The 144,179-nt window shown below is 46.0% G+C and overlaps 1 protein-coding gene across 2 annotated transcripts; it reads right to left on the bottom strand.

Moving 5' to 3' along the window:
* Positions 1–1,234: 1,234 nt before the first annotated feature.
* LOC144781577 (adenylosuccinate synthetase isozyme 2-like) lies at positions 1,235–58,688 on the bottom strand. 2 transcript variants are annotated; one of them, XM_078660490.1, is made up of 13 exons: positions 58,471–58,688; positions 57,640–57,742; positions 56,194–56,262; positions 55,805–55,855; positions 55,570–55,636; positions 53,167–53,274; positions 52,642–52,723; positions 48,266–48,392; positions 47,955–48,109; positions 47,626–47,750; positions 26,129–26,226; positions 22,620–22,769; positions 1,235–1,906 (listed from the first exon to the last, which is right to left on the bottom strand). In XM_078660490.1, the coding sequence occupies exons 1-13, from the start codon at positions 58,624–58,626 to the stop codon at positions 1,854–1,856; spliced, it is 1,344 nt and encodes a 447-aa protein (XP_078516616.1). In that variant the 5' UTR covers positions 58,627–58,688; the 3' UTR covers positions 1,235–1,853. The 2 variants fall into 2 exon arrangements, with proteins under 2 accessions (XP_078516616.1, XP_078516617.1); XM_078660491.1 differs by lacking the exon at positions 58,471–58,688 and adding an exon at positions 58,052–58,162.
* Between the last annotated feature and the right edge of the window lie 85,491 nt (positions 58,689–144,179).

Consider the following 144,179-nt stretch of genomic DNA (forward strand, 5'->3'; position numbering starts at 1 on the left):
ATATGGGACAAGACACTGGCGGCATTGGGATAAAATCACTTGTGCCATGCAGTTATGGGACACTGTGCAACTGGGTGTGCTAGCCGAGTAACAGGGCTTTCTTAAATGGGACCCAATAGGCCTGCAACTAGCACACACGGAGGCCTATCGGTAACTCTACATCAGTCATGCACTACGTGGGGGAAGGGACAGGATCTCCCAGAGTCCTCTCCACTAGAGGACAGACTGATTGATGAATATATGTATAAAAAGGCAATTTTTCCAACTCATCGTAAACTCCTAAACAACTCCCGTGAACTCTTGACGCGTCTGCAAGAAAGCTGGGGTGAGGATGTGGGGTAGTTGGAGGATGATGAGTGGCAGGAGGCAACAGCATCCCCTAAACAAAGTGGCCATGGGGTCCCATTTTAGACTTTACAACATAGATCTTACATAGGTCTTACTACGCCTGTACAATGCTGGTTAAGATATGCAGGACTGAGTCAGCGTTGTACCCCAGGAAGTGCGATTGTGAGGGCACATTCTTTCACATGCTGTGGGACTGCCCGGAACTCCAGGACAACCGAGGGGGTGGTGAAGTCCTGTATCATGACAGTTTGTAGAGGGGCCATGACGATATCGGCAAAGAGGTGCTTATTAAATATATGGGAGGCAACAGACCTTAACAGCAAGGATTGTCTCTGGGTGACACTGGGCATTATGGATGGCCAAACGTGACATAGCTAAGATGTGGAGGGCTATGTCCACCCCAATTTTTAGGGAACGAAAGGACATGGACTGGTGTATCCAAGCTGAGAGGATGATCTAGGAGGGCTGACGTCGCCCAAATAAAGGAGCAAAGTGGAATATAGATGGATGCTAGGGGCACCTGTTAATCGAGTCGACCTGGTGGAGTGGTCTTAAAGAACTTTGCATGAAGGGGCTGAAAAATGTTGGAGGTTGGGATACCGTGAATGTCTAAGACGTCAGTGGTACTCGTCCACTGTTATGTATCTCAATACACTATACCATGATAGGTGCTGTCATCGTAAAAAACAATGTCTTGCGCATCGTATAAAAAATGTTAAACTCTGGCAGCAAACCATAAGCTTGAATTTTCTGACTTTGTCCAACTATGGTAGTGTAATAGCAAAACCCTGCATTGAAAGGAAAACATGACATATTGCAGATCCTGGGTCTTGGAGGAGAGAATGTGTTTGAGGTCAGTCACCCAAGAAGAACCTTTTCCAAAATGTTACAATAATTACATCTCTTTATTGAAGTTTTTCTCAATCAAACAAGGTGTTCAAAAAAATAAATGCAATCAAGTGCTCCCAGTTACATCGGACATCAGACCTCAGCCCTGCACTCGTAGGGTGAGCATGCACACAAAGGAAACGCACAACTCCAGGTCCAAAACTCTATACTTCTGTCTGCAGTCCTCAAGAGTCCTGGAGGGAAAAATACTCTGAAAACGTGGCTTGGCAATGACACCAAGGATGGAAAGCAGGCCGTTGAGTAGACAAACAACAAGACGAAAGTGATAAAGACACCAAGTGACTCCCCCTCCCCCCACACTTTCCCTGGAATGTCTCTTGATAATGAGGGACCTTCAGTAAGAGGTATATAGGCTAAAGTATTGGGAGAAAGCATGCCATCAATCTGCATGCACCTGAGCGCACTCTGCTTATTTACAATATAAAACAGGGTTGGGTTCATTAAAAAGTTCATTTGGAGGAATAGAGAATCAGTGGACTCCCCTCCCTACTGATCCTGTGTACGTCTCCAGCTGCAGTCCTTAGGAGTCAGAAAGCGCTCTTTAGAAGAGAGAAGCCGGTCCATTCCAGAGAGCAAGATAAGGCAGAGTGTGGCCCTCAGAAGAGCTTAATTATCGACTCGCGAGATTTACCAACTCCGATCCATTTAACTGTAGGAAAAAGAAATAATAGGAGTCATCAGTGGGGACAACCATATACTGTTCCTCATTAAACAAACAGATCTTGTGTTCTGTAACCAATACCACATACGTGTATTGCCTGCAGTTCTGGAGGCTACATCTCAAGTAGAGCCCCAGGTCTGGAGACAATATCACACGTAGAGCCCCAGTTGTGGAGGCTAGATCTAGATTATACAGCCTAATTCTCGAGGTCCATTCATTCATTCATAAAAGCTTTATTTGATCTTAAATAGAAACAAAGATCATAAAAGCACACACACTATTAACACAAATACAATTCATCAAAAACTCCAGTAAATACATTAAAATTACAGATAAATCCCAATTTTTAAATTAGTTAAAAAGCTTTATTTTCATTACACAGGGTCAGAGGAAGTTTGCCATTACATAGCTAATAAAAGGATCTGCAAGTTTTTGAGATAGGTATGGGCCACTCTACATTGCCTAAAATTGTGCAGTTTCAAAACTGGTAATAAATATTTCGCTCGTTCCTCTTTGTACAGATCACAGAATAAAATAATATGCAAGTCGGACTGATCGGACATTTCGTCACATGGGCAAGCAGAAAGGTCGCTAAGCTAATATTTTCCTGCTGGATACTCTACCAACAGTGGGAACAGATTCAAACGGAATCTTACTAGTATGAATCTGTGTTTTAGATTTTAAATCTCCTCTACGTAATGATAGTCAGACTCTAGAAGGGGTGCAAGACTCGTATGTCTTGACTGATGGCTTATCGTTGTGCATCTCTGTACGCTCGTGGGCCATGTTAGCCAAAATGTTTCTTTTAAAAATTTCAGAAATTCGGAGACAATTGCTTGGATTTGGTCCTCCATGCCCAGTCTAATCTGAGTCGATCTTACATAGCCCAATCGTCTTAATTTGTGCACATTATCCAGCTCAAGGCCATCCTTTATGATGTGTTGTGTTGGGGGGGGGAGCGTGTTCTTCTTCCAGAAAGAGTGCCATAGCACTAAAGGTGCTAGTCTTATCTGATCGCTGATGAACGGATAATCCAAATCCACATGGCAGTTAAATTTGGGACATGAAAGCAATAAGGAAATTAACCGTTTCAGAAATGTATTCTCAATACCCCACACCCCCGCTCCATATGTGGTCAGGGATACTGTCTTTGCCTTGAAGATACTTTTTATAGCTCTTAAAGGCTTAGAGCCCAATCTTTAATAAAATTAATAATACCTGCCAGGCTTTTCCCCCCCCTATTTTTAATAATAGGTGCCCAAGTATAGTGTTTATCAAATACGACACCCAAGTAGGGGAAGGAATCGACTATCTCCAGTTTGCAAGCCCCTAAGTAGAAGGATGGGGTTTTACCTCGCCCTGCTTGCCTGGCTATTAAGATAAATGATTTTGATTAATTTACCCTTAGATCAAGGGAGCTCATAAATGAGGTACGAGCTGTTAGCATGTGTTGCAACGCTCTCCCCGTTCTGGCCACTAAGACCGTATCCTCTGCATACGGAAGGAGAGGCAGTGATAGTGATCCGAACTTTGGAATGTCCTGGGCAAAACCTGCGAGTGCCGCTCCTACCCCATTCGTAAATAAGGAGAAAAGGAAAGTGGTGAGAACGCACCCTTGCCCAACTCCTCGAAGAATCTTAAAGGAACGGGTATAAGCCAGTTCTTACCATAACGCACTGAGGCGGTAGTCTGAGATTAGAGTTGTCTAATGAACAGGAGTACTGGAGGATCCACCCCATGGCCTCCATTATCTCCCACAGCCTTCTATGATTTACACAGTCAAATGAGGCTGAGAGATCCATGAAGGCCATGTAGATTGATTCACCTCTAGCCCTGGTATATTTTTCAACTATAAAGCTTAAGCTCAGGCGCTGGTCAATGGTACCTCTGCCCCGTTGGAATCCATATTGAGCTGGGATCAGTATATTTTTGTTGTTTGCCCATTCTTCCAGCCGGTGTAGTAATAGCCGCCCCATTAACTTTGAGGTGCTGTCCAGGAGAGACATTGGCCTATAGTTTCCTGGCTCGCTTTTGGCTCCCCTTTTAAAAATAGGAACGATAACACTTGTGCCCCATGCTGCCAAAGGGCCATCTTTGACAATGCATTAAATACATTCTGTAATGTGGTACCCATGAGACATGATCTTCAAGAAACAGGTCTATGGTGACCCAGTATGGGCCTGGGGCCTTCGCCCTGCTGCACCAATCCAGCCCTTAATTAATTCCTCAAGAAAGTCAGTGTGGGGGAGAGGGACTGGGGGATGCTCCACCATCTGCGCTACCTCGGACCCAAAGATTTTCTCAAAATGAGCCACCCAAGCATCCTCACCGACATGAGATTCTAGGGTTGGATCAGTGGCATCCTTAAAATAAGGTTGGTTACCACCCTCCAGAAGTCCCTGCTATTGTTAGTTATGGAAGCTCTATCCAGTTCTTCCCAGGCATCTTCTCTCAGGGCTTTCCCCTCTGCTTCCTAGAATCTTTATATATCTTTCGTAAGAATGTTATTCTCTCTTGGTTTCTGGGTACTTCTTCCAAGGATTCATGAAGGGTTTTTAGGGCTTGGGAGCATGCACAATCAAACCAATGCCCCTACGGAATAAGGCCTTATTTACAGCCTCCAATAATTTTGAGAAATCCTGGATGATGCGTTCAGCAATTTTGTATGCAGTCCAGATTTTCTGTCATTATTCTCTGGGTTCTGTTTACCTTATCTACGGTAGACCATTTTAGTTGGTAACCGTTCTTTCTTACTAGGGCCGGTGTCTCCATTATCTTAGTTGGCATCTCACAAACGGAGCACAATGCTACAGAAAAGAAAAGGATGGTGTGATCACTAAAACAGGTAAAAACTGATTCCACCCGAGTCAGTTTCCCATCTAGGATATCAGAAGTCACAATGTAATCAATAGGTGACTCATATTCATTGCGTAAGAAGGTTGTTACAAATTCCCCATCATGTTTGATTTGTCGGTTTCTTATCTCCAGGTTTCTAATGGTCATAATTAGAGCCTATCATCTAGTTCTGGTATCCTAACCTGGAGTAAAGTGTCCAGTTCTGAAGGCCACACCTCCAAAATGAACACCTCACAGACAAGCCAGAGAAGAGCTACCAGGTCATTGCAAGAACTATACAATATATCTCAAAACGAAGAGATGCAAGGATTAAAATCTTTATAGCTTACTAAAGAGACAGGCGAGTAGAAACAACTGTAAGAGTAATGGGAGGGGGACAGGGATGAGGCATATTCTTCGAAAACGTGTGGGTCTAGAAGGGCCACGATGCGAGATACAACCCAAGATGCAGACTCAACAGTAGCAAAGACTCTTCAGAGAAAATTGGACAAATGTGTGGAACAGTCTAGGGGTGCAGTATTGTATAAAATATCTACTTTCCGTGGGAAGGGATACATCATAAATGTACTTGTCCTGTAAAAACAAAATCCACTTGTTACTTTGGTGCCATGCTGTGAGGCGACAAATTATGGCAGTGTTGTCATTACTTCAGAGCTCGAATAATAGCCTTTCTGATTATGAAGGACTTTTATTATAGCTGTGTTTGTATTCTTGTAGTGCCTCCTTTAAGCAAATCCATGTACCAGAGCTGAAAATGACGAGAAGTGGTCGTTCCAAGGTTGGAATAACCTTTTGAATCTGCACACAATGTGAACCTTAACAGTCTTCACCAACTGCACTGTAAGCTCTTCAGACATGGGGAGGGATTGGAAACTTGCTCCAGACAAGGGCAGAAATAAAACTTTTCCCAGGATGGGAAAAACAGGGGTTGTAGGGAGTGAACTTGCACACGCTCATCAAACTTTCGCATGAGCAGATATACACATGCATATTTGCTCAGGCTAAAATGCAGTTAAAAATTTTCTAAGAGTTAAGTTTCATCACCCACTTCTTTAAATTCTTGTGAATTCATTAAAGTTGCACATGTGCACCAATGCAAAGCCATATCATGTCTTCGTTGTGCGCAAAAAGAGTAAATTTATCATAACAGACCTTGGCTACTATTATTTCACTCTGAAACGTGTATGCTGCCAATTGAAGTCACTTTCGTTTTACTCAGATTATGCCCCGTAGTTGTGGAAGACACTTGAGTGTCCCCAGTAACCTGAATAGTTTTGAAAAATGAGCAACACATTCTCCAATAACATGTCCACATTAGTGATGCTATGGCACCCCAGTTCTCTTTTGAAACAGCTGAATGGCACACACGATAGTCCATCTCATTATGCACAGTCTTCAACCAGTGGGTCTCTTCTTAATCAGGGTCTTCTCATTAGTGGAAAAAAAAGAAACCCATATATACGCCCCACCTGTGGAGATTTCCTGTTATTTACGTTTCTCAAAATGGGTTTCCCTCATCTTTCTGAGGATCGTTTGTAAATGTAAAAAAATATATATAAATAACCCCCCCCTCCCCAAAACCAGCAATAGTAAACACATTTCTAGGTCTCAGCTGGCATGGGCTGCGCACATACGCAGTCTCGCTGGTGAGATTTAATGATTTAGAGGGCTCTCAGTATCGGGCTTTAAGACCAGGCCCTCTTTCCCATTGGCCGGCGTCACCGTTTATGCTAAACGGTGGCCAGCCATTGGGAAAGAGCTTTTCCTTACGTAGACTTTTCTCTCTTTCAGACGGCTCACTTGGACGGGCTCGTCTTATATCCGCTCGTCGCAAAAGCTCTTATCTTTAAGGGGCCAAATTCCAGTGATACAGTTATCCAACAACATTGAGCTTGCAGATAAAGCACGGTCTAATCAAATCAACACCAGTTCAACCCTGAAGGCAGTCTGGATACCAAGTGCCCCATACCTGAACCTGTTGCTTGCCTAGCCTCGACATCAGGGTTGGAGACAAATGCTGACCTAGAGGACTACCTCTGCTAGATAATAAAGTAATTCAGAGGGAGAGCGCAATGGACTGGTATCACATACATTTCCAAAGCTTCTTCCCTATAGTTCTATTGCACACTGTGATTGCAACGTTAACGGGTCTTTCATCACAGCAATGGTCTACAGGCCCTCAGGATATCACCTAACCTTCCTCAATGAAATCAACACTCCACCTCCATTGCAAAGATAACAAAATGCTGAAGATAGAAAACTTCAATTAGTACGTCCCATCTCCTTCAAACAGGTCATGAATGGTCTGATGCACACAAGTGGCTACACGCTGGGCCTGATGTTTAAACACAATCTTGAAACCTCAAACCCAACAGTACACCCAGAGACATGGTCAGACTTTTCTTTCAATTCCATTATCCAACCAAACTTAACCTATAAACCCAACAGCTGCATCAGTAAATACATGTCTGTCAGTCTCATCAGGCATGTCACTAAACGAATGCAGGGGAGATAGAAAAAACTTGTAATACCATCAAAGCGAATCAATAAGACTGAATTGACTATGAAACCGTGTCTGATACACTGTACCACAATATCTTATCTGGTCTAGACACCCTATAATCAACCAAAGCCAAAAACACGAATTGGGCATTAAATCAAGTGGTTCTGTCACGAACTAGCCATACTGAAACACACAAACAACAATCTAGAAAGCCACTGATGCAAGTCAAATCAACTAAAACGCAACATGCTGCAAGGGACACAGGAGAGGGTGCCATGGAGCCACCAAGAGAGCCAAAAAACATTACTTTGCCAAATACATTAAAGTAGACATCCAATCAAACAAAATACATCTTTATTTATTCAGAGTTTTATATAGCGCGAACAAGATCTTTACAGATATCAGAGCGCTTCACAGAAACAGGGGGTGGCGATAGCATGAGGGCGACGCAACATAATATTGGGTGCAATATAAACTTCAGTAGCATGATCGGATAGCAGTCATGTTCACTATTGAACAGCAACTGTTTAATTTTGAAGTCCTGAAAAATAAAACTAAGCACATCACAACAAAACTGAGTACTTAATTCAGTTCACCACTTCAATTGTACTGTTAAAAAATGAGTTTTCCCTTATTTCCCCCCCCCCCCCCCAATATGGAAACCCCCGAGATTCTAATCCTGGAACTCAAGATTACAGTGTCTAATTCTCCTAAGGACATTGGCTTAGCCCCATGTGCTTCAAAAGACACTTTCACACGAGTGGCTAATACAACAACCGTGATAAAGGTCTCCATTTTTTTAACGTGTTCAAGCCTTTTGAAATGAGCAATCATTACCGCTATCCTAAATAAATCAACACAACACCCAAAAACCTAGTGTATCGCCATAACTCCAGTATTTGGCTTAATAAGGCTTTCAGCTTTCCCAAACAAAGGTTGCTGAGAGCTAATTATGATCTGCCTTGGGTGGTCTTTCACTAAAGGATACCTAACCTGTGCACACCATTTAGATTCCAGTCTCAGAGGGTGTAGGGGCCGGGCCCTTGGCCCTGAGAAAATGGGCAGCGAGACTTGGGTCCAATTCCTTACATAGTGTTCCATAGAAACTAAGTTGGTCAAAGAACCCCACCCCTTATCTTTTGTGATTCTGCAGTTTCATATAAATTAGGGTATACCATATGAGAAATTTTCCTGCAAACGTTTCTTCTCAAGTTAAAAGGTTCCTTCAATGCCTGGATGGGGAAAGGATCTCCAGTGCAATGCACACTTGACACAGCCGTTTAGGAAATGTAAAGCAAGGATCTGACAAATATCTGGTCTCATGTGTAAAGAGATGGCTACATCCAAGCAATCCAAACACCACTGCAAAATAACCTGCTTAATACCTCAGACAGCAATGCAAACATCTTTGCTGTGTTTGAGATTTGCAGAGCAGATACCGGAAAATCATTTTGCAAATTTACAAGGCACTGCTATGTAGACTGACTAGACAGCAGATACACAGCTGAGCAACAGAGCTGGTTTACTTAGATATTAAAATCAATAGGCCATCCTTCTCTTTTCCACTATCTTAAACTGGCATTTCCCACTGCAAGCGATGGGGACAAACTTGGTACTCTATTCAAAACAGTGACCGATTCAAAAAGAGAGAATCTTTAATTATTCAATTCTCATGGAGGAAACCATTGTAAGGAATATGCTACTTACCAGTATGCATCTGTTCTTGGCATAGAGGGCTGCAGAGTGGTACATTTATGAATAGATCGCCATCTGGTGTTGGGCTCGGATAATTGCACTTTGTTTTTCTTCTGGAGAAGTCTTTGTCGTCATAGATGACTCCTCCTCTCGGTGTTAGTGCGCATGGGCATCGGCTCCATCCTTAGATTGTTTTGCCATAGTAGGGTTAGATGGAGTAGTGTAGTATAGTACATAAAGATATGCCCATGTAAGTGTATCTAAATAAGATAATGTTGGGACAGACACAGGTTTCCGGGGAGGCTGGGAGGGCATGTACCACTCTGCAGCCCTCTATGCCAAGAACAGATGCATACTGGTAAGTAGCATATTCCGTTCGAGGCATATGGGCTGCAGATGGTACATTTATGAATAGATTGTAAAGCAGTTACCTCCCTAGCGGTGGTCACCAGTGTCTGTCGCAACTGTTTGAAATAAAGTTTTTAATACAGCTTGGCCCACTCTGGCTTGTTGTGCAGCCTGTACATCAACACAGTAGTGTTTTGTGAATGTATGTGGTGTAGACCAAGTTGCTGCTCTACATATGTCATCTAGGGGAATGTTCCCTAAGAATGCCATAGATGCTCCTAGTTTTCGTGTAGAATGAGCTCTAGGAGGAACAGTTAATGTTCTCTTTGCTTTAATGTAACATTTGTATACATCTTACAATCCATCTAGCGATGCCTGCTTTAGAGATAGGATTGCCTTATGTGTTGGGGAAAAAGCTACAAATAGTTGTTTAGTTTTCCTGAAGTTTTGTGTTCTTTCTATGTAGTACAAAATGGCTCTTTTGACATCTAGTGTATGTAGAGCCCTTTCTGCCACCGTCTGTGGCTTTGGAAAGAAGACTGGTAATTCCACAGGCTGATTGATGTGGAATGCTGAAATTACTTTAGGCAAGAACTTTGGGTTTGTTCTAAGAACCACTTTATTCTGGTGTAACTGTAGGAATGGTTCTTGTATTGTCAATGCCTGTAATTCACTTACTCTCCTGAGTGAGGTAATGGCTATAAGGAAAGCCACCTTCCATGTAAGGAATTGTATTTCGCACCTATACATAGGTTCGAAGGGTGGCCCCATTAGTCTGGTGAGTACTACGTTGAGGTTCCAGACTGGGGAAGGTGGTAATCTTGGTGGAATGACTCTTAAGGCCTTCCATGAATGCCTTTATCGCTGGTACTCTGAACAGTGATATGTGTTGCCTGTTTTGTAGGTACGCTGCTATAGCTGCTAGATGTACTCTGATAGATGTGTACGCTAGATTACATTGCTGTAAGTGTAATAAGTAGCAAATAATCTCCTTTGTTGATACGTCCAGAGGGTTGATATTGTTATTAGTACAGTGTATAGCAAACCTCTTCCACTTAGCTGCATAACATGCTCTGGTGGTTGGACGTCTCGCTTGTTTAATTATCTCCATGCAATTTGGGGGTAGATCTAAGTACCCAAATTCTAGGATTTCAGGAGCCAGATCGCTAAGTTCAATTGAGTTGGATCTGGGTGCATTATTTCTCCATGGTTCTGTGTAAGATGCATGGGTAGAATTCGTAACTTTTGATGTGGCACTTGTGAGAGTTGCAGGAGCGTGGTGAACCACGGCTGTCTTGCCCACGTGGGTGCTACTAGTATCATGGTCATTGAATGTTGTTGCAGCTTCCTGACCACTAATGGAATTAGTGGGAGAGGGGGAAAAGCGTATTCAAATTTGTTGGACCAATTTATCCATAACGCATTGCCCTGCGACAGGTGATGTGGATACCTGGACGCGAAGCTTTGGCATTTTGCGTTCTGATGAGTGGCAAAGAGGTCTATCTCTGGTTGTCCCCATCTTTGGAAGAATGGCTGCAGTATTAGGTGGTGCAGTTCCCATTCGTGTATTTGTTCCGACTGTCTGCTTAAGATGTCTGCTATCTGGTTTTGGACTCCTGGTAGGTGTTCGGCTAACAGATAGATGTTTTGAGGAATGGCCCATCTCCAAATTTCCTGTGCTAGTCTGGATAGTTGGAGAGAGTGCGTCCCCCCCTGTTTTTGAATATAATACATTGCTGTCATGTTGTCTGTTCTGATCAGGACTGCTTTGTTGGTAACATGTATCTGGAAGGCTTTCAATGCTAGAAACACTGCAAGTAGTTCTAGATGATTGATGTGCAGTGTTCTTTCCTGCACACTCCACCTTCCTTGTACTGTGTATTTGTCCATATGTGCTCCCCATCCGGTGAGCGATGCGTCTGCTGTTATTGTCACCTGTGGAATTGGTTCTAGGAACGACCGCCCCTTGGTAATGTTTGTTATGTTCCACCACTTCAGAGAGCGGTGTGTGCGGTCGTCTACCAACACCAGATCTGTAATCTGCCCTTGAGCCTGATTCCACTGTGTCGCTAAGCATTCGTGTAGCGGACGCATTTGTAGTTTGGCATATGGTATTAGCAGTATGCAGGATGACATCATGCCTAATAGCTGCATGAACACTCTTGCTGTTAGTGAGTGTTGTGGCTGAAATCTTTGAACGATTGTAAGCATTGTTTGGATCCTGACTGGGTTGGGGTACACTTTGGCTTTTTCTGTGTCTATAGTAGCCCCCAGATATTGTTGAACCTTGTTTGGTTGTAGGTGTGACTTTGTGTAGTTCACCGTGAACCCTAGCTGGTGTAGTAGCTGAATTGTCTTTTGTGTGTTTTGAAGACATTCCTCTTGTGACCTGGCCTTTATTAGCCAGTCGTCCAAGTATGGGAAGACATGAATTTGTTGTCTTCTTAGGTGAGCTGCTACCACTGCCAGGCATTTTGTGAACACTCTTGGTGCCGTTGTGACACCAAACGGAAGGACTTTGAACTGATAATGTTGTCCTTCTACCACAAACCTGAGGTATTTCCTGTGGGCTTTGTGAATAGGGATATGAAAGTAAGCGTCTTTTAGATCCAGTGTAGAAAGAAAGTCCCCTTTCTTCAGTAAAGGAAGTACTTGTTGGAGCGTGACCATGTGGAAATGTTCCGAATTTATGTATGCGTTGAGAGGTCTTAGGTCCAGTATTGGCCTTAGAGACCCGTCCTTTTTGGGAATTAGGAAGTATAGGGAGTATACTCCTGTTCCTTGTTGGTGCTGTGGAACCTTCTCTATGGCATGCTTTTCTAGCAGTGATAGTACTTCTTGTTTTAACAGTGCCAGGTGATCTTGTTTCATTGGACGCTGTTTGGGGGGGATGTTTGGTGGGGTAGCTGTGAGTTCTAGGCAATAACCATGTTGGATAATTTGTCTTACCCACCTGTCTGATGTGATGTTCTCCCAGACAGGTAGGAACTGTGATAGGCGTCCCCCGACCGGTGTTATATGGTCTGGGGGGAGCTGTATGAAGTCACTGTTTTGGGGTTGGAGAGTTGCGGTTGTTGTTGTTTCCGCGACCTCTACCCTTGTTGTTGTTACCCCTGTATCCACCTCTAGAATTACCTCTGGGTGATGTAGGTGTAAAAGAGGTTTGCTGCTGGCTTGTACCTGTATTTTTGGATCCTCCTCTATAGGTGGATCTACGAAAGGAACCTCTTTGTGTCGGCTGTTGCAATGCTCCCATTGATTTAGCCGTTTCGGTATCCTTCTTCATCTTTTCTAGGGCCTCATCTGTCCCTGTGCCGAAAAGTGTTTTCCCATCAAAAGGTTGGTTCAGTAACGATGTTTGTACCTCTTGTTTGAACCCTGATACTCTGAGCCATGCATGTCTCCTTAACATGATGCTTGTGTTTGTAGACCTTGCTGCAGTTTCTGCCGCGTCTAGGGCGCACTTTATTGAAGTGTTAGTAATTAACTTCCCTTCTTGTATGAGTTGATCTGCCCTCTTCTGATGTTCTTTAGGGAGATGTGTGATGAGTTTTTCTAACTCATCATTATGCGCTCTGTCATACCTTGCAAGTAGTGCATGCGTATTAGCTATGCACCAACTGTTTGCCGCTTGAGATGCTACTCTCTTGCCAGAGGCATCTATTAGTTTAGACTCTTTGTCAGGAGGTGGAGCTTCTCCTGTAGATAAAGAGTTTGCTCTCTTACGAGCGTTTGTGACCACTAGTGAGTCTAGAGGAATTTGCCCTTTAATGTATATTGGGTCTTTTGGAGCTGCCCTATATTTTTTATCGATTCTTGGGTTCAATACCCTAGCCCTCACTGGGTCTTTGAATATCTCTGCTGTATGACTGAGAAGGCCCTTAAGCATTGGTAGTGTTCCTGATGTTCTTTGTGAAGTAGGTAGTGTTTCTAACAAGAAGTCCTGTATTTGAGGTTCTGCATGTAGTTCTACCTTATGATATGTTGCTGCTCTATTAATGAGTTGTGCAAACCCAGTATTGTCATCAGGAGGTGAAGGTTTTGAGGGATACAATTCAGGGTCGGTATCATTATCTGACCCTACATTATACTCTTCCCATGGGTCTGCCTCCTCTGGGATTGTGTCTTCATCATCCCCAGGATGTTCCCCCTCCCCTGTGTCACTCTCTACATCTGTTGTAGGTGTAGATGGTCGTGTGGGAGGAATATTTGGCCTATTGTGAGGAAGAGGAGAAGATGGTGTGTGTCTAGGTTTGGGAGAAGAGGGAGGAGTTGTATTCGTCCCCATTGTTCTCTTCTTCGGATGAGTCTTGTCGTCCGAATGTTCATTCTTCCTCTTTTTAGGTAGTTCTGTGACTACCTTGCCAGTCTTTGGGTCAATAAACAGAGTCTTTTGTTTAGGATCAGTCCCGTGTTCCTGTGTCGGTACCGCAGTTTTCGGGTCCGAAAGGTGTTTTTTCTTTTGAATGTCCATTTGTATTTTCGGTGCCGAGATTTTATTCGGATCCGATTTCTTCGGTATCGAAGATGTCCCCGGTGTCGAGGGTGTTTGACGCCGAAGCGTGCTTCGGTGTCGACATGGACTGCTTCGACTTCGAGCTTTCATTGACTTGGAGCTTCGGTGTCGATGTGGTCCGTTTATCGGAACCGGAACCACTATGATGGGAGACCGAGTGTTTCGGTTTCTGTTTCGTTGCCGGGCTCGAAGGCGGGGCGTTGGAAACTTTTTTCGGTTGTCTGACCGGGCTCGAAGGCGGGGTCGATACCGTGGGGGGTCTGTTTTTTGGTAAAGGGACGTCGTCACTCACGGTTTGTTGGACGTCGATTTCCTCGACGTCAGACTCGTCCGCTTCAGACCCCGCCTCGTCGGCCTCTTCTTCCTCCTCTTCTGGGTGCTGGTCCTCGAACAGCTCCGGGATTGCTTGTGACTGCATTCTCGATACCTCGTGTCTTCGGGCTCGACGGTTTCTAATCGTCGACTTTGAAGAGAACGCTGCACAGGCCTCACAGTCCCTGGATTCGTGTTCAGGGGACAAGCAGAGGTTGCACACCTCGTGTAGGTCCTTGTGTGGGAACTTAGCACCACACGTTGGACATTTTTTGAATGGAGTCCTTTCCATGGACCCCGGGCTGGACTACGTCGAGTTTCTCGTAGTCGTCGTCCTTCGAACCGCGTCGGTATGGAGTAAAGTCGCGTTCGATAACGATACCGTCGATTTGGAAAGGAATACGCGCCGGTTATAACCTTCTTTGTTGAAGTCGGTCCGGAGCGCTTCGATCCTCATCCGAACCCGATGGCGGAAAAAAACAATCTAAGGATGGAGCCGATGCCCATGCGCACTAACACCGAGAGGAGGAGTCATCTATGACGACAAAGACTTCTCCAGAAGAAAAACAAAGTGCAATCATCCGAGCCCAACACCAGATGGCGATCTATTCATAAATGTACCATCTGCGGCACATATGCCTCGAACTGTACTATTCCAAGAAACTAATCTCAATGGCTGGATATAATAAGCTTGACAGGCTTATTATCCAAACTAGTTAAGTTTACAGATCGAATCTAAACAAGGTGGTTCTTACAATAGGCCAAGCAGCTGGCATGGATCTAACGACTGTAATAATGTATCAAAGTGATACACAAATAAAGCATTCTATAAAGGGAAGCATTGGAGATCTGAACACGTGGTAGTGCCTGCAGCTGCTAAACATGGCATGATAATCTGACCAACATGCAAGACTTCCTTTCTAGAGCTTGGCGGCAATACATCATTTAGTAACTTGTGCAATCTTCATTAGAAGGGTTCCTGAAAAAGTCTCCCAGTCCTGAAAAAGTGTCACTTACGAGGAACAGATAACTGAAAGAAGATGAAATTTGCTAAATTTAGACAGTCAGAGAACCAATACTAATTGGGCCATTTAGGAGCATTCACCGTCACGTTACACCTCCTGTATCTCAATGCATGTATATCACCTTAAAAACGAGAAGCAGAGGGGGCAAGACATTGAATAGTTGAAGGTTCCTGCTGATTAGAAACAAATTATCTGTGAAACCTAGCCCTGTACCCTTCCAGGAAGCAAACAGATGGCATTTCATAGCTCATTCCGTAGCTCGTCAGGCGGCCCCATTTCAGAAAGCGAAGAGGGAACACCTCAGCTAGTCTTCACATGGGGATGTAGAAGTCAGTTCAGAAAGTCTATTTAAATGTTGTTCTCCCATGCCAAAAGACGAATATTTGAGGGGGTTTAAGTCCAGAGCTTAAGACTCGGCTCCCATAAATGGGGGCTAGAATCCTCACACATTGGATGAGCTAGTACTAGGCCCTAGTTTCTGTAAATTAAGAAAGATCTTCAGTGCCAAGAATTTGGACTTACTGGCTGATTCCGGAGTCCACAAGGTGTGTATTTAGGGGGTGATAGGAGTAAATCCTTCACTGTACACAGTGGTGGAAGTTGAGGGGGTCAGACGCAAGTAAGGAGCCCAGGCTGCAATATTCTCGTCCTTCACCCATCAAAGAAGGTTGATCTTCATTTAAGGCTGTGATACTTGAAGTACGGACCTCCTGACCTTCATATGCGGCCCCCTGGGCATCAGCAGCAATGGACTGCTCTTTACTCGACTCAGCACTAACATGACATTTAGAAAAAATATATACAGCAAGCACTTATTTAAAGGTTAATTGCAGTTAGGGAAAGGAAGGAACTAGGCCCTTAACTTTAGGAACACCTTGATTTTTTTTTAAGACAGCAAACGTGTAAACATACCAAGTTTATTTCATAGACGTGTAGAAGCATTTCAACTTAGTAAATCAAATTATAGCAGTGCAGTTAAAAAGTATTTTTCTTTAAGTGATGGTTTTCAAACATGAATTTAGAAATGTTCATGCTTACTCCCTCCCATCCTGACAACAATGCCATTAGTGATTACATCCAAGCACAGGAGGTGGTTTTGAACAGCATGAATCCTGAAGTCATGTATTTGAGTTCCTCTTATATGTGATAATGAAGAAAAAGGAGGGAATATGAAATAAAACATTTGCCCAGGGTCACACAATTTGGTCAAGTGGAGAAGCCAGGATTCATCCCAGGTTTTCTGGTTTAACATTGCGCAATTGATTTCAGCCACTAAATATACATGCATTGCTTCCCCTACACTGACTTTACACCCCCGCTGGCATCAGTGCGGCACTCGGTCACACCAAAGACTGAACTTTGCGGCCCCCGGGAAAATGTTTGTGAGTACCCATGATCTAAGGTAAGAGAACCAGTACCGATAGTTTCCAAACACAGTCTCCAGTGATGTGGCATATGGTGTTGTGGACTCCTTTAATCCATAACGAAAGGGAAACTTGTACGCTAAATGCCACGCCTTCTCAAACCACCAACCTGAGACTTGCTATCTTGAACACATGTAAATTAAGGTGTCATTAAGAACCACACATTTCAGGAGCAAATGAAGAAAATTGTTTTCAGGTACTGGGGCACTGCGGGATTATGTTCAATGTCACATCAACTACTACTGCCTCAATCTACAGTCGATACCAAAAACTAAACAAAAAACTTTATTACCAAAGAAATATCTGGATCCAATCAGCAAATGGTGGCATAATGCACACCATGTGAATCAAGAACATGTTTGTACTTCAAAACTGAAGCCTTGTGTTGGAACCAGGGAACATTTTTCCACATTAGCAATCACCCAAGACATACATGTCCATCGTCAGTAGCCATAGAGACTCGCAGCAGCCTTGAAGAGACATGGCCCTGATTTACCTATTTCCTAGGAAAGGGGAGATGTTGGTTCCCACGTACCGAAAAAATAAAGGCAACAACTGCTGTCACCTTGATTTAAGACTCCGGAAGCAGAAGTACAGGTGGTTTGTTACACTGAAAACTTTTCATTTCATCGCAAACCTATGAAATTCCTAGAAATGCTGGCATCATTCAAGTTGTCGGCAAGACGCAATTCCCTAACTGTCGTGTCAAAAGACTCTCAACCAGGATCACTATTCTAAAAAAACTCAGGAGAGAGAGATAAGGGATTCAGGTATACGTTGGTGCACAGACTGTCCTCATTCTTATGTTACTGACTAAGGGAAAATAAAAACTTTGGACAGATTGTCCTAAAGGAATGGGTTTAACCACCAATAGATAAAAGCAACCTCTCATCCTGCAGCATGAATTCTATTTTTGTATCCAGCCTGCTGTGGAAACTTGCTGGAGCATTATGAGAAGATCCTGTTCTAGCCAAGGTCCTTGTTGGCAGAGAGGTGTAAAGTGTGCATTAAAAACCCATAAGGATGGCATGACAGCCCAGGTAAATCATATACCTGGCTTTGGCACAGTGGTCAGCAAGAAGTCCAAATAATTCTAGTCAGTTTCTTTGGGGGGGGGTGTGCTATTCTAATGGCAAAGAGGGCAAGATCAACAGAGTAAGGCCATGTACAGCTGGACTGTCCATTAATTTTCTGACCAGCAAGACCATGGTGAAGTCCTGCCAAGATGTCTCCCTTAATACCCCTACTGGTCACATAGCTTGAAGAACAAAGTTCTTCTGACTAAAGAATGGGAGATGAGTATTGTCCCTCCTTTAGTATGGCCCAAGAGAAGTCTGAGTTGCATCATCATGCTGTAAACTTCCTGAGAGGAAGTGAATGTCTAAGGGTGCAAATGGCATATGTTTTTAGGTGTGTAGCTGTCAGATGCAAACAGGTCAGCTACACTATGTGTATGACTAATGCAGTCAAGTACTTGCTTATGCAGTAATGAAGACCCCCCCCAACCCCTTTTGCATATTTTGTTAGATCAGCATGTGGGCAGAAAAATGCAGCTTGGTCTACATTCCAAACGGTCAGATAAAGCTTTGTGTGTTACAAGTACCACTCACTTCAAGTTCAGAGAGCAATTCTAGGATTTTCCGTGCTTTTAGGTCTGACACCACAGATTATGCCATGCTTTCCAAGTGTCTCAAGCCCACTCAGGCATTTTAGAACATGTCCTGGTGAACACGAGACAGCAGAATCAGGTTGCCCCTGCTGAAACATACCCCCAAAGAAAATAACCTATGCAGATTTCTCCTTTAACGAAAGGTTGAGCCCAAGTGCAAAAGGGAAGCAGTCACTAAGTCCAATGAGAAGAGACACCTACTTTATCTTATACATTCTAGCAGGAAGACTTACAGAAGCTTGGTCCCAAAGAGAAATCCTCGACATACAGGCCTTGAACGCCATGACTAAGTAAACAGGACACTAAATAGTAGTACACCCAGAACACCAATTAGTATTTGTGCGAATCTGCTTTTAAGTCATTTGAGCTGAAAGATCCAGATTTTAGCCATTGGCTAAGAAAAGGCATTCGCGTAGTCCTCTTAAATGCAGAGCAAGAACTTCAATCCTAAATGACGGCAGAGATCGTGTTAAGAGCAGGACTACCTTGAACTCCGAATACACAAAGTAAAAATAACATTTGCCTAAACTGCTCTCATAACAGGAAGAAAATCCTATTAGGCTGAGTCGCTAAAATCTTTTCCATTCTCAAAAATTCTGAACTACCTTTTGCAAATGGAAATACCAAGTATAAATAGGTTGGTTTACACAACTCCGAAACATAGTGGGTTGAAATCCGAACGACCTAATCAATATTCATGAGTTACGTTGCAAATTGTCTCACTACAACTGGACGCTATCACAGTGATGGTGGCCTGCTGGAGACAGAAAACCAAAGAGTAGAAGAGGTATGCAGCTCCTGTGGGGGACGGAGGAGATGGCTGGGTGGGTCAACAACCCTACCCTAAGGTGAAAATGGGGTGTCTCCCAATTTAGAAAGTGGGGCTCTTACACACCAGTTAGGGTGTCATGCTTCATCATAGGGCTTGCTCCTCGCCAGGCCGGCGCTGCAATGCCTGATGGGCACCATTTTGAGGGGCTCTTTGTTGGAGAAAAGATGGGATCTGGCAGTAGCCAGGACGGTGGCATAGTTGCTTTCTGTGGTTCGGCTTGGCGTCAGTCAGTTTAAGTGAGGTCGGTCAGCCTTGGGAAGAGTGAGACTAATAACATGTGATTTCAGAAAGTTGATTTTGAAGCCAGAGGCTTGTTCGAAGGCTTCTATCTCCTGCATCAGAGGAGGTAAAAAGGTGGGAGGTTTTATCTGCACAGTCATCAGCGTAGAGTGCTAAATTATGCTTCCTGCACCCCTTCTGTAGTCCCCCAATACCAGTTTCCCTGCGTATTCGTTCGAGAAAGATGGCAAAAAGTAGAAGGGACAGGGGGCCCTAGTGCTACCAAAAGAATGCGACATCAGTCCATTGACCTGAACCACTGCCTTAGGCCGCAGTTAACTGCACCATATCCCGCTGCAGAATTGCGCACCAAAGCACATATAGCCAAAAAACAGGCCTAACTAGCCTTGTCAGGGGGTGGGCTGGGAGTTCCCCAATTAAGATGCTATCAACCAGCTCAGCTCCCTTACATGGTAGAATGGTCTAGGTCATACACGGAGAAGCACTTGTGCTTCATAGATCATGCTGTGGCTGGCATAAAGACCTGGAAAATACCATGGCTGCCATAAAGCTAACGCACTCCAGGGGTCTAGGTCACTCCAGTGACCTGTGCCACCACAGGAGTCTGGGACATGGTACATCGCCAGTGTAAGCTCTCTAACCGCAGAGCGCCCGACAACCGTTATAGGGAACCCAGATTTCCCGCCAGCAGTACAGGGACCTTCCTTCGCGCCCTGGCAAGCTGCCAACTGCAAAAGACTGGGTTACCTCGGAGGTGACAGGGATTATGGAGTTTGCGCAACTCCAATCTAATTATGGCACTCCGTCCAGTACCCATTGGAAGTACATTGCCCTTCAACACTGCCTCCTGCAATGTCCCATTCACCTACATGCGAGCAGACCCCGAACTATCTTTAAAAGTCGCTCCTCTGATAAACGCATACTCTGACATATACAAGTTCATTAATGTCCTACTAGTGCTCTCGACGTCACAAGGACGCTGGGAGCACGAATGTGAACGCACCGTCACTGCCAAAGAGTGGGGCGATATCTGGCACAGGACCCGCACTTCTGCATGCAGTGTGTATGGTAAGGGAATTATGCTCAAGATTGCCCTTCACTGGTACTTTACACCAGTGAGAGTGGCTAAGTGGAAACAAGGCAGGATGCAACTTGATGGAAACACTGTGGACAAACTGGCACACTTCCACATCTTCTTTGGCACTGCCCCAAGGTAAAATAATTTAGGGCGGAAGTCTAGGCTGACATTGAGATTTATGACACAATATCCCAAGATTCCCCAGTTACATCCTTCTAGGACTTCCAAATCCTCTTATACACCCTTTAAAGTAATAGAGGGGGCAGACTATTACACTAGCACTTGGTGCAGTCACACCTGGACTGGCATCCCATGTGTTATGGAATTTCCTGGGGATGGAGAAATTAACAGCAGCCATATCCAATACGCAACCACACTTTGATAAAACGTGGGGGTCTTTCGTAAGAATCCTGTTCGATGAAATCAGGGAGCTAACTTGCTAAGCCTACTGAAGAGTTCTTGGCCTTACCCACTTGGGCTATGATACTCAACGAGGTGCTAGGGACGGCTTCCCCCATTTCTTCGCTGTCTTTAGTACTAGTTGCTCTACATTCTTATCTGTCGTGAGCTGTGTGTTATCGTGGTTTTCTTATTGTCCCCCACCAGCCTTTAGATGTAGGTGGGGGGATTAATGTTGTTTTGAAGATGGACTAAAATCAATAAAACAGAGTTAAACCTAAAATTACCTGGCACCAAGGTCAGCGTAAACAGCTGCCTGTGATGCACACAGTTTGGTACTACGTGTAATATGGGAACGAGGAGATAAATTGAAGGTTGCAAACACATCCCTAACCCAGGAGTGGCTTAGTTTTACCAGTTAGTCACTGGACAGCCCCACTTTAGGGACAACAGGTGGAAGGGGGAAAGAGGGAGGGTTTTCTGACATATGGAATGGGATTAGAGTTATATTGGAATGCTGAAGCCAATGGTAGATCTCTCTTCAAAGAGATGGGAGCATGGTGAGGCCACTCAGTTTTCGGCCCACAGAGGGTTTGGCTTGTGTTTAAGTGTGTTGAAGATACTAGGAACTGCAATGGGGCAGAACTCTGAACGTTTTCCTCTCTGATTTCATGCCAAAGAACCGGTTTGTTGTTAACAGCACACTCCCTGTGGAAAGGTAGGAGAGCACGGGTTCTGCAGCAGGGTACAGGAACTCTAGTTTTGCAAAATGGCGAAGAGGCTCTGGATCAGTGAAATAGTATACGACGGCAGGGCTAATATAACAGTGGTAGTTCTTGGAGGTGGTGTAGACATGAGGTTTCGTTAAAGCAGTCTGGAAAGGGGCATGAAAGATAAGCTCAGCAGCCCTTATTCATAGTCAGTAACCAACATGCACCAGAAAAACAGCCTTCTGCATTTTCAGATGCTTAACAAGCCACAAAACATATGCTGCTGCATTTCCACTATGCGCTGAGCAGAAAAATAAAAATACAATATGTCCTTTCCTTATTTCTAAGGGTATCTGTAATTTATTTGTAGGCCATACACAAACTGTTGAGGGTACAAGTCAGTGCCTTTTTATTTAAATTCAAGACTCAAAACTGAACTATTCAGAGAAAGAGACACAGCATGTCGCAAATGTATAGTCTTTATCCGCTATGGGAGAAAACGGAATAGCTAACAAACTAACATCCAGCTGCCCGAGCATTTTCAAAACGAAATGTCAAAATGTGGATTAAAGTTTATGAAGAAAATATGCTCTCTAGAAAAAGAAATTCAGTCGGAGGAAAAACGAGAGAATAGGAAAGAAAAGATCCATGAATATGCATGCTTAAAATTAGTAAAGACTTTAATTGATGGAGAAAGTTTAAAAAAAAAAAAAAATCAGTCATATAAACATTCTCTACATGCTCTATTGCAGGATGTACTTGCCTCCTTCTCACTCCAGATTAATTTATCTCCACTCAGCAGATACCAACACTCACAACCCAGCTTACTGCTTGTTGTATGTGAAGGTAGCGAGGTTTCTGTGATCACCTACAAATCACCTAAAGGTCACAAAGTCGTTTTCTCAGTGCTTTCCTGTGAGAGACATGAATAAAACCAAACCGGTTCTCCTTTGCCTCATCTTCGGATACTGAGGATTCGAGAATCCAAAAGTGAGCAGACCCAGTCATTAGAAGGGGCATTACAGGACCAGAGAAAGGATGGAAAATAGGTACTGGGGACAACAAGGTGTATTTTGCTTATGTTTTGAACATACCTGGCACTTGTAGATACTCTTCAATGAACCGGATGTATTTCTGTGCATTCGCTGGCAGGTCTGAGAAGCTCCGGGCGTCCACTGTGCTGCACTTCCACCCTGGGAGAGTCGTGTAATCCACATCTACCTTATTCAGCACCTCTTGATTTGCTGTGGAGAGAAATCTTTTGAATTAAATGATCTGCTCTATGATTTGTAAGGACCCGTGCCCTCATAGAATACCCAGTCTCTCACCCAACGTACTCCCAACTGGGCCAGAGGATCAAGAAGACTGCAGCTGCACAGACTCGATAACTCTCTGTTGCAGAGCCAGTGAGACCCAATGGGGCTGCAGCTGCACAGACTAGAAAGATCACAACCACAGAAACTGTAACCACAGAGAGTTAGGACGCCCGCTGCTGTACAGCCCCAGAGATCGCAGCCATCCTGCTGTAGCAATCGAATTAAGTCAACAGTTGCAGTTTCTAGCTTTCTTGGGTCCATCCAGCTGAACAGATCCAGCCCTATCAAAGGGCTAGTGTTTCCACTAGCATTAAAAGTGGAAGGCTACAAAAAGAGTGGTGTTTAAAAAGCGTACATAAAACCTCTTTACAAGATACGTGGCCTGGGTAATGTAATCCTGCATATAGTGAATCTGAAAACATCAGGCGTGCTGAATTCACATACCGAAAGTGCTTTTTAAAAGACAATCTTGTTTGGGTCTCCAGCAAGGTGGGCCATTCCCTGGGGTAAGCAAGCAGGAAGCATTCCCCTCCCAATGCTCGACATCTAGACCTGGCTTTACCAAAATATGTTGGAGAGAACATGGGAGAAAAACCAATATCAAAATGAGATATATTATGTAAAGAATCCAGGGGTCCCCTTAAGAGTGGACAAGGGCTTGCTATTTAATTAATTTAATGTAATTTAATTGTGGGTTTATATAGCGCTAGGATCGACTCCCGGAGGAGTATCTCCGCGCTTCGACCGCTGGGGAACCCGTCCTGGCTCACCCTGAGAGATGGTCCCTAATGGGTATCTCTAAGGTGCGACCAAGCATCCCCGGCGGTCTGGGGGGGCCGTTGTGAAGATGAGGCAAGCTAATGCCCAGAGTTGCCGAGTGTGGTCCCTGACTAGAGTAGGCACCGAAGCGAGAATTATCGAGCCCGCTGACCCTGGTCCACGACCCTGCCGCGTTGGGGAATCGAACCCTGGTCCCGGGCCGTCCTCTGCGTACGGGTCTGCCGCCTCTAACCAGTGAGCCACACTTCTTCACTATGGCAATCCCAAGGTGCTCGGCTAGAGGGTAGTGTGGTCGAGCAGCCTTAGGCTTAACAGAGGAGTGCAAGACATCTGAAAATACACACAATGGTCAATAAATGAGACACACCACTCAAGGAGGAGATCCACCCCAATTTACAAAAATAGCAAGCATCTTTATACATGGTTAGGCATCAGTAGAAAATCGTTTAGGTAAGTACGTTTTTAAATATGAATTTCCTTTCATTCAAAAAGTTGACAGTGCCATTTCTGGAGGCTGCAATGTTTTTCTATGGGAGGAAAAGTCAATGCAGCATTCAGGTACAGTGCAGTGAGTTAAGGGACCCTTCTCCAGGAGTTAGGGTGAGTGGTGGGCAAGGTCCAAGGCAGCACCAGCAGAACACCACTAGCAGCACTAGGGCAGCCGGGTGCATAGGAGCACAAAAACGTCGGGTGTCCAATATTATTCTATGCAAAATGGTCACAGTAAAAAGAGGCTGCAGGTTTTGACTAGGGGACCAGTCGGGCTGAACCAACAAGGGGGATGGGGGGGTGGGGGTGAGGGGGCAGAAGCTGCAGGCAGCGTCTGAGAGTCTATGACAGGTGTCATTACACTGGACTCTGTTTCTGAGGGGCTGTGGACCACGCTGACACAGTTGGCCTACTTCAACTCTGGCTTGGTGCAACAGAAGCAGTGGGTGTCTTCACTGCAGTCAAGGAGTTCTTTTAGGGGTCTTTAAATGCCTGCAGGGTTTAGGGAAGCAGGTCCACTTCTTCTGGGTGGGTCTCGGTTCCGGAGTGAAGTGCTGGCAGGAATCCTGGGCTTTGGGGACTCCACAGCTGCAAGGCAGTCGACTTTTGGTGCAACTGGCGAAGGCAGCAGGCAGGCCGGCAGGGTTGGGGGCAAGTCAGTTGCTGGATCTTCTGTTCTTGCAGGATGCAACTCTCGTCCTTCTTCGTCTTTTAGGTCGGCAAGATCTGTTTTTCTGGTGCCAGGGGCTTCCCTAAATGCACAGAATTCCTAGGTATGTCATCACAAAGATGGCTACTTCTGAAAAGTCGTGTCCACCTCAGTTTAGCCCGCCTTAGAGGTGGTACTTGCCTGGGGGTGGCAATCCTACATGACTAGCTAATTTTCCCGCCTGTCCAGGTGCCAAAAGGACTATGGATAAAGGGGGGGTCGGCTTCCTCTCCTGTGCGGGGAGCCAGATTTGTATTTCAAAGGAAGCAGCTCTTTGAAGAATGTAAGTCTAACAAGGGTAATCAGCAGGTCATCCTGTGGGAGGGGGTTTGACACCCTCTTTCAGGACAGGCTTTTGATCTGGGTCTCCTGAGTGCAAAAGGCTCACCCTAGGAGGTCAGAACAGCGCCTCAGGCTAGCAGAAACCAGTCAGCGAACACACCAGAGGCTGGTAGGTTTTCAAGGGGGACCCTCTGTGTGCCGGCATTGGTAAATCCAACACTGGAAACATCCCCATCGTCGGTGAAGCCATCATGTAGCTGGGCAACTCGTTTTCACCAGTGTCCAGCACATGTTTTAAAACTGCTTCCTTGGTCACTTGTACTGACAGTGATAGGATTGACTAGCACAGAGGCATATCTGCTCATGCGAGTATGTTCTCACAAGTAATATTAAGCACCCTGCCGTAGGGTTACTAGGTCTGCTGTAGGGTGATTTACAACTATTACATGCAGTATTAGGGGACATGGCACACGGGTATGTGTGACATGTGTTTTCACTTTGGTGTGCACCAAGACACAGCCTGCAATGGCAGACTTGCATGTGCTTGGTGAGGGGTCCCTTAGGGTGGCACAACTCGTGCTGCAGCCCTTAGGGCCCCTCTTTAGTACCTCAGGTACCAGGGGTCCCATTTTCTAGGGACTTACAGAGGGTGCTTAAGGTTTTGCGAATTGGAGGAAACAATTGTACAGTTTTGGGAAAGAGCTCTGGCATTGGTGACCTGGTTAGCAAGAACCCAATGCGCTTCCAATAAAAATCACATCAGTTACCAGGCAAAAAGCAGGGGGTTACCATGTCAAAAAGGGGTACTTTCCTACAGTCTTCAAAACAGTAACATTTCTCTAGGTCATGTTTTTTCCTTTAAGACGCAGAGAACAGAAAGATTTCTCTGTAGAGCCCAGTTTCAATATCAATTTATTTTGTTTGGTTAGGGCTCAGATCCATATAAACCTCTGCCTAGGGGTATCACCTATGCTAATGTCCTGCAATTACAACTGTACACCCTCTTTCCACAACCTCATATACTGACCTGGAAAGTATGGAATCTTTTTCCCATTCAGGCAGTACTCCACGCCTACTTTAATATCTTCCAACCCATCCAGGATATCCAGCTTGGTCAGAGCAATCCTGCAGAAAACACAATAGAGTTAAGCAGTGACTTTCTAATACTGTAAGCACCACTATCCTACATTAGAACCAAGGAGAAGGAAACGCTCAAGGCAACAGGTAGAGACACCAAGGGGCGACAAAGGAGCCCTGCCATGATTACACAACTCTGACTGGAGGCAGAAACAAGAACTTTAGAAAGGATTATTTTTCAGACAAAGGAGTGATGGAAACGAGTTACGTAAACCAAGATCTGAACAGAATAAAGTGTTTACTGAGATGTAGGGAAATCTCATTGAATTAACCAAGGGTAAACCAAAGAGTATCAGCTTCAGTGCAAATTTGTCAAAGAGAAAGTCCAAGGAATAACCCATTGTTCAGACCGCCCCAGGATATTGCGGCATAGTTTTGCAAATTTTGCAGCACAAAAGGTGAAATTTTGCGGCACAAAAAGTGAAATAAATTTTGCGGCATTATTCCGGTACCTTATTTTACTTGTAATCATTACTTTTCTGTCTTAAAATCAATGGAAATTGTTTAAGCAGAGTATTCCACTTTCAAATAGGCATGTTTAAAGTGTCTGAGAGTATTTGTTTGCTATGCTAAGTCCCCAAGTCCTGTAATGGCTGGCAGCAAAATTTTTCGCATGTTGCTGGCAGGCAATCAGAGAACCTGCGGGAATCTGACTTCCACGGGAGCGATATGGCCCAAGGGAAATAAAAATCCCTGAGCCAATCATAACTCTCTACTTTTAAATTGGTGGTCCCGCAATAGTCTAAGACACTCTTGCATGCCTAAATGCACCCCTGCTGGGTTCCGAAACAAGAAGAGAGGGGATGCGTTGGTGCTCAATGCTGCTCCCCACTTCCCGTCTACTCTCGCCCCAGAACAGGGTGCAGGCACCCCTACCCTGACCAGTGGCATCAATCCTTCCACTCTCCCGCCACCGACCCTGCTTACAGGCCTACAACATTTAATTCGATTCTCTCCCGGCTGCTCATGCACTTAAAACTGTGCAGTAAACAGTTAGTTACACACAGGCTTATACTGACTGCCCCCCCGCCCCCATCTTCCACCTACCACCACCACCCCACCTCCAGGGAACAAGTCTTTAAAAAAAAAAAGTGGGGGGACTAACCAAGTTAGGTAGTTTGCAAGTGACCTCACACACGTTTATCAGGTATATCAGGAGTACATTTAAGCGCATTATGAGATTTAACAAATTAGATTTTGCTTTGGGCTTGCTCCAAAAAAAGTGGTGCAATTCCAACGCAAAATCTGGGCCTCAACTGATATATTTTTCTTACAAAGCCTTGTCACAATTAAATTGGCAACAAGGAGTAGCATGGCAGTAAATCTCTTTGTTAATTGGTTGCAAAGTCTGCATTTGAAAAATATTTTATGGGGTTAAGGCTTCTGGTACTGAGGTGCCTAGTAAATTTCAGGGAATAATAATAATGGTGAAATAATTCTGAAGGTTAAAGCATTGCTGGAGAGATCTGTGTTTTATGCAGTCCCAGATTTGCAAACTAGTATAGAAGGTTAATGGGCCAACCATCTAATAATGCCGTACAAAAGGGGGTGGTGATGGACGGAGCATCTGAACCAATCAAACACTCACACCCAGTCAAAAGATCTGGGTTTGATCCATCACCGTTCTTTAGCCCACTCTGCCACACCAGTTCAGACACGTCTATATGCAAATCAGTCTGACCCTGTGCCTCATGGGAACAGTCCAGCCTGAACTGCCAAGCCATGCCTTCCCTGGACCGGAAACAAGCTTCAGAGGACCGGTTTCTGGCATTACAGCCGTCTTCAGCCCGGCTTGCTTGAATCCAGTGGCAAAGTGAGCAAGGGACTCACGTCTGAGCATACCCTGCCAATTTTCACCCCGAGTGGGCTGGGTATGCTCAGACGTGAGTCCCAGGCTCTCCACACCACTGGAGTCAAGCTATCCAGGCTGATGAAGGCTGATAGCCAGAAACCGGTCCTTGGATGCTTGATTCCGGTCTGGGAAAGACATGGCTTGGTAGTTCGGACTGGACTGTTCCCATGAGGCACAGGGTCAGAGCTGATTTGCATATAGCCAGTGTCTAACCCAGGGTGGTGTGGAGTGCAAAAAAACGATGGATTTAGGCCCAGATCCTTGTACTGGGGTGAATGTATGACATGGTTATACATTCTGTCCATCAACTGTGTTTTTTGCAATTTTCACCCCAAGTGGGCTGGGTATGCTCAGACGTGAGTCCCAGGCTCTCCACACCACTGGAGTCAAGCTATCCAGGTTGATGAAGGCTGATAGCCAGAAACCGGTCCTTGGATGCTTGATTCCGGTCTGGGAAAGACATGGCTTGGTAGTTCGGACTGGACTGTTCCCATGAGGCATAGGGTCAGAGCTGATTTGCATATAGCCAGTGTCTAACCCAGGGTGGTGTGGAGTGCAAATAAACGATGGATTTAGGCCCAGATCCTTGTACTGGGGTGAATATATGACATTGTTCTACATTCTGTCCATCAACTGTGTTTTTTGCTACCTTCTAATAACACCAGGTTACTTTTTTGGAGCATGGATCTTTCAGAACTCCCTTGAACTAATAAAGCAACACTTTACTAGGGCAGTAGTCCCGAATTGTTGCAACCAGTAAAGCTACTGCACCTTTGGGTGCCGAGGGCTCTCTGTAAGCCAACTACTAAATGCGGTCACACCTCTCTGATGCACAAGCTCTTCAATGTGCCCACCATCTACTGTCACTATGCCTTTTATGTTCTTTAGGGCTTTCAATGGGCCAATGACCTAGAGCAACTACACTTTCCTGGTCTCTAGGGTTAGCTATGTATCAAGCTAATGACTGGATTATTTTGGGAACACAATTCTCTGTAAATGCTAATCGCTCAATGTTGCAACACTGGCACACAAAACTCTTATGGCAAACCATCTACTGCAGCTACACGTTACTGGTGCACAGGCCTCATGTGGCAAGCACAGTGTGAAGTGCTGCTTCTGCTACTGGAGGCTGATATTGCAGCCCCCGTGCAAAACTGCCCCCAGTAAGAAATCCCACCCCACCTTTCCAGCCTCCCGGAGAAACGCCAGATGTCTGCTGGGGCCTGTCCGGCCCTGGGAAAGCATATCCAAATAAATCAAGCATTGGCATAGCCAATAGGTCTCGCCTTTGGGACCTTTTAAGTGTTTAGCCATACAACACATGATGTTGTTGCACCAAGGATTTTGTGCTGGATAAATAAACACTTATAAAGTCCCAAAGGCGAGACCTATTGGCTATGCCAATGCTTGTTATACTAATGGAACGTTTGTTAAACAGGACCGAAGTAGCCAATCTCTGAGCACTTCACATGCAGCAACATATCACAAGAGATACAAAAATTAATGTAGCACCACCAGAGAGGTCACAAAACTATAAACATGTCAAGTTACCAGAGACGCTCAAAACGAGTAGACCGTTTTCGGGTGTTATCTACGTCATTGATGACTTCTGCAGCGGTGCCAAACTTTGCTCTGGACAGTGCCAGCACTTCGCTACAGAACTGGCATATAGAAAATAGGATATTGCCAGCTCATGTCTTCTGTAACAAAACATTCAGACTAATTGCATCTGCGCCCTCCCACTATCATTCACATTGGCAAAGGGTAATCATCATCCACGATACAAAACAACACATTAGTTTAGTACGCGGACATCAGAAAATATATAAACTAAGATGGCTGCACTCTAAGTGGGCTCTGCCGGCCAAGCTTTAAAAAACGCCATAATCCTGCACTTCGCCACTGTATCCTGCATCCCCGTGGCGAGAGGCACCGTCCGGAGCGGTTTCTGTGCTCCTGCACGACTGAGAAAACACCGTTGGAGGCGGCGCCGGGCCTGTGACTCCGCTCCCGTGTGGCCGTAACAACTCTCCCTGGGGCCGCGCGGGCTCCTGGCGCCGCCCGCTGCAGACTGGGACCAGAGATCCTCCCATCAAGTCTCCCGGTGACTGGCACCGCCACGGGGGGTGTTTGCTGGCATGGTTGGGGGTCCGCGGGCCTCACCACCGGGTCCGGGACACTGTGGCCTTTCCGCCGATACTCTGCTCCGCCCTCCACTGGCCGTCTTCACTGGCGGCCGCCAACGCCCTGACTTGGGTGACGGGTCGGCAGCCCCCCCATGCCTCCTTGCCGACCCTGCCCCCTGAGTGCTGTGCGCCCCCCGCTTGCCTTATGCTGTGGCCCGACCGCGCCGGGATCCTCTGTGCAGCAGTCTCTGCCCCTCGGCCTTTCTGAAGAGGCCCACCTCGACCCCGCCATCCGGTTCCTAGGTGCTGTGGGCCCGATCCACCACGCCTGAATGCACAATCGCCTGGCTGCCTCGACTGTCGGAGCGGCAGGGGCTCATACCCTGCTGGGCCTTGCCGCTGTGGACTCCTAGCGCCGGCCGTGAGTTGGGCCTGCGCCTGCCTCCTGGTGTCTCCCGCCGGCCGCTGGTGCCTCCGCTGGGCCCCTCCCGCACCTGGCGCCCTCTCTATCCTGCTGCTGGCGTGGGGTGTCTTGGAGGTTCTCCGGACATCGCCTGGAGGTGAAGGACCCGCCTGTACCCGGTCTTCTTTTTGGTGAGGTTCTCCCCTGCTCGCCACAGATGTCGTGGGACTGGGGGAGCCCATACCCGGCTGCTCCATTGTTGCCTGAAGGCCTAGAGAGACTGCCCGTTGACAGTGGGCGGCCGTCTTGGGGGCTGCAGTTTGGTTCCGGCACCGCCCCTGTTCTTCCTTCGCCTGGGGGGGCCCATGTGTTGGTCACACCCCGTACCAAGATCCATACTTGTTCCTGGTGCTGCTTGATACCGGCCATTACCCAGCTGGTGTTCCTCATCCGCTTGACAACCCTCCGGGTGTGGACATTGTCTGCCCAGCATCAATACCATTGTGAAGCCACTGTTTTCTTCCCCCTCACCCTCGGGTCGCCTCTGCCGCACGACTACACTCCTTCACGTTGCTGTGCTGGTGGTCCTCCTCGCAGGTGGCGCATACTTGGCCCTGCCAACCCCCGCGTGCCTGTCCTCGTCAGCTAAAAGCCTTCCTCGCCATGGGAAAGTCCGACCCAAAGCAGCCTAAGATTGCCTTTGAACTCCACAGGTCCTCCCGTCAGGAAGGTTCCAGTGCTGAGGGGGGACGCTGTCACCTTGGAGGCGCCCCCCTCCCAAGACGACGACCTGAAGGCGATCACGCTGGACGTGCAGTCGACGGTCACTGGCATCTCCACCCAGTTGGACCAGTTGTCGGCCAGCCTGGACTCAGTGAAGGCCCGTGTGGATACTCATGCTATTCGCCTGTTGCAAGTGGAGTCCCAGGTCTCCGATGCAGAAGATGCCGCCATGCAGGACCGTCAAAAACTGCTGGAAATGGACAAGATCTTGGCGGTCATCTGGGAGAAAAATGAGGATTTGGAGGCCCGTTCCCGCAGGAGCAACCTCCGCATAACAGGCCTTCCGGAATCGACCAACATCTCCCGTATGGAGGACTTTGTAGAGACCCTGGTCAAAGAACTCTTTGGCGACATCCTCTCCTCTGTGTTCATTGTGGAGCGTGCACACCACTCCCTTGGTCCTCGTACTGTTCCCGGCCTACCCCCACGCCCTATCATCGCTAAACTGCTCAATTTCCAGGACCGCAACGCCATACTCAGAGCTGCACGGGACAGGGGCACCATCATCCACCAGGACAGTACCCTCTCCTTTTCCCCGGACTACACCACGACTGTTCAGGCGGCCCGGCGGGAATTCCTACCTGCCAAACGCATTCTACAGAAACACAAAGTCCCATACTCCCTGGCTTATCCGGCAAAGCTCAGAGTCCACCAGGACGCAAAGACTCTTGTCTGCCCAGATCCTCTGGAGGCACTGGCGTTCGCCAATAAGCTCGTAAAATCATCCCAGCCACCAACATCTAAATCCCTATCGGAGGCTGCGGACCGCCTTAGCGACAATGACTGAAGTGCCATTTATTGATTGCTGTTGCTTTCCATTTTTACGTGATGCCAGATTCTACCCAAGCTTGGCCACCCTGCTTTACTGCGGGGGTGTATGCCTAGCCCTGCCATGCCCTCACGGAATGATTCCCAACTGCACTACTGTTTTTCCCCTTCCAAGTTGTGGGTCCCTGTGGTGTGGGTTGGTGTCTCAGCCTGATTGGGGGGGTTGGAGTGGGAGTGGGATTGGGGGTCTTTCTGTTTTTCGTTCAGTCATTCCAGTTTGGGGGGGGGGGGGGGTTAATTGGGGTGATTGGTGGAGCATTGTTATCCCGCTGTGGTTCAGGGGGGGTGGGTGGGTCTGGTGGGATTGCGGGGGTTCTTTTGTTTTCCTGTTTGTTTTAGGGATGTTGTTTTCTTAAGGTACTGTATGGTTTTTCTGCATTGCTTACACATGTCCATTCCTAGACACTGCATTGTGCTTCCGGCTGCTTATTTCGCCGGGCTGATGGCCATTAAATCTCCACTTCCATGCTGCTTGTTCTGGGGGGTTTCTGCTCCTCTACGGGGGAGATGGCTTCAATCCGCCATAGTATGTTTTTCCAGTACTGCTTTCACAAGTCTTGACTGCGACACTGCATTGTGTTCCATGCCTCGTTCTGTTTCCGGTCACTGGTCATTTACTGTTTGTGATGTTGCTCCATGGGTCCCTCCTTCCCCTTACCTGCTGCGCCTCCTGTGGTTGGGTTTGTGGGGCACTATCACTGCTCACCAGCGCGCTCTGCTCTCAGTGCCACATCCGCCAGTTAGATACCCGTGTGCTCTCCCCGCGCTACCCTGTTTGTGGAAATCCCCGGTGGGCTGCTTCTATTTGCTTGCGGAGCCTCCTGCCTGCGCTGCATTCCGCTGCCCTTTGACTCACTCTTTTCATGTTCGCTGTGCCTGCCTGTGGTGCTTACCGTCTGTGCTGCGCAGCGTCACACTCTGGACCACCCTTTTATGGCTGACATCGTCTGCTGGACCTGGAATGTCCCTGGTCTGAATGACCACCGTAAGGCCCGACTGATTCACTTACACCTACAGCGACACAAGGTAGATATAGGTCTCTTACAGGAGAAGCATCTGCTGCCCGGATCCGTCTCCAGACACACACTCGACCCGATCTTCTCTTCCAGCAAGGACATCGCCTTCAGCCACGCCACGGGACTCCAATGGACGGACCACAGCTGCGTCCACTTCAGCTACAGAAGGACCACGCTCCACCATCTCCAGCAACAGGCTCCCCGCAGAAGCTGGAACAAGATCACTGCAGACCAGCTCACTACTTCCCTGAGCAAGAACCCTCCCACCAGCACAACAAACCCCAGCCAAGCGGCCACCAACCTCACGAAATGGATCAGCGACTGCGCAGACGACCTCGCCCCTCTGAAGACCCAGCCGAGCAGACCCGGCAGCAAGAAAGCCCCATGGTTTAACGACGAACTCAAGAGCTCCAAGAAGAACTGCAGAGCACTCGAGAAAACCTGGCGCAGAGACCCAACACCGGACAACATGACTGCCCTCAAGCTCGCCACCCGAAAACACCACCAACTGATCCGCGCCACCAAGAAAACCGCATTCAAGGAACGACTGGACAACAACGCACACAACTGCAAGGAACTCTTCAACATCGTGAAAGAGCTCTCCAACCCCAACGCCGGAAACAACGACATCACCCCTTCGCAAGACCTCTGCAACTCCCTCGCCTCCTACTTCCACAACAAGATCGCGGACATACACAACAGCTTCAGCACTCAACCAACGCACGCCACGACCGAACCACCGCCCCCCACCGCCACCCTCCGCGCCTGGAACCCGATCAGCACCGAAGACACCATCCGCACGATGAACTCCATCCACTCCGGATCTCCAACAGACCCCTGCCCTCACCACGTCTTCAACAAGGCCGACGCTGTCATCGCACCCCACCTGCGGGACATCATCAACACCTCCTTCGACAGCGCCACCTTCCCGGAGAGCTGGAAGCACGCCGAACTCAGCGCTCTACTCAAGAAACCATCAGCAGACCCTACCGACCTCAAGAACTACTGCCCCATCTCGCTGCTCCTGTTTCCAGCCAAAGTCATCGAGAAGACCGTCAACAAGCAACTGGCCGCCTTCCTCGAGACGAACGGCTCCCTCGACCTCTCGCAGTCTGGCTTCCGGGCCAACCACAGCACCGAGACCGCCCTGATCGCAGCTACAGATGACATCCGAGCCCTGCTCGACAACGGAGAAACAGCGGCCCTCATCCTCCTGGACCTCTCCGCGGCCTTCGACACGGTCTGCCACCGCACCCTAGTACAGCGCCTCAGCAACGTCGGAATCCAGGAGAAGGCACTGGAGTGGATCACCTCCTTCCTCGCCGGAAGGACACAGAGAGTCCGCCTCCCCCCGTTCAGATCGGAAGCCACCGAAGTCATCTGCGGCGTCCCTCAAGGCTCCTCGCTCAGCCCAACTCTCTTTAACGTCTACATGAGCCCCCTCGCAGCCATCGCACGCCAGCACAACCTGAACATCATCTCCTACGCAGACGACACCCAGCTGATCCTCTCCCTCACCAACGACCCCGCCACCGCCAGAGCCAACCTGCACGAAGGGATGACAGACGTAGCCAAATGGATGTTGAACAGCCGCCTGAAACTGAACTCGGACAAGACGGAAGTCCTCATCCTGGGATCCTCACCCTCCGCCTGGGACGACTCCTGGTGGCCCCCCGCCCTGGGCAGCGCACCCAAACCAACTGACCACGGACGCAACCTGGGCTTCATCCTGGACTCCTCCCTCTCCATGACCAGACAAGTCAACGCCGTCTCCTCATCGTGCTTCAACATCCTGCGAATGCTACGCAAGATCTTCCGATGGATCCCCACCGAAACCAGGAAGACTGTCACCCAGGCCCTCGTCACCAGCCGGCTGGACTACGGCAACTCCCTCTACGCCGGCACCACCGCCAAACTCCAGAAGAGACTCCAGCGGATCCAGAACACCTCAGCACGACTCATCCTGGACATCCCCCGCCGCAGCCACATCTCCGGACACCTGAGAGACCTGCACTGGCTCCCGGTCAACAAGAGAATCACCTTCCGGCTCCTCACCCACGCACACAAAGCCCTACACAACCAAGGACCAGGATACCTCAACAGCCGCCTCAACTTCTACGCTCCCACGCGCCAGCTTCGATCGACCAGCCACGCCCTCGCCGCCGTCCCCCGCATCCGAAGAGCCACCACAGGACCTACCTGGCCGCCAAGACTTGGAACTCCCTCCCGACCCACCTCCGCCTGACCCAGGACCACCTCGCCTTCAGGAAGCAGCTCAAGACCTGGCTGTTCGAGCAGTAGCGGACCCCCCCCCCCCAGGGTGGGTAGTGCGCTATGCAAATGTTCTGATTGATTGATTGATTGATCGACCTCTGCTCTTTGGTAAAGAGATACCTGGTCACATATTGGGGATGTTACCAGGTATCTCTTTACCAAAGAGCAGAGATGGATTTATAAACTATCGACAGACACCTGGGGACTGAATGATGAAATTCCGTGGACGACGCTCTGAGACTATTACTTACTGTGAATGTAAGGTCCTGAGCCCTTGGTTAGGCATTAAACACCAACTTTGACTCAACGAGGTCGATGACTGACGAGAGTCCTCTTGATAAGTTCCCAATTCACTGACAAGACAGTATACTAATACCAGTGTTGGGTGGTACACTACACCATAGCAGTCCTATAGCTTATCTGGGGGACCCTGCTGTGATGTGGGAGAGCTTTTGTAGAAGGCCATAGCCCTCTGAACTAGAATCGGTTTGGGGTGTTATCTATACCTTTCCGAATGACTCTTACCAATTCAGTATATACATGATCTTACCATCACCACAGCAGAATACACTACGTAGGTCTGTATTTCGAACGATACAACACTACAGCATCGCGTTTTGGAACTCTGGGGATGTAATCTCGTCTTAATAAGTGTGGTTACACGCGATGATTAGTTTTTTCTTTAGCAGCTCTACAAGTGATGGATTTGCACTTTTTGGAGCATACACGGTATAAGAGTGTACATTAACCTACATGTCATGCGGTAGGTGTGAATGATATCCTATCGTTATTACACCTTATCAGGATGGTACCCTAGCACTAATTTGTGCCACATTACCAGACTTTATCAAACTACATTACCGCTCGATATCTATTCCGTTTCCTTCGTTGTGATTACACGCGATGATTGGTTGTTTACAATACTTCTGAGAGTGAGAGACTTGTCCCTCCCCTGTACTTTGAGAAATAGAGGACATTATATGTTATATATCATTTCACTCGCAGTGGTTGGCATTAGTTTAAGATTCTGAATAGCAAAGACTACTGTGAAGTCTCGGATGACGTCACTTTGTAGTTCCACTACAGGCTGAGTCGAAGTTTCGCCGTCTATCGCGAGAACTCGCGAGTGCAGGGAACTGGGTTGAACTGAGCAATGGACGTCTCCGGTTACCACATCTTTACTCTGAGTAAGTTTAGTGCTCGAGTTAACCGATTTTCGGTTTGTTTGAACTACTAATATGGTGTTTTTTTGCATGGGTACTGCCCCGATTGGATAGGGGCTTGGCCCTCACATTTAGAAAATAGTTCTGCTTTCCTCTCCGCGTTGCCTCCCCCAGACTTAGGATCAGTCTGAGGCAACGACGGAGAGGTAGGGAGCTTCTTGTTTGCCATCTCTGATAGGCACGAGTGAATAGCTGGAGTAATTATACTTGAGTGACTGCCTCTGAGTGAAGGGTGGGTGAGCTCTTTGCTAGTGAGCTGTTAAGAGATATGGGAAGTTCAGCAAAGGGAGAGGTGGCAGAGATTTGTTTGAACTAAGAAGATCAATCTTCTGGTTTTTGGATCTAGCACCCTCTTTTTTCCTTGCCTTTTTAGCGCGTGGCCTCCTCTACCCTGAGCTTGGTCCAGGTGAGGTGAGGTCCCATCCCGTTACTATGGGTGAGTTGAATACATTTTAAATTCTTTTTCATGTTAATATGTTCAACGCTTTGACGTCACTATTTGCTTTTGTAGGTGAACATCACACCAAGTGACATGGAGGAATAGTCACGTATATCCTTTATGGTTTTTCATTTATTGTTTTTGGTTTATTGATTTATATGTACTATACATTTGCAGTTGCAACAACTATTTAAAACAGAGGCCCTGAAGAAAGCCTTAGGAGTTTTTTCCCCGTTTGGCAGAAACATGTCGGCCCCTCAGCAGCTATTTGTTTGAACTGCTATGATTGCGCTGTTCTTGGTTTTAATCTGAAAGAGACTGATAGCCATTAAAGTTTACCTTGCTGTCTTTCCCTATTCATTTTTACTCTCACATTTCTTTTTGCACTGCACTAGTTCCCACTTAATGATCAAACATATGGTCTACGAGTAACTCGGGTGCTACAACCCTGTCTCTTATGGAGAGTATGGATCCTGTCTCAATGATCTAGAGACTTACCATCCCTACCTTTGGATGACCAAATGATAGTATTGATCATTAACAAGACTTTGATGGGAATCCATCTCTGGACATTGGGATACACCTACGGTTGCTAGTGGCTATGTGCATTGATACATGAACATCTTGCTAATGTTTGTAAGGATTTTTCCTCTGCACCTAAGCACCGGGCATTGGTTTTATCACTTGGTAGGATTAATAATTTTTGTTCCTATTAGACTCCCAGGTTTTCTCAGACTGCCCAGGTACTCACCGATCCTGAGGGCAGGTATGTGATCCCCCACGGTTTACTATTGGCCCAGTCCGTTACGATTGCCGCGGTCTACGGTCCCAACTCGGACGAACAAGAATTTTTTAACCTCATCTCCGCTTGTGGCCCCGCAGCGGTCGTCTGGGGAGGTGATTTTAATGTCACTATCGGCGGCCTTGGACCGGTCGGGCTCCTGTACGTCCAATCCACGTGCCGCGGCGGCTCTCACGTATATTTTAACTGATAACTCTTTATGGGGCCACTTCCGTCCCGACGCCCTTGAGGGCACCTGCGTTACCAGGAAGAGGGGCTGTTGGTCGCGCATTGATTTCTTGCTGACCTAACCGGACGCCCTGTCTTGGCTCACCGACGCAGTGCACATGGCTCGCACCTTTGCCGACCATGCGCCGGTTCAGATCCTTCTCCGCAATGGGCTTTTACCTGGCGTCTTCCCCACCAAACCCCTCCGGAACACTGCCTTTTGTGCGGACATCCACACCGCTATAACCAACTATTTTGATTTAAACACGGGATCCGTGGACTCCGCTTCGACATTATGGGAAGGGTTTAAGGCAGTCATTCAGGGCAAATGTATTTCTAAACAGGCCGGTGTCCTCCTCTCTATCCGCACTACTCTGGCTAAGCTCGAGGCGGAAATTAAAGATCTAGATACCACCCAGGCGGCACACCCCAGTCCTGAGACGCTGGCGTTAAGTCAAAAACACAATGAATTCTTAGAAGAGGCTGGCCGCGAACTGTCCTTTATGGACAGGTAGGGTCGGGCGCGACGTTTTGGTGAGGGGGACCGCCCGGGGGGCACTCTTGCCAATCTTCTTCGCCCACCGCGAGCTGCTTCCTATGTAACGGCCCTCAGTGATGGTGGCCCGGGTAGGACTACTTACCCGGAGGAAATTAAGTCCCACTTTCTGGACTTTCATTCTCAGTTATATTCTGCCGGTACCCCTCTGCCACGGGAGGATTTTGATCAATATTTGGAGTCTATTGCGCTGGTCTGGTTTAAAGACTACCACCGTAAATTTCTTGATGAACCTCTCTCTAGGGAGGAAATACTCGCAGCCATCAGTAGCATAAACGGGGACAAGGCCCCCGGCCTGGATGGCTTACCAGCCTTGTTTTACAAAATGTACGCCGATCTCTTAGAACCACACTTGGCGGCTATGTATAATGAATCCTTCGATACTGGCCTCTTCCTGCTATAGTTTTGTGAGGCGATGATAACTATGCTTCTTAAACCAGACAAACCTGCCGACCGTCGCGACTCCTACCGCCCCCTTTCCCTGATCAACATTGATAACATTTTTGCCAAATTGATCGCCTCCCGTCTTCTTTTACTCATGCCCCTCATTGCTCTTCCCGACCAATCCGGTTTTATTCCCGGTAGGGCAACTTGGCATAACCTCCGCACAATCTTCTCAGTTTTGCATCAAATGAATCCTAAACTTCAGGCTGTGGCTGCCCTGTTGGATGCTACAAAGGCGTTCGATTCGCTGAAGTGGCACTTTTTATTTTACCTCTTACCTAGCATGGGCTTCAGCAAAATTTTTATGCGCAAGGTTAAACTCCTTTACACCAATCCCTCGGTACGTCCCCGTATTAATGGCCGGGTCTCCAACCCTATTAGTATTGCTTGTGGCACAAGTCAGGGGTGCCCTCTATCGCCCATGCTCTTTGCCATTGCAATGGAGCCCCTGGCCGCCAGCACCATACTCACAGAGGAATAGGCTTTTCATCCCGTTCCCTACTCGTCTCCATGTACGCGGACGATGTTACCCTATACGTCCGCCATCCTCAGGAGAACCTCAGCCCCTTGGTCCGGGAAATCATACATTTTGGCAGGCTTTCAGGCATTCAAGTGAACTGGAGGAAGTCTGCTTTATTCCCCTGAACGGATGCCACTGGGTCATTCACACCGGACTTTCTGTTTGTGTGGACCTGTGGCCCCAAGCGATATCTGGGCATTTGGCGGAGTAGGGACCTGGACGAACTGTGGAGATCTAACTTCAGTTGTGCGGTCGACTGGCTGGAATCTAGGATTCCATCGTGGAGCAGACTTCCGCTATCCCTGGTGGGCCAAATCGCAATCGCCAAGATGGTTGTCCTGCCTAAATTTCTCTACTCGTTTTTAAACATCCCTATTCCTCTTACTTCTCATTTCTTTCGCAAATTACGCTCCCCAATCATTTCGCTCGTCTGGGCGGGTAAACAGCCAAGAGTCGCGTATGACATCCTTACTCTCCCCATGAGTGCCGGTGGTATGGGCGCGCCTTGTGTGTCCAGGCCAGTTTTCTGCATTTTTGGATCCACCCTACCCCTTATCAGTCTCACATTGCCGTTAAGACGGATGTAGCTTCTCCCTGGCCTCTTTCCATGGCTTTGTTCGCGCCCGCGGTCGACACTGTCGAGACTTTGCGCTGGGCCTGGTCCGGCCTACGCGGCTTTCTCTGCCAATTCCGTGCCAATAGTGAACCACCCAGATTTTCCCCCACTTCAGCCTTCTGGCATGTCTAGGCATGCGTCACGGTTGGGTTGGAGGACGGTGGCAGATCTCTACCCAGAGAACACTTTCTATTTTCTTCCCAACTCTTCAGGACCGCTGGACACGCTTTTATTTTACCATCTGTGTGCTATTTGCCGGAAACTACACCCCACATTCCCTCAGCCCCCACCCACCATGCCGGCTCTGGATTTCATATATACGTCCCCGTCGCCGCACAAATTAGGTACCAAATTATACGCGCTTACAATAGTGTCCGCCCCTATTTCCTCGGACCGGGGGCGGATCTTGGTATTGACATTTCGCAGGCCGACTGGCTATACTGCTGTAACCAGACGGAAAAGCTGTCACAGAACTACCGTCTCCGTCTGATACATTTTAAGTATTTGCACAGGCTGTACCACACCTCAGTTCAGCTCCACAGGCTCGGGCTCATTCCAAGGGACACTTGTGTGCGCTGCTCCTGCTGCGGACTTCGCACATTTAGAGTGGCTATGCCCCAAGGTCTCTGAGTTCTGGCGGGTGGTGTGTTCCACTATTTCTGACATTACTAGCGCCACAGTGCATCCCGACCCTCCCCTGTGCCTCCTTGTCTACATAAAATTCTGTCCTGATGCTTCCCAGACACCTGATTTTGATGCAGCTGGTCCTGGCTAGGTGGAGGGTGGCCATGTGTTGGGGTCGTCGGCCTGCTCCAAGGGCTGAGAGCAGGCTGGAGGACGCCTCTCTGTGTCAGACTCTATCGGAGTCTGGGACTTATTGCCCGCCAAGTCCCGACCTGTTGATATTTGGGGCCCTCTGGTTACTTATCTCCATTTCCGTTCCCACTCCAGTGGTGCTGCCTCTACCGCGCTCCCCCTGTGCCTGCGGCGGCCGCCGGTGTTGGTCAGTGACTGCCTCCTCCCTTTCTATAGGCGCCCCCACCTTTTGGTACTCACCACTGATGTTATGATCATATGGGTGTTCCCCTTAGAGGGGAGGGACCTCTGTGTAGTGGAGCTGTGATCTCAACCTTCACGTTTTTCTACTCTCTGTAAGATGTAGTCTACTTGTTACCAAATGCTTGACTTGATCTGTACTTTGTCGATTTGAGCTGCAGTTTTGCACAGTGTAATGTGTCTAACCTGATTTCCTTAATAAAAGGTTTTTGAAAAATGTAAAAATAATAAAAATAAAAAAAAAGATCCCCCGTGAACCAGTGTTTATGTTATAAAACGGCATATTTCCTATCTCAGCACTCCCAAATCAAGAGGCAGGTTCCGGAATGTAGACTTACCTCCAGTCGCTAGAGTTTGGACCTTAAACATTTTCTTGTCTCCACTTTCCAATTCCAAACTAGTCCCATTCAAAAGTACCCAAAGACATGTAATCAGAAGGCTAGTTTTAAACTGATAGGCTACGGTCAGGTCTTTGTGACTGTACTGCCCAGTGAGTCCGGCTATTGGTTAGAAGTGGTGACAAGCCCAGAAACCATACGACCAACATGTTATGGGGTCAGCTGTTCATAGCTCTATTGAGAACAGGGGGCGGCGATCCTCCGTTATCTTGACAGCCTCAGCCAACATTACCGCATGACCCGGGCAGAGCCCACTGCTGCACTACCATCAAGCCCCGTGCCCGGAAGAACGCAGCACTACACTGAAGGGAGTCGGAGAATGAAAGGATGCTAGTACAAGATGGGACATCAATACTGCGTTCTGTGTGAGAAGGATACGCGGTGAAGAGCGCAGGGTGCGGGGAGGCGCGCGGGGGCATGGGGGTGGTTAGTGTGTGCACTTTGATGGTGTGTGAGCTGTGCATGTTTTGTAGAGAATCGTCACATGTATGACAACATTGTGTGGGAGGTTAGTGAGCTGCGTTTGAGAAGCTTCTGTAAGAGAAACCAGAGTGAAAGTGACATGTATGCGTGACCAGGGAGTATTGGTGAGTGAGCTTTGTAAGATACTGAGTGAGAGTGCTGTGGAAATACGCAATTTGTGCACTTATGTGATAATATATGCATGTTAATAACAGGTGCGCGCTCTGATATCCTGCCTTGTTGCGATCCGTGAGAACCAGTTTGCAAAGGCACCCGTAGTAAAGCTCAGAGAAGGCCTGCACTGTAGAACATCAATAGAGGGCGAGATTACAGAACCCCGGATTGACAAGCTAATGCACAGCAGTTCCCGTGCTCTCTGAAGCTGTTCAACCCCAAGCGTGAGCTACGCAAGCACGCTCTGCATCACAATCACTATTGCGTAAATCACAGTTACGAAACGTTTGAGTTATGGTAGAAAGTGATAATCGCCCTGCATATTTGGAATGCGGTGCTCCCATTCCTGTGTTGTGGCACCAAATCTCCGATATAATTAATTACCCATCCTGCACTGCAGCTAAGTAATTTTTTGTTACAAGAGATTATGAAATTGCGCAGAATTCACAGCTGTCTCTGCATAGCGTCACCTTCGGAGCAGGAGAGCGTGTTCTCTTTGTTTGACATCGGATGACAAGCCTGACATTTCTGCAGCTCAAAGAGTTTATAAACAGATGGATAATCCGACCTATCACAAACTCGCATTTTGGGTGAAAGTCCGGGCCTTGCGGTAGATTCCGATCATTTGTTATTCACGATAGGCTATAAATTAAGGCCTTCCTGCCCATGCATCTGTTCACTAGAAAAGATGGAAGGTGACAACTCCATTTCATGCTTTATAAGAGAATGAGTGAGAGTGCTGTGGAGAGAGAGAGAGAGAGAGAGAGTGCTGTGGAGAGAGAGAGAGAGAGTGCTGTGGAGAGAGAGCGAGAGAGTGCTGTGGAGAGAGAGAGAGAGAGAGAGAGAGAGAGAGTGCTGTGGAGAGAGAGAGAGAGAGAGAGAGAGAGAGAGAGAGAGTGCTGTGGGGAGAGAGAGAGAGAGTGCTGTGGAGAGAGAGAGAGTGCTGTGGAGAGAGAGAGAGAGAGAGAGAGAGCGAGAGAGTGCGAGAGAGAGAGAGTGCGAGAGTGAGAGACAGTAGGTGAGCACACAAGTGGAGCGCACGCCTGGGAAAGCAGTCTGCTCATTTTGAAGTACTGCACTCACGCTTGCAGCGCGCCGCTGCGCGCTCCGCAAGGTGGATGCCACCAAGAGTGCAGTGCTTGAAAATGAGCAGAGCAACAGCTAAAGGCCCTCCTAGGCAGAGCATGCTTGCTGCGTAGGCGAGACCTAAAAATAAAAAAATAGATGACGGAAACTCCTGTTGTCGCTAATGGGAAGGGCTGCCCTCTACAAAATGAAATGCATTCACATCCTATAAAACTCATTTGAGGTTCTGGATTTCTTCTTCAAAACAGTGGACACAGTGACCAGGACCCCTTTAAGAGGATGGGGGAACCCCAAGAATAGCTCTGCCTATGCCGACTACGAAATGCCTAGTGTGTGGAATTGCTCTCCCCAGTCTGCACCTCTACTACTAGGCAACACAGCCCCACGTGGTCAATGACTGGGCTTTCTCATCACAACAGGAGCCATCGCTATTGGCAGACCAGCGAGCGATGGACCCTGAGGGCTACATCTGTTGCCTATATAAGAGCAGGAAGAAGTTACATCCGTCTCTTCAGACTGCGATCAAAATCCGGAAAAAAGGCAAAAAATGCTCTAGGGTGGAACAGTAAAGCCATGCTGGAAACCCAGACACTTGCCAGGGTACGAGTGATAGGTCATAAGAAATGGAACCTACTTGGTATATCGACGGTGGGTGATGGCTGGTGTGATGGTAAATTTATACCCTTTTCCAAACTGCAGGATTACGAGATAGCAGGTAACCCATACCTCCGATACCTGCAACTGTCACATTTCATATGAAGTTACAGGGAGTTGGTGAGGGTGCTCTCGTAAGCAGGGGCAGCTGCTCCGCTGAGACGCGGTTGCACAGTAAGGTTGCTGACTACAGTGCAAACACATAGATCACCTGGAAGTCACTGGAGACTTTGCACAAGCTTCCCGCACAACAGAAACCTCCACAGCTGTACTAAAGGATGATACCCAAAAAATCACAGCCTTTTGGAGGATGGGTAAGGGGTTGCTTCCCTGCAGTGGCTGGGGAGAGGACGAAGAGGAGGAGGTAGGTAGGGAGCAGGTTAGCTCATTTTCAACGTTTGCCTCATCTTGTATATTGCTTGTAGAGGGGGGTTTGCCCTGTGTTGTTGAGTTGCAAACGGTCAACAGCTTCAAAAAGAAAAGCCCCTGCGGAAGTCTCGTAAATTGAAAACAGATGTCAGTCTCTGAGTTGTATTAGAAGAACATCAGATCAGGCTGTGGCTTTACTGTCCTTAAATTTCTCCAGTGCAGAGAAGGCATTGGAGAGACTGTATGTATGGTGAAAATCCTGAATTTCTTAACTAGTAGGGCATAGGGAGACGGATGTCCTCATAGCTCTTGCCACCGATTTAGCAGAATAGAGGCCAGACTTTATCACCGACTTTGTGGCAGCATTACAATCTCCAATCAGCTCTGTGATATTCGGAGATGGTGGTGTTGTGTGGTGTGCCAGTGGCGTAGTCTGCAGCACCAGCAAAGTGTCTAGCTCAGAGGAAGAATGCATGATGACCAAAGGATATGGCGTCATATTTGGAGCAGGAGTTACATTTTTCCAAGTCTCAGGGGGCAATGGTGCGGAAGGCATCTGGTGGTAGGACATATGCAAACCCCCTAAAACTAGGGTACAGGATTATTGGGGCCATCCACAGCTCCAGAAGGGACCATGGCTCTGTTGAAGATGCTGAACATAGTGTTCAGAAAGGCGAATAGATTTGTCCCAGGTGTTGGAAACTCTAAACTCTAGGAAACTCTGGGGCCTTGTTCTTCCGTCGGTTCATGGACCGACGCTGGGTGAAGTCAAAGGTCGTGGTAACTTGCTTGGTGACATGTGGCGGCTGCTTTCTAGGAGATTTTGATGCAGGAGGTGACTCTGGTGTCTTCAACATCAGTCGAGATTTTAGCATCCACGCCGGTCTTCTCTCACTCTGGCCAGAGTTTTATATAGCGCGAACTAGACCCGAACCGAAACAGCAGCATGGGGGAGGTTTTAATTGCATAGTGCATGGGTCATGAGTGAAACAACTCAATACAGAATGTCAAAAGTTGGCTTGAATAATCAGTAGCAAAAAGGTACTGCCAATAAGAATGAAATGTAATTTGCCTGCATGCTAATTGCATCTGGTTTGTTTCTATTATTTTGCGTGAGCAAAAGAAGAAAAAAACAATAAAAATAAAGTATATATTTTTAAAGTCATCAATTCCATGAGATATGTGCATTTAAAGTTAGATTTTTCTTGCAGACCGACTTGGGGTACCAATGTTGTTTCAAAACGGTAGGAATATAGTTTAAGAGGGACACCAGCAAATTCATTTTCATGACAAAAAACCTCTAACTTTTGGACTAATTTATTTTTTCAAACTGTTTGGGCGAGTTGGGGGGACAACTTCCCTTTCTGTGATTGGTTTACATGATTTGAAAGATTCATGGCATGAAGACAGCCACCTGGGTTCAAATTAGCTGCCAATCTCTACGAAAATCCAAGTCAGTTGGCATTTTTTAAACTGCTTACGGAACAAATGAGATACGAAAGGGTTTCCAGAGATTGGCATGGATTTCCAAACTCCAACCAACAGCTTAAAAGTCCCACAGACTCACTCATCACTCTGAACCTATTACCTTACCTACCACCCATGCACTGCACAGCAGTTTAGAGTCTCAAATTAGACGAAAAAAGTAGCCAGATTATACTATTTTAGAGAGTATAATTTTCATTCTTTTATTTACCAGTACATAAATCACATTTATTTTTAAAAGATAACGCTACAAATAGCCTGAATCTTAATGTACACTATCAGAGGTGAACAGTCATGGGACACCTGCTATCAGGGTACTACATATACTGCCGATGATCACAGAGTAAAGAAGGTTCTGTCTAAACTAACCAAAGAGCGTGGCAGATCAGATTAGAGATTCAAAATTTCCACTGTGCTATTTAAGTTAGATAAAACTAAAGATTTTTTTTATACTCCGCTTATCACTGATAATCGGCTGCCACTGGGGCTTCAATCCACATCTATCTCAAACACAGATTCACACTTGCATTTTTTGATATCAGGGGCCAAGCTCAACTTCTCCAGTTATAAGCAGTTCGGTCTCGAAGTACTTTAAAATACTTAAGGATTGTACAATATCAGGCATCAGTAAATTTCGTGCAAACGAGACAAGGGTATACAAGATTACGTATGTTCAGACACTCTTAGCTGCGGGGGAAAAAGTAAGATTTGTTTTTACTTTGAACCATATTCATATGTTAATCCACAGAGCAGCGCCTTCTTATTTGAAGGACAAGCTGCAATTCTACTAGTATGTTTATGGCTGACACTACAGGGAAAGCTCCAGCTAGTTGTGCAGATGAACCCTGAAACTGCTGGCGAAAATCTTAAGACAAAAATGGCAACCTTTTCTCCCTTCGAGACACATGGCCTTCTCTGCAAAAGCACCTTCCTGCTAACTTCTTTCACCAGTTAGTAAGATCAGTATTTGTTCTTACCTCTATAGGGTGATCAGTGGTTCATGAATACAAATAAAATTAAATGGGAAGAAGTATTCTGTACAGAGGCTACCAGGTGGTTACTCCATAAGCACCAGGAGGTTCTGCACAAAAATCCACATTTTTAGGTGGAGCCTAGAGCCATTGCGCTGCTCTGCAAGACTTATTGTAGAGGAGTAAGGAATAGAAACCCTGCCCATATTTGCCATTGGCGTGTGTCATTGTCCATCCTAAATGCTGGCTCCTGATTCATCAATAGGCTTGTTAGTCCCTCCTTAGTACCACTTCTTCTTCATTTGTCACCTACCATGGCGACTGGCCCCTTTACTTCGGTTGTTACATGTTAGACTGTGAACAATGCCCTTTAAATAAGTTCTCCTACTGCAGGCAGTGCATCCTTTGGTGCCTTCTTTACCCTGACCATCCACCCCGTTGTCCGTGCCTTCTCCTCCGTCCGCCCTCCCGATGTCCGTGCCTGCTCACCCCCCGCCTGCCCATTGTCCGTGCCTTCTCCCCGCCCTCCCTCCCGCTGTCCATGATGCCTACCATTTGCAATGCAATAGGTCTCATGTAAATGTGAGAGCTATTGCATTACAAATGCTGGTTTGTCCCTGCCACACAGAGAAGAAATGCTTACGCGCTGAATCCGTTGATCATGTGGGCATATCGAACGAGGACCAGGTCCAGCCAACCACAACGCCGCTTCCTCCCTGTAGTCACCCCAAACTCCCGGCCGTGCGATTGCAACAGATCACCAATGGCCTGCGGAAGGAAGAAAAATAAAACTTGACTACCAAAGGACTTTAGAGCATCGAAAGATCTTCTTGAGTATGTATGGGATACTTCTCCCAAAATGCTACTGGGCAATAGCAAAATCTTAAGAGAACGGACAACATCCATGCGGCCTTGTGTGCTGCACAAGCTCCCAGCCCTTCCTCTAACGAGACATGGACAACAGGCACTCACGTTAGTCTGCTCTGTTGGGAAGGCTCCCACTCCAACCCGGGTAGTGTAGGCCTTGACAACCCCATACACCTTCCCAATGTATCGAGGTGGGATCCCGAGGCCTGTACAGACTCCGCCCACCGTACAGTTGGAGGAGGTGACAAAGGGATAGGTGCCTGCAAGGAAACAGAAAGGGATTAAGCAAAAAAAAAATAAAAGTAAAAACAGTTTTTAAAGTAAAAAACAAATACATCTTCTCTGTGGTGAGCAGGGTATCTCAACAAACAAGACAATTACATTATAAGTAGAAAGTCGAGTAGTGGGTCTCTTACCAAAATCTATATCTAACAGAGCTGCGTTGGCCCCTTCTACTAAGATCTTTTTCGGGGGTCCATGCAAGGCTTGGTACATGAAGTAAACACCGTCCTTCACAAGGGGTTTTATCCTCTCAGCGTACTCCTGGAAATCAAATGCAATATTACTGAGCAAGCGAAATACGAGACGTGCAGGATTAACGAGTGCAACATAGGAGGTATTTTTCCACAAAAGGACACGGGCCCGCGACATATAAATTTGCACAATCCATTTACCCCTATTATATCAATATGGATATACTTCAGGAATATTAGATTAGGATCAAGCACAGCTATTTTAATAATTATTTTGTGATTCAATCTTTCAAGGTATCCGAATGTTCTTCATGATCTGTTCATCGTGTAAGGTGGGTCTTGGATACTTTGGTATCAGTATAGTTGCCACTACTCAAATTTTTTCTATCTACTCGTAAGCTTCATTACACCAGATCGCTGGTCATTTACCCAGATTCAGTCAAACATTTTTAAAGTATATGGTTAAACTTTTATATTATCGGATATGCTTGTAATGCCATCTTAAAAGCAGCCTACAGTCACCCCACTCGCCATAGATTTCTGAGAAAGCGTCTGTTTAATATAGAAACGTTTTAATGGTGTTTATGAATAGATTTACTTGTTTGTATGCTTATGAAAAAGTTCACACCACGACATCAATAAGTACATCCATTTAACAAAAACATACATAGAACAGTTGGCTCACACCCACAATAACTCAACTTAACACAGTGAGCTATATGTCTAACAAATTAAGAATTCATCTCTTTAAGTATGTTTTGAACCGCAGTTCATGAAGTCCCAAAAAAGAGGGTGGTGTCCATTCAATAGGCGCCAAAGTCCATTCATTCAAAGATTTTGCTAACTTATATAACCTATACATATCCTATAATGAATTAATTTGCCTCCAAAAGACTAAAATCTATGGCAAGTGGGGCTCTCTATTTGTAGGCATTCTTGATTTTGATCCCTCCCCGCTGGGCCTGAACGGGACAAACCCAATTGATGTAGGCCAAAGGAGAGTAAAGCACATAGCAACAGAACTTTTAAATGGCTGAGTGAGTCAGTCGGCCATACTCTAGTGACACAGGTTAAAAAAGATCTGCTTACTCCTACTGATCACTACACGGTATGCTGCCACCAGCGTGCTTGCGCCGTTTTAACTCCTGGTAAAGGCGGTAGCCTTCCAACACTATTAGGGTAGCTAGCGCTTCAGGCGCTCCTCCTTGTCCAACAAGAGTAAAATCTGTGATACCGGTCTATGTCATATTTTGTACGAGACAGGGGACCCTAGTTATTTAGGATCATTAGGAAAAATGGAGATATACTAAATAGTATATAGCCTCTGTCCATCCGGACAGGAATTTATTAATCAAATTTCATATAATGGTTCATTGTTTCACATTAATACAAAAAGTGGGCACGACCTGTGACCCACAGAAAGCAAGACAAAACAAGTGACAAGAATTCATGTGGAAAACGCACAAGGCGGTCTGCACTATTACTCAGTAATACAGACTCAAATTCACTTGACAGTAGTATCAGACTATATACAAAGTCATGCCTAGCTCTCTAACGAAAATTATTTTGTTTATGTTTGTTTGTTTCCTTTTTCTCCCCATATCTATGTGAATCGCTAAAGAGGTTCTGTAACATGTGCAAATTAATTTTAAGACAAACATGACTTAAATAGCTTTGTCCTGAAGATGATGCATGTATCTTTGAAATTGCATCGAAACGTCGTCGACTTTAAAGCACCATATGTTGTTATGAATCCACAATAATGTCGCCAACAATGGGTTGCTAGAAATGAATTTGAGTCTGTATTACTGAGTAATAGTGCAGACCGCCTTGTGCGTTTTCCACATGAATTCTTGTCACTTGTTTTGTCTTGCTTTCTGTGGGTCACAGGTCGTGCCCACTTTTTGTATTAATGTGAAACAATGAACCATTATATGAAATTTGATTAATAAATTCCTGTCCGGCTGGACAGAGGCTATATACTATTTAGTATATCTCCATTTTTCCTAATGATCCTAAATAACTAGGGTCCCCTGTCTCGTACAATATATTACCGCCCAAGGACCCTAGTGTTATTCCTTCGGGTTTCCCTTGTCTCAATTAACAAAACCGGTCTATGTCATGGCACACATGCATGATCCATGTTTGCCTATGACAACAACAGACAATATCAGTATTAGGAATCCAGACAATAGTACAGATGGGCACTTAGGGCAGGGGTACACGTCTTATCATGCAGAGAAGATTTTCGGCCAACACACCTTACGCAATGTCACTTTCAGAGGGAGTCTAAATTACTTTTCTTGGCTGCTTCGGTCAGACCAGTAAAGGAGGGGGAGGGACAACTATGTTGCCATAGTTGTTCACCAAGTTGCTGTAATGTATGACAAGGCCTAGAAAGGTTCTCACATGCAGGTGGGAGACAAGGATCTCCCAGTTCAGGGAAAAAAATGATTTAGCTTCAAGAAGCTGAATATTACACCTGCCCACTTGGTGCTCAGAGTACTCCACAGAAGACAGACCAATTCAGGAATTGGCTGTATTAAATGGTCAGATTGGACACAAAAATATATCCTAGCCAGTCAGCACCTGGTACAACATCCCTGGAATACCGCTTGGGCGTTCTGCAGTCAAAAAGCAGAACTTTGATTTGTTGGAGGCCCTATGGCATTAACCTATCTTCCACGCTACAGTAATACACCAGTAGTCATCAGACAAGTCAAATGCGCAGATCTAGAAGGCTGACCCAAAGTATCAATATATATGGATACTTAGGGTCAGCCTTGTACATCTGACAAGCACATCAAATCGTGAAAACTGAGGAGTTCTCAATATAGCGCCTGGTATAAATACCTAACAGTTAATGCCGAAGCACAGAGCCATCAACTCTTGCTTGGGCAACAGAAGCGCTGGGGCGTAACCAAATCAGACCTGCAGATAATTGGTCTAAACCTAGAACTATCATCTTCAACTTAGTAAGCCACAACCATTTGACATACTGTCAACTGTGCTATACACGAGCAGACTGTCAGTGGCTATGTCAAGAACACACACACACACACACAAGTCAGCACATCTGTCAGGGAGAAAAAGTGGGCAAAGTGGCCCAGAACTGCCCTTCAGTGTCTCCTGTGCAGGTGTTAAGTTGGAAGTAAGGTTAAATCCCTTCATCAGGCTTGCTCTACCACATTTTGCAGGTCAAAGAGGGGCGAACTATCCTACTTTTATCTATCAGAGTCTTAAGAGTGGCGATGCATTTTCTGCTCAGAGGTATGAGCTGAAATATGAGGAACACCATGCAGGGATACCTGGTGGGACCAATATCAACTAGGTAACCTCACTGATAATCTTCATGGATTGTGGGCGACACCATTAGTCTTCCAATGCCTAAGCACAAATCAGCTCAAGGGCTCCTGGTGAACTCCAAAAACATAAATGTATTTTCCAATCGCACTCCCTGCTCTCAGAGTTGCTGCAGACAGGTGAGTCTATAGTATAGATGTTACCAGCGCAAACATTATTTAACAGTCAACTTTCTTTTCTCCAACTGAACCCTTCCCTCAGCCCATCTTTACAGCCAAGCTCTTTATTTTACTGATCTCTCAGTCAAACAAGCTGAAATCTAGATTGCAGTCTTTATTTCCACACCCTCTTCTTTCTTGCTAGGGCCTCTATCTGCAAATAAAGCAACAATATTTCTCGACAGGTATTTGTGTAAACATCAAAATGGAGTTCCACTGCCAATTGTAAATCAACTGTGTGTACGTGTGTTTGCACTTCTACCTTTTTGCACACTACACATGAAAATGATGGGTCCTTCCTTAATGCCGTTTTCCTGTAATGTGTTACCTCAACAGATGAATGTCATCAGCTTAACCAAACACAAAGTAGGGATGAACGAACAGGAGCATTTTCTCTGCAGATCACTTTTTGGCTTGCATGTTTCTGGTTCAGGGAAGACCTGGCTTGGCAGTTTGGGCTGGAGAACAGGGTCAAGACTGATTTGCATATGGCTGGATCTGACCCGGGGTGGCAAAGTGAGCTAAAGAACGATGATAGATTCAACCGAGATCTGTGATTGGTGGTGAGTGTCTGAAAAGTTTCAGCGCTCTGTCCATAATCTCTGCTTTCTGAAATCCCTTGCCTTCACTGTGGTTGCCACTACTAAGATGTTATCTATCTACTCTTAAGCACCATTACACCAGATAGATATCCATTTAACAGATTTTTTTAAGCTGTATTCAGGTATGCTTAGAAGCTAAGAAAACACAATTAACAGAAATGTAGCCACTTAAAGAAAATTGTTGCATCCAACTCACCTTAAGCTGCTGTAGTTCCCCTTCCACATCTATACTCAGCGTCGGATACATGTTGAGGTACTGTTCTGCTAGGACCTTAAACCTAGAGGGGATGAGAAGGGTTGCTCAGTTTATCTACTCTGCAAGTCAATAGGATGTTACTGCTGACATAGGTGACGGGGGGGGGGGGGGATTCAAGGCCCAGTGAATGGGTTACAGTCAGGCATTATTAATTGTTTGAATGAAGAATTTTGGCACCTAGTATATGTCCTAAAAAAAAGGCCAAATAAAATGAAGTAACAGATTTTCTCCTGCACACATGAAACATGCAAGTTTATTCTGCTGTTGTATGTGTGGCCATCTCTACAAATAAAAGATGGACAACATAACTATTTACCTAATAAACAATTACTTTCCAAGAAATGGAGGGAAATTGCCCAAAGTGGTAATAGATATACAAGGCTGTACATGTTTCTTAAGGGGGGGGGGGGGGGGAATGTTGAGTCATGGGTTCCGAGGGGTCTAGAAACATGCCAATTAACTCACTTTTTAGAGAACTCCTCAAAGTCAGCAAGAAGGTCACAAATGCGAAGTCCTGTGCGAGAGGCCTTGGATGAATAGACAGGCCCAATGCCCTTCTTTGTGGTACCAAGACTGTGGAAAACAAAAACAAAAAAGCTAGTAGTCGAAGGCCTTAGTGCAGGGCTTGATTTGTGCCGGAGTTTTCTGGTGCTCAGCACCGGCACTTATTTCAAACCACCAGTGCTTACTTCTGACAGTCCACCACAAGGTGGCACTGTGTATTAATTTATAAGCAGAGATTTAAAAAGTATTTAAAATTAAAATAATAGTACCTTGTCCAGGTCGTTCTTACAGATTTGGGTGCTATTGAACAGTTCAAATTGTCACAATTGTTTGAGTGTGATGGTTAGTAGAGAACAGTAGCAGTTGTATTAGGCAGCACTATCAGGGGCATTGGGTCATGCAAGCTGCAGTACCCTGAGGAATACCTTGGGCCCTAGCACTTTTTAATTATGTATTTATTAATTAGCCCTGCCTGAGTTTGAAGTGAGTGGCACTGAAACTAGTATCCTAGCACCAAATCTTCAAATGTCCTTTCCCTTTACAAGTCTTTTTCACCCCAGATTTTTCTTGAGCCAGTGAGCGTGTGCCTTTGCAGTATAATAATCTGTTTGCAGTTTCAACGTCCAGGTCTGTATAACTTGCTTACACAGGCAGCGTGCCACTTTCAAAGTCAAGCACAGAGTTCAAATGCTCTAGGACCTAAATGTGGGTTTTACATCTCTTTAAAAGGAGTGAACTGACTGTGGTAACTAGCATGTATCTCGAAGATGCAAACTGTGCCACCTTAGACCACTACAGGTGCAGACCCATTCCAAAGCATAGTCCACATAAGCAGCAAAAATGTATGCCCAATTTTTTGCGCATCCCCAGGTATGATCTGAAACTGATGACCTGTTTTACGTTACCTTTTATACTCTGTTCCTCTGGGTCAAAGTAAGATGATGAAATGTATATTTTGGTCCCCAAAAATGAGTGCAAATGCCCACCACCTTACCCACAGACTCTACAACATAGGCATACAGCAAGACCCCCTCAAGTGGATCACTTCCTTCCTTACAGGACACACATAGAGCATCAGACTGCCTTCCGTCCCCTCTGCACCTAAATACATCATATACAGCATACCACAAGGATCATCCCTCAGACCCGCCCTGTTCAACAGCTACATGAACCCCTTCCACCCCTCCAGACGACGATGTAAGATTTGACAGACTCAACATAATCTCCTACGCAGGAGACACTCAACAGATCCTCTTACTCACCGAGGAGCCCAGCAACACAAAATCCCACTTCCGCTACGCCATGACCAACGTAGCCAAATGGATGAGAGACAACTGCCTCCAACTCAATTCTGACAAAGCCGAAGTACTGATCTTCGGGAAGAACACCTCCGCATGTGACCATAACCTGTGACCTGCAGGACTCGGACCTACACTCACACCGATCCACCATGCATGCAACCTCGCCATCATCCTCAACAGCCAACTGACAATGGAATGACAAGTCAACCCAGTAGCCGCCTCCTGCTTCCACACTTTGCAAGCTCAGCAGAATCTTCAGATTGATCCCAACCAACACCTTAAAGACTGTCACTCAGGGCCTTAGCACCAGCTGCCTCGGCTAGGACAATGCCCTCTAAGCCAGCATCTCCACCCAGCTCCTCAGAAGACTCCAGACCATACAGAAAGCTACAGACTCATCCTGAACCTCCCCAAACGAACCCACATTACCTCCCACCTGAGAGACCTCCACTGGCTGCCCATCCAGAAGAGATGCCTGTTCAAGATCCTAACGCATACCTATAAAGCCCACCATGACCTAGTACCTGCCTACATCAATTGAACTCCCACAAACACTCTAGACACCTGCGCTCCTCATCACTCGCCCTCAAACACACACACACACACACACACACCCCTGCATCCATTGCAGCGGTGGCCAATCCTTTTCCTACATCGCTGCCTAGACCTGGAACGACCTTACCCTCCAGCTCCGTGCTGCCCCCTCGCTGGCAGACTTCAGTCAGACTCTAGACCCAACAGTGTTGCACTTCTCAAATGCAGTTTGATTGATTGACCTCCTGCAACTGCCAACACAAATTAAGTAATGGAGGAAAGAACGAATGGTGGTGTGCAGGGACACACTTGTATCCAAGCAGATTCCTAGGTGTTGGTGGCTCACCAGACAGACCCACCTGACGGAAAGTTAAGCGCTGATATAAGTTTCAAGCCTCCAATGGAATCTGAACTAGCACTATATTAGGAACTCCAAAGCTCTATCCCCTCATAGGCTTAGGACATCCTGGATTCGAATCCTGCAGTTCCCCAAGTTCAAAGAAAAGCAAGATTTCTAGGCTAGACTCACTTTTTGCCAGCCTGCTGCTGCCGCTGCAGCTCCTGGATCCCATCAGCAGCTTGGTGGAAGTTAAAGACTAAGAGAGAAACCAGAGACTTTACTGTAGGGTGCTTTAAAAAGTACAGAATCCATCACGCCAGCACAAAAAATAAACAATAAATAAACCTCTAGAGCCCATCATACCTACCACTTTCCCATCTGCTATTCCATTAACAGGCTTACTTCATCCTCAGCAGTCACTTACCTATGTGTGCTCTGTCTGAAATGACTGTCCGTGACTCCCAGCCATGGAGCCCTATGAAGTAAGAAGAGCGAGAGTGGTCAGAGGAGAGCCATCACACAGTGAGATGATGTGGTGCTAAAGAACAGGAGTGGGCATGTGTTATTAGAGTCTCACTGTCATCCCACACACAAGGTTCGTTCAGTATACTTTATTCGCCTTACATAGCCATACAAAAAAAAAAAATACAACAAACATGCTGTTAAAGTGCGAGCAGTACAAATTGTGCATCAATAAGATAAGACAAAGACAGTGAAAACATACAATTCAAATACAAGCAGTGCAACAATACATCAAGGGTGAGAAATGGTGCAATAAACACGGGACCACACAAGGTGATATGCAGCACTCACCTGGCCCCTTCTTACAGTTCTTCTCAGCTTCTTCAAAGAGCCCAGGGAGATGGATCACAACACCGTTGCCTTAGTTAAGAGCAAGAGAAAGATTGTGTCAGGACAGCAAGTCTAGAAGAGGACAGAAACAGATCCAAGCGTAACATATAACACACAGTAATCTGGCTCAGGTCAAAGGGAGTGACACAGGGCCCTAAACCTGTAACACTCACACTAGCGCCCACAGAGGAAGATAGAGAACATAATCTGAAACCCCTCTGTTCCCAGAAGTTGAAACAAAGACTACCTCCATTCTCCGGACCACATATCTTTCACACACTACTTTCTGCCATTGCTTGACTTGGCCCTCTCTGCAGGGTCACCCCCAAACCGTTTGCCTTTTCCCCACCTTCACTTTTTCCTGAATTTGGTTCTGTCATCTTAGGGCTCTGTGCACTTTAGCACTGGTTGACAGTGGTTACGTGCTTGAGCTAACTCACTAAAACATGGTTACATTGTCTTATACCCAATTGGCATTTTTACTTGTTAGTCCTTCTAGAGTGATACTACATGTACCCAGGGCCTGTAAATGAAATGCTACTAGTGGGCCTGCAAACAGTAAAACTACAGGAGGTAGACCGTAAACCCGGTAGAGTCCAGGGCAACGGTGTGTAACATACAACGTCTCATAGGGTATTATTTGTCAGACAATTTCAAAGGGAGCACGAGTAGTTACTATGAGCACAGCGGGAGAACAGGGGGACAATCATTTGAATAGACAAAGAAAAACTTTTGTATATAGTACCATCTATTTAAAAGGTAGGGAAAGCACTGCGTTACATTAAATGGCATGTGACCTGTGTTATGCTGTGCACAAGTGCTCCTGAAATGGTGAACGGCGCAAGTGAGACGTTAGAAAGTATGTACAGCGGGCAGGGGGCGCACAACAAAACAACTTATATACAAGGTGTATTCGTAGTAATACCCATACAGTAAATGCAATTGAATACGGAGTAATTTGAATGGGTAAACACAAGAAAGGCTCCGTAAATTTCGCCCTAAAAGTAGACGGCGTTACAGCCTATTTGCAATGTAAGGCCATCATCATGACCAAATTACAGATAATTACATGACAATGAGGTAGTGAGGGAATTACAGCAGAAATGGAGCGGTCTCAGGCGGAGTCTGAAACCGTCATTGATCTGTCCCCTGAGTGCAAATACGTAGGTTAAATACCTGTCACCAACTAGCCCCCCACATGCTTGTTCCCTCGGATATGTGTGCCAATGATCCAAAAATATTGCAATCTGTCCCAAAGAGCATTGTGCATTTACACCAGGAGGACGGAGGATAGGTGTCACAATGTTAACGCAAGTCACAAACAAAAAGGAAGAACAGTAGGGACTCAGGCATGCAACACACAGCTCTCTGGATGCTTCCAGTGGATAAGTACAGGATTCTTCTCACCGATGAAGGAGATGGCTTTCTTATTCAGCACACCACTGGGCAGAAGGTGGAAGTCATACTCCACAGAATCCACGACCACGGTGTGTCCAGCGTTGTTACCTCCCTGATTAAAACACAAAGGGGTGGGGGGGGGAGTTACTGTAAAATGTCAAATTAGTCCACTTCCCGACAAAACACAAAGGTGGCACGGTTAGTGCCAGACTCCACTTGCTACACAACACCCGCGCCACTCAGTCGATGCCCATGCAGCTTCAAGGGCGTGCCTAGCTGTCACTACTGTGCTGGAGCGTAGCCTTTATTTGTAGCGGGTGCACTGGCGCCGTAGCCCATAGGGGCCCACTGAACCTACAGTTTGATTATTTCCCATTTCAAACAGGGGGAGGGAGGATGGATTACAGTCCACACAAAACACCTGTTAAGCCACTGCCGCAGCCTTGTCTTACAGTACACCTGGTCTAATAGGTGCAGGCTTTCGTTTGGTAACTAAGTGTCTGAACAAATATTTGCCACTGAAATGCCCTAGTGGGCAATGTCGACACATCCTCCGAGAACAATGATACAGCATTTAAAAAGTTGCGAAATGTTGACGATGCATTATGGGTAGATCATAGCGTATTCGCTGTGAGAGATGTGTATTATAGGCTAACATGGCAAGAGATAACTTCCGACCTGAAAAGGACTATCCTTTCACCGCAGTCGCCCATTATAATGTACATTTCAATAAATTGGCCTGTCCTTCAAATTGACTAACTGACCTTCACATTTGGCCCTCAATAAACTCCCACCTCTTCGATGGGCGGTGCTTCCCGTCTCCTCTAAGCGGGCTCCTACCTGACACCTGCACACCAGGTCCGCGTCCATGGCAAGCAGGTCGACTACCTTCCCTTTGCCCTCGTCGCCCCATTGTGCGCCCAGCACTACTGTCACCCGGTTGCCCCCGTCGCCACCCTCCAGCGTCCCGTTGGTAATGCCGCTCAGAGCTGCCATGCTGCAATTAGAGAGCAGGAAAGGGCGCCAAGAACCGCTTCCGCCCTCACCAACATGGCGGAGACCCCCGTCTTCCCCATCAAATATGGAGGAGGGTCTTTCACCATTGCAACATGACGCTACAGAAACTCACATCCGGGTTCGTCACGTGATGTTGCAGAGTACTATCGCGTTCCCGCTGGGTTTTACTATATAACCTAAATTGTGTTTACGATACAGCCTACAGCAGTGATATGGTAACATAATTAGACAGCTACGTTCTACAATTGGATTCGTAGTACGTTTATGCTTCAGTCTGCAGAAACGTAGTAAAATGTGTTTTGTATGTACTACTTTTTTTTGCTTAGAAGTTAGAACACCTTGTTAGGGGCTCCTCCTAAAACGATTGTTTTAAATCTAAACAAGAGTAAACCGCTGTAAATTGACAATTTAAGCATATTTTTTTGTCAAATGTGGTACTCTATAGTTTAAAATGCCTATAAATAATTCGTTGGCATTTTTCTGCATCATAGATGCGGCTAAAGCTACCGACTTTGAAGCTGGTGAGCCAGGTTCGAGTCTGGCGAGTAGCTCAAACATCCTGTGGTTCTGGGCAAATCACTATATATCTCCCCTTGCCTAAAATTGAATGGGTCCATCGGTAATGCAACTGGTGCTAGTGTAAAGCTCTGATACCTTCTGGTCGAGTTCGCGCTACATAAAAATGCAATAAAAAACAAGCATTTACAATGCAACGGTTTCGCCTATGCAAAAGTTTGAGCTATTGACATTGTAAACCATAAGTGACCTATTGTGACATAATTCACCATACGTGACCTATTGTGACATCATCTAGTTGTTTTTGCCTGTTGACTGCAACCTGGATTTTTTTAACAGCGGTTTCAAAAATAACAATAGCTGGTGGAAGAAGCTCCAAGTAGACCAAAAATCATGCTCTGACATTTACTGTGACACCGTCACAAGGTGTCATAGAGTGTGGGGTGTTACTTCCGCTAACCCTCCATCTTGGGAATAATACAACACAGCAACACACTATCTGGAAAGATAGATTCGGCTCAGACTCGGTAAAAATGATTTCAGACACAATCGTAGTACAAAAACCATATCTATGTTTGTTCGTAACTTACTCAACTCAGAATGTACTTATCATCTTAAAGTCAACATTTTATATTTTTTCTGCCATTTTATTTCAACCAATATGATAAGGTGCAAAAAACAAAACCGTTAAAGAAAGTCTGCCTGTGTTTGATACATTGCAGGGATACATTTTTAAGCAGGGAAAGATAGAGACGCGAAACGTGTATTTACCGAGTTGTAAACATGTGCAGAGGCTTCCTCTTTATCTGACGCTCCCGCACAAATAAAGCTGTCACAGATACTCTACTTGTGACAAGACGGAGTCACGAGCCGCCGGGATCTGATAATGCCGGCCTCTGCAGACATCCTGAGAGCTCGTGACAGGGGCCGCCCCGGGGGCTCGCTAACATCTGGGCTCCGTGTCAGACGGGGGCTGGGCCCTGTTACACAGCATTGCTTCCGTTAGAGGACCTGTTCTCGGAGTGCATCGCACACATGGAAGTGCAAGCAGCCAGTGGGCGTGGCTCCTGCTTGGAGTGCACATGTATGTGCTTCCACGCGAAGGCCCCTGCCAGGAGTGCAGAGCACGCATGTATGTGCTAGCAGCCAGTAGCTCCTGCTTGGAGTGCACATGTATGTGGTCCCAGGAGAGGGATCCTTCTCGGAATGCAACGCACACATGTATGTGCCTCCAGGCATGGGCTCCCGTCCGGAGGGCAGTGCACACATGTATATGCCTCCAGGCATGGGCTCTCGTCCGGAGGGCAGTGCACACATGTATGTGCCTCCAGGCATGAGCTCCAGTCCGGAGGGAAGTGCACAGGGGCCTGCATGCAAGAGCTCCTTTTGGCAATGCAGTGCACACGTGCATGCTGCCCTGGCTGAGGTCTGGTGCTTGTAGTGCCCACGCATGTACCAAGGGGATCTGCCAGTACGATGTGTACGCGCCTCCAGTCAAGGTCTCGTGTCATGTGTTTAGCACCGCACATGGACTCCTGCTGCTAGTGGAGATCACACATGTTATGCACCTACAACCAGGGGCCTGCTGGGAGTGCTGCTCACATATGTATGTCCCTGCTGCCTGACTTTTCATGCGCCTGTCTGCGTGAGACAGGAAGTTTAAATTTAAAGGCGCGAGAGAGGAAGTTTGCAAAGTAGAACAAAACACGCTTTTCTCTCAGCCTGGCTCACTCCAGGCGTCCGCATGTATGCTGCGGCGGGGGTGCAGAGGGGCAGGTGGTTAACTCAAAGGGAAATAACGCGCTGGTGAGGGAGGGGCAATGTGTGCCACCAACCCTGTATTCGGCGCGCCGATCCAGCAGGGCGGCTATTAAAGGGGCGGAGACGAAAGTAGTACAGCTAAACGGTATGGGGTGGGGGGGTTCATTCATGCTGCTCTGGGGTGAGGGGGTAATTCTTCAAGGTAGCACTGATGCGGTATATCTTTCCAAACGACCATTGCATGGCATGCATACAACATATACTTAGCAAATGCGACTAGTGGTCAGTGTTTCATTAACTGACTGAGATTGTGTGCTGTGGGCAGGTAAGTACCTATTGTGGACTTGTGTCTGAAGGTGCTGGGTCTCCGGTCTGGCGGAAGAGAACTCTACGAGGGAACTAGGTATCCGAGGGAGCACCTGGAGTGCTTGATTAGTCAACCCATACTCAGTCACTCCTTACTCACAGATGGGTGCCAGCTGGCGCACGTTCTGGCGAGAAGAAACACGGCTTGTTTGTTGTTGGTCGGGTGGAACACCATAATTAAACTAAACTAACCACTATAAGAAAAAGTGCTGATTCTGTGCGTTTATCCGTTACCAGGGGTAAGCTCTGCAACTCCGGTATATGTCTGTCTGTAAGGAAGGAGGTGAACGCTTCTATAAGGCAGGTATTTTTACAGTGCTTAATTTGTAAAATATGAAGTCCAGGTGCTCAAATGTTTTTGGGGGGCCCACCCACTTCCCCGGGCTCCACCCCCTTCCTCCACTGCTCCACCTCCTTACCCTATGGGCCTTACCCACATCCTCAAATGGCACTGCTGAAAGTCAAATGTAACACCCTATCTGAATTTCAGCAAGGGAGCCTTCCTCCAAGTAATGTTTTGATAGGAATTAAATAACGTAAGATGCTATCACTGGTCAGTAAAATGCCAAACAAATACTAACAGTTGGGATGTTTTGCTCTTCCTTGCCACATCACTACCTCCGACTCCTGACCCAATCCTCAGGTCATTCCCGCCCTCTGATTCTCTACCCACCCTTCCCCCACTTTTTCCCCCACTTTGACTACTGGTTAGGCCTTAGTGTGAAACATATTTAAAGTGCCATTAGAATACTTGTTTTAACGCCAGGTTTTCTGGCAACCATAGGCTGTTACCTCAAGTGGGATTTAGGAATCGGAGCTGGAGAGGGTGACATTCGACAGGTCAATTAAATGCAGGTGTCAGTGTTGCGTCGCCGTGGCACAGAGAGGTTGCAAACCTGTCCTACCTCACTTCTACTACCAACCATACCGAACATGCACACAGATCTACAGGGAGTATATCTTGCATCTGTCCTGGGTGGCAGTTTGTTCAAAGGAGCCCGTTGGGGTTATGGGAGCTCTAGAAAGAGCAGAAGATACTGCAGCCTGTATGGGAGAAGTACCAAACACAGCTTTTGAAAGGCATGAAATGCGAAGGACATTCTTACTTTAAAAATACGGAGGCCTGTTGGTTTAGTTCATTTTAGTTTTGGATAAGTTTGCTTCCTTTTCTTCAAACCAGAAGCCATGGGTCTTGTGTGGCTCCAAGGCTTGGAAGAGTTCTTAAAAAATCACACAGCACATACAGTACTCTCAAAGTGGCTACTGCATATGTATTCCAGTTATGTACATGTAGTTGCGTCGAATAGCCCAGAGAGCCAGTCACAATGAATACTAAAAACCACACAGCACATACAATATTCTCGAAGTGTTGAAATAAAGTAATTGAATGTAAAATATGTCATTTAAATGTTTTTGGGTTTGATTTGTGCAAATAAGGAAGCAAAAGTCACGAAATGTCAATGTTATTAGTGGTTTGATAAATATAGATGTTGAGATTACAGAAAAGTTATTGCTTGCTATATTATCTTACTTCTGACAGATTCGTGCAAGTGCACATATCACACAAGTGCTTCAAAGCATTGTAAAGCCGACATTTCCCAAAATAAATGTACAAATAAAGTATTTCATGGCTACAATAATCCCCAGCCCTCACTCAGCCCCACGGCCCATAATTCCACTATCCCTCAAAGCAAGCTCTCACTTCATTCCATTCTCGGTACCTGCTAAAAACCTCTGAGGACTTTGGAACTTCCTATCTGCATCAGGACACAAGGCCTGCTTGGAAATAGAATATAGAGCTGAATTTCTGTCAGACTCCTGGGCATTTTAGTTTCCAAAGTCTTGAATTAGAATTCAAACACGACGACAAGGTTATAAAGTATTGACATTTAATGCTACAAAAGCTACTAAAGGATCGAACGAGATGCCTAACTGACCTCAAGGCCCTCTCTCACATCAACCTGATCGCGCTGCACTAGTCATAAATCAACCCAGTAGCAGAGACTAAAAAAACGCCTTGGCACATCATATAACACTTTCAAATTTCAGTTTTACCACTACATAAAAATAATTATAGAACAACAGCTTTGCAACTTAACGTGCATATAAATCACCTTAATTACAGTGGTGCCTTGTGTCGGTGAAGTCCCAACGGGTGCTGCCAAACCGTGTCACATACAGAGTTTGGTGCAAGTGGCCCATGTAAGTCTGCAGGTACATCACCAGCTCCTGCCCCTAGGCAACGGGACCCCAGGCATGACTCGACGAATGATCCTGAGGGCTGTTGTTCTCCTGAGCTCCAGGTGCACCGTGAGAGCTGCGCAGTCATGATTGCCGCCAGCTACTAACTTAACATAGGAGCTGCGCAGAGTGCGCACACTCATGTTGGCTGTCTCACTTAACATAGGAGCTGCGCAGAGTGCGCACACTCATGTTGGCTGTCTCACTTAACATAGGAGCTGCGCAGAGTGCGCACACTCATGTTGGCTGTCTCAGTGGCTTTTGAAGACACTTAGCAGACACAAAATGACCCCTGCAGCCGTGCCCCATACATACACACGATAGGGCAGCAGCATGTACGTTGAGGACAGCCAAACTATGGCGGGCGGCAGCAATTCCAGCCTCCAGAGAGCCCCTAAGTCCGCGTTAGCTTTGCTTCATTTTCACTTTCATTTCCAGTTTTGAAAAATGTTACGCACACGCACGCTACCGCGGCTGCCTCATCCCCTACCCTACAGAACCAAATCCAGCCCAAACAGTGGCGCGCCCACTTCTAACACTGAACTGACAGAAAATAGTGGCATGCATTTATTATCGGCTGATGGCTCGGCAGCACCAGCACTCTTCACCGGGGCTCAGGAGACAGTTTGCAAAGTCCATTCTACTTACTGTGACACTTAATATGTAGTGGAGTCGTTGATGTGAGGTGGGAGTGAGACTGAGATGTAGACCCGGCCCTGAGAATTAAGTGCCGGTGCTAAGCACCGGCACAAATTAAGCACTGTATTTTTAGCTCTAGAATCGCTGTGCAGGCTGTGGGAGGTTGGAGGCCGGAGACTGAGGGCGCGCTGGATCGGCCGCGGCCCGCCATGCGGAGATAGATCGCTGCACCCGCGGCGGAGGTGACACAGGCGACGGCGCATTATAGCCGCGGGGGGAGACCACTGGTGTCCGAAGAGGCCCCGCACAACTGCAGCTTTTTGCCGGCGCGGCCGGGCACCGGAGGTCGCACGATAGAGTTGCGCAAGTCACCCAGAGCCTCCGGAGGCGGCAACTTCAAAAGCTGCCCCCCACGTCAAGGACATTGTGACCGGTCATCAGGGGTGAAGCGGCCTGACGCAACGCGGCAACCGGGACGTCGAGTGAAGGCTGCTCCCGGGCTCTGAAGGGCCGATGCAGGACTGAGGTAGACGCGACTGACGGGGAAAAGTTAAGCAGCCACCACCGTGCATCGACAAACCGCAGTCGGACGGTGCACCCGAGGTCGGGGACATAAGAAGGACCACCAGTGTGCGTAGTACTCCGGTGCGGCTGGGGCCCATTGAGTCAGCTGAACTGACCCGGGATGCAGTGGATGTAAGCGACCGGCGTAAGATAATTACTGCCAAGTCCGGTGAAAACGTGCAGCACTCGAGCACAGACACCGAAGGTCTAACAACTCTAAGGGTGCTCATCCGTAACAGTCCACCAGCAGGAGTCGGAGGAAATAGACCGTGAGGGCCATCAAACCCACCATCTGGTTACAACACCGGTGCAGACGCGGTGAAGTGCGCGGCGGAAATCAGACTCGCTGCCCTCGAGCGGACCACACCTGACGGCACCGAGTGATAGGCCTGCTAGAGGAGCTACTCCGGCGCAGAGATGAGTGGGAGAGGGCCTAGAAAACAGTGGGTGTACAAAATAACTCTATAAACCACAAGATGGCAAGAAGACAGGCAGCAGAATAAACAAACAAGTCAGGTCCCGGGCCGGCAGCCAATCACAGCGCGGCCCGGGAAATGACGTCACGGGGGTGTCCCGGGCCGGCAGCCAATCGCAGCGCGGCCCGGGACAAAGGGGCGGGGCTTAAAAAAAGCACCAGAAACGCCCCCGAATCGCGTTTTCGTGAGAAAGCGCGATTGACAGCCTCTGCCTCCCAATGGCTAGCCTCCATTTATGGAGCTAGCCAATTGGAAACAGAGGCTGTCCTAACCTCACTATTGAAAACAATAGATTTCGATCTGGGAGGGGCTTCGCCCCTCGCCAGGTTTCGAAACCTAAAAAATCTAGTAACGTGCTGACTTTTAACCACAGAGACTTACATAGCTGCCAAGGTATCAGATTGCCATGTGTGACATTTTCATATTTTAAGAGTAATTATGAGTGACGTTTTAATGAATATGAGTGACACTTTCTCGCAGGCAAAATCAAGCTATGAATATGAGGTAAACAGAAATATGAGTAATTACACTCATTTAAGGAACGAGAAACTGAAAATTAACTGGTGCACAGCGTAATAAATAATTGTTAAATGACTTCCATGTATCAGAGTCATGTCTAAGTCATACACTTGGAATCATATAAATATCAGAAAGCTCATTTGTAATATATTAAATCAAGACTGCACACTAGCCCAGGAGCTGTTTTCGGTTGTGTGTTGTTTTGAGGCTTGTGCTTTCAGCCTTTGCCAAACGGAGATTGCCAGCCTTTGTGGTGGGCCCCTCCTTCCCGTAAAATCAGGAAAGCATATGGTCTGGGCCTCTCTCTCAAGAGGGAACCGATTTCAGAGAGGCCCAAACAACATGAAACATGCAGTTAGATATACTCCTCACACGGCGCAGGTCCAGCAACCTATGTCACCTTCTGAGCATTACTACCAGCAGGCACCTGATTGCGCCGTACGAGACACAGGCTGGTAAATTTAACATATTTCAGCTGCAGATAGGATTGCTGTGGTTATGAAGCTCCATTGGCGGCAGCGATAGACTCTGCGATAGACTCTACCAAGGCTGGCCAGGAGGCTGAAGGCATTGGCAAGATCAGGGTGTGAACTACCGTGGGCCACTGGAATAGGAGTTTGCCGTCCGGTGACCCCAGCCCGCCTCCAGTGTTCTCCAGGATGGGCAGAGAGTGCCCCACTCACAGGTAGCCATAGCCACGCCGGGATCACTAAGACAGGAGCCTCATCACACATTGTGCAATCAGCACCTTGCAGTACCCGCATGCCATTTATTATCACACCAGCTTGAATATACACCTCCCGCCCAGCATCCAATGAGCATCAGACAACTAAACCCCTGAAGTAAGTGAGCGTGGACATGAAGCATACACACTTTATCATCTACCTCCGCCAGCTGGCAGGCACTCAGCTTCTCCCCCGGGCTGCTGCAGTATACGGTCTCTCTCCTATGGCTCCTCCTGCGTGTGCATGCAGTACTGTATAGGCAAAATGAGCATTGGCGAAGACCGTGGTACGTATCAGGGCTATATGGCTGTTCAGCGGGGCCGTCCAGTAAAAGGCTGTCCAGGCAGCCTCTGCACCCCGTGTCACACACTCCTGTCTTCCTTGGCTGGCTACAGCAATTAATAATTGATTCGGCCGCAGAGCTGACAGCACCCGGGATGTGGCCCATGCATGCCATATGAGCTGCAGCAGACAGCGCAATGCTGCGGGCCGTGCCATGATTGAATTTGGCGCCAGCCCCTTGCAACAAACTCAACTCCAGTCGAGTCCGACTCCAGCCCAGCCTCGTTTCCTGTTCCAGGGCGCGAGGTCACATTCGCCCCCCCACGGCGCCACAGAGCTGCCTGTAAGGTAACCCCGCCCGGGTCTTCAGGCAGCAGCCGGGCAGATTGTAACATTGTAGATGCGCACTAGTGAGAGTACAATCTTTTAACTGTAAAAATTTTATTTTAGCAATCATAAATGTATGTTACCATAAGCCTTGAAAATGTAATTTTGTATGTATCGCTTTTAAGATATTTACGTATCGAAATAAAGCTTTTACAACAACAACAACTAGTAAAACTGAGCTTGGCAGGTTAAGTCTGCTGCGGTCCGGGCCGGGCGCATGGCACAGAGGTGTCAGAGGCGTCGTTTCAGTGCTGTCAGCAGAGTGCCAGTCACTGGCAAAAAATGCGTGACAATGCATTTCAGTGCGGTGTTGCGGTAACACCACACTGAAATGCGTTAGCGTCACGCCTGAAGAGTGATACTTGGCGGGACTGGACTTAAGTTCTGATCCCTGCTTAAATTGGTAACTGATCTGTTGGGGAACAAATCTTTAAGCAGTGAAAATCATTTAATCGCCACATCTGCAACAAAAGGGAATACAAACAGGTTTATTGCATATGCCAGACTACTGGAGAGCGACCTGTACAGAGAGAAGCACAACTCGGTCTCAAATTACACATGCTGCGAGTCTAGTCTTCTAATACTAATTTTGGCATACATCCATGTGTTTAATACAATGTTAACAATAGAAAAAGCATCCTGCTTTTCCGTTATGTCCCACCCAGAATACATACTTTCCCTGCAGCTCTATCCTGACTTCTAGAAGTCACGTCACACTTACAGACTACAATTGGAACATTCTCTGCTGCTCCAAATTTCCTGTTACACATTCAAGTCAGAAACGTTCTCAGCAAACATACAATGAGAAGAAAAAACACTTAAGTCAGATCGCATTTAGACCTTTTTTGGAAAGCAGACTGTAGGTTGTTACCAGATAAAATGTGCAACTTAAACATGCACTTTTAAGCACACATTTAAAACACATTATACTGTTTTTCTTTCTGTACATGATAATATTTCACAGTTTGTTGGCAAGTGATAGGTAAAACAGAATAATGAACAGAATAATTAGTGCCTGAATCTAAATTAGGGTTTTGATTCCTTTCATTCCCCTCTCTAGTCGATTTTTCGACTACTTCTTTACTACCCCTGTACCTTTCTTCCAATTCTGTATTTTGCATATCTTTATTTCTTATTATAGGAAACATACCTCCCAGTTTAGCTGTAACCCTCTTGCAACATGCTAAGATAACCTGAAATACTGGGCACATCAATAGCAGCAGAACTATTATAGGCAACAAGGCCTTAGACAACCCGACATCCGAGATGGCACCCAATCAAACCAGCCAGTGAACCACTCATCTGGAACACCCCTTTCTTTCTTCATCTGTGTATGCAAATTATGCAAATTTAATATGGCCAGAGTTAGATTTCCTTCATCTTCATCATTTGCCGGTATGAAAGTGCAGCATACGTCATTAATTTATCTACATACTGATCCAGCGCAAAAAACCCTCACAACTCATCTCACTTAACCCAGGAGTCAACTTAATTTTTTACTCATCGGTGGGTCCCATAACACCGCGAGTCACACATTCACACATCACACTACTCCTGAATCAGTGAGAACAGAAGGCGAGCTGCTGAACAGTGGAATACCTTATTAGTCTAGAATTTGAATTTTATACATTATATACATTTATGTACATTTTCCCTTTCTCTAAAATATAAGGAAATAACATCAAGGCACCCCACTGTTTTGGTCGATGGACCAGCTAGTAGAAGTTAGTTGACGGAGATTAAGACCAGCTAAGTAAGTACATTTATTTGTTGATTAATTAAAATAATTACAAAAAAGTACATATCTAGAACAAAATACAGATACAATGCCATAACATGAGTTGGTCAACATTAGTTTAACCATTTTCCAATACTAGACTAAAGTGCATTATGCTAGCAGCAAATATTAACAGTTTTTTCTGATTTGTCAATAACAGTTAACAACAACAAAGTAAAGTACGATGTGCTCACGGCACCAAAACTAATGTGCAATGTGCTAGCAGCAAATATTAACAGTTTTTTCAATGACAATTAGCAGCAAAAGGAAAGTGCAATTAATGACAATTTTTACAGATTATCTGTAACAATTAGCAGCGGAATATAAAATGCATTAGGTTTTTAACGGCAAAGCTAAAGTGCTTTAGGCTAGCAGCAAAAAGTTACGAATTACTGTAATAGTTGAAAAATGATGTATAATATACAATGCTCCTATCGAAAATATAGTGCACATGTGCTGACCTCTAAGAACATAGAAGTTGATTATACATAAAGTGCCATCCACAGTTATGAAATTACCTTTAAAATACAACATTACAAAAGGTAAACTACAACATTACACAGATTCAGAATGAATTATAAATACGATAAAATAGCCACCTACTCCCTAAAAACTATAAAAATCATTATATCATTACCCTAACTGATATATCATTTGCCTAAACTGTCTACTCTACGTAATTTCTTTTCCGCTATAAAGATGAACTGAACAAATTGGTGTATAAACGTATATTGACACCTCTTAAACAAAATATAATTGCCGTCCTACAAGTTCTAACTCCCAATTCTTTAAAAATAGGCTTTAAAACAGACTTCCGCTCTTGTAACATATTTGGACATAGAGTTACAATGTGCTGCAAGGTTTCCTCACACAGCCCGCAAAGCCTACAGATGTGCGACGACCATTTATTCTCCCATTTTAGGGTTCCGTCTTTAGTTGGATATATGCCAAACCTTAGTAGCATACATTTATTTTTAATCAGAGGTTTTAAATGAAAAAGCAAATAAGGTTTGACTAAGAATTTATCAAAAGAGTTAACTATGGTCCAGAAGTGATTTTTTTTCCTCAGTTCATCTTTATCCGTTATTTCAGACAGCAGAGCAACAGTTTGTTTAATTGATTTTTTATAAACCGTTTTACTCCTCACTTCATCTACTAAATTTGGGCATTCAAAATTGCAACTACTCGAATATTCGCCTTTTAAAATAAATCTCAAGCCAGCACACATTTGCTATCGTGCCCTCTTCAGCACGAGATAGTGCCAATAATGTTTTTGAATATGTTGATTGTCGGACCAATAACTGTTTCCTTAGACCAAATTCCAGTCTTAAATTGGCACGAGTAATCTGTCTGGGAATCTTGAAAACTGATTTATACGTCCTTACTTCTATGTCATCAAGCAGTTTCGCATCCAGTCTCGAAAGATTATTGAACCGTAGTCCAAGGATGGAATTAGCTTTGCTCTCATGACCTTCAGCAAGTGATCATAATTGGGGCATGATAACTTATCCCTCAGTTTTCTAAAGGCAAAGGCAAGTGAAATACCTTTGGCCTCTACATTTTTAAAATGCTGCCTAAATGACAAACCATCGTCAAATGTGATTCCCAAATATTTATATATTTTTACACATTCTATAGCCAAACCATTAATATTCCATTCCTTTACTCCCAGTTTACCTTTTCCAATTGTCATTATTTTTGGGTTTTTTACATTAATTGTCAAACCATTTTGTATAAGATGTATATTAAAGGAATTTATTAATCTTTTTAACCATATAACAGTTTGGCTTAACAAATTTGTGTCGTCTGCCTACTGTAAATATTTAATCTCTTTACTGAACACAGAAGGGGAGTGTGAATTGACATAATTAAAATGGGCTGGGAGATCAGACATAAAAAGATTAAAAAGGCAAGGAGCCAGAACACATCCTTATTTCAAGCCGACATTAGTTTCAAGGCGACGGGTCATATGTCTACCGTCGCCAATTTTGATCTGTACCCAAGTGTCGGAGTATAATAATTTAATCATTTTTAAAAGTGTTTCTGATATGCCCCAATTGAATAACTTCAACTAGAGAATGTTTCTGGGGACAGAATCAAAAGCGTCTTTTAAATCTATGAAACAGATGTACAATTTTTGTTTCCTACATTTTTCTCTTTCGCCTAATAATGTCAATAAAATCAAATTAAAGCCAATCTGGTACCCCCGAAAATTGGATCTACTAGACTGTTTCTACTGCAGTATGCAGACAACATGGTGCTCATGGACCATACCAAAACGGGCATGCAACGAACACTGAATGCATTAAGCATCTATAACAACGAAAACGATTTAAGAGCAAACGCAGGGAAAACAAAGGTAGTAATTTTCGGGAAGTATGCAAATAAACTAAAAAAACAATGGATAATGGGTAACCTGAAAATAGCAACAACAACTAAATACAACTACCTAGGGGTCTGAATTATGAGCAGTGGGAAATCAGCAGCATACACTGTATCCATGGAATCAAAAGCTAAGGCAGTGACATACGCCCATTGCAAATTGAACTCCAAACTAAGTAGCCCGACAACTGGACCCATGAGAAAGGTCATAAAAGCTAAGTTACTCCCTTCAATTACATATGGCCAACTAGCATTCCCCGCGGCATCAATCAACATCATGGAGCGTGCCAATTGCCGGGCATTTAAGCAGATCTTCCATATACCCGCTCATGCTCGAAACATCTTGGTATGGCTTGAATTTGGGCTAAACAAACAGTGCTATGAACACTGGGCGTCGATTGTTCGGTACTATCGAGAGGTCTGTGCTGCCCCCTCAAACACAATGAAGGCAATCTTGAAGAAAATTTTTATGAAAAGTAACAACTCGTGGGCCAACGGCCTTCTAACTGCTTGCACTAAATTGCACCTTGACTTGTCCAATTGACAGGATTTTATTTACCAACCTGGAATTTTAAAAACCATTTTAAAGAAACAAGTTAGACTACTATCCAAGGAAGTGGACATGAAGGAACTAGAGTCCTCTAGTAGCAACATCAGTCTACTAGCCAGTTCCTTTCATGATAAACTGAGTCAGCCATACCTTGACTCCACATTGAACAAGTCTATTTTAAAGCAAATTCTGTCTGTGAGATTGATGGTATTACCGATAAAAGACATCAACGGGCGTTGGAAAACACTAGAGTCGGTTACTACTTACAGATTGTGCCATCAGTACGAGGAATCCATGACCCATATGATCTGCTCATGCCATCGCTTGTATTATGCACGTCGCACTTTACTGAAACCCCTCTTTTTAAAATATGGGATACGCCCCTGCACAGACACTATAAAACTCCTCTTCAAGATGGAGATCCCAATGGAATTAGCAAGATTAGCGAAATTTGCACATAAGTTGAAAGAACTACTACACAATGACTCAGTCAAAGACTAGAAACAGTAGTTTTAACCCACGTTTCATTGCTGTAATTATGAGAATGGCTCAGAAATGATTATGTTTTAGATATGTTTAACAGTCTTGTTAAATAAAATGACCATGCTTATTTATGATCGAACCCAACCAGTTTCCTTTTGTAACAATTTTAATTAATTGAAACAATAAACAAAATACATACATACAAATCAAATTAGTGAGAGTTGATTCACCCTTTCTAAAACCGGTTTGTACATTTGGAATCAGTTCTTCTCTTAGAGCCCACGACTCCAGTTCGTCTAGCAAACAACTTGCAAATATTTTTGCATCTACTTCTGTAAGTGTTATTAGGCGATAATTTGAAGGATTGTCCTGGGGCCATATAAATTGGCTGAATAATGCTTCCCTGCCATGATTCCGGAATACAGCCAGATTTAAGAACATCATTAAAAAGGAGCGTTAATAACTCTGGAAAATTCGTTATCTTAGCTTGAAAAATGGCATTTGGGATTCCATTAGGGCCAGGCGCTCCGTTAGATCTGATCTTAATTAGGACTTTAAGACCAGCTCAATCACAATATTCCCATTAGTTTATCATTTACTTTGACATAACTTTTAATTTGAAGGAACACAGACTCAGATATTTTTATAGAAGTATTTATCTTATTCATTCAGGAAAGAAAAATAAAATTTCAAAGAAAATATTTAGTATTTATTAAAACATTCAGGAAATAGAAAATTTAGAAAACATATTACCGGTCTGCCATAGACGATGACAGAATTACAACGAAACAGGTTCCCAAACTGACTGTCTTTCTAATCTCCTCGATGTCTATGTCCCAACAAAACTCGGCATTCTATCTTTTGCCCCATCAAAATTTAAAGTTAAAAAATAATTCAAAGTCTTTTCAGCACCAAAAATTGTTTAAACCGACAGCATGTTGTGGTGCACAATAAAATTCACGGAACCAGCTTTTGAAGAAGCTTGGAAAAGGTGTGGCGCAGCGGCCAGGGCGACTGACGCCGGATGCTGGGGATCACGGTTCGATCCCCGGCACCGGCGGCAGAGGTCTGCCCAGCACCATGTGACTTTGGGCAATAGCTTGCTTAATCTTCCCGACGGCCCCCAGCGCTGGGAAACCTACTACGGGTAGCTGTGCGCTTTACAAATACAGGATTATTATTATTATTTTTCCCTCTTTCATACGGGCTCATTTATACCCTTTTTCCCTAACTATCTAACTCAAAATTGAAACTTTAGGGTCCACACTCATTTCTCATTGGTCCATTAGAGGGGTGGTGATGATCACCTCATGTTCTCCTTGTCCAAACCAGTTCATAATTTTGCTATGTCATCCTTGCATATTCTCTCACGGTCAAAATTGTCCACTTTGCAATCTATCATCCTGTCCTTGTATCTTTTGTACATCATGAAGTTACAGCACAAAAGTTTCCCAGGCTTTTAGACTTGAGCATCCTTTCTTACCACGTCTCTGGTGTCCTAGGCCAAGCTGACCTTGACATCTTTCACTCTGAGCACAGGCCATTCAAACACTCTAACACTGTCGCACATGCATAGGGGCCATGTTTCTCGAAGTCTCACTTAAGCTGCAATTTTCGAACTAGGCCATACGGGACTCAATGGGAACTAATATGAAATCAAACACAACAGATGTTAGATTTAGAATTTTTAGCCCTTCTGTTTACTTCCCACCATTCTAATTTTTCCCTGTTAGTGGTTCCCTAGCAAAAAGCAAACACATATGCGTCATTTACTTACCAATTTCATTATATTTGCCACAAAACGTTAAATAAAAAGCACAAATACACACTTTTATCCAATTAATTTTAAAATATCACAGCTCTATATAGTATGACTTCTTCACTTTATCAGTAAATCCTTTTTTTTTTCAAATCAGCAAGTTAGTTTTTCCCACGTGTAATTTTATTCTGTGTATGCGTGGCTGATTAATTCTCATGCTCCACACATTTAATACATGTTATTGTTATGAGAGATTGATTTTACAAGGGGTACACAACATTTTTTGTCTCTCCCCTGCTTCATCAACTCCCCCCTTTTAGTGATTTTATCACCACCAAACACCCCAACTAAATTTCAAATTAAACATGTTTCAGGTTTGTTCATTTGTTTTAGCTTAGACTTTAGTATCTTTTATACTTTGTCTTTTTGTATTATTATCAGTGCTTTAAATGGGCCGGTACTGAGTACCGGCACTTCAGAATCTTTGGGCCCTCAGTACCAGCACTTCTTTGTAGACAGGGAGAGTACCGGTACCCTGATCGACGGCAGGCTCAGGTTAGGCATCTCCTCCAGGGCAGGGCAGGGCTTCAGAGCAGCTTGCAAGTAAATGAGCCGTGAAGTAGCCGCCGTTTTGCAGAGTTGCTGCTGAAGATTAGCAGCGCCAATTTCATTGTTCCCTAACTGCAGGGGTTTGAGTGGGCGCTTATCACACAGTGATTAACAGGGCAGGGTCTCTAGACAGACCCTGCACTGTCAATATGGTGTGCAGCGGCAGCGATGAAAGTGCTTTAGCGCCCCTACCCCCTCCCCTCCGTCAGGTGTGTGAAATGAGTTGGGGCCTCTAGTCACTAATCCAGTCCCTTTTACGGTATGTCAGTGTCTATAGTAAGTGAGTGGCAGCGCATGTCAGTCCTCCACCTTCGGCAAAGACAGGGCTTTTAGGTCTCGCGACCTATCAATGCGCATGCGCATTGAGCGGAGCGAGATATAAAGGGGCTTAAACAGAGCTTACCGAGATCGGGCGATTCCATGCAGTGCCCGTGAAAGCTCGCTCAATGCGCATTGGCATTGCCATAAAAAGCGCGTGCACAGACACCAGCCCCCCTCCCACAGTCATCCCCCAGCGTACGCTGTGCCAACAAGCCTTTGAAGTGAAGCTTAGCTTCACTTCAAAGGTATCCGCTACCCCCACCCCCTGCTTCACACGTTTCTCGCATTTCTCAATCTCCTCCCTCCCTCGCCCTTCAGCGTGCCTTCAGCCTCCATCCTTTCTTTCCCTCTTCCTTGTTTGGCCTTGGTACTTAGAATCCTTCAACTTCCAACACTCTCTTTCTCACCCTTCAGTTATGAGCTAAATCGTATTTTGGTTGCCACCGCCTTAGTGAAAGAAAACGGTTTGTTGCTGTATGCGTGCACGGAAGGCTTTCACGGCCGGCCGTGCTTTCAGTTTCACGGCCGGCCGTGTCTCCTTATTTAACTTGTTACTGTTTCATTATCAATTAATAGCGCGAGATTTAGAGCGTTAGAAGGAACCTCTCAATTAATATACACCGGCACTCCTTGTTCTATTAATCCAGAACGTTAGCAGCCTTAAGCTGTACCTTTTAGAATATCCATCTTTTTGTTGTGTTCTATACATTCACTTCACGCTATTTTTTAGGGGTTCTGAGGGCAGCGTGACCTGTCACACCGTAGCTTTTGCCATTCGCTTCATTGCCATTCCATCTATTTTCTTGGCGTTCCCACTTTCTGGCTGCATGGCGCAGTGACCCTTGCAGCCGCGCACCACCTTTGAAGTGTTTGTGCTGCGCCTTGAGTATCACAGGAAAGAGTCGAGCAGATAAATTGCCGACAGCAGTCACTCCCATTCCAACTTCCCGCGCTTTTGAAATGTGCTCTTGTCGAACAGCTCCGTGCTGATCAAAGCATCGCTTTGATATTCTTATCACAATCACCTCCTGAACCAGCCTCCTGCCTTGGCAGAAAGCAGCCTTAATTGACACTCAGATGCAAAGGAGCCTGGTTGCTGTTATCTGCGTGCAGCTCCTGAGAAACATGTTAATTGTGACAGAATAGTCCACTTCTGGCAAACCGTGTTCCTATCTATTCTGTAGAATCAATATCACCACCACAGCATCACTGGTTCAAATATGTTCTTTCAATGTTTCAAGCAGTTTTCAAGCTTACAATCTTTATTACAAATCACAAAAAGATGTTAATTTTTCACTTCTGTTCTTGAATTTTCGACACAATAAAAAACACTAAACATAATCTTCACAAAAGTTATTTACAAAACTTAAAGCTATTGACATTACAAATTAAATAAATTATTTAAGTATTAATTATTTAAAAAAAATAAAAGCCATTGTTATTTGTAATATCAATACATCTAAGTCACGTAAATACAATACATGTTGCATTACAAATGATATAGGTGTCACATTTGCGAAAGTTATAATAATTTATAAGACCAATAGCTCAAACTTTCCTAATGCGAGACCTATTGCATTTCCAATGCTTGTTTCTTTTCATGTTTTTGTTCAGCACTGTAGTGCGTCTCTTAGTGTGCCCCTCCAACACTAGTTGCTGCATTTGGTAATGGGTTCATGGGTGTGAAGTTAGCCCTGCCCTTAGGGCAATGTATAGCAGGGAACCTGCAGCGCACCAGGACAACTGATGATGTATTTGGTTTGGGGAAAGACCAGGTGAACATAAAAGGAAGAGGGAGGGAGGAATGTAAGGAAGTGAGGTGACAGGTGAAGTTAGGATTGGCACTTTTTCAGATAAAAATGCCAGATATTTGATGAGTTCTGAAATCAGAAATGGGCTTAGAAATGTATTTTAACACATATTTGTGTAAAATCAAAACTCTGGTACATTACTTGTTAACATATAGATATATATAATTATATATGTGAATATATATATGCGTGTGTGTATATATATATATATATATACACACAATGAAATATAGCAGAACAAAATAGTGGGCAGGTGGCAAACTTGGGGGATGAGTATAGCATGGAGGGGAGAACTGGAGGCAAGTAGGGAAAAAAATTAGTGAGAAAATGTAAGCGACTTGTGCGGAGAGTAAGGCAGAAGTGGGAGTAAGAGAGACAGAAATAGCGAGAGAAGGTTAGAGGCTGGCTAAAGATGAGAGGCAAGTGGAGCAGGAGACGTGAATGTAAAAACACGGAACCAGCAAGAGACAGGAAGGGCCTGGTCGTAGCGAAAAGGGCAGTGGCAGTGCTTTAAATGGGCCAGCACTCACAGGTACTGACTATGTGCACTTCTTATTTTCATCACTATAAGTACTGCACTTCTCTTTTGTGAGGAGAGTACCAGTACTCATGAAATATAGACGGATTGGCTGCAAGTGCTGGTGAGCACTAGGCTGCCAGCGTTGGAACCTATCTGACAGCCAAGGCCCGCTGTATTCCTGAGCTGAGCTGCGGCTGAACTATTCAGGCTGGGCTTTTTCGCATGATGTTCCTCGTTCACCATCACTTTGTGTTTGATAGTGGAGACCCCATTTAGGCCCTGTGCTATTAATCACATTCACACTATTGTGTGGATTTGTGCAAACACAGGTATGGAGGCAGCAGGCTGACAGCAGCTATTAAAAAAGCCATGGGAGGGAAGGAGTTAAAAATGGCATTAATTCCACCTGAGACTTTGTGTGAGTGTTTGCATATGGCTGTTTGCTTGTCTGCTTTTGTCTGCCTGCCAGTGTGTGCCTGTTCTTTTGTTAGAGAAAGAGAGAGAGAGAATCAGGACACTGGAGATTTTTTAAGGGGACTGTGTGGAATACTTTTGTGTACATGTGTGCTTGTTTCTTTCTGTGTGTGTGTGCACGCTTGAGAGTTATAGGATTGTGCCAAACAACAATAAATAACAGGATGGCATTAAGAAGTAGCAAATATTACAAAACAAGGAAATGTTAACATGTAATGAGTTAATCTGTTTTGTTGACATAAACACATTTCTCATGTGTTTTGATATGTACTGCAACTGGATCAGAAGTCATTATGTATGATCATATCTTCCCGTAGCCCCGCCCCGTCCCGCCCACTTTCCACACCTCTAGCTCATTTTAATGAGTACCTGCACTTATTTTTTTCCATTTAAAGCTCTGATTATTATACATCTTCTCCTTATATTCTTCCAGCTCTATTTCACCCATTTCACGTTCTCTTTCCTTAATTTGTCTATTTTTTCTTTTATTACTTTTTCAGTTTTTCTTTTTCTAATACACTTGCACACTAATCTTAATATTAATGCTATACAAATTACTAGCAGAAAAACTCTTACCAAGTTTCTCTAGAACACCATCAACCTCCAGTGGAGTAATTTCTCTATGTAATTCAGTAATATTCTTAATATATCTTTGAATGTTCTGACTTTTGTCTGGGATATAAGTACAACAGTGTTGTACTTTTAAAACTCCACAGACTCTTCCTTCTTTTGCCAATAAAATATCAAGAGCAAGTCTGTTTTGCATCACCATAGCTCTCAAAGAAACCATTTCATTATTTACCATTAAAAATCCTCCAGCAGTATTTGTTGATAAACGATATTCTATCGTTGACAATTTCCGAATTTTATTTGCATGAAAAGATATACCCACTGCTTTTATCAATGCTCCAAAAATGTCACCTACTATTTCTAAGAAACTTTCCCTTCTCCTATGTGTTAATTGTTTACCTATCTCATGAATTCCATGAGTACCTCTATCTACATGAAATATTTTTGGAAAGACCAAACCTATGTAACAAGTCCCATACCAGTGGTCAGGTAATCTATAATAAGCTTTGTTTCCACATATAAAATAAATTCCAGGGAAACAGGATCATTTCCACTTTTAAATCCCCATCCCCCTGTGATTATGTATCTGATTTACATTCACTTGCACCTACAAAATATTTGTCATATAAAGTGTTGTCTAAGTGTTGTTTCTTCAAATACACAATTGCCCTTGTTGTGGCGTATCTATACCTATTGTTACATTTACATTACTCTATCAAGATTTTCATCTTCAAAGTTACACTTTGTTGATTTTGTTTTACTTTCAGTTGCTTTTCTTTGATATCGGATTCTTCTTTCTTCTACCATGTCCATATAGACTTTTTCCTCCTTACGCATTCTACAGGTCAAATTATTTTTGAAAGCATATTCTAAAGTTAGTTCTTGTGATTCCAGAAAATATTCACCAAAGACTTTACCCATTTTCATTTTGTTCAGTCCATGTGTATTTGGCAATGTTGCAAAAGTGTCATCCGAATCAGAATAATAATATTCTAATTTACCCGTTTTGTAAAATAGTCTAGCTAATACACTACATGTTATGCCATAAGTCAAAGGAAGATGATGGTACGTTACTCCCTCTGATACAGATGCAGGTAACTGCATGCAGACTTAGCAGTCCCTAATGTCCATCGTTTCAACATATTCATACAAAAGTCTAGTAAAAGCATTCATTCGAAAAATCATTAATAGATCTATCTCTATGCAATTCAGTATTATCTACAAGTTTCACATTATTCTTTAAATCATCAATTTTTTCACTTCTACTATTATTCTGTTCTCCATGTTCAAAATTTGGTCTAAAAGGGATCACTATTGCTAAAATAAGCCATACAAGCATTAATAAACCTGTACAAATTAACCACATTGTCATGTATTCCTATAGGTTCTGAATCGATCCCCCTATTCCTGACCCTATTCTGGTTAAACTAACTATCAAGTTAACTAACAGTCAGCCCATGAGGCAAGAAAAGCCCCCATGATGCAGATACCGTTATCTGACGCAGTCACACTACGGCACAGGAACGTGTTATCTGATTAGGTCATAACGCTTGAGATCTAATTAGACAAGCGACATTCCTCCAGCCCCTGATAAGGCATACGACGTTCTCATAACAAATCAAACCTATGACAACCTGGAAAATCCGTGCGGCCATTGTTTTGATTTCACAGAGAACTTCAGTAAAAGAATGTGCTAACGAGCAAGTCGTATGACATCTTTATTGACGTATCTATGTCCATCCTTACGTCAATCTCGGCACCTTTAAGGTATAAATATTGCCGATCTTGCCCTATGCAAACACACGCGTGGTGACGAGACGGAGCAGCCATACTTGCCGAAGCCCAGAGCAGAGCAGACCCCGCTGGCAGCAGCCCCGCCTTCCTGACGCGCTGAGAGACGCGCTGCTATCTCCTACCGAGAGACCCAGCACCGGCGTTTTCGGGCAGCCCTCGCAGGCAGCCTGGAATATCGAGAGCAGAGAAAGAGATACCATTCCTCATTCATCCTAACTTCCAGGTACAGAACTGAATAACCCCTCACAGAGAATTCTTTAGTTATTCACTTGGCAAAAACAAACTTAACTTAAACTGTAACTTTCTATTCCCGCCCACGCATTAGACTTAGGTCAGGTACACGGGGTAGGCGTATTTAGAAACACCAGTTGAGTACGTTTAGTCAAATGTATATGTGTATGTAAATATATTTTAATCATTTTAAACATCATATGGCTCAGAAACCATATCAATGTTTTTACAGTATTATTTTATACTATTGCTTTTAATGTATGCACTTTACTTAACTATAAGTATTGCAATAATATCGATCCATTTCTCTTGTATGAGAAAAGAGACTGATCAATAAATAACACCTTTTTATTGAACACGCCCGTCTCTTCCTTTTCTCTACAATCTGATGAGACTAAGAATGCACGTACTGACTGAGTAAAATAATTGCCTTGTGCTCACACGACTCTGGAGATATACTCTTGATTAGGGGAGAGCAAAGTTGTCATGTTCTATGGTTGTCAGAAACTAAATCCCTTCTTGTCTAATCAGGGGAGTTAATTCTTTCCTGAACATTCGAGAAAGTTTCTAGCGAACTCTGAGCTACGCTGGCAAACCCAAAACTTAAGTCTAGTATCGACAGTAGTAGACCTAGTTAACGTCTGGCCTAGGCCTTTACTGCTGTAGGTATTATTCCAATGCGCAGAGCCTATTGGGAAGATAGGAACTACACTACATGGCGCCCAACGTGTTTGGAAAGGGCGATAAAACTAACGTAAGACATTTAGAGTAACTCAGTCGTGCTTTCTCACTCAGACCCCTTTTCCCAAATACTCCAAAGACGTCTGGAGTGGGTGAAAGGTAATATCCTCCAAAACCTCGCAGGAGGGAACTCCTATGTAAGGTTCTTGGTATAGTCAACGTTGAAGGATACACTGTTCCAAAATATTGTGCATCTAATCTTTGTTCCATAAGAAACCTGATCTGCAAACAAACATAATACCATCCTGTCGGTAAAATGGGAGACAGTGATGAAGAAAGAGAGGCAGTTAGATTAGCAGCTGAAATAGTAGCAGCTGATACTGCAGCACTAGATGCGGACGGGGATATAATACTCATCCCGGTCGCCAAAAGGAAATCTATAACCTTAAAACTTATAGAAAATGGACTGACACCTAGAGGTGGCACAGTCATATTCGTAATTGAGGCACACGAATATCGGCAGACAGAGGTATACTATACATGGATACATTTTCCAGCAGCAAATGCTGTAACAAAGTACTTCCACTATTACAAAATAGAGGTTCCACCCGACATTTACACTCCTTTCGAGGAGGTGGAAGTACCACTCAAATTCCAAGAGCATTTGCTCTTATTTGATGGCGCCCTAATACATAACAATCACATTACAAGGCTCGGTCCTTTAGGTAGACCAGGAGCAACGTGGCCGGTCTTAGCCGGATACACACCACACCCAGACATCGAAGGAATGTCTACTGGAGAGCTGTTAATACAGCTAAAACAATTACTAAAAATTCATAGACAATTAGTCCAGTATGTAATGCGGACTTCAACAATTCAGCCAGCGATTAAACTTCCACAGCTGACCCCTCACCAGGGGAACACAAATAAAATCACACCACAGAACATCCAATCCTGCCTAGGTAAAGTTCCGGCTAAACGGGAACAAATACCATTCTGGTTGGCACAGAAAATCACCCAAATAGAGGCGGTGTTTCCTGACACCACCCCATTAGAAAAACACAGGATTCTGACTATATGTCTCCCAATGGGAATCGCACCACACATAGAGGACTGTGACACTTGGGGTACAGTCTTTGCTTCAATCTACACAAAAACGCACGGTGTTCCATCCATTTCGGTAATACCAGATGTGCTAAAACAAATTCAAGATGAATACGGTCCAGAACCAGCTTTAACTCTTGGTATGAAATTACTGAAAGACTTCAAGCAGGTCTCGGCTATATTATTAGCCAATATAAAAGGTGAAGCAGCAAACGTGGCGATCCGCCAGAGGTTAAAAGAGACAGATATAGCAGACCAACCAGCTGAAATTGCCAGAATCATAGAGAAATCCTATGAAGAACTAGGTAGAGATAGTTTAGGTGGAATACCAGTAAAACCGCAACTGACTGAAAATCCAGAAAAAATATTTTTTAATAATAATTCACCAAAAAAGAACTGGGATGGAAACAAACAATCCAATCCAAAAGAAAAGAAATTCCAGTCCCGAGGAAGGTCTCCTAGGCGAAGGGAGAAATCTCCGAACCAGAGACACAGGTCACCCCAGAGTGACCCCTCTGGGAAAAGATATAACCTTAGAAATAGGGATAATATTAAAAAACCTGATAGATATCAAGACATTGATACACGTCCCTCTCAATCTTTTCAGACTTCCTCGCAGAAATCGGAAAGAAGAGGACGATCAGAACAAAGAGAAGAGCACGCCAAGTCCAAAGACAAGGAACCTGCTCAACAAAAAAAGAAATTACAATTTCCAAAAAAGAAGGTAGCCAGTATCAAGGTAGTTAACAATGCCGAGAATACTGAGGACACAACTGAAAAACGGAGAGTGGGCTCAGACAATGCTAGACAGCGCAGCAGAAGTGAGCATAGCTCGCAAAGTCCTTATGAATCATCTGGAGACAGTGGACACGAATGAATATCTTCAAATGGAAACTGCAGACACCAGAGTTAGCAAACCCCACAAGATATACGAGATAACATTACGTATAGAGGGAGATAAGACTAGGAAAATAAGGGGACTATTTTGGGATAACCTCTCCAAGGGTTATGACATCCTTCTAGCTGAAAAAGACTGGCCACCAGAGTGTGTCAGGGAGTGCCCTCATGGCGAAGAAGTAATTATGCCTGCCTTCTCGAATCAAATACCGATTCATAAAAAATACACACTTGCTAGAAAGTGGGCAGTGGCCTTAGCACCTGCTTTATATAAAAATCATGTAGGATGGGATGAGGATTCTCCTCCTCACAAAATCCAGTTAAAATCACAACCTACTGCACAAAGGCAGTACCCAATTAAGCAAGAAGCTAAAAAACAGGTAAATGAAATACTAGATCAGCTAGAATACCAGGGGGTGATTGAAACTTGCACCTCACAAATGAACAATCCTTTGTTTCCGGTCTCCAAACCAGACAATTCATATTGTCTAGTTTTGGATTACCGACACCTTAACACATGTTGCAAAACCTTTGCAGTGCAAAACTCACACAGTGCTGCACTAATGAATAACATAGTGCGCAAAAAATACAAAACAACCTTGGACATCTCCAATGGATTCTTTTGTCAAAACATAGCACCAGAAAGCAGATCTTTAACTGCATTCTCAGTAAATGGCACTCAAAAGCAATTCTGTCGGTTAGCCCAGGGGTACAAGAACAGCCCGGCGGTATTCTCAGCGAGAGTAACAGAATTACTACATCTATATGATGATGAAGCATTATCTTATGTCGATGACATTTACTTAACAGACGATGACTTGGATACTCACTTGAAAAGAGTGAACACCATAATACTTGGGTTCGCAGCAGAGGGTTACAAATTCAACTTTAAAAAGTCCAGAATTGCCCATCTGACAGTCCTGTTCTTAGGATATGAGTTATCAAGTGAAGGTAAAAGCCTGGCAGACAATTTCCTAGAGAAATGTGCCGTAATCCAAGCTCCTAAAACACTAAAAAACCTACAGTCAATTCTAGGCTTCCTAAATTTCGGAAGAACATACATTGCAAATTACGCAGAAAGGGTCAAACCCCTTTATGATCTAATTAAACCAGACTTTAAAAGATCCAATTGGACTCAAACACACACAGAGATTTTGAGATCCTTACAAACAGACATGCTAATTAAAACAAAATTAGAAACACGTGATAACACACGCAATCTTGTGATTCGAGTCATCCCAGGGAGATGCGGATTCACATACCTAACCTCTAATGAGGGAGAAAAGGTACCAATTGCATTCAAATCACACTTGTACACAGAAGCTGAACAGAAATTCAGTAATACAGAAAAAATCATTCGTGCAGTTCAAACCGCAATAGCTAGAGAAAAAGACATAGCTGACGGTAGACATATAACAGTAAGAACAGCAGAATCAGCCTTTGAGGCACTAACAACACCGTGTAATTTACCAACAACAACATTGAATCCGGAATGGATACAATGGGTGAATTCAATCACAACGGACAAAGTATACTACTACTTTGATCCAGAACTAGAAGAATAAAAAAATCTAAAATATGAAAAGACGTATCCTCTGCCAATCGACATTCTGCCTCTACGACATTACGCCTGTGTAATCTATACAGACGGACATGCTCAACCCTCCGTTTGGGGAGAACAAGCATACAACCCCACATGTGAGATTACAAAAGAAGTGTGGCGCGGAGGTAAACTAAGACCTCTATTAACAAAAACACACTCAGTTGAAACTAATTCAGAACAACAAACTGAAATAATAGCATTGAAAATGGCGCTAGATAATGCGGATCGCGAATTCCCGACACTTATAGTGTCAGATTCATATTACTGCGTCAAATCATATAACAGCGATTTGCAGACATGGATTCAAAACGGTTACAAAGATGACACAGATGCACCAATAAAGCAGAAACTGCTCTGGGAACAAATAGCTCTTTTACAAAAAGAACTACCAAAGACTCACGTGACTCACTCACTGAGTCATCAGCGTGATGGCGTTCACGTTGTAGGGAATTCATTGGCTGAGACAGCCACAGCGGCAGCCACTAAACCGGCTCCCGTAGATCGAAAAAAGCGTACATTAAAATACATTGACGGTGAAACAGTGCTGGCGGTGAAAACGTCATCAAAAGGCGACTGCTCAGCGTTACCGATCAACTATCCACTCAATTATACATACATAATCGATGCAAACTCCGTCCCTTTTGCTCGAATCCCTGGAGTGGGGGATAGAGTGATTCCAAACATGGACAGGAGAAGCTTGTTAATCGCAGACGCACATATGGGCGAGGGTCTCAGACACCTCAAACTGAAAGATTCTCTGGAAGAATTACAATCACGGTACTGGTGGCCAGGCATAAGCCTGCACTACACCATGTTTGTAAAAAACTGCCCAAACTGCAACAGAGATCGCAGTGGGGAGAGAAACAGTTTAATACCTCGTCGTATCAAGGCAGATAATATGACCAATAAAAAGCAGGGCTTGCGATTAACATATACAGGCTAGTTTCCACTTATAATGTAGATCACCAGCACTCGGCTGACGTCCGGACTGTTATACAAAGATTTGCGAGTCTAAATGGCATATACGCTAAGAGCATGCTACGTTCGACCATTGTTTTCACTCAAGCCCACCAGCCTGGGGGGAAAAATGGCCGAATGAGCACAGTCCAGCGGGAATCTTCTCACTTCCTTCCTGAGGGTACGGGATGGTGTAAAGAAAAAACCAAGGCATAAAGCAATCTATAGCGGAAAGGAAATTAGGTTCGGGAGCTGGGTGGGTCAAACATCTAATAAGTGTCCAACGTAGTCTAAATAACTTGCCAAGAAATTCTCTGAAGGGATTCAGTCCGTACGAATTATTATTTGGAACTAGAATGATTATCTCTGACCTCGACAGTCAGACTTCAGTGGTTAAAGAAAAAAGCTTTGATGTCAAAGACCGTTTGGCTATTTTGCAGGACTTAAACAAAACAAGAAAAGACCTGAGCAACATACAGTTGAAACAACAGCCAACAACCACTGAAGAATCACCACCTGTCCCAGCAAGACCTGTCTGGATTCCAAAAGTCGGGGATCTAGTCAGGGAGAAGATCGCAGTAAAGAAGGAATTTGGGCCTTCTTACAGAAAAGCAGTTCCTGTCTTGTCTGTCAACGGGACAAGATCAGTTGTACTACCGCCACTTGCTGGTAAAAAGGAGAACCGAGTTGTATCCATCGACCTGGTAAAACCACAACATGTGGCCGATAACAAACAGTAGGCCAAGTGGACTCCCAATAAGTAGCAGAACACCAAGGTTTGCTACCAGTACAGAGGTCCTAACAAAGAGGCTCATCACATTCGAAACGCCTACAGAAGAACAACAAGGACTATGCAACAATGCAATAGAACTCAGACCTCTGAAAACCCAAATAAAAACATTTAGCAGAGACACACCAATCTATAATGAAGTACCAAGTGAAAATGCAAGCAACAAAAATCCTGAAGCAATTGGAACAATTGACAGAACTGCATCCGGCTACTTCATCAACTTCGATGATTCCTCTGAAAGCCTCAGTGAATCAAAGACACAGCCATCATCAAAATCCTTTAAAGACAAAGCTAAGGAACTTTTGAACCAACTGAAAGAAACATATCTGATTTCTCCATGGATTGAATTTTGGGTGGGTTTTGGTGCATTTATCCTCATACTTTGGCTCATCATGGTATTAACTTTGGGACGCTTCATTGAGGGAAAATATGCTAAAATGGACACAGCAAGTCAGAACATCAACTTGGTCCTCAAACCACACACATCTTCACACGTCGAGAAAAGAGAACTTTCTTCAGCCAACTTCACAGCCAATCCTATACCTGGTGGGGTAGCCTGGGACAACACTGACTATGAAATTTATGGTCCGGTCGAGATCCTGAAATATCCACACCAAATCAAGATCTCCTTGAGTGACTTTGCAAAACCAAACTCATTTGCTGATGATTGGGACTTCGAAAGCATTAATAACATGATGTCTGACTTAGTAATGTCTGCTAAATTTACAAAACATGATTATTTGCAAGGTTCTACAAATTATGATAGTATGTATTGCTATAACCACTATGGTAACCATTTTTTACATAAATCTGCACAACCTAGAAATGTTTTAAATTATAATCAATGGGAACATTGTGCAACACCTCCAAAAGGGAGCTCAAGAACCGTTTACGACAAATATTCATATTTTTCAGGTTTTAACACAAGTAATGCTGAAACATTCTATTTTAAATTGTCAAACAAGACAGGGATGAAAACCATGATAACCAACACAAAGTTGATATATTCAGATTCATTCTTCGAAGAAATGAATACTTTTGGATTTGATTATTGGGACAAAAATGTTGATTTGAAAAGTGTTTGGGGTACAAAAGAATGGCAAGTACAGGGTTTAGAAGCTTTGTTTAGAGCTTGCATGATCCCAGAACAAATGATATTTTTAAATGACACTGTTCAACAAACCACCTGTCTTGGCCTAGCCAAAATCAAAGATTTAAATAAACCGTCTATTCCAAAGCCAACAATGTTTAGCAATAGCTCTGATACGGATGAAGAGATAGACGTAAACCATATATTAAACCAAAACAGAACACATCCTGATTGGAAACAATGGTTAATCTGGCCCACAGATACAAATAACTGTCAAGACAGATTCCTGAATAAAACACAGGGGTTCAAAATGACCAGGCCAGACCCTAGATATCCCCAAAGACATCACCCAGGGATAATAACAACCTACAGTGTGGGCAAATTATGCCTTCAGTGGCTACAAACTTCCACACTGCCTGAAATTAAGCAACACCTAACTTTACTTACTGATGGTGCTGACTTGCGTGATTTCATAATGGGACCACGCAAACAGCGTCAAAAGCGTTTCATAGCAGCCTCTGTATATGCAGCATACAATGAGGCCTGGAAGGTTAATCAAATTGAAACAGCAGAAAGAATACGGGAAATTGACCGTATTAATTTGGAAAAATCACTTTCTGTAGTGGACAATGGGTTAATGACTCTGTCCTCCAGAATTTTTTCATTGGACAGCATTGTGTCTTCAGCAATCGATATATTATCGCAAGACTTACTATTATTACAACATGGTCAGTCACAATTGCGTTCTATTGTACAGCTTGGCTGGACGTTACAAAATCTGCGTTCAGGCTATGTGCCTTGGCGTTTAATCAACACAACGTCACTATTCCAAATCTTTAACCTTACTGATAGACAAATCGGTATGGCGCAAAAGGGTGCTGATTATACAATCTTGAGCATTGAAAAACTAGAAAGATTACCAATGACAATGTCAGAACGACCTGTCAGTGAATGGATAATCCACGGAATCATAAATATTCCAATCTCAACCTTCAGGTTTCAATACTGCCAAAAATATATACAGGCTGGCATGTACGAGAAATTGGGGAAGGGGTACCTTAACCCCTTCAGCGCGGGTGACAAAGCCAGCTCGTCATGGGCGTTACCTGCGCTGCGCGCATGACGAGCTGGCTTTGTCACAATCAAGCCATTTTTCAAATTTCAGCGCACGGCGGGAATTCGCGGTAGCGCGGAAGCGGTTAAAACAACTTGGAACCTGCCCTATTCACATGCATGTGTCAGTAATAAAGGACAGAAAGTGTTTCTTAGTGGCAACAATTGTGCCATGTCATTAAGCGGCACGCTTCTGTGTAACGGAATTAGTTTGCATGGAGCCTGTGAAGGGAATTCATACAACCTTTCATGTCACCAGCAAGGCGCACCTGCAACTGAAATAGAACCATTCTTTCAAAGACTCTATAATGGGAGTTACATTCTTATTGTAGACCGCCAATGTTGTAGTCTTATGCCCGGGACTCCTTATCTAGTCACTACGACTGCGAAGGTCAAGTGCTGTGGTCGTTCTTTGTTCCCCAGCTCCTTTCCAGACAGGGAGGCAAGGGCATGGCCCAGTTTGAAAATTACTTCTATTCGAATAGATACTTTAAGCAGAATGAAAACAGTGCTTCTTCAGACGCCTACAAGGCTCACGTCATCAAAAGAAACGTATGATCTACAAGTCGCAAGGACGACTGCAGAGATACATACATTATTATCGACTAATTCCCCCGTACATTTCGCGGAAATCCTGAGCGAAATCTTAAATATTTCTGATACCACTGGGGTCTCAAAGGTATTTAAGACAGTATTTTCGATGGCATTAACACCATTCAAAGCCATACTGGGTATTTTTCCAGATTTCGTCCATTCGATTTTTGGCGGACTTCCCCTGATCCTGGGACTAATTGCAGGAATCCTATTCTTAGTCCTTATTTTTCGTTATGGCAACCCATGTCACAGATCAAACTCTCGCGACAATGGAAGAAACAATCCTAGCCATTGGATACCGGGACCGGATATCAAAAATCCTGGGACTCTCCCGGCTTAGAGACCTGAACATGACTTGGTTTCTATCATTTCGACCAATGTGGCAAAGATGTGTTTTACCTGTATTGAGGTGTCTGCTATGCGGAGAAGAATGCGTGTTAGACACCTGTCTGACGCTACAATCGGATGCGCCAGTGGATGCAGATACATTGTTGGTTCCTACCAACGTTCACGCTTTGTGCTGCCCTCAAAGGCTGCCAATCCTGATGACGGCATTCGTGGAATCTTCACCACTACGATTGAAGAGTAGTGAAGTTCAAGATGAAAGCAGCATCGATCAGGTACGACCTTCTGTCAGCAATGCGAATCAGAATGTCAATGGAGGCAATCATGCGCACGAATGCATGGTTACACCTATTTCCGACTTAGTGGAACTTTCCCATGAAGCTGTTGACAGTTTTTTCGAAAGCCTTAATGATATGATGTTCTCTCCAGAACAGAAATAGAGACTTTTGAGCAAGCTCGCACACGGCGTTCCCTGAATTCGGCCTTCAACTTTAAAAATAAAGTCACATGAACAATTTTTCCCACCAGTTCACGGACAACAATTTTTTAGCAGCCCCAAATTATTTTTTACAAAATTTTCGGGACACTTATCTTCTGCTTAAAGTAAGAAACTATTCCTAGAGAACTAAGATTTCTATTTTTAGATACTTTATAAACTTTAGTTGCCCGCTGGTATGTTCACAAATATTTTATTATGTGATGAAATGGTCTCGAACTTTCTTTCTGTATAGCCATATTAAGAGCCATTTCATGTGTATTTCTCATATACCAAATAAGCAATAATGTCTACAAATGCGTGTTTACTTTAGCGTTTAATTCATAGCTTAAGTGCATACAATATATATGACTGCAATTTTTCAGTATATTTGAAAATTTCAAAATGCATTAATGTATTTTGGGGTGGTGAGGTATACACTATACTCTATAGTATGTTGTACTATGTTATACTATGCATAGATTAGTTAATATGACCATAGTTAGCGTGGAGTGGGTGTCATGTATTCCTATAGGTTCTGAATCGATCCCCCTATTCCTGACCCTATTCTGGTTAAACTAACTATCAAGTTAACTAACAGTCAGCCCATGAGGCAAGAAAAGCCCCCATGATGCAGATACCGTTATCTGACGCAGTCACACTACGGCACAGGAACGTGTTATCTGATTAGGTCATAACGCTTGAGATCTAATTAGACAAGCGACATTCCTCCAGCCCCTGATAAGGCATACGACGTTCTCATAACAAATCAAACCTATGACAACCTGGAAAATCCGTGCGGCCATTGTTTTGATTTCACAGAGAACTTCAGTAAAAGAATGTGCTAACGAGCAAGTCGTATGACATCTTTATTGACGTATCTATGTCCATCCTTACGTCAATCTCGGCACCTTTAAGGTATAAATATTGCCGATCTTGCCCTATGCAAACACACGCGTGGTGACGAGACGGAGCAGCCATACTTGCCGAAGCCCAGAGCAGAGCAGACCCCGCTGGCAGCAGCCCCGCCTTCCTGACGCGCTGAGAGACGTGCTGCTATCTCCTACCGAGAGACCCAGCACCGGCGTTTTCGGGCAGCCCTCGCAGGCAGCCTGGAATATCGAGAGCAGAGAAAGAGATACCATTCCTCATTCATCCTAACTTCCAGGTACAGAACTGAATAACCCCTCACAGAGAATTCTTTAGTTATTCACTTGGCAAAAACAAACTTAACTTAAACTGTAACTTTCTATTCCCGCCCACGCATTAGACTTAGGTCAGGTACACGGGGTAGGCGTATTTAGAAACACCAGTTGAGTACGTTTAGTCAAATGTATATGTGTATGTAAATATATTTTAATCATTTTAAACATCATATGGCTCAGAAACCATATCAATGTTTTTACAGTATTATTTTATACTATTGCTTTTAATGTATGCACTTTACTTAACTATAAGTATTGCAATAATATCGATCCATTTCTCTTGTATGAGAAAAGAGGCTGATCAATAAATAACACCTTTTTATTGAACACGCCCGTCTCTTCCTTTTCTCTACAATCTGATGAGACTAAGAATGCACGTACTGACTGAGTAAAATAATTGCCTTGTGCTCACACGACTCTGGAGATATACTCTTGATTAGGGGAGAGCAAAGTTGTCATGTTCTATGGTTGTCAGAAACTAAATCCCTTCTTGTCTAATCAGGGGAGTTAATTCTTTCCTGAACATTCGAGAAAGTTTCTAGCGAACTCTGAGCTACGCTGGCAAACCCAAAACTTAAGTCTAGTATCGACAGTAGTAGACCTAGTTAACGTCTGGCCTAGGCCTTTACTGCTGTAGGTATTATTCCAATGCGCAGAGCCTATTGGGAAGATAGGAACTACACTACAACATTCTACACCATTTACGAAAAATAGCAAATTTTGATCTTTTAATATCGTTAGCAGACATTTTTTTACACACTAACCAATGTCCTTTAATTGTTCTATTTCAAATAATGTCTCTTTAACCTCTTGCTCATGAAAAATATGTGTCCATAAAAATCTTTCTTTTCTGTGATGTCACTTTCCTTTTCAAATTTCCCAACTTAAACACAATCTGTCTTTATTCACTCACCCAAAGTGTCTTGGTTCTCTAGACTACTTTCTACTTCCTCTATATTAGGCAGAGAAATATACATCCATTCGGGTGATTTGTATTTCTGATTTGGTCTCCTTACTCTTTTTGGCCTTTGCACAGTTTCTTTGTTTTCTTTTATTTGATCCTTTTGACTTGATATTTCATTTACTTGTTCCTCTTGATTTTGGTTTATATTTATCAATTTGAACTTCAGTCCTACAATGTTTTTAGGCCAATTATCTCCCTTTCTTGTCTTTTTTTATTTCAGGCTCTATGATTCCACGTGCAATTCCCCAAGCTCTTTTCCTGGAGCTTCTTCGTAGTTTTGTCTCTCCTTCACTGTCATCAGACTCTGTTTCAGACCTTATTTTGCTTCCTCTTATTTTGAATTTTATGATTTCTGATTCACCAACTGAACCTGTGTTTTCTTTCGTTAGTTCAGTTAATTTGCAAGGAACTTTTCCATGGCTGGTACTTGGAATCTCATCCTCATCATGACTTTTTTTCCTTTTCACCAGTTTCAAGATTTACGTTCCTGTCCTCAGAATTCTCTGTTTGTTCTTCAGAGCTTTTACCGTTACCAGTTTTATTTTGCCCTTTGTCAGTGTCCAAACTAGTACTTGGTACTTCCAGATGTCGACTTTCAGGTCGATCTTCAAGATCTGGAATTTCAATTATCTCATTCTCTGCTTCAGATGCTGAACTTGTGTCTGATATCTCCAGATTTCGACATACAGGTCGAGCTTTAGAATCTAGAGTTTGGTCTGTTTCGCCCTCTGTGTCAGAGTCTGAACTATTATTTGTCTCTTCCAGATGCTGATTTTCAGGTTCGGGTACTCGAATAATGTGGCTAGCATGTACCCATCTCTTCACACCGGCACACTTCACTGCTGTGATGCTGACCAGGATCACTTGTCGTGGTCTGTCCCAGCGTGGAACTAAGCAGTTTCTCCTTCTGCGCACTTTTATTCGAACCCAGTCTCCAGGACTTAGGTCATGAGCTGGATGCTTTTCCTATGTACGTGCATCAATCCCAACCTGGTGAAATACAGAAGTCACCACGTCAGACATACTCTTGCAGTAATCCAGTATGATATCATCGTTAATAGTTTGGCAACTGGTACAAATGCTTATCTCATTACTCTTCCCATCAGTATTTCATGATGACTCAACCCTGTCTTTCCATTAGGTATGCTGCTTAAGGTCATTAGAACTAGTGGTAAAGCATCAAGCCATTTCAGTCCTGTGGCCAAACACATTTTTCCCAGTCTGTTTTTGATTGTTCCATTTACTTGTTCGACTACCCCAGAAGCCTCTGATCTGTAAGCACAATGCAATTTCTGACGAATGTCCAGTGCTTCCCATATCAACTGTATCCGTTCATTTTGGAAGTGACTTCCTCTATCTGTTTCCATTTTCACTGGAAAACCAAACCGTGGAATGATCTCTCTTAGAAGAAGCTTTGCAACAGTAACGCCATCATTTCTTCTTGTGGGAAATGCCTCAACCCATCGTGAAAACAAACAAACTATTACTAGTACATATCTCAATCTATTACATGGTGGCATCTCAATAAAGTCTAAATGCACTCTAGTGAAAGGACCTCCCTCCCGTCCTATGGTTCCCAGGCTTACATCAGTGGAGAAGCGTGGCTCAGTGGTTAGAGGCGGCAGACCTGGAAGCTGAGATTGGCCGAGGACCAGGGTTCGTTCCCCCGCCTCGGCGGGTCTCGGGCTCAAAAAATTCCACGGACTCGACAATTCTCGCTCTGGTGCCTACTCGACTCACGGGGTCACACTCTGCGACTCTGGGCAATAGCTTGCTTAATCTCCACTACGGCCCCTCGCGGCGGGATGCCTGGCTTTCACCTTGTGGATACCCTGCCGGGATATCTCACAAGGGAATACCAGGACGGGTTCCCTAAGCAAGCGCCTTGAGACCCCTGGGTGATTTGTGCGCTATATAAGTCGAAATACATTTACATTTACATTTACAGTTATTTGTCCTGGATTCAATTGTTGACACACTAAACATATTTGACATAAGCTTTCCGCAATCATACGGAACTTTCGATTATACCATGTTTGTCTAAAAAGTCTAATCATTGCATCTCTACCAATGTGTGCTTGACCATGGTATATTCGGGCCATATTAGAGATCATGCTATCAGGCATTACTGGTCTTTCATCTCTGTACACCCAAATTTTGTCTTCTTCTCTTTGCCTGCAACCTGCTTTTCTCCACGTATCTTTTTCCTCATCACTTGCCTCTTCTTGCAACTGTATCACTTCCTGCCAAGTCTCAACTATGTTAGTAAGCATCAAAGGACTTGAAACATGTTCTTTTTCTCTGTCCCAATTTATAGAAGCGACATTTTTAGCACAGTACTGAGCAATTGCGTCCTCAAACCTCTTACCTTCAGTGACATAGTCATCTCCATTTTTGTGAGCTGCACACTTTACTAGAGCAATCTTCTTAGGTAGCTGTTTCGCTTCGAGTAACATTCTCACAAACTCAGCATTTCTGATAGGTTATCCTGCAGAAGTCATTTATCCTCTTTGAGACCACAGTTGCCCATAATCATGGACAACTCCGAATCCATATTACCTGTCACTCACTACGGTAATTCGGGCATCTTTTCCCAGTTTGCATGCTTGAATCAAAGCAATTAGCTCAGCCACTTGGGCGAAACGTACTCCTTTCAAACAAGATGCTTCCATGACATCTGCCACTGTACACACAGCATATGCAGCACTCAAAACACCTTCATCTGTTCTTAGGCATGAACCATCCACAAACATCACAAAATCAGATGCTTCCAAAGGTTCATCCTTAATGTCAGGTCTTGGTTTGGTCCACATCTCAAGCACATCCAAACATTTGTGATCAACATAATTTTTAACTTCTACATCCAATGTATCAGGCAACAAAGTGGAAGAATTTACGTTTACATATCTTGCCACTGTCACATTGTCTGCATCCAGAATTACTTTTTCGTATCTGGTCAACCTACTGTTTGTCATATACTGGGTCCTTGTCCTAGTGAGTAGGATTTCAACCGAGTGTGGCACATAGACCTTCACTGGGTACCCCATCACTCTACCTTCACTCTGTTCCAAACACACACTTGTGGCAGCAACTGCTTTCAAACATCCAGACAATGCTCTAGCCACTGGATCCAAGACTGCAGAAAAATAAGCAATTGGTCTTCTCATTCTTCCATGCCTCTGAATTAGAACTGATAATGCACACCCATCTCTTTCACTGCAATACAGTTCAAACTCTTTTTCATAATCAGGCATGCTTAAGGCTGGTGCTTCCCACAAGCTAGTTTTCAACTGTTCAAATGCTTCCATCTCCTTTTCATTCAGCACTATAGGGTCTTTCACATCTCCTTTTGTTAAGCGCTGTAAAGGTTTTGCAATTAAATAAAATGCACTTATCCACTGTCGACAATAACCAACCATTCCCAGAAACATTCTCACCTGCTTCTGTGTTTTTGGGGGATTCATTCCTCTAATAATTTTGATTCTTTTTGAGGTCACTTGTCTCGTCCCTTTTCCAATCTTATGACCTAGATATTGTACTTCTTGTTGGCAAAACTGTAGTTTTGATGGAGACACTTTATGTCCTCCTTCTGCCAAATGATTCAGCAATGTAATGGTGTCAGAAATACAAGCATCTTTGGTTCTTGACGCCACTAATAGGTCATCAATTTATTGAACCAAAACAGATTTCTCAGGCATTTTTAGACTTTCCAATGATTTTTTCAACATTTGATTAAAAATGGAGGGACTTTCATTATACCCTTGAGAAATTCGGCACCATGCCAAAATACGCTCACCAAACCTGAACGCAAAAATTGGCTGACTTTCAGGATGTAATGGAACTGTAAAGAATGCATTACACAAATCAATGACTGTGTACCATTCTGCATCATGTGGAATCTGATACAATATCACAGCTGGATTTGGTACACTTGAACAACATGGAACAACAATATTGTTTACTTTTCGTAAATCCTGCACAATCCTAAATGTTCCATTTGGCTTTTTCAGTCCCATTATAGATGAATTACATGGGCTACTCATTATTTCTTTCAGGATTCCTTGCTCAATAATTTTGTCAATTACAGGGGGTTACTCCTTCAATTATTTCTGGTGTTAATTTATACTGTGGTGTATTTGGATAAATAGCTCATTCTTTTACTGACATTTTTACAGGACTCACACCTTTCATTAGACCTATCTCTTCTCCTGTAGAGTCCCCACCTCTTCTTTGACTGTTTCTTTTAATTCATTTGGGATTTTCTCTTTGTCAAACACAGGAAACATTTCACTCTTTTCTGAATCTATTATCGACATGGTCATTTTTTTCAGAATATCATCATCTGCTGTTTGGAAAGCAAAGCCATCTGGTGAACAGTAAAAGGCACAGTTCATCTTGCAGAGTATGTTGCGTCAAAGCAAATTAACAGGACTGCTGTCACATACCACAAAACGATGCATCTCTTTAAAATTTCCAATTTCCACCTCCACGGGTTGTGTGAGAGGAGTTTTAATCTGCTTATTTGTTACACCTACAACTTGGATATGCTCACCTGAGAGAGCAAGGTTTTGAATTTCTACTGATCTAACTGTAGAACGGGTAGCACGTGTGTCCACTAGGAAAGCAATATTTACACCATTCACCTTTCCATTCACAAAAGGACCAGACTGATCTACGTCCAGAGTCGCGCCAAGCACGCACTCCATTACCATCCTCGTCCGTCTTCCTCGTCACAGTCACTAAGGAGCACCCCGTGTTCCAGGCACAGCATTCACCCATAAGTTAAAAGTTAAAAGGTCCTCACCCAATATGGCCGTCTGACAGGAAGAACCTGTCACCTGGCCTATAAAGGTGGGACCAACACAGGAAACATCCTGTTATTTTCTCTGTGTTCCTGCAGAACACCCTTCAATTCCTACCATTGCTGTCGACTGGTTGTCTGCCTTTGTCCTGGCTTTTGATGTGGCTGGGCCTGGCCGTCTACTCCCTTCTTTCTTCTCTGGGTTCTTGGTTCCCCGCATTTCGCTGGGTGTCCTCGTCTTGGGTGGTGCTGGCTGCTGTGTTTGCTGCCCCTGTGCACTTTGCCCTTCTCCTGGTGACGTATGGGGTTCAGGTCCGCCTGTTCGTCATGTGCCCAGTGCCTACTTCGCCTTCTGGGGGGTGCTCGCTCTCCTTCTATGCACGGCACGGTTGGGTCACGTGCGGTTCGGCTGGCTCGCCTTCTCCTTCGGGTCCTCTTCAGGGTCCTGGCAGGGTGTTCCGGTGGCCCTGGTTAGCTCTCTTGCATCCCCTCAGGTTGCTCTTCTGCCATGGTTACGCCCTTCTTCCTTGCATGGGGTGTTGGTGCCTCGCCCGCCTTGGTGTCCCCTCCTCCTTCCTGGCGGTTGCTCCTCTGTGCTGATTCCCGCTGTCCCCTTCTCCGCTCCGCTTTCCTCTCCTGTTTCATCTGGCGCTCAGCTGGTTGGCGTTGGGGGTTTGGAAGTTGTTGGCTGTGTTGGAGTGGCCTGGTGTTTCAGGTCACAGTCCTTCCTCCATGGATTTTGTGTTCATTTCTGGTGTTTCCCTGGTTTGTTGTTCCCGGTCACTGGTTGAGGCTTATGTTACAACCATTGCGCTGTTGCTCTATGGTGCGTCTTGTGTCTCTGGTGGCTCTGGCTCCCTCTGCACTTGGGTTCATTTCCTGCCACTGCTTCGTGGTTTCTCATTGTGCTGTACCCTTGGGGTCTGCGGCCGTCACTGGCGGTTTTCTTCTTCTTGGGGTTTCTCCCTGTGGCCTGTGAGGGGCTTCTGTACTTCCGTTCCTTCAGGGCGGTTTGTGCCTCTCTGCTCTTGGCTGCCGGTGGTTCACCTTTTCATCTCCCTTGAGTCCTTGGCTTCTTGCCTTCTGCACAGTTTTTTCCTGTGCCAGCCTGTTGTTGCTTCGCCTGTTCCCCCCTGGGGATCTTCCTTTGGTCCTTCCTGCTTTGCATTCTGGTCCGTTCTGTTTGGGCGACATTGGGGGTGCTTGTCATCTTCTTGTGTTTCTTCCCTGCCTGCCTGGGCCTTCGTCCTGACCGGTCCTTCTCCTATGTCCTCAGCTGCCCCTCTTCGGGGTTCAGACCCGGCTCCGTTCTCTGGATTGCCTTGGGCTCTGGTGTTCTACCTTGGCATTCGGCCTCCCTTTGCTTGGTGGATTTTTCTTGTCGCCTTTGGGGTTGCCCGGCGGGGCCATCGTCCTACGTAGGCCTTTATTTTTGTTGGGTCTCTGCTCAGCTATCTCAGTCGGTGGGGCATGTGTCTTTTGCTCTCAGGGTCAGCATGTGGCTCTTGTTCTCGAGGTCATGGGTTCGAGCCCCATCTTGGGCGTATTGGGCCTTCCTGCTTCCGGGGGTCTTTCCCCCCGGTCATTCAGGGTCGTTCCACTCAGTGTGCGTCTTCCTCCTGGCCTTCTTTCAAGGTGCCTCTATGCTAGTGCTTTGTGCTTCAGCGTCTTGGTCCTCCCCTTGTACCTTCATCTCCCGTTTTGGATGGGAGTGTTTTTTTGGGGGATTTTGGCTCACTGGTTGTGTGCTTCTCTGCATTGAAATCCCTGGCATCCTGGATGTCTGTTGCTTGGTTCGTCCGGCGCTTGGGTATACACTCCTTAGTGACTGTGACGAGGAAGACGGACGAGGATGGTAATGACTCGGTTACTTACCAGTAATGTTCATTACTCCGAGTCAGTCTTCCTCGTCACTGTCATGTTCCCTCCCGCCCGCCCTTGGTGGTGGGGGGACGAACAATTTTCTTTCTTTCCTTTAGATTCTGCTTTTGTATTTCAGGATGTTTCCTGTGTTGGTCCCACCTTTATAGGCCAGGTGACAGGTTCTTCCTGTCAGGCGGCCATATTGGATGAGGACCTTTTAACTTATGGGTGAATGATGTGCCTGGAACACGGGGTGCTCCTTAGTGACTGTGATGAGGAAGACTATGACTCGGAGTAATGAACATTACCGGTAAGTAACCGAGTCATTTCCTCTCCTAGGCACCGTCAATAACTCTCATCTGACTCATTTCCATCCGACCTCAACCAAAACTGCGGAATTGCAGCTACACGCGGGCGATCTTTTTACCTGCTCTCCTCTGTTATATCCTGTCTCTGCACTGTATTTCTGGAGATTAACACTCTGTGGGAGAGGTGGTACTGGCACCTGACTCTGTTGAGTAACTACCTGTTGCCGTGGCGATGACTGTAGATATACCTCATTCTGCACCTGTGGATTCAATGATTTATTTTCAGGATTAACTTTTGGGGGTAACTTACACTCGTTCCTCCAATGCCCTATCTTGCCGCAATTATGACATGGCCATTTCTTTTTAGCTTCATCTATATTCATTTGTCCTTTCCCTTTATTCATATTGCCCTTCATTTTTACTTGACTCGCTTCATTATTTTGATTATTTAACTGTGCTTCCTGTTGTTCTGCCACTTTCACTTGTGCCCACATAGCCTTTTCTTTAAGTTTTTGCTGTTTAGCATCAATTTCATCACTACAATATTTTGCATATCTCAGCACATCATCCACTGAACTGGACTGCCAACACATCATGTGGTGCTTTATCATTTCACCAATTTCAGGTCTTAAACCAAACACAAATCTATATGCAAAATGACTCATAGCCTTATTACTCAATGTTTCATATTCACTATATTGTTTAAAAACTAAAAGCAACTTTTCATAATAAGCATGTACAGATTTGTTAGGTTACTGAAGAGTTCTATCAATTTTTACCCAATCCGTTTCTTTTGGAGGAATTTTATTTTTCAAAAATGTTATAACTTGATCATATTTCCTCATTACCTCCGGACCTGGAGCACCTGTTTTAGCATCTCTCGGATATTCTTCTTTTGGCCAATCAACTGTAATTTTACATTCTGTCCACAAATCTGCAGGTACAACTATGTCAAATAATCCATCCAAATATTCCCACAACACTTTTGAAACTTTCACATACCCATCTACCTGTCTATACCATTCAAAAGGTTTTTCTCGTAATCTTGGGAAATCATTTGTAAATGACAATATATCCTATCTACTCCATGATACATATACATAACCTCCTCCTGGTATTTCTCTCATAGGAAATTTGGTCACTACTGGTTCTTTTTCTTTAACGGGGAATGCTATGGACGTTTTTATCATTGGCCTCTTACTTTTTCTTTATCCATCTGCTTCTCCATCGATCTACATCTCCCATTTTCTCAGTAACACAATTAATTCTTTTATTTGGGTCAATCTTCCTGAGGTGTTCAAATTATCTATATCCTTTTCATGTCTAACAGTTTAGGTTACAAATCTTTTTGTTGTAGGGTTTTAACCCAATCATTTAATTCTTCTGCTGCTGGCCCAATCAGAGTTTTTGTCAAATCTATTTTATCTATACTTCTCTCTGGAGTCTCAGATGCTGATTCTGCTCCCATAGAAATTCTATATATTGGACTTTGATTTATAGTTAAATCAGGTGGCGTAGTTCTATTTGTATTCCTAGTTTAATTTAAGTCTGGATAAATCTTTTCCTTTACTCTTTGCAAACTCGGATTCAATGGAATGGTTAACGAAGGCTCATTTATTATTTGATTTTCAAAAACTGGTATTACAGGACCTATAGTTACTGGCACAATTACAGCTTCTATATTTCTGGTAAGTTCTTGGATTTTCTCAGCCGATTCATTTGTTGATCGCGCTAATTCAGAAGTACTAGTATGTACAATTTGTTTTAACTCTTGTTTTTCTGAGTTACTTCTTGTTTCAGAATATCGTTTTGGGGTTCCTGTCAATCCAATCCCCATTGGCGGTGCATTTGGTGTCACCACTGCAGAAATTGGCTGATACGGAGGGGGTCTTCTATTTAGAATCTCCTCCAACACCTCACCCTCAGTGTCACTGATTCCACAACTTCTCTTTTCCGATTCTAGATTTTTTCTTTTCTCTGTACATTTTCTCCCTAAAGTCTCATCATTGGTTCGCATTGGATACATCCCATCCCACATATCAGCATTTCTCCATCTTTTCATTCTACTCTCATGTGTCTCTTTCCACAATCCTCTGGGACTACAGTGATAGTCTTTTATTTCTCTAAATCTCTCTCTTTCTCTTTCACGCATCTTATCTTCCCATGCTGTTAAAGCTTCAAATTGTGTAGGTCTAGGTCTTGGTTCTAGCCTTATAATTTTTCTCTCAAATTCCGTAACACTGCAGCGCCAAACAAACCTACATCTGGAAATGCCAATACTCCATCATTTTTAGTATGTTTCGCCCAATTCTCTAGCCAAATGCAAGTATGATAGCCATATTTCGTCATCATGTATGATGCGGGCATTTTCAGGGGAGGAAGTACTTTTCCCTCTCTATTAACTATTTCCATGTCCTTTTTAAATAAATTCGTACGTTTCTTAAACCATGAAGGTTTCTCCCTGGCATGCTCATAATAATAATCAATTTTTCCACAGATTTCTTCTACTTCAAAAAAATCGTACGTTCTTTCTCAGACTGCTCCGATATGCTCACCTATCCCAGCGCAATTCACACTAACGCACCAATCAGAATAGAACACGTCACAATTACATTGCCCTATGCCTGCGCATTTCTCGCTAAAGCACCAATCAGCTCTTCCAAAGTCTTAGTCACGTGGACCTATCGAAGGGCGACTCTTGCTGATGTCAGCTCTGCTCTGACTTCTGCTGACCCCTCCTTTACAAAATTTATCGGCACTGTATTTATATATTATATACAACCCAAATCAGTTAGTTACGACACGAAAACATTTCCATTGTCTTTTTCCCTAAAACCAAAGGAATAGTTTACTCAAATACACAAGTGTTCTGTATTTCGAGTAGGCATCGCTTACCTCTTCCCTACCACAGAATTTTTATTTCGCCGATAAAGTAGCACTTCCCTCTACTTTACCCTTCTATCATGCAAAAAGCAAGCCCGTTTCTCTGGGGATAAAACACATGTAGAGACTACTGCTCCTGAGAAATAAGGCCAGAGTTTCACGAGGATACCTAATGCGACTCATTCAACGCAACTCATACAAGAATTCCCTAACATAACACCTTCCTGTGTTATCAACTTTGAAACTAGACCATGTACAATTCCATGTAACTACCCTGTTACACTTTTCCCCTGCCTGCATACAGGGCAACCAACTTCCTACTTCCCGGAAGCCGCAAATTCCAACTACACATAACATAATATGAACTCAACATAAAGTGTTAGACATAAACCTTGAATATATGTTTTATATACACTCAACTAGTTAAACTTACCCTTACTAACCTATAGCAACCAGACCTCTGCTACCAAGAAATATGATCCAGCGCGTCTCTCAAACAACCCTCACAACTCATCTCACTTAACCCAGGAGTTAACTTAATTTTTTACTCATGGTTGGTGCGGCCCATTACACCGCGAGTCACACTTTCACACATCACACTACTCCTGAATCAGTGGGAACAGAAGGGGAGCTGCTGGACAGCGGAGTACCTTATTAGTCTAGAATTTGAATTTTATACATTATATATGTACATTTTCCCTTTCTCTAAAATATAAGGAAATAACATCAAGGCACCAAACTGTTTTGGTTGATGGACTAGTTAGTAGAGGTTTTTTGATGGAGATTAAGACCAGCTCAATCACAATATTCACATTATTTTATTATTTACTTTGTCATGACTTTTAATTTGAAGGAACACAGACTCAGATATTTTTATAAAAGTATTTATCTTATTCATTGAGGAAAGAAAAACATTCAGGAAATATAAAATTTAGAAAACATATTACCGGTCTGCCATAGACGATGACAGAATTACAACGAAACAGGTTCCCAAACTGACTGTCTTTCTAAAATCCTCGATGTCTTTCTCCCAACAGGACTCCGCATTCGATCTTTTGTCCCATCAAAATTTAAAGTCCAAAAATAATTCAAAGTCTTTTCTACACCACAAATTGTTCAAACCGAGGGGGCGTGGCCGGCGATCAACCAAGATGGCCGCGTTCTAGTGGAGCTCCGGGAGTGAGACCGTAGCCCAGCATAAATCCGGCCAGTTATCCTGCTCCGACACAGCCCAGACTATAGGACCTTGTAACGGAGGTGCATCGACGAGTATCGATCCCACTCTGAGCTCGCTGCGACTCCGGAGCCCGGAGCTGCGCCGTGCGAGAGCCCGCGGCCTACATCCGCGTCATCGGCACCGGCCTAAATTTGAGAGGACTGCCGGAGGAGCGCCGGTGGCTGTCCTGAGGCGGGGGCGCGAGGCGGAGCTGAGGACACCTGGAGGCGGGTGAGTGGTGCTCCAGAGGCCCCCCCCTCCCGCCTGACCTCGCCCCTTCAGCGAACACCCGCACAGAGTAGCTGGTTCCCATCGCCGGTGGCGCCTATGCTCAGGAGGCCGTGAGGCCGGGACCAACGCCGGCCAGTCCTGCACTCTTGGCGGCTCACTGCGGCGCACACAGACTGAGGACACTTCTGCTCCCGCGCCGACGGATACAGCCCACGCTTGCTCGGGGGGCCCTCCTCCTGCTGTGAAGTGCCTAATCGACCGTCGAGGGAGCCTGGGGTGGGTGTCCCCGAGGGGCGCCTTGACGACTTGGGAGGGGAGAGGCCTGACTTCCTTACCTGGCATACTGACCGATTTCAAGGCGCACCCCCTCGCCTGCGCTGGTGTGTCCCGAGGTGGTGCTCCCCTCACTGTCCCATAATGAGCGGCAGGGGTACTCGGGGGTCCCAGCAGGGCAAGCTGGACAAATTTGCTTACGCCAAGGACTTTCCCCCGCTGGTGGAGCAGAAAAGGACAAGTGCTAAGGGCGCGGAAGGCGGCGCGGTCCCCGCCATAACGTTGGAAGACATCATGGCAGCCCTGACTCAGGTCCAAACCACGGTTGGGTCAATCTCGACAGATGTCACACTTCTGCGGGCGGACCTACAAAAAATGTCTTTGAGGGTTTCTGTGGTGGAACAGGTCACCAGGACCCTCACCTCGGACACGGCGGCACTGCTGAAGCGGGTGGCAAAATTGGAAGATGACAACAAATTCCTAACAGACAAAATGGACGATCAGGAAGGGCGCTCCAGGCGCAATAATATCCGCCTTATTGGTCTGCCGGAATCGGAGGGGGGGCCTGCCATGGACCTGTATGTGGAAGACCTCGTGAAGAATGTGCTGCAACCGAAAGGCCTGTCCAAATTTTTCTCGGTGGAGCGGGCGCACAGGGTCCCGGGAGGGCGTCCACGCATCGGGGCACGTCCGCGACCCGTTATAGCGCGCATATTTAACTTTAGAGATCGCGATGCCATCCTGCAAACGGCGAGGACCGCGCCGACAATAAAGATATTAAACTCGGAGGTACTCATTTTCCCGGACTACACGACGGCGGTGGCGGCGAAACGGAGAAGTTTCATCGAGGTGAAGAAAACGTTGAGATCTCGTGAGTTGCCTTACTCCATGCTCTTTCCGGCGCGCCTCAGGGTAGTGGCTGATAAAAAAACTTGGTTCTTTGATACGCCGGAGGACGCACACGACTGGCTTGAGGGATGGCGACCGGCTGGAGGCCATGGCAGACCACCCAGCAGGCACAGAGGGCAGGGGCAGGCCGACGGGCCTGACCAGACTGGGCAAGAGGAACGGACCGAGGCCGACCCGGCTGCAGACTCTGGGGAATGACTCCTGTTGCCCTCAGGGAAGTACCTCTGATTTTTTGCAGTGAACTATAAACGGTGAACTGAACTTTGTCCTACTGATGTTCACCCCCCTTGTTATGCTACTGTGACTTTATAATTGAGCTGGGACGTTGGAACAGTTAGGGGCTACTAGGTCCTCCTTGGGCTTTCACCCCCCCCTACGCTTTTGCGAGCATTGTTGTTTCCTGATGGGGATCGTAAGCACTCTGCTGAGTTGGGGTGGCGGGCAGTTTGGAGTCAGCGAAGCAGGGAGGCAGGGAGGGGGGAGGGAAGGGGGGTAAGTTTTCTGTTGTTCGTTATGTTTTTTGTTGATGCGATACACCAAATTGCACTCAGAGGCACACGGTTTGGAACCACAGAAACAATTATTTGTCGAGTTGCCACACTGATCCAAGATGATGGGGGTTGATGCACACACAATTCCGCGGGGAGATGGGGCTAGTATGACGCCTTCTCTTTCGATACTCTCCTGGAATGTTCGGGGCCTTGGGGACAAAATCAAGCGGGGTCTGGTCCTGAGGAGCATTAAAAGGGAGGGGGCTGCAGTAATCCTCCTACAGGAGACACATCTCACCGGCACGGCCACGAAAGCAATGGACAGGTGGGGTTTTAAGATGGTGGCCCACTCCGAGTTCACTTCTGGGTCCAGGGGAGTCGGTGTTCTAGTGAAAAAACAGTTCCCCCTCCTCATACTGTCGACCAAGTCAGATACGGCGGGTAGGTTTGCCGCTATACACGCACAATGGGAGGGTAAGCCTGTTAACATCGTTTCCGTTTACATCCCACCTGCGTTGCAGGCGATGGCCCTGTTGGACCTTAGCACTTTCATACTGGGACTCCCTGAGGGAGATTTGCTTCTTGGGGGTGATTTTAATTTGATAGCTGATAGCATAATGGACAGGGCCCCCCCGACATTGGCACCAGCAGGTACAACACGACTGGAGGGCTTCCAGGCGGCTATGGGTCTGGAGGACCTCTGGAGGAAATACAATCCCCAGGGCCGACAGTACACATATCACTCCAGTGTACACAACACTCTCACCAGGCTTGACTATTTCCTTAGCTCACCGGGTGGTCCGGGTACTGTGTCCAGGGTGGAAATAAGGCCGCGTGGTATCTCTGATCACTCCCCGCTACTGCTTACCTACGCACATCACCAACCCACACGGCGTCGGATTTATCCGATCCGCGCTACATACCTCCAAAGTTCTAAGATCAGGAAGGAGCTGAAGGTAGGAACCAAACAGTACTTCCGAGACAACACAGGCTCGGTCTCATCTGCCACCACTCTGTGGGAGGCCTACAAAACAGTACTTTGGGGACATGCAATAGTCTCCATTACAGCGCTTAGGCGGGAGGGTCGGGCGGAACTGTTGGCTCTGGAGACAGCGATGGCTGGGGCAGAGGCGAGGCATGCGGCGGACCCAAACCCCAATACAGCACACATTTTACGAATAGCTCAACATCGTCATAAAGCACACCTGACGGAGGAAGTCAAGCTGCAACTGTCGGCCACGCGACACAAAATTTACGAAATGGGCGACAAAGCAGGCAAGTTGCTAGCTTGGCTCGACAGACGTGACAGGCGAGACAGGTGGATAGCACAACTGGCGATAGGGGGAGGGGACCCTATTAGGGATCCTGCTACAATAGTACACGCACTAGCCCGTCACTACGAAACAGTATACGCGTCGGAATCTACGATCTCAGAAGACGAAGCATACACCTACATTAGAGATCTTAAAATGCCGTCGCTAACAGAGGAGGAGGCTCAGGCCCTGGACGCAGACCTAACGATTGTTGAGGTACAATTGGCGATTAAAGCCCTGCAGACGGGGAAGGCACTGGGACCCAATGGAATACCAGTTGACTTATACAAGCAACAGGCAGACACGCTTGCACCACACTTGATACGTATGTTTGCGGAAAGCTTAGAGGCAGGGGAACTCCCGCTAGATCAGCGCACGGCCACGATTGTTGCAATCCTAAAACCAGGGAAACCGGCTGACCTCTGCACGTCGTACCGCCCAATCTCACTCATTAACGCAGAGGCTAAAATACTCACGAAACTGTTGGCACAACGCCTCACGCCCCATCTGCCCAACCTCGTGCATAAGGACCAATCCGGCTTTATGCCGGGTAGGAACACAGCGCTTAACTTACGCAGAGTACACGGTGCACTGGCGCGCGCGCAGTATCTCTTAGAGCCCGCGGTGATATTATCCCTCGACGCCCAAATGGCGTTTGACACGGTCCACTGGCCCTTTCTATTTGCGGTGCTACGTCACTTTGGTTTTGGCCCAAAGTTTTGCTCCTGGGTCCGTCTGCTGTATACAAGACCGATGGCGCATGTAGCCGCTAATGGCCACATCTCGGCAGACTTCCCGTTGTTTAGGGGCAGGCGCCAAGGCTGCCCACTATCCCCATTGTTATTTGCCATGGTCCTTGAACCTCTGGCCGAGTGGATTAGGTGGGAGCCCACGATCAGTGGTATCCGCTGGGCGGATGACTGGGAAGGTAAAATTTCCCTTTACGCCGACGATGTTTTAATATATCTCACCTTGCCCAAGCGCTCGATTAACACACTGCTAGATGTCTGCACGGCATACGGAAGAGCTTCCGGTTATTCGATCAACTGGTCCAAGTCCACCATGTACATACTGCGCGGCCCTGCGCCGCGCTTACCGGACTCTTGCCCGCTGCGGATCTCGGATGCGGAGTTCCAATACTTAGGGATATACGTTACGGCTGACCCTGATGTATTCCGCACACACAATCTACAGCCCCCTCTTGACCGCCTCAAGCGTGACGTCCGACACTGGGCATCACTGCCGCTGACACTATTAGGTAAAGCGGCCCTGTTCAAAATGATGGCCCTGCCGCGCTTCCTCTACGTTCTAGAAAACACGCCTTACTCTGTCCCTCCTGCGTACTTCAAAACCATCGCGGCGAACGTCTCGGTGCTTCTATGGGGCACCAAGCCGGCCCGCATAGCGCAAGCCAAGCTCACGCGCGGCTGGTACGACGGAGGCATAGCACTCCCGGACGTCCAACTGTACTATTGGGCATCGCAGTTAAAGACCGTCAACCAATGGCTTCATCTCCCCCAGTCTGAACCAGCTTTAAAGGCAGACAGAGCACAGTTAGGGCTCCCTGGCATGCTGGCTCCCCTGTATGATAAAACGTTGATCTCCACAATGATCGATCCACTGCATCACACGCTCACAGTGTGGCATGCGGCGCTAGGCAGGTTAAAATGGCGGGGCGTGCTGACGCAACTGACCCCGTTGTGGGACATAAAACAGCTGGGACGATTGAGGAACTCCAAGGGCTTCGACCGCTGGGATGCTATCGGCATCTCGACCATTGGAGATCTGTGGCAGAAGGGGCAGGTGCTACCTTTTGAGACGCTGCAACAGCAATATGACTTGGCGCTGACGGAACGTTTTAGGTACACACAGGTGCGGCATGCGTTGGCAGCAGTGTTCAAATCCGGAACAGATATCCCAGAGGCATCCCCACTAGAAGACAGGCTCCTGACTGACTTTATGCCTTCGAAGGCGACATCTCTAACCTATAGGAAACTGATAAATAATTTACCCGACCCTCTAGTAGCCCTGCGGGAGAAATGGACGCATGACTGTGGTGACATTGACGACTCAGAGTGGCAGGAAGCCACTTCATCCCCGAAAGAAATAGGTATCCCTTCGCGTCTTCGCTTAGTCCAACTCCGTATATTTCACAGATCATATTACACAAGGGATGCACTACACAAGATGAAGAGGATACCTCACCCATACTGCCTGAGGGGTTGTGGGGAAATAGGTAGCTTCTACCATACGATATGGGAATGCCCCCACATTGCACACTACTGGGTCCAAGTGATGCGCACCATGTCTCAGTCTGAGGAACTTTCCTTACTGCCTGACCCCAAGCGATGCCTCCTGAACATTTGGGAGCCCAACGATCTCACACAATATGGACAGACCTGGATGACATTGGGTATGATGGTGGCGAAGCGGAATATAGCGCAGAGGTGGGGAGGGGGACTGTCACCTTCAATATCGGCCTGGAGGCGGGATATGGATGCTGCGATGGTTGCGGAGTGTTTAGCAATAGGGGTTGTCCCAAGAAATGGAATAGGGTCTGGGGAGCGTGGAATAAATACAGAGGGAACATTTGCGACCCACCTTCTGATACGGAAAGCACTGGCTCTGATACAGAATAGAACTGTAACTCTTGACTTATGGTTCCCCACCCATGCTTTGATTTGTACAACGGAGTGCTCCTATGTTACAGATGTATTTTCACACGTTTCTGTTGCCATACTGAGATGCCTATCGTATTATGAATCTTTATGTGACACTGTATCGCATTGTTTTGAAATACCAATAAAAATAATTTAAAAAAAAAAAATTGTTCAAACCGACAGCATGTCGTGGTGCGCAATAAAATTCACGGAACCAGCTTTTTCCCTCTTTCATACGGGCTCATTTATACCCCTTTTTCCCTAACTATCTAATTGAGAATTGAAACTTTAGGGTCCACACTCATTTCTCATTGGTTCATTAGCTGGGTGGTTATGATCACCTCATGTCCTCCTTGTCCAAACCAGTTCATAATTTCGCTATGTCATCCTTGCATACTCTCTCACGGCCAAAATTGTCCTCTTTGCAATCTATCATCCTGTCCTTGTATCTTTTGTACATCATGAAGTTACAGCACAAAAGTTTCCCAGGCTTTTAGACTCAAGCATCCTTTTGGCACATCTCCGGTGTCCTAGGCCAAGCTGACCTTGACATCTTTCACTCCGAGCACAGGCAATTCAGCCATCTCTTATTTTATAGATCAATGGTCCTTAGGAGGCAAGTATAAAACAACAACAGATACAATATAGACCTGGATGGGCACTATAACATTTACGATGTCCAGCCGGACAAAGAGTTTAATGTGCCAATAAGAACAAAGATTACTTTGATACTGGAAGAAGGAAAAAATACAACGGGACGTAATCCTGCACCCGATCTGTGAGTCAGAAGAACGAAAGAAACATTAAACATAAAACAGAAACAGAAAATAACAGGCACAATTTGGAGCGTTGGAAGCTTGAGCTAGTCATACAGTGAAGCAAGCTAACCAATTATAGTGACCACATTGAGCATACATAATAAAAATGAATACCACTATTTAACATGTCGACGACGTTTTGATCACAAGCTCATTAATTTATAGGGATCATCATCAGGACTACACAAATGAATTGCCTGGTGTCAACCACACTGCCTGTTGGGACAAGACATGGGAAGAAAAAACCACAGGGGAACCTGTCAGAAACAGTTTTCTCAAAGAATTTTAGCAAACGTCAGCAAGAGCATGCAGCATTAAACTGTGACTTCTGTGTGGTCTCTTACTTGGAATTGACAACTAATTTATACCTGCAAGAGCATGAAGCATTAAACTGTGACTTCTGTGTGGTCTCTTACTTGGAATTGACAACTAATTTATACCTGCAACCCAAGTAACAAGCATTTGCAATGCAATAGGTCTCGCATTAGGAAAGTTTAAGCTATTGGTATTGTAAATGACACATTTTGTATTTATGTGTTGGTTTTGAAAATAGCTAAATTAAAAGCTTTGTCATTTACAATTCCAATAGTTTTAACTTATGCAAATGTGACACCTATAGCATTTGTAATGCAATATGTGTTGTATTTACGTGACTTAGATGTATTGATATTACAAATAGCAATGGCTTTTACTTTTTTTAAATAATGAATACTTAAATAAAAGTTATTGTAATTTATAATGGCAATAGCTTAAACTTTTGTAAATAACTTTTGTGAAGATTATGTTCAGTGTATTTTATTATGACGAAAATCCAAGAACAGAAGTGAAATAGTAACATCTTTTTGTGACATTTGTAATCAAGCTTGAAACATTGAGAGAACATATTTGAACCAGTTGTTGAATGGTTGCACAGATTTATGCTGTAGTGGCGCTGAGTGATGTTGTGGTGGCGACGAGTGATGCTGTGGCATTCAGTGATGCTGTGGTAGCAGATAGTGATGCTGTGATAGCGCATAGTGATGTTGTGGTGCCTGTGAGTGATGTTGTGGTGCCCCTGAGTGATGTTGTGGTGTCTCTGAGTGATGTTGTGGTGTCCCTGAGTGATGTTGTGGTGCCCCTGAGTGATGCGATAGAGGGAGTGCGATAGATAGATGGAGTGATGGCGATGGAGTGAGGGCGATAGATGGAGTGAGGGCGATAGATGGAGTGAGGGCGATAGATATAGAGAGAGAGAGGGGTGTAGAGAGAGAGTGGGGTGTAGAGAGAGAGAGAGGGGTGTAGAGAGTGAGGGGGGTGTAGAGAGCGAAGGGGGTGTAGAGAGCGAAGGGGGTGTAGAGCGAGAGGGGTGTAGAGAGAGAGGGGTGTAGAGAGAGAGGGGTGTAGAGAGAGAGGGGTGTAGAGAGACGGGTGTAGAGAGACGGGTGTAGAGAGACGGGTGTAGAGAGACGGGAGAGACTGGTGTAGAGAGACGGGAGAGACTGGTGTAGAGAGAGGGGTGTAGACTGAGGGGTGTAGAGTGAGGGGTGTAGAGAGAGGCATGTAGCGAGAGGGGTGTAGAGAGAGGGGTGTAGAGAGAGGGGTGTAAGAGAAAGGGGTGTAGAGAGAGGGGGTGTAGAGAGAGGGGGGTGTAGAGAGAGGGGGATGTAGAGAGAGGGGTGTAGAGAGGGGGGTGTAGAGAGAGAGGGGTGTAGAGAGAGAGGGGGATGTAGAGAGAGGGGGTGTAGAGAGAGAGGGGTGTAGAGAGAGAGGGGTGTAGAGAGAGAGGGGTGTAGAGAGAGAGAGATGTGTGTAGAGAGAGGGGGGTGTAGAGAGAGGGGATGTAGAGGGAGGGGGTGTAGAGAGAGGGGTGTAGAGAGAGGGGTGTAGAGAGCGAGGGGGGTGTAGAGAGAGTGGGCTAGAGAGCGAGGCGGGTGTAGAGAGAGAGGGGGTGTAGAGAGAGAGGGGGTGTAGAGAGAGGGGTAGTAGGATTGATGCATGAAACACTGCAATAGAAAATAAGCAAGCCATGAAAAGAAACAGGTGGACGTGCAATTGTAAAAGATCAGTTACCTTTATGTTCGCTGCTGACATCATGTGTGATGGTATAGTTTCAGCACGTGATTGTAACATCAACTCACCCTGCTATACGTACGCAGTCGGTACATGACATGGCAAGGCATTCATTTGGAATTCGTAAGGCCAGAGGTTACAACTATAAAACAGCCTGAAGGGTTGAGCCCATGTTCACTATAACACGAGCATAGCTTAAAATAAGGATGTTTCGTTTTGTGCAGATACATGTGCAATTTTAAACTGCAGCGAGTTTCACGCTCGCTGCTGACATCGGGTGGGATCATATATTTATGGCACTTAATTCTGACATCAACTCACCCTGCTATTCTTATGCAGTTGGTACATGGCAAGCCATTAGTAGGGAATTGGTAAGGCCAGAGGTTACAGCTATGAAAAAGACTGAAGCGCTAAGTCCATGTTCACTATAGCATGAGCATAGCTTATAAGAAGATTGTTTTGTTTTATGCAGGTGGCCGTGCAATTGTAAAAGATCAGCGAGTAGCACGCTCGCTGCTGACATTTGATGTGATAGTATATTTACCGCATTTAATCAAGACATCAACTCACCCTGCTATCCTTACGCAGTCGCTACATGGCGTGCTAGTTGTTGGGAATTCATAAAGGCAGAGGTTACAACTATAAAACAGCCTGAAGCGCTGCGCCATTGTACCCTATATCACAAGCATAACTTAAAATAAAAATATTAATCCTGCTAATATATTATGCGAGAAGGTGTACATTTGAAGAACAATTTCATGTATGCTAATGATGCAGCGCAGTGGACTTAGGCCCACTTTGGGAAGCAGATCATATGTTCACAACCACAAAGAATTGGCTCCAGTGTCCTCTATCCGCGTCCATGCAAAGTGCATGCAGCCAGTTCGGCATTATCCCTCAACTGTAAATAATGTCTGAAAAGGGGAAAAAAAAGACAGACAAAGTCTAGTATAGTGTGAAATGTTAACTTGTTTTCGCCAGTTGGGAAAAGAAATCAGGACAAGATAATTAAGTGTTTAAGCCTTGCAGTAAAGATTGTAATCTCTTCGTTCCCAACATCTGTGAGATGCAAATGAACAAACAGCATGATGCTAAGGGCCTTAAAAAAACAGCAGATCACTGCTAAAGTGAGGGGTACAAAAACAACATCCCCTTCGCATTCACATACCTTTAAATGCCTGCTACATATAATTACTTTGTTAAAGTACAGAAAAAAGAATACTTCATGTTTCCCCAAATGCAACATTAAGTACGGATACAGAAGACTCCATAAAATGCCAGAAAATAAAACGAACTAAGCACTTTCACAAAATAAAAAAGAATGCATTCAATGGCAGTAGAAGTGATGCATCAAACACTGCAGACCTAGGAGACTCCGTGAAATGACTGAAAATAAAATGAACCAAGCACTATCCATAAAATAACAAGGCATGTGGCATAGAAGGATGCTGGTAAAAACAACAAGCCCTTGGCATTGCGCGCTGGGGAAAATTCACGCTTGAATGACTGAAGTCGGAAGGGTGGGAGGGAACCTTTGAAGTGTGAAGCTCTCGGCATTGCTGTGGCGGGTCTGAAGCGCGTTCACGGGCACATGAACTGCATGTAATCCGAATCCGCGCTTGGTCCAAAGAGTTTCTTTCAGCTACAATAGATCGACATCTGCAATGCGCAAGCGCATTGGCAGAGGTCTACCTAAAAACAATTGGAGAAAATAATTACTTCACATTGCTAGGCCTGGAGGGCTGTGCTAATGTGCAGGGCTAGCATGCCAGGACGGCGAGACAGTCTCTTATGGTGAAAAAAACGAGTTCTGCAGGGTGTGCTGTCAGCGAACCATGTGAGAGGTGGTTCAGGTGAAAAGGAGATAACGAAAAGTGGCGTGTGATCAATTGTTCTACTCTATGCAGTAAAAAATAACGTTCTTAAGGTCTAAAGATTGGTGCAGCCCGTGATGGGACAGCGCGAGTGAAGTTGTAAATCGAGCACTAAAAAATAACGTTCTTAAGGTCTAAAAATTGGTGCAGCCCGTGATGGGACGGCGCGAGTGAAGTTGTGCCGAATAATGAGCCTATTTAGGTGAGCCGGATAGGTGTTTGTTATACTACGGCGCAATGAAGGCAATAGTAGAGGATAGGAACAAACCTCGTGGAAACGGTAGTGGAATTCCAGGGCGGGGTAAAAATGAGCGCAATGGTGTTCACTGAAAACGAATTTACTATGGAAGGCAAATCCTTCACTTTCAACAATGTTACTGTGAGCAGCCGAGCATTTTCAAACTGTAATACGTGTAGTGTGGTGTATTTCATTCAATGTCCCTGTCCGAAATTTTATGTTGGGCAGACAACTCAGAAAATAAAAACAAGGATCTGCCAGCACCGCAGCAGGATTAGATGTAAGACACAAAATGCCCCTTTGGTCGAACATTTCACATGGGCGAACCACAGTGAGGATGATGTGAAGTGGACAGTTCTAAAAATACTGAAATTACCGCAAAGAGGCGGCAACATGGCCCAACTACTGAACGGAGAGGAGTTAAAATCTATAATTCTGTTTGATACCATCTAGAGCGGTTTAAACAAGAGTGAAGACTGGACAACGCTACTATAAGTACCACCAAAGACTTATTGTTCTGTTTCCTCTATGCCAAAGGTGTCTACCATTTCCCAAACCGTGACTCAGAATGAACTTTGGCAACTGCACATTTTTCGAGCATAGATCTAGATTGATTCTCCATGTGCTCCCGCCAACCTAACTCGTTGATCCATGCTTGCCAAGTTTTTCTGTACAGAATAAGATGTAACACCTCATATTCTTTTCCACATGCTTGCCAAGTTTATCTGTACAGAATAAGAATAAGATGTAACAACTTGTATTCTTTTCCACAATCGCGGAAACCATTTGGTTTAATGTGGTTGTACATGAAGTCCATGAAATGCTAATATTTTCCTATTGAGGCTGATGTACACTATTCTGACCGGCGCCGATTTTCACCTTCACTGCGCAACTATTCGGAACACCTGCCCTTAGCTGCACAGAAGTCTTTCTTCCACCTTCACTAAACACTCACGCAAGATGGCGCCTAATTCTTTTATCCGTGACGCTCCATCCGTCACTTCTAGTTCCTGCCAACGCGCTAGGACCACTGGCCTCACGCCGCCGGCTGAACACAAGGTACGAGTCACATCGGTTCTCGTTTCTGTTCTTTTTTTCCCCCTTCGTTTAATTTTAATTCTGACTCCCCGGTCTCCCCACAGCCGTTTGGAGACTTCGCTGATACCAGCTGGCTCCACAACCTCGGATCCATGTGCTGACAATAAGACGCGCAATTAACTATTAAGTTAGTTTCCAGCCTTGCATATCGCCCAAAGGTAATCGTGCTTAACATTAACACCTTTTCACGTGCATGTGCCTAACTTTAGCCCTCATTTTAATTCTCACTTCCCGGTCTCCCCACAGCCTTTTGGAGTCCTCGCTGACTCTGGCCGGCTCCGCTTTCTAGGATCCACGCGCTGACCATAGATACCATTACGATAGGATCCTGCTTGCATTTAGCTCAACGGTAACCTTGCGCAACCTTAACAACCTGTTACTTGAGTTCGTCCAACCTTAGCCTTAATTAACCCTACCTTAATCCCTCGTTTTCAGTGAACACCATCGCGCTCATTTTTACCCCGCCCTGGAATCCCACTACCGTTTCCAAGAGGTTTGTTCCTATCCTCTACTATTGCCTTCATTGCGCCTTAGTATAACAAACACCTATCCGGCTCACCTAAATAGGCTCATTATTCTGCACAACTTCACTCACGCCGTCCCATCACGGGCTGCACCAATTTTTAGACCTTAAGAACGTTATTTTTTAGTGCGTCGATTTACAACTTCACTCACGCCGTCCCATCACGGGCTGCACCAATCTTTAGACCTTAAGAACGTTATTTTTTACTGCTTTGAGTAGAACAATTGATCACACGGCACTTTTCGTTATCTCCTTTTCACCTGAACCACCTCTCACATGGTTCGCTGACAGCACACCCTGCAGAACTCAGTTTTTTCACCATAAGAGACTGTCTCTCCATCCTGGCATGCTAGCCCTGCACAATAGCACAGCCCTCCAGGCCTAACAATGTGAAGTAATTATTTTCTCCAATTGTTTTTACTTGGGTTGCAGGTATAAATTAGTTGTCAATTCCAAATAAGAGACCACACAGAAGTCACAGTTTAAAGCTGCATGCTCTTGCAGGTATAAATTAGTTGCCAATTCCAAGTCAGAGACCACACAGAAGTCACAGTTTAATGCTGCATGCTCTTGCTGACGTTTGCTGAAATTCTTTGAGAAAACTGTTTCTGACAGGTTCCCCTGTTGTTTTTTCTTCCCATGTCTTGTCCCAACAGGCAGTGTGATTAACACCAGGCAATTCATTTGTGTAGTCCTGATGATGATCCCTATAAATGAATGAGCTTGGGATCGAAACGTCGTCGACATGTTAAATAGTGGTATTCATTTTCATTATGTATGATCAATATGGTCACTATAATTGGTTAGCTTGCTTCACTGTATGACTAGCTCAAGCTTCCAACGCTCCAAATTTTGCCTGTTATTTTCTGTTTCTGTTTTCTGTTTAATGTTTCTTTCGTTCTTCTGACTCACAGATCGGGTGCAGGATTGTGTCCTGTTGTTTTTTTTCCTTGTTCCAGTATCAAAGTAATCTTTGTTCTTATTGGCACATTAAACTCTTTGTCCGGCTGGACATCGTAAATGTTATAGTACCCATCCAGGTCTATATTGTATCTGTTGTTGATTTATACTTGCCTCCTAAGGACCATTGTTCTATAAAATAACTGACACCCGGGGTCCTTAGTTACTTTTCGGGTTCCCTTGTTTGTTTAAAATATTCATCCATCTCTAGCACAGTCACGCATGCGTAGGGGCCATGTTTCTCGAAGTCTCACTTAAGCAGCCATTTTCGAACTAGGCCACACGGGACTCAATGGGAACTAATATGAAAACAAACACAACAGACGTTAGATTTAGAATTTTTAGCCCTTCTGTTTACCTCCCACCATTCTAATTTTTCCCTGTTAGTGGATACCTAGCAAAAAGCAAACACATATGCGTCATTTACTTATCAATTTCATTATTTTTGCCACAAAACGTTCAATAAAAAGCACAAATACACACTTTATCCAATTATTTTTAAAATATCACATCTCTATATTAGTATGACTGCTTCACTTTATTAGTAATTTTTTTTTGGGGGGGAAATCAGCAAGTTAGTTTTCCCGCGTGTAATTTTATTCTGTGTATGCTTGGTTGATTAATTCGCTTGCTCCACACATTTAATACATGTTATTGTAATGAGAGATTGATTTTACAAGGGGTACACAAACATTTTTGTCTCTCCCCTGCTCCATCAATACCCCTCCTTCGATTGCTATCATCAAGTTCAAAACATATCTTTTTTCCATTACCATAAGTCTGTATGAACGCAGTTCTTCTTTAATTGCATTAAAGCCATCTTCAGTAGCATTTATTGCTTTCATCAATTCCCACCGGTTGATTTGAACCCAGCGAGCAGTTGTTTTTGCTTGAAACATAGGTAACAGACTCCCCAAAAATGTTTGGGCGTCATTGAACAACCTATACTCTTTAGGCACATCCTGCCATACTGAAGTTTCAAAGTACTCAGCCATCCTTTTTCTTCTGTGAAGATGCAGCAAAGTTGATGCTTTACTCATGAGATGCAAATCTTTTATTTATTTTGCTGGTATTACCATAGATGGGGTATGCAAAGTCACCAGAGAGCAGATTCCGCTCCAGTCGGGGAGTAATTGAGTGTATATTCGAGCTCCAAACTGTCAGAATAAATCCATAAGGCTGGAGGTACTGCCCTGCCTATCAGCATTGTAAATAGTTGAGCTGCAATTGAGATTCCGTCCCACTTTAACAATCCCATTTCCCTGAAAATAAAGATAAAATCACATTAGTTTCACAGCCAGCTTATGAATATGATGGGGCCAGATGTAGGTAGCTAAATACCGGTCGGTAACGGCCGAAAATCGGTGAATTTCCCGTTACCGACCGGTATTTAGCCCTTTCTAATGTAGGAGGCTGGAAATAAGGATTTGGTAATTTACTGATTCCTTATTTTAAGGAATCGGTAAAATACTGAATCCTTATTTTAAGGAATCGGAAAATTACCGATTCCTTAAAACCTATGTAGGTAGCACTTAAGTGAGTGCATTTTTGCTTTATGGATTTGTTATTTACCACCAACTACAAGTTGGTGGTAAATACTGAATACCTTTAAAAAATCAATAATTTGCTTTTTTCAAGGTGCCATGTGGCAGACATACATGCCCTTTGGGCATGTATGTGCACTACATGTGCACACATGCACCGATTCGGTAAATACCGAATTGGTAACAGTGAATGGCTTCCCATTCATTCCTATGGGCCTCCAGGCCATAGGAATGAATGGGAAGGTATTCCTTATTATCGAATTAGTATTACCGAATCGGTAACAAGGAATATTACCGAATCGGTAAATTTTACTGATTCTTTTACCTACATCATATTTACCGATTCCTAAATACCGAATTGGTAAAATTCGATATTTAGGAATCGGTAAAATGAGATAACCTACATATGGCCCTTAGTTCCAGTCCATGCATATCTCTGTATGTTTTCATCCTATACTTGCTGATATGATGCATTTATATCATCAAACCTCAAATGATTTTTTGTTTCTATGCCGTTCCATAAAGATATGGCCCTACATGAAAACCTAGCTACAGTAAACCATTTATTATTGGCAAATATTGATGCTTCAATACTTAATTCTGGCCTGGCTGCGCAATCTGGGGGCAGGGGTTTGGCAGAATAATTATTACAGGTGGATGGTGGATTAGATCTAGAATACCTCGTTCCAGTTCTGCTTCCTCCCAATTTACATAACTATATTTCTGCCCTGCTCCCTTCATTCTGGACATCTCTTTCATTATCTCTGTTTTATCTGTCAAAATTAGCGAAATTTCAGGGGTTGTATCAAATCTAGTTGTATTAACTCGGGCTGTCATAAGACTAACATGAGTTGGCTGTAACTGTGCGTTTATCCTACACAAGAAAAGGTGCAATAAACAATTTGTTATATTAACAGACACTTCTTTAGGAATTCAATAAAGGTGGTGTTTCTATGTCTTGGGGAATAAGAGAAAATACATTATAACTATCATTTTGTGTATTGGTACCTATATTGTGGATGCTTTTGTACCACAAATTATCAAGTAAAGAATCCTGCAAAGGATGTCATTCTGTTTCATTAAAAACAGCTCTTTGAAAGCGTAATATTTCTTCCCTATGGGTGGGATCTTTTGCATCTACATAACACATAATAAAATAGCAAATTATCAGAGTAATAATCATAACCACTGAACTCATTATTATACTATGATAAATATCACTTAACTGTCTCTTCATTGTATCATTTATTCTTGGACCATTGCCTCCTCCCCTCTCTGCAGGAGTGAGGCCAAAAATTGAATAAGGTCTGTTACGTGCACCCATTTCTGCATCCCCTCCACTTTTACTGCTGTTGGCATGCTCTGTGTTACTTGGTAGGGGCCTAGAAACTTGGGGTCATTCCATGTTCAAAACAAATTTGCGCACGAAGAATCAGGAACCAATGCTGATGGCTGTAGACAAGGGGAGGGGTGGTGCAGTACTGTCGGCCTGTTGCAACTGAACCTGTTTAAAATAAACTTGTACAGCTTTTGTTAAGGCAGACATGCATGCATTCATTTCTTGCCAAACACTTTCTGATGCAGACTTAGTATCAGAATGAATCATTTGATTTTGTTTACAGGAAAAGTTAGAATGCCTACCTGTTACAACTTGGTGAGGGGTCAAATGATGATCCTTTGAATGGGCATTTCTCAATGCATACAGAGCAAGGGGAAGGCAGTAAAGCCAATTCTTTTTCAGTGTCTCATACTTTTTTGACACTTTGCTTTTCAATAAGCCCTTAATCCTCTCAACAATTCCATTACTCTCTAGGTGGTAAACTGAAGTAAACGAATGTTCCACTCTTAATAGTTTAGTAGTTTGCTGAAATAATGTGTTAGCAAAGTGTTTGACATTATCGCTGCATATTGCCGCTGGAACCCCCCACATTGGAATTACCTCTCTCACTATGAATTTGGCTGCCTGGTCAGCATCACACCTGGAGCAGGGGGGTTCTGCTTCAATACATCATGAAAATGGACACACCACTACTAACAAATACCTACATCCATTACATTTTTGTAGCATATCCACAAAGTCTATGTGTAACTCTATCAAAGGATCTATTGGTCTTGGAATGGAGGATGAAGGCAATTTTGGTGATCTCTTATTAGAGTACTGATAACACACATCACATGAAGCTAGGAATACATCAACTAATGGTCCTAGATTAGGGATAAACAAACTTTTATTTAATTCATCCATCATTACTCTTTTAGAATTGTATGTTGGTAACAGTGTTGCCAGATTGGGCTATTTCTCGCACAATTGGGCGATATTTTGCCCGATTGTGCGAGAAAAAATCGTGTTGTGCTGGCTGCCTAAATTTGGGCTAGAATCCGTCCAGTGTGCAGCAGATTCAAGGCTTTGTGCAGCGCCGCTGCGCTGCAGCCCATGGTTGCCCTGCCACACCCCTTTCCTAATTTTAGATGTGTCTGCCCTGCGGTCCATGCCCACAAGTAACACCTCAAGGGCCATGTATCCTGGCGGGCGAGAACCTTCTTCCAATTAGGGTCCTGCAAGACCTGCAGTGAGCTCCTGACCTGCCCCCAATACTGTGCTGACCTGCCTTGGAGTTCATTTGACCCAATCCTGGGTCAGATTATTTTGTCAATGGTGGGCATGTTAGGTACATTACCGGCCCGCCCCATACCTGTTTGTCCTTTATCTTTTGGGGCTCCCCCTACTTCCTCCTTTTGAACTTCCTCTGCTGGCTTCTGCGAACCCCCGACCCCCTCGATCGAGGCCTCCTGTTGCCACGTGTCGTGCGGTGCTACTTGGCCTTCGACTTGCAGCTTGCCCTGCAGTCAGCTGTTCCTCCCGGTCCCAGCCCTATTGCATTTGTTTGTTTTACTGTCTCGCTGCTAAAGAAGTAAGTGCCTTGCGAGTGCAGCTTCATTAAATAAAAAGGCATTTTTGGTTGTGCTATCATCCAAAGCAATGTATGTGATGTTTGGTTGTAAACTTTCTGGTTTGTCTGCCCTAAAAAGGTCTTCCTCCTTTCTTTGTAGGCTGAAACATCATTGCCGCTATTGACATTTTGTCACGGATTTCAGGAGTGAGCACCGCCCATTTCTGAGAGAGAGCAGAGAACGAACGAAGAACGGTGGTGTGTGAAACTGTGGGGGATCGCACCGTAGGAGCTGCAAGCGGCTAGAAACCGGCTAGAACCACGGCAACAGAGAACAGGTAAAAACCAGCTGAAAAACAACGGAGCTGGCTTGCCGAAAAGAGTGCCGGGCGCCGAGAAAAGCGGACATTGTGCGCTGTGCCCTGCCGGGTCCCGCTGGGCTCAGAGGAGCAGAGAGCAGAGGGGAGAGGCGCGGTCAGCTGCTGCGAGCTGAGTCGAGACGGAGGCTGCGAGTGTGAGATTAAGTGTTTGCAAGTGAGCGGTAGTGGAGCGCGGTGAGGCCCGCGGGGGAGGCGAAAGTATACCGCAAACTACCAACCACAAATCTGCAACCCGCCACCCACTTTCAGCTAACCGCCCAGCAAGCCACTCTTCCTCCCTCCCCCCCCCTCCCCCCTCTGACTCTTGGTCCTTGTTCCATCTCTACTAATTTCTGGTCTGCCTCAGCCTCAGCTTACCCTCACTGTGCTGCTAGCATTGCAAGGACTTACATCTTTGTGCATCTGTTTCGAGGGTGCATGCCGCTCCCTTTGCACAACCAGCGACCCTTCAGTGACCCTTCGGCAGGAGCCAAATCAGCCCTCAGAGTGTTCTTCCACTGTGCCTGCTTTCATTTGCCTCTATTGCCTTTTTCACAGCAGGAGCAGTGAGCTGTGAGCCATGAGCACTCCCAACATAGCCGGTGCAAAACTGCAACTAAACCATCCGAAAGTGGCCAGAGCCGCCATTACACCTGTCTGAGAGCCGCAACTAAAGGTTAGGAATCTTTCCTTAACCTTTTCTCAACATGACAGAGTTACCTCTCCTGCAGTAGGAGCCGAACTGCATAAAAACATCTTATCTAGCACGGCAGGAGGATCAAGTGTTTTGTTACCTCCAGCAGCGAAATAGTGAAAATCGGCAGCGGTCAACCCCCTCTCTCATTCCCTCCCTCTTCACGGCAGGAGCTGGCAACACCACCTCCCTAAGGAGAGGAAAGAGGATTGGCAACACCACCTCCCTAAGGAGAGGAAAGAGGATTGGGAAGAGTACCTCCAGGGATAAAGAAAGCTAGAGAAAGCCAGGGAAGTAGAAGCGCTTGTGGATTTAGAGGACTCTAAATATACTCTATACTCTAAACAGACTCTAATTATGAGGTTGGGCAAAAAAAGGGGGCAGCCAGAGGCTGTCATCCATAAGGCTAAGCAGAAGGTAAAAGTAAAACCAATTCCGGTAATAGCCGAGGAGGAGGGTCACGAAACACAGGCCGCCAATAATTCAGTACTAAATCTAGGAAGCTGTCGCCCCTACCTATACCAACCAAAAATACCTTCAAAATTCCAGTTTTTAAAAGATCTAGCTTCATCTATATTTTCCACCAGTGACAAAATCCAGGGTCTTCAAGAACCACTCCTCCCCCTTTCTTCACAAAAATCACCACTACAATCACGGACCACACCAGTAATAGAACAAGTCACAGTGGAAATTCTAGCGGCCCAACCTATGGTCACTATGCCATCACCAGAAAATATCTGCAAACACAAAACAACAAAAAAATAGCCCACCTGCCCTCCAAGAAGGGGAGGTGGAATGGAAAACCAAGGACCATATCACTTGCCGACCCCAGTCCACTCCCTCCCCAATTAGCAATGCCACAATTGACTTAACTGATCCTAAAACGTGGAAAGAAGCTCAAAATGTACAAGAGTCTACAACAGAGACTGGCAAACTCACAAACTTAGGGCAGGAGGTCTTAAGTGGACATAAACCAAACAAATCACCAGAACTTGATCACCACTTTAAGACTTTGTCTCAAACAGACCCCCACAAATACCCCCAAGATCTTATATTATATCAGGAGGCATTCAGTCGGCCCAATCGCCATTAGGCACTGAAACAGGGGGCCCCCAGGTCAATCCCAAAGAGCCCTCTGAAACTACATTGGATTCCCCGTCTTCTAGGGGAGGTGGGTCGGACCCCCTCTCCTACCTGGGATCACAGGAGTGGGCGGACCTACTATCATCCTACGCACAGGAAACTTATCCAATTATAAATCATTTGGATCCCAGGCATACTTTGTATTAGGGTATTCAAGGAAGTCTAAAGAAGCCTTTTTAAAGCATAGGCTAGGAATCCTGCCAGCCATACCACATCTTCCACCATGGCTAAGAAAGAACTACGGGAACTTATGCCGGTTATGTGGTGCTGGAAAGGAAGACATCGAACACATAATATGCTCCTGTGTCAAGCTTAACAAGGAAAGGGTTGACCTGCTAAATACTAACTTTAACGAACGAGGCATACACACACGGAGACAAGCAGTACTTGCATGCTTCAATCCACTGGATCCACAACTGAATGGGAAGCTTGTCAAGTTTTTAGTTCTAGTAGCATCCAAGCAAAAGATGCTTGTTACTACAACTAGTGTATAATTCCTCACAGGCCTCCAGCAAAAAGACTCTGAACATTCTGCACTTTTTACTAACGCACGTGTGCACTGATAGCTAAAAACCTTTTTAACAGAGCATTGATTGAAAAGCCTTTTTATCAAAACGTTTTATCTGAATGTATTTTGTAATGGTTTTAATTAATCAAAAACAATAAATTTGGCTTACTTACTGCTATTGACTTTTAGAATTGTTTAATTTATGATCTAGGAGATAATGACATTTTTTGTTCTGGCCATTCATTTTCTGATGGCCCACAAGTGCCTATTGGCATGGATGTATCATATATAATATTTTTAATTGCCATATTCTGCAGCATAATTATTTTGGGCTTTGTTGGGATGTGATAAAAATAGGATCATCAATCTATCCAAATGTTTGGCTTCCACGAGGATTCGTGTTACGACAACACTCTTTTTGATTCACAGGAACAGTGAATGGAATTATGCTCGAATGTCGTGTTTAAAACTAGCAATAGTATTTTAAGATGGTTACATTTTCACTGTGTGGCATACTGTATCTAATAGACACGTTTTCTGTGACACTAATACGGCTTCTATTCTCTGAGCCCCCACAAAAATAGAGTGCTGCATGCAAGTGTTACCCCTTAATGCCATCGTAAGGGCATGCTAAATAGAGCAGGTCAGTTTATTTGTCTGTTTAGTGTGCGAGTCACACCAATAGGCGTCCGGTCCCTGCTTTACACACAGTGCTCTGAAGTAGCTAGAAATAAAATCAGCCCCAATAATGATCCGTTGCCCTTCTCCTCCTTGGACCAATAATGATCCGTTGCCCTTCTCCTCCTTGGCCCAACAGTTCTCGCTCTCCAATCTGGATTTCTATACTTTTCTAAAAATTAAAGTAGCTCTTGCTAAATTACGCCTGGAGCCCAATTCTCCCACTATTATGTTATTTTCCTTGTGGCTCAGATCTGGTCATGTGGCTTCAAAAATGTATAAATGTTTGTCTTCCACTTCCTCGGTCTTACATACTGTTACCCAACAAAAATGGTTACATCATTTTGATAAGGATCTTATTGAACTTATCTCTCCGGAAACTTGGCAGTTAATTGGGAAGCTTTCTCTCCGCGATAAAATTGCCCCTTCTTTAATCCAATCCAAATTCTTCTCTATCAACCTTCTCCATTGGACTCCTGTGCATTTACATTCGCTACATTTAAAGGATGATGATCTCTGTTGGAGCTGTGGTCTGGCTGCTGGTGATTATCCACATATGTTTTTTACCTGTTCTTTCTTACAACCCTTCTGGAATCTCATAAATAAACATTTCAAATTAATTTTTAATACTGATTTCCAACTTTCCTTTCCCATGGTTTTGTTGGGCCCATTGGCTTCCCGGGTGCCTTTACCATTAGATACCTTAGATTTGCAATTGTTGGATCTTTTATTGACAGTTGCTGGTTTTTTTTTAAATATATTTTTATTGCAGAATCAGAAATAAAACCATTCAATAGACCAACCAGCACACTTGTGGCATCCCAACAGTTAGCATGACAGAATTACAATACACAGCCATTTAGCCCACATCCCGGAGGCTGGGCGGCGCTTCAAAGTACCATTCTTCGGGAGCTGCCTCAGTGCGTGCCCTGTCCGGGCGTTAGGTCTGTCATGTCGTGTAGCATCTGCTTTTACCCCACAACACCCATCCCACCCCTGCACCGCCAAGCCCCAGGCTGCACCCATGGTCGCTCCCTGCGAATCCTGTCTATTTCCTCCCTGGGCCATCCGGGTCTGATAAACTGCTTCGCGGTGCTGAACCACCTACCCCACGAACACCCCCCCCCCCGCCCTCCTCCCCCCACAACTGCTGCTAATGCGGGCACCCATCATCCTTCCCAGCGCTGAGGCACGCCTTCCACCAGGATATGCAGACAAACATTCAAGCCACATGGAATTCCTTCTTATCTCTCGTCTTCCTCCGCGTTGTCTGTCATGTAGTCCCGTAACGCCTGTACTACCAACTCCCAGGACCTTGCCAGTTCCAGACATTTCTCGTCGCCAGTCCTAGTTGCCTGACGCATCCTGAGCACACTCTCGCAGCCCGACCACTTCAACAGCTCATTCCTCCATCTCCTCACTGACGGGCCTTCCTTAGACTTCCAATGCCAGGTTATTTCACGTTGTGCCAGCATGATCCCCAAATCAATGAATTTGCTCGTTATTTTAGTCTTCCTGGTATGCGGGAACCAGAGGAGCAGGCATGCAGCCATATCTAAGTCTATCTCCCTGTCCGTAATAGCGTTCAGGAGTTCCCTCACTTCCGGCCAGTACTCCCCTAACTTCGGGCATCCCCACAGCATGTGGTCTAGATCTACTTCTGGCTCTAAACATCTCGGGCACTATGGACGATGAAAAAGTGCACCTGCTGGAACCGCGCATTCCTCGTTCCCTTCCAGGTCCTATGCAACACTTGGCCCCAGACGGTGTCTGGTATTTGTTTACCTATGCTGACCTCCCATCGCGACTTTAGCGCCAACAAGGGCGCTAGTCCCTCATTCAGCATTCTGGTGTGGAGGCAAGTCACAGCCTTGACGGTGCCCGCGGCCATTACCACATATTGGCATGCCATGGTCACCTCTGGCTCCGCCAGCCCCCCCCCCCCAATATCGCTGCATCGCTGTCACCACCGCCGCATGCAGTAGGAAGGTGCCGTCTGGTAAGCCAAATTGCTCCTGTAATGTCTGGTACGGGACTAACGTCCCGTCCATATAGAGGTCTCCTACCATCTGCAAGCCCAGCTCTTCCCACGTCAACAATCGGGACCAATCGCCCCCGTGCGGTAGCGCGGTCAACATTCCCAGCGGTATCTCCGGTGCATACGGCCGGTTTTTCTTCGCTCTTTTCAAGCTCCTATTCCAACACAGTTTAAGCGTCTTTTCTTCTATCGTAAGATCCCTCGCATCCAGCGTCTGTTGCATTATGATAGACGACAAGATATGTCTCTGGATGCCCGTCCCCCGGTCGCGATCAGGACCCCTGAATTCCCTGGCCACGTTCTGTGTCAAAACCTGGAGTTGCGCTGCCAGATAATATAACTCAAAGTCGGGGACGGCCATCCCCCCCTCGCTCTTGGGCCGTGTCAGAGTAGTCAGTGCCACCCTTCGTCGTCCGTGGCCCCAGAGGAAGCCGGTCACCAACGTCTTCAACTCTCTAAAGATCCTCTGCGGGATCCAAACCGGCAGCGTTCGGAAATAATAGAGTAGCCGCGGGAGTGCCACCATCTTCAACAGTGCTACGCGGCCCAACACGGAGAGCGGGAGAGAGGCCCAGAAGTCCATGCAGCCCTTCAGCGCTCGAATACAGCGTTCCACGTTCCCCTCTAAGAGGTCCGCTGCCTCGTGGTAGATGCGCACTCCCAGGTAGATGAAACAGGAGGGTTCCCACACCACCGGTCTTGTGAGCTGTGGGCAGTGCGTAGACTTCCGCAAAGGGAAGACACAGGTCTTGGTCCAATTCACCCTGAGGCCTGACAGCCTCCCGAACCTGCCCAGCATGTCCACCGCGCCTTCTAGAGCTCGCCCAGGATCCGCCAGGTACAGTAACAGATCATCAGCGTATAGCGATATGTAGTGCGACTCAGGTCCCTGCGCTATCCCGTCATATACGGTGCCTGACCTTGCCTGCGCTGCCAGCGGCTCCATCGCTAAGGCAAATAGCAGAGGAGACAGCGAACAGCCCTGCCGCGTGCCCCTACAAACCGAATAAGCTGGAGATACTATAGGCCCCAGCCGTACTCGCGCCGTCGCTGAAGAATAAAGCACTCTCGTCAAACTCCGAAACCCCTCCCCAACTCCAAACTTCAGCAGCACTCCATCCAGGTAATCCCATTCCAAGCTATCGAACGCCTTTTCGATATCAACTGCCAATACCACAGGATCCCGTTCCGTTGTAGCGGCATCGTCAATGACCCGGACCAGTCGACGGATATTCATCGAGGTGCTCCTGGTCGGGATGAATCCCGCCTGATCCCTATGCACCAAGGCGGTCATCTGCGGTAGGAGCCTGGTAGCTAGTATGCGACTCAAGATCTTGTAGTCCACCTTTAACATAGACAACGGGCGGTAAGAGGTCACATCTAACGCGTCCCTGCCCGGCTTCAACAGCGGCACCACCAGCGCCTCCCTCATGGATTCAGGTAACCACCCCACCTTCTTCGCCTCTTCGTACACTATCAGCAGTCTGGGCGCCAAGACATCCACGAATTTGGCGTAGAACTCAATCGGCAACCCATCTACCCCTGGCGTTTTGTTCCATGCCATGTGTTTAATTGCCCCCCTTATCTCCGCTAAGGTGATGGGGCCCCCCAGGTCCCTCGCCTCCTCTTTATCCATCGTCGGTAGGGGGATCGGATCCAGGTATTCACCTATCTCCGAAGCCTCTGCCTCTAGGTGGCATTCGTACAGTCCCATATAGTAGGACTTGAAACGCTCCAAAACCGCTGATTGAGAATAAACCACTTCCCCATCCTCGCGTCTTATACTCATGATCGGGCATCCTCTAGGTTCCGGATCAGCCAGCTTGGCAAGGAGCGTGCCCACTCTATCCCGTTCCTCATGCACCTTAACAACATACAACTTGTAGTCATAGCACCGCAGCCTTTCCGTCTCAGTCGCCACCACCTCTTTAGCTTGCATCAGTCGTTCCTGCAACTCCGGCCTCTCGGGCCTTCGCTGTTCCAGCCCTCTCAACGCCTCTTCCGCTTTCGCAAGGTCATTCAGAACCGTTCCTCTCACATTCAGAAACCTACCCATGCACACCCCTCTCACCACAACTTTCATTGCATCCCATTCAATCGATCTTGTTGCCGCTGAGCCTGCATTGTCTGTAAAATAGCAGTCAATGCTGCGACGGACCGTGTCGCTGATCACCGGGTCTTCCAGCGTGTCCGGACGCAGTCGCCATGATGGAACTGCTGATCTCGTCAGCTGCTACTGCATTGAGATCAACAGGGGATTATGGTCCGAAATGGTCCGAGACAGATACTCAGAATGAGTCACCACATTCGCCAAGGAGTTGCCACACAGCACTGAATCTAGTCGAACATGTAGGTCGTGCAGCGTGGAAAAATAAGAGTAATCCCTGATCTCAGGATGTTGTGCCCTCCACACATCCACCAAACCCCACCTGTCTTGCCATTCCCTCCTGTGGGTCGCTAGTCGGCGTACCGGGGAGTCCACTAGTGGGGGGTGTGACCTATCTAACAGCACATCAGAGATGGAATTAAAATCCTCCGCCAGTAGAATAGGGCCCGCTAAATAATACGCCAGCGAGCGCGATAAACCCTCAAAGAAATGAGCTTGATCAGAGTTGGGGGCATATATGTTACACAGCACCACCTCCCTACCAAAGAGACGTCCCTCAACCGCTACATATCGACCCTCTGGATCCACTCTCTGACTCGTGACTTGAAATGGCGTACCCGCCCGTATCCATATTAACACCCCTCTGGCGAATGCCGAGTATGTCGTGCCAAATACCTGACCTCGCCACCTCTTCTGTAAAGCCCCGCACTCCTTCTTGGTCAGGTGAGTTTCCTGAAGCATTGCAATCTGAACGCCCCTCCTCACTAAATATGCATGCACCTTGTGGCGTTTCACCATCGTACGAATACCACGGACATTCCATGTGACACATTTCAAATTAGGTAACGTCCCCATAAAGTATCGTTCTACACAGTGGCGCTAGCCAATAAAGGACTCCCGCATTGCAGCAATCGTACTTCCCCTTCAAAACATTACCCAAAACTCCCCTTACCCCCCTCCCCAGGACAGGACCTAATAACCCAGCTTCAGCCCCGTTCCAAACCTTAAACACCCCACACATCACACTAACCTGTGGTCGTCACCACAGAAGACCTTAAGGGCCTGAAGAGGCAATGGAGCCCCGAACCAGGTCGGCAGAGCCACCACCCCGCGCCCGCTGTCCCAAACTGCTTACGCAGCCCCATACCTGGCAGTCCAGTATAAGTCTGGAGAGTCCGTACCAACAGGCATCCCGGAATTGTACATTAGCTACGATCCTCACTCGTTAAACATGCCATCCGAAGTCTGTGGGGTGACCTCTGGCCCCCGTGCTCCCTCCACATCCGAGTCGTCTCCTCCGGTCTTCTCCTCTTCCTCTTCCGACGCCGAGTCTCCAGACGTTTTCTCCTGCTGCGATCCCGTGATGGTCGCTGTGGCCGCCAACGCACTCTTCCTGTCGGCCAGCATTTGTGCATCTCGCTCGGCCCGTTTGAGCTTATTCCGGGAGCGGATGCGCTTTGATTTCCTGAGCTTGACTGGTTGCTGCCGATCCCTACCGACTCTGTGTGCACGATCCGTCCCCGCACGATACAGTTCAAGCCATGACCATGCCTCGTCGGGTGTTTGGAAAAAGTGGGTCCTGTCATCAAGGATCACTCTCAGCTTGGCGGGAAAATGCAAGGAATATTGGATCCCCTCCTCTCTCAGCTCCTTCTTCACTGACAAGAAGGAGGCTCTACCCCGCGGCACCTCCTGCGTGTAGTCTGGAACGATCGTGACCCTGCTATTTTCCACCTGGAAGGGACCTTGGGATCTCGCCCTCTGTATCAACAGATCACGGTCTTTATAGTGCAACAATTTGACCACCATCGGCCGAGGCGGTCGGCCCTCCAAGGGCGGCTTGGCAAGCACCCTGTGCGCCCTTTCCAGAGAGAAGAAGGGGGACAGACCCTCCGGTGCCACCACCGTCCGGAACCAGTCCTCCATATAGGACACCGCATCACCTTTCTCAACTTTCTCTGGAAGCCCCACCACCCTCACGTTGTTCCTCCGGTTACGACCTTCCGCGTCCTCCGCTCGTCGTTCCAGGAGCGCCAGGCGGCCAACGATGTCTGTCAGTTTATGTTCCGCGGTGACCACCGCCGGTTTCAGCTCCTGAAGCAGTTGTTCGTTCGATTTCACTCTATCAGAGAGCTTGGCGTGGTCGGTCTTAGTAGGCCCAGCCCCGTCGCTACCTGCGCAATGTCCTGGTGCAGCGCGTCCTTTGTAGCAGCGATCGCTTCCAGAATAGCGTCAAGGCGTCGGTTCAGCCTCTGTTCTTGCGGCGAAGCCTCCACTGAGGTCGGGGCGCCGCCATCTTTGGCCAAGGGAATCCCGCCCTCCTGCTCAGGCAGTGCAGCGAGGCCAGCACCCAGCGCGGCCATCTTGGCTGCGAGAGACGTGCCACTCGAGCTGCTTCCACCGATCACCGCTCACCGTGGCAATCCCACTAGTCGTTCCGTTCTTGGCCCCTCTCGGTACTGCCCAATGGCAGATAATAATATGATCAGCTCTCACTGCCCCAGATCCATCCCGTCCACACGATACCAACAGGCCCCCTTCTGCGTGCAGCCGCCTACCACCGATCCATAGGCGTGCACTGCGTGGTTCCACCAACACGCTCACAGCGCCTTCAGGATCCGCAATGGCTAGGGCAGCAAGTCCAGTGCGCTCCTCCAAGAAGGACTGGCAAATGTAGTCCTGGGCAGACTGAGCTCGCTGCTCACAGCAGCACCACACCACGCGGGTCCCAGCGTGCTGCTCACAGCAGCACCACACCACGCGGGTCCCAGCGTGCACCGGCCGCTATCCTCTGTTCCACCAGCCCAGTGCCCCACGGCCCCCACCGAGCCGACCCCGCCTCCGGCCTTTAGGCCCACCGCTCACTTCCAGGTCCGTCTGCTCCCTGGGGCATACAGAAACCGTGGGAGGCTGGACTCCGGCCCAACACCGCAGCCAACTCGCTCCACGCCGCTATTCCGCAGCGGTCCTCAGCCGGGCGTTCGGGCCCCCAAACAGTGCCGATCCCGTCTGCCCAGCCTCCGCAGCAGCAGTCCCATCAGCGGGCAGCCCTCGTAGGCCAACAGCGTTGTCACCCGCATAGTCAGAGTCCGGGCCCCCTCGCCAGGGGCCGGAGAGCAGGGGGGGGAGGGGCTCCGCTTTCACCGGATCTCAGCCGCGGACCGCCTTCGCCGCTCCGGATCAGCCCCAACAGTCCTCGCCCTGGGTCCCTGCTCCGCTCGCGCCGCCCGGCAGCCTCCAGCGCGCTCGCTGCTCCCCGGTGCACAGCCTCTAGCGCTCCCGATCTGGCAGCGCCGCCATCTTGCCTTTGTTCGCCGATCAGGTCGGCCAGGCTCCGAGGTCCGGCAACGTGTTTCTTCCGGGGTCCCGATGGGATCCAGACTCTCCCCTCTGGGTCAGCGACCCCTCCTGATCCCGATTCACGCTGCCAGGGGCACCGAGGGCAAGTCGTCCAGGATAATAGCGGGACTCGGCGCGGAGCAACTCGCTCACGCAGCCATCCCGGTCGGTGCCTAAACCACGCCCCCTTATTGACAGTTGCTGTTAAGGTAATTCTTATGGAGTGGAAGTCTTTTTCTTCCGTATCATATCATACATGGTGGGCATGTTTTTTTTTTCTACGAAGTGCTCACATTTCAGTTAATGTGGCTCATCTTACCCCTACTATTTCTAGTAATGTTTGGAAAGCTCTGGACGCATATATGGACTTGGCCTCAAAAGGTTTGGTTGACCAGTATCCTTTTGTGTCATCTACTTGATTGCTGTTTCTTATTTGTGTGGTGTGTTTTTGTAGTACTGCAGTGGATCTTCTTTTCTTTCCCTTCTTGTCTTTCCTTTCCCTTTTCTTCCTGTTTTCCTTTCTTCTCTTTTTCTTCTTTTTACTTTCCTTTCTTCTCTCTTTTTATTTCTTCTATTCATAAGAAGTGATACTATTCACGAACATTTTGGTTCATTGACATATCCCGTATGGGTTTCTTATATTTCACCTATGTATTCTTTACGGGATTTATTTGTCATTGGATCACACATAATCCTGTACCTATGGATCTTTTAATTGATTGTATCACTGTATATTGCATTTAATTATTTATTATCCTTCTTAAAATTTAATAAACTTACTGAACAAAAAAAAAAAGAAATAAAATCAGCCGCTGTAAAGGTCAGTACAGGAGGCAATAGGGATATTTACGCACTTGGCGCCTCCTTTATCCAGGTAACAGTTAGGAATCTCAAGCAGTTGATGCGAGTCACTTCCGGGTGACTCGTTGGAATAGAAGTCGTTTGAAGCCATTTGAGGTCCAGATGTGTGGGGAAGGCACTCTGAGTTTGTGAAAGGCCACAAGTATCATTGGCTCAGGAACTCAACTCCCACTTCCTACAACTGCAGGTTAATCTGCATAGCTGAGTGAGATGTGCAGTTGCAAGAGATTTATTTAAATAGAAAGTGTCCCAGGCCAAATTGAATTTCCAATATGCCGTGCACATACATTTGCATTATAAACAGATTTTTTTTTAAATAATCTGCCCCTTTGTGTATTCAGTATCCAGCTTCACCCTCGCAGCCTTGCGGGTCTCTTTCAAACTATTTAAACGACGGAGGAGGTGGGGAGGGTGGTTTGGGTTATTTTCTATAAGCCCACAGGTCTAAATGTTTTTTTGAGCCTTCTAGGCCCAGCGCATTCTTTACACTATTACTGTGGGTTCCGACTGAAGGTGCCAACACCCTCCAACCCCCGCCTTCCAGGCACTCCAGATACTGATATTCTGGGGGAGGGGGCGGGTGTCTGATATTTTCGGAGCCGTGTCCCGATGTGGTCTTGCCCGGGGCAGTGCTGGGTATTAAACCCCTGTTTAACAAAGCAGCCGCCAGTCACCGGGGCCTGGGTGCTTTAGAATTCACTTTTTTATGGGCAGGCAGCCGAGGGCTGTCTGAGGCATAATTGTGACTTCAAAGATGCCAGGCTTGGATCCCTGCCAACTTCTAGCCGCCTCCTGCCCCCACTGTGTTAAATGATATTCCTCGGATACATTTCCCACTGTTTTAAGCTAATCTGCCTATTTTTTAAGGCAGACGCCTACTGATTTTGAAGCAAGAAGCAAGGGGGTACCAAGTAATCTTATTTCAGACTCCACCCCTGTCCTATTTAACCATATTGTGTGATATTGTGTTATCCTGGTCAAAAAGTTTTATATAAATGTCCCCATATCTACCAACGGGAGGTGTAATTCGAAAAGTGTAATCTGAGTGTTTACGCTTTAGATAAACTGCACTGGTCCTTTACTGTGCACCCACTGGGGCGGCTCTAGGCTCATGGAAGCCCTGGGCAGGGAGTGTAGGTAGGGGGCCCCGGAAGAGGTGGTCCGTGCGGGGCTTAGCGCGGAGGCCAGTGAAGAGGGGGGGGTCAGGATGTTTGGAAGTGGAACAGACCCGGAGGCCGCCAAATCACTGCCAGGGGCCGCCATGCAAATATGTATCCATCCTCAGAGGATTATTATATTAAGGATATATATTGGTGTGGTGTCCCCTGGGGTTTGGTGGCCCTGTGCAGGTGCACAGCTTGCACATGCCTAAGGCCGCCCCTGTACCCAGCACAGCATTGGATGACCAACACAGGTCTTGAAACTGGACAAGCATGGAGGCCGGCCTCCAGGGGTCTGTATCTGGACTGTGGAGCTCTGTGCACCGAAATCTTAGCCTGGAAGCAACACACATATGTCAGGACAGGTGCTGAAAAATAACTGGTCCAACGCTTGTCACTTGACCCCAATGACCTGGGCAGGTGAGGCCCTCATTACTTGGTTGGACATATCCAGGTGGTTGGGGTAATGTTCATGACTTTTGGTATTTTTGTTTTACGCATGCAACTATTCAGCTGAGTGCTATGTTTTTTAAAAGTTAGGTTTACACCATACAAAAACACTGAGCAGAATAAAATAACATTTGCACCAAAATGGTATCTGTCTTCAGAGGAGTAGTGGAACAGAAACATAATCTCTCACTGTTGCCAAAATAAAAGCTGTGCACCTTCTATTTCACACATTTGCAGAACTGGCTTTGGACTGGTTGTTTTTCCCGAAATAAATTTGCGATCAAGCCATGTGTTGCCCATGTGTGTTTGCTTGGGTGTATGTTGCTTGTGTCCATATGTATGCCAGTGGTGACTGTGTGCGGTAGTCTGTTGCCATGGGTGCATGTGCTATAAGTAAGAGCTATTGGCTTTGTCAATATTTGTTTGTAGTTGTTCTCCACCCAGAATTTACAACCCATGGATCCCATAGGCAGGCAGTATTTGATGGTCTTAATGACTCCATATTTGCATGCAGTAAATATTAATATGCCCCACTTGTGCCTCTAAGCGCTCTGCGGCTCTTCTGGGGCTGACAGTGGGATTTCTCCAAGTAACACAATTGCATTTCTAAAACTACTGTTGCATTTCTGCCTGAGTTTTATATTCACAAAAGTTTTAGGCAGATATTTGACACTTCTGGAGTTCAGTGTGCTTCTCATCAGAGGGGGCTGGTGTATGGGTGGAACTCGCCAGCATATCCCAAACCTACAGACACATGAACTAATGTGGCAAAGCGGGTTAAGGGCCATAGAGTGATGGACCCTTTGCTTCAGTCTCCTCCTGGACTGATTCATTGGCTGGCTCCATTCCTCATAAGCAAGGCAAGTCTCTGAGGCCGTGGTGTATCCAGGAAGCGTTGCACCTTTGTGATCCTCTGCCACAGATTTGTATTGAGTCCTTTTAAATAAATATTTAACATACTGCATGTGAACCTCTAAATGGATTTACTTATCATCTTCGTTCCAGAACCTTATGGGTTTTTGCACTTAGGATAATTGTTCCATGTTTGGTTGTGTGAAAAAAGCCAAAGAGATAGCCCTGACTTTAATCCAACCTTTATTGTTTACACCCCATTAGGGGTAACAAGCGCTTTATAAATGCAAACCTTTTTCCCCTCTTCTATCCCTCCGCTATCCTTCTAAATCCAAATAACTGACTAACCTATCCACTACTCAAATTACTTTCATATTTCACTATACTAATTCAACACTAATCCTTCTTGCTTTCCAGAGTAGCGTGCTACTCGCCAAAAAAGCACTTAGACGCCTTGTCTGGGGTAGTAAGCGCTATATAAATGCAATTACAATACAATACATGCACAAATATTTACTTCCAAAGTAGGACAGAGTCCAAATACAAAAAGAGTAGCTGGTGGCTCCAAAGAATGTCTTATTTTATGGGGGTAGAGGTTTCATCCTACTGAATATTTCTGTGCTGTGAGCAATCCGCAGGTAGTACGTGATAACAAAGTTACTAAGAATAAAATTAATAATCATTTTCTTTTATCGGTTTTGTTGCATCTGCGTTTCAGACCTGCACTGGTTAGTGCCTGCAGCTCGGTGAAACTCTTTTAAAAAAAAAAATGAAATCATAAAACGATATATCTGAGATAAGCAGGTAAAGCGAGTCCAATTCTCGGTCGGCGAATGCACTGCTGCACATTATTGAAATGACAGGTTTTTATTCCCACACACCACAGAAGGATGTACCTAAAACCGCATTGCCTAAAATACACTTGAGTTCTGTGTTTGATTAGGGTATCAACCTTTTTAACTGTGATATATACCATTCTTTAAAAAACATGAGCCGAAACTTCTCATGGACATTTAAATTTAAGAAAATGGCATTTAACTTTTTGCAAACATCTATGCATTCAGTCACCGCGCCGGTCCATTAATTTATCTACATCCGCCCTTCCACCCATTCGTCCTCCTATCTGGCACTACCCCACCCCCGATGCACAGCCCCCCACCTATGCCCCCGTGCCTGTACCCTTCCACACTGCCTGTCCTCCTCGTGTCTCTCCAGTCAGAGGCGTAACAAATACCCCGCAGCTCCGCGGTGGTGGGGGGGGGGGGCACTCTCTAGAGTAAATGAAGGGGGCCCCGGACCCCCTCAGCTCTTCAGTGAGAGAGGCTTGAGCTAAAGCTACAAGCCTCTCTCCCTCCAAAGCAGGTGCAGGCTGTCTGCAGCCTGCTCTGAGCCCCCCACCTCCTCCCTTTGACTGAAGAGAAACAAAGTATCAACATACACTGTTTCTCTTCAGTCAGAGCCGCAAGGCCACACAGAGGATGGGGTGGGGGCCCCAGAGAGCAGAAGGCAGCACAGAGCACTGCTCAGGACCCTGACAAGGGTGGGAGTGGGGGCCCCCAGAGAGAGCATTCTCCAGGGCAAAGCTTATATGAGAAGGGATGAGGCAGCAAAAGGGTGCCCTCAGGTAAGCACTCTTGTTAGACCGCACCATGTGGGCGTCCGCAGGGGGGCGGGGGGGCAAGGGGCGGCTGAGAAGGGTGCAAGGTAGAGAGGAGAAGGGTGCAAGGCAGAGAGGAGAAGGGTGCAAGGGAGAGAGGAGATGGGTGCAAGGCAGAGGGGAGAAGGGTGCAAGGCAGAGGGGAGAAGGGTGCAAGGCAGAGGGGAGAAGGGTGCAAGGTAGAGGGGAGAAGGGTACAAGGCAGAGGGGAGAAGGGTGCAAGGGGTAGGGGAGAAGGGTACAAGGCGGAGGGGAGAAGGGTGCAAGGCAGAGGGGAGAAGGGTGTAAGGTAGAGAGGAGAAGGGTGCAAGGCAGAGAAGAGATGGGTGCAAGGCAGAGGGGAGATGGGTGCAAGGCAGACGGGAGGTGCAAGGTAGAGAGGAGAAGGGTGCAAGGCAGAGGGGAGAAGGGTGCAAGGGGGAGGGGAGAAGGGTGCAAGGCGGAGGGGAGAAGGGTGCAAGGCGGAGAGGAGAAGGGTGCAAGGCAGAGGGGAGAAGGGTGCAAGGCAGAGGGGAGAAGGGTGCAAGGCAGAGGGTAGAAGGGTGCAAGGCAGAGAGGAGAAGGGTGCAAGGCAGAGGGGAGAAGGGTGCAAGGCGGAGGGGAGAAGGGTGCAAGGCGGAGGGGAGAAGGGTGCAAGGCAGAGGATAGAAGGGTGCAAGGCAGAGGAGAGAAGGGTGCACGGCAGAGGGGAGAATGGTGCAAGGGATAAAAGGGTGCAAGGCGGAGGAGGAGAAGGGTGCAAGGGGGAGGGGGAGAATGGTGCAAGGGGGAGGGCGAGAAGAGTGCAAGACAGAGGGGAGAAGGGTGCAAGGGGGATGGTGATGAAGTTAAAAATGTGCCCCCCCTCCCCCCCGGAACGCACACTACTTTGTAAGAGAGAGTGGCAGAGAGTGGAGAGATAGTGGAGTGAGAGAGAGAGTGGAGAGAGAAACAGCGGAGAGAAAGAGAGAGATTAGAGAGAGGGTGGAGCGAGAGAGTGGAGAGAGACAGTGGAGAGCGAGTGGAGAGAGAGTGGAGAGAGAGAGAGAGTGGAGGGAGACAGTGGAGAGAGAGTGGAGAGAGTGGAGCAAGAGAGTGGAGAGAGAGAGAGAAAGAGAGTAGAGAGAGTGGAGAGAGTAAGAGTAGAGAGTGAGAGTGGAGAGAGAGTGGAGGGAGACAGTGGAGAGAGAGGAAAGAGAGAGAGAGAGAATAGAGAGAGAGAAAGTGGAGAGAGAGACAGTGGATAGATATAGTGCAGAGACAGTGGAGAGAGAGTGGAGAGAGACAGTGGAGATAGAGTGGACAGAGTTGAGAGAGATAATACATAGCTGCCAAGGTTTCAGATCGCTATGTGTGACATTTTTATAATCAGTGTAATAATGAGTGACATTTTATCAACTATGAGTGATACTTTCTAAGGAGCAAAATCAAGCAATGAGACGATGGAAACATATAAAAATCATTAATTACACCCATTTGTGCAAAGATAAACTCTAAAAAGATCTTAGAATTGCTGTAAAGCATCAGAAATGGAAGGGCATTTTTGGAACCTGGAGATCCAGCAACTGCTAACTGTGGATGCCAGTCACACTACAGGAGTCTCGGGGGTTTGCAAGTCACAGTCTACAAAGGAGGCCTGGAAATGATCAATGCCTCTGAGTTTATATAGGAGAGAAGTGCGCACAGAGAAGGAACGGAGGATACATCCTGACATTTAAAAAGGTTATACAGGATGTCGATTGCCTATGTACTAAACTTTAAGGTGGGGCTCAGGGCCCTCCTGTGGGTTGTGTAGAAGTTTCGGGGAGCGAGGCATAGGCCTGCTTGGGGGTACAAAGGAGTTCCACGGACACCCACAGCCAGTGCAAGTGCACACAAAATGGATAGGGGTCACGGAGTGACACTAGGTGTACAATCATGGAGGCCCAGTGGGCTGCCTATTCCCCCTCTGGACCTCGTTCTGCTGTCTGTGCTTCATTAGGCCAGTGCTTGCTAACCATTAAAGAAACGTTCACGCACCAGTCACTCTACTGTCAGTCAGACTTCCTGCAGGCAGCTCCCCCAATTATGACAGTCATCAGCGCCGCGGGCGGCCCGGTGGGCCATGATCATCGATCCGGAGTGTGACAGTCAGTACAGGGCAGCTAGACAACGCGCTGTCGTTCGTCGTCCTGCCTCAGGCTGGTGAGTTATGCACAGCGCAAACCAGCAGCACCTGAGGCAGCACTGCTGCAGCGGCACAAGCGCACTTCCACTGACTCCATCGGACTAATTCCCCGCCACTGGCACGTGAGGTCACATCCGGATTTTGGGCAGGCCCGAGCGCCCTTGAATCGGGCTCTAGAGTGTGGGCTGTGAGTGTGTCAGTCACTGACTCCTGCCTCGCTGCGCCGTGAGCCCCCCCCGCTCGACAATAATTAATTAATGAAGCCGGAGCCAGGCTGGCAGGCTGCGGCTGAAGTGAGACCGCAACATTGTAGAACTGCAACACTCGGTGACTCAGCCAGAGCTGAGGAGCAGCTGCAGACAACATGATTGTTAACTGTTTATGAGCCAGAGCTGCTCGGGCAAGTCTGCTGGGAAAAAGCAGAGGCAGTGGCTAGCAACGCTTTAAATGCGTGACAAAGCATTTCAGTGCGGTGATGCGGAACACCACACTGAAATGCGTTAGTGTCACAAGTGATGCGTGATGCTTGGCAGGACTGATAATAGAGAGAGAGAGAGATAGAGTGGAGAGACAGTAGAGACTGACTGACTCAGAGACTGAATACTGACTGCCCGAGAGACTGACTGGCTGAGAAACTGACTGAGAGAGAGAGAGACTGACTGACTGAGAGAGAGAGAGACTGACAGACTGACAGAAAGAGAGAGATAGAGAGACTGACAGAGAGAGAGAGACCGACTGACTGACAGACTGACAGAAAGAGAGAGAGACTGACAGACTGACTGACAGACTGACTGACTGACTGAGAGAGACTGAATGACAGAGGGAGAGAGGCTGACTGACTAAGAGAGAGAGAGACTGACAGAGAGAGAGAGAGAGAGAGAGAGAGAGAGACTGTGATGGAATTGGGGTCACAGTGTGTATGAAGCTATGCAATCTCTCCTAAGATTGCTATTGTCTACTAATAAAAATGTATTATCAAAATTTGCTCTTTGTAGTTACATCTGCTTTTGAAATACTGCATTGTCGCATTGTCTAATGTTTTAAAATGGAAACGAGAAGGAGCAGTGGATGCACTTTTGCCAAAACTGACTGATGAGTGGGCCCGATGTTGTATATCATGACAGGAGTCTGCATCAGGAAACCCACCTAAAATTGGGCAAACTTCCCCGGCCTACTGATGGCAGGGACCCTGTAATGAATGGACCACCACCTATGATAGCCTGCTGGCAGACTAAGCCCAACCTTTGACTCCACCATCCAGTGTTACTTATAACGGCTGGATTGGTGACAGTGGCATAACAATAGCCCCGCATCCCCTGCATGCAGTATGGTGGGTCGCTGGCCTGAGAGCTCTAGACTGGCACAGAGAATGGGAGGGGGGCCCCCTCCACGTAGTTTGCAGGTGGGCCCCCTCAAGTTTCATTACGCCACTGTCTCCAGTACTGGCAGTCACAGACAGTAAATGTAAATGCGTTTGTATTCATATAGCGCCTTCTACCCTGAGGTCTCGTAGCGCTGTATTCATACCGCTGTGGAACCCTTCCTGGCTTTCCTGTGAAATGTCCACTCCTGGGCACCCCCAAGGTGAAGCCAGGCATCCAAGCGCTGCTGGGGCCGTTGTGGAGATTAAGCAAGCTATTGCCCAGAGTCACAGAGTGGGACCCATGATTAAACTAGGCACCGAGGCGAGAATTATCAGGTCCGGGGAAATTGTGTCCAAGAGCCGCCGAGGCGGTAATTGAACCCTGGTCCCGGGCCAGAACTCTGCATCAGGGTCTGCCGCTCTAACCATTGAGCCAGGCTTCTCCACAGTGCGCAGAGGCAGGCCTAGCTTGGAGGGTGCGAGGCGACATTCTCTTGTGCCTGGGGATGCTGGCGCCAGGGTTGTCAGTCTAGTTGCCGGGTCCTAAGGGGGCAGGGTTTGATGGGCGCTGAGCCGCTCTGCCTCCAGAGGACTGGCGTTATTCTGAGGCGCTATGGGCACTATAGCTGAAAAACTCCAGAAAGAATGTGTAGTTTACAACTCATTAGTCATAGTTTAACATCCAAAGCTAGCAGCAAACAACAGAAATAGGAGGCGTCAACCATCGCAATGGGTCTGTAACTGCGTGGCAACAGCTGTCTCGGTTTTTAGTAACTTTTGATCCATTTCAGGTGGAAACAATTTATTTGCCGCTGGCACCACGACACGAAGGGGAGTATGGGGGGACAGCGCCCTAGTACCACCCAGCTGGCGAGCGCAGCCAGCAGCGCGCCCTCGTTACCGCCCCCCCCGGACAACAGCCAATAGGGAGGGCTCATTGTGGACGGGGGAGGGCGTTTCGCAAGTATATCCTGGCCAGCAGCGTGGCTCGGCCTTCTCTCCCGCGTGGCTGCTCTGCGCTGTACTTTCCTGCCGTCGTGTTTCCTGGGCTGCTCTGCGCTGTTGGCTCTGCGCCCCGGACGCCGTCGGTTCTCGTCGGGAAACTCTTTGCCGAGGAGTTACCGTTTAATTAGGACGTCGGGTCCCTGGTTTATCTCGTGCACCTGGTGAGTGGCGGGGGCCGGTGTTGTAAGCCCCCTTTGTGCTGGAATGTCGGCCGTTTTGTGCTTCGTTGCGTTAGGGGCATTTGGGTGCACGTCCGGTTTCTCTCACGCGGGGGAGCATAGAGAGTGTGTGGTAGAGGGGACGGAGCAATTGTTAGGGGCGCTGTGCTCTCGGCGGTCCCAGGGAAGTGTGACATTCTGGTTAGTGCGGCGGTCTCGGAAACGGAGAACGGGCCTGGGACCAGGTTTCAAGTAGCGGCACGGCAGGGTATAGCCGCGCATAGGTGCCTACTTCACGTCTGCTGAGTGAGCTGTTGAGCAGCTGCGCGGCGCGAGGCTGTGGATGTGGTTAGATTGGCACCGTATGTATGGCCGTGTTTAGTGCAAGAGCGACGCTGCCACCAGTAGAGTGTCTATATTTTGGTACTACGTTTCCTAATACCTTGCCAGATAGCTTCATGGACGAACGTTTAGAAGTCCTAGACAGTCTGCGTATATAGCTTGCTTGCTTTCTGAGGGTCAGTGAGAAACAAACACGCGCGCATGAACCGGCAGATGGTTTATTTATCGGGCGGAACTATTACAGCCATGCTGAGTTACCAGTTCCTTCCTGGTTGGCTACCGTTGCTACGTGAGCGGGACCCTGCGTTGGGGGAAGTGGTATATGTAGGACATGCTTCAGTGAATGGGGGTTGCCGAGTTTTCATAAAGCATCGAGCGCTTGTAGTTTAGGCTAACGTTCCCCTCGCTCGAAATGTGTTTCGATTAGGCCGGTTTGGTATGGGTCCGCCTTGTGGGGAAGGTCGTAATCTGTATAGGCCATGCTAGTGCGGAGGTTACCGTGCATTACTAATTTGCCGCCGATGTTTCCATTGCTGGAATCAGTCTATGTAGGAGTTAAGGGTATACGGGGCGGACATGTCTTTCATTGGGCATTACGTTTAGAATTTTGCTTTGTGCGGAGGTTCCGAGTACGATTAGTTTAGGCATAACGCTTATTCCGTGTCGTATGGCTCTATGTCGGCGGGGCTATCTTCGTGTGCAGGGCCTCATGACTATGTGGCCTGCCGTTTCGACCCTTCCCGCCATGGGGATGCATTGTGGTGTGTGTCGTGCAGACAGCTCCACGTGGCCGGCGGCAATTATGTTCATCTTTGGTGCGTTGGTTGCAATGTGGTATGCCACAGGCCGTTTTGCGGCGAATGATGCGTTTTCGTACTCTTGCCTCGCCTGGATATTCACGTGGTGGCTCGCCAGCATCGCACATACAGCTGGTCCGCCATGGCTGTGAGAGGGGCGGGTCCGGGCGCATTTGTTTAATGGCGCACAATGTTATAAAGGGGGTAGAGTATCATTGGGTCTTGGCATTTCGATGCCCAATTGAGTGTCTTGTTCTCTTTAAATTGTACAAATGCATAATGCAGTGCGAGGGACAAACAGTACGCGCACAAATTTGTTGATTGTGACCGTAGTTATCGAGGATGTATAGTTCCATTGGGCCATAATGCCGTGAGACCCAATCGTGTGACCGATTCCGTTTTGCACGAGCATTGAGCGTGAGGGTTCAGCCCATTTCGCGCGTAAATTCGGGGTGAGACCGTATTTAAAACAGGAGTACAGTGTCTTTGGGCCATAGTAACTCGAGGCCCATTTGTGTGTCTTTTATAATTTATGTGTGGCATGGTAATTTCTGCGCGATGGGTAAGCATATGTTGGCATTGTTTACTTTATGGCGGTCGTATTTACGAAGTGTGGGTTGTATCATGGGGCCATATTGCCTCGAGGCCCAATCGTGTCTGAGGCACTTTGGCAAGTGGCATCTTATGAATTGTGTCGTTTCCTCCCGTACAGGCCCAACTCGCTGTTTTGTCGCCCTCCTCGGGCTGCGCGGTGTCCTGCAACAAACTGTTGCGTGAGGTATGTATCAGCAAAGCGCGGGGGGCAGGCTTATGATGGAGTCGGGGTGTGAGGGACTTTGTGTAAGGTACGAGGCCTTTACTTAGGCCGGAGTGGCATCCTGGGTTGTAGTATTTGCAGATGCGTGCACGCCCCCCATGCGCCCCTGCCCCGGGGCGTGCGGTGGCGCGTGTACATAGAACCAGTCATCCGGTTGACGTGAACATTGCTTCCATGCTTACAGTGTATGTGCTATGGGAGTACAGTTCAGCGCGACGGGTAAGCCTATTCTGCGCGCGATTGGGTTACGGCGTTCTTAATTACAAGGGGGTATAGTATTCATGGGGCCAGGGTATCTTAGGCCCAATGGAGTGCCTTGTGCAATTTTTAATAATGTGCTTTTGTTTGTTGCTGCAAGATTGTAGTATTTTGCGTGCGCGAAGTTGTTGCCTGTGCCAGCATGCTTAAGGGTTCGTTATGGCAAAAGTAGGTAGTGTCTTCGACAATAGTACCTCCAGGCACATTCGATCTAACACGCGGCGACGCATATTCCTGCGTGAGATATGCCGTTCGGCCGCAACCTTATTTGGGTTCCGAGTG

Source organism: Lissotriton helveticus, chromosome 9 (assembly GCF_964261635.1).
Source record: "Lissotriton helveticus chromosome 9, aLisHel1.1, whole genome shotgun sequence".
NCBI classification, from domain to species: domain Eukaryota; kingdom Metazoa; phylum Chordata; class Amphibia; order Caudata; family Salamandridae; genus Lissotriton; species Lissotriton helveticus.

What these genes read in the sequence shown, in the direction of transcription:
- LOC144781577 (XM_078660490.1), bottom strand. Translation starts at nt 58,626, where the DNA reads ATGGCAGCTCTGAGCGGCATTACCAACGGGACGCTGGAGGGTGGCGAC. An exon ending in GAACTGTAAGAAGGGGCCAG is followed by an intron (nt 55,856 to 56,193) that starts GTGAGTGCTGCA and finishes CTTACTTCATAG; the next exon opens with GGCTCCATGGCTGGGAGTCA. An exon ending in GGGAACTACAGCAGCTTAAG is followed by an intron (nt 48,393 to 52,641) that starts GTGAGTTGGATG and finishes TTTGATTTCCAG; the next exon opens with GAGTACGCTGAGAGGATAAA.